The 144,179-nt window shown below is 42.3% G+C and overlaps 5 protein-coding genes and 2 long non-coding RNA genes across 19 annotated transcripts; 4 read left to right on the top strand and 3 right to left on the bottom strand.

Moving 5' to 3' along the window:
• Nucleotides 1–46,750: 46,750 nt before the first annotated feature.
• LOC121709214 lies at nucleotides 46,751–49,650 on the top strand. Its single transcript, XR_006031866.1, has 3 exons — nucleotides 46,751–46,916; nucleotides 48,812–49,019; nucleotides 49,141–49,650. It is a non-coding gene; the product is annotated as an uncharacterized LOC121709214 (long non-coding RNA).
• Nucleotides 49,651–53,616: 3,966 nt separating this feature from the next.
• si:dkey-183i3.5 (uncharacterized protein LOC566445 homolog) lies at nucleotides 53,617–62,113 on the top strand. Its single transcript, XM_042092411.1, has 11 exons — nucleotides 53,617–54,429; nucleotides 55,518–55,729; nucleotides 56,022–56,082; nucleotides 56,240–56,335; nucleotides 56,845–57,021; nucleotides 57,876–58,001; nucleotides 58,311–58,424; nucleotides 58,806–58,912; nucleotides 59,105–59,223; nucleotides 59,743–59,940; nucleotides 61,978–62,113. The coding sequence occupies exons 1-11, from the start codon at nucleotides 53,803–53,805 to the stop codon at nucleotides 61,995–61,997; spliced, it is 1,857 nt and encodes a 618-aa protein (XP_041948345.1). The 5' UTR covers nucleotides 53,617–53,802; the 3' UTR covers nucleotides 61,998–62,113.
• A 5,226-nt stretch (nucleotides 62,114–67,339) lies between these two features.
• Nucleotides 67,340–81,531, bottom strand: slc25a15b (solute carrier family 25 member 15b). The gene is made up of 8 exons (XM_042092416.1): nucleotides 81,239–81,531; nucleotides 80,295–80,376; nucleotides 79,462–79,577; nucleotides 78,886–79,028; nucleotides 72,526–72,663; nucleotides 70,176–70,351; nucleotides 69,637–69,795; nucleotides 67,340–69,248 (listed from the first exon to the last, which is right to left on the bottom strand). Exons 2-8 carry the CDS (start codon nucleotides 80,347–80,349, stop codon nucleotides 69,127–69,129), a joined length of 909 nt encoding a protein of 302 aa, XP_041948350.1. The 5' UTR covers nucleotides 80,350–80,376; nucleotides 81,239–81,531; the 3' UTR covers nucleotides 67,340–69,126.
• A 238-nt stretch (nucleotides 81,532–81,769) lies between these two features.
• On the top strand, nucleotides 81,770–88,230 carry mrps31 (mitochondrial ribosomal protein S31). 6 transcript variants are annotated; one of them, XM_042092406.1, is made up of 8 exons: nucleotides 81,770–81,942; nucleotides 82,566–82,998; nucleotides 83,029–83,606; nucleotides 84,201–84,353; nucleotides 84,764–84,910; nucleotides 85,177–85,250; nucleotides 86,749–86,886; nucleotides 87,365–88,230. In XM_042092406.1, exons 1-8 carry the CDS (start codon nucleotides 81,851–81,853, stop codon nucleotides 87,598–87,600), a joined length of 1,851 nt encoding a protein of 616 aa, XP_041948340.1. In that variant the 5' UTR covers nucleotides 81,770–81,850; the 3' UTR covers nucleotides 87,601–88,230. The 6 variants fall into 6 exon arrangements, with proteins under 6 accessions (XP_041948340.1, XP_041948343.1, XP_041948341.1 ...); XM_042092409.1 differs by having other exon boundaries at nucleotides 81,771–81,942; nucleotides 82,566–82,740; nucleotides 82,957–83,606; XM_042092407.1 differs by having other exon boundaries at nucleotides 81,771–81,942; nucleotides 82,566–82,753; nucleotides 82,814–83,606.
• Nucleotides 88,231–89,176: 946 nt separating this feature from the next.
• Nucleotides 89,177–104,143, bottom strand: si:ch211-114c12.2 (uncharacterized protein LOC336578 homolog). Of its 4 annotated transcripts, none has more exons than XM_042092402.1 (8): nucleotides 103,909–104,143; nucleotides 100,919–100,983; nucleotides 98,275–99,075; nucleotides 97,057–97,749; nucleotides 93,856–94,053; nucleotides 90,821–90,884; nucleotides 90,269–90,441; nucleotides 89,177–90,152 (listed from the first exon to the last, which is right to left on the bottom strand). In XM_042092402.1, exons 2-7 carry the CDS (start codon nucleotides 100,957–100,959, stop codon nucleotides 90,289–90,291), a joined length of 1,950 nt encoding a protein of 649 aa, XP_041948336.1. In that variant the 5' UTR covers nucleotides 100,960–100,983; nucleotides 103,909–104,143; the 3' UTR covers nucleotides 89,177–90,152; nucleotides 90,269–90,288. The 4 variants fall into 4 exon arrangements, 3 of the variants coding, with proteins under 3 accessions (XP_041948336.1, XP_041948337.1, XP_041948338.1); XM_042092403.1 differs by having other exon boundaries at nucleotides 90,269–90,438; XM_042092404.1 differs by having other exon boundaries at nucleotides 98,308–99,075.
• An 820-nt stretch (nucleotides 104,144–104,963) lies between these two features.
• Nucleotides 104,964–142,027, bottom strand: LOC121709201 (MAP7 domain-containing protein 2-like). 5 transcript variants are annotated; one of them, XM_042092398.1, is made up of 21 exons: nucleotides 141,505–142,027; nucleotides 130,021–130,131; nucleotides 129,688–129,801; nucleotides 129,054–129,131; nucleotides 128,402–128,565; nucleotides 127,089–127,170; nucleotides 126,378–126,452; nucleotides 119,140–119,255; nucleotides 117,360–117,457; nucleotides 116,596–116,978; nucleotides 115,527–115,620; nucleotides 115,026–115,137; nucleotides 114,743–114,808; nucleotides 114,563–114,583; nucleotides 114,380–114,430; nucleotides 113,308–113,460; nucleotides 111,260–111,712; nucleotides 111,086–111,217; nucleotides 109,629–109,822; nucleotides 108,983–109,393; nucleotides 104,964–108,638 (listed from the first exon to the last, which is right to left on the bottom strand). In XM_042092398.1, coding segments are annotated over exons 1-21 (2,943 nt in total). In that variant the 5' UTR covers nucleotides 141,539–142,027; the 3' UTR covers nucleotides 104,964–108,637. The 5 variants fall into 5 exon arrangements, with proteins under 5 accessions (XP_041948332.1, XP_041948335.1, XP_041948330.1 ...); XM_042092401.1 differs by having other exon boundaries at nucleotides 111,086–111,259; nucleotides 111,428–111,712; XM_042092396.1 differs by having other exon boundaries at nucleotides 111,086–111,712.
• On the top strand, nucleotides 127,718–131,058 carry LOC121709216. Its single transcript, XR_006031868.1, has 3 exons — nucleotides 127,718–127,728; nucleotides 127,984–127,985; nucleotides 130,792–131,058. It is a non-coding gene; the product is annotated as an uncharacterized LOC121709216 (long non-coding RNA).
• Nucleotides 142,028–144,179: the final 2,152 nt, after the last annotated feature.

Genomic DNA, 144,179 nt, shown 5'->3' with positions numbered 1-144,179 from the left:
GCGGAAAGCGGCCAGAGCTTTCTGTCTTGACATTGTGGACGGCTCGTTCTTCTTTTCCCCATTCCAAACTGAGGATTTGTGGTTGAGACTTCATTTCAATCAACCAGATCCATGTTTAACAATCTCCAATGCTAAGAATGGTTTATACTACTCTCTCTTTTAAACGGCGGTCTTTTGGAGAGTGCGGTCTCACCTTCCATATCATAGGACGATCTGAATGATCTCATTAGAATGCCTTGCCATTATATCCTGTATGAGTTGGGGCTCATTGCAACAGTTAATGACATCACAGTGTCATGTTAGTATTACTGGTTATTGTTATGACAGGTTTCATAATGTTACATTCCTTAACAGCCCATGTCTAATGGCTATGTCACTGTTGAGTCATTTGAAACTAAATCTGTCATACTGTCACATACAATACAGTTTTTCTCGATCGTTTTGATACCTGTGTCAACTCTGACATCACATTCTCAAAACAGTTAACACCCGTGTCTGAACAAAAGCACTGGACAAAATGACACATTTTGCTTGCAAAAGGCTGTTACTCTCTCAAAACACTTAAAACATGCAGCAAAAGCAAATCTTGCCTTCAAATCTTGCCTTCTTTAATCAATCATTACACACTTGACAACAAAATGCAAAATCTAGTTCTCAAAATGCGCATTTTTGCTATGTCTGTTCCATTACTTAGTCATTTTTCTGGTATCAGAAAAAAACTGTGAAAAGACAAAATTTACTGAATACTGTAAAAAAATAATTTATTAATTCCTCCCAAGATGTAACTGTCATTGACATGTAAGACATACAGCAAACACCTAGCAAGATACTGTAATATACAACTTTCATCGAAATAAACCTACAGTAAGCACATTTTGTACTGTTTTCTCCACCAAATAGGCAATACAGTACTTTGTCTAAATGTGCATTAGATCCATACTTGCAAATAGCAACACAAAACAGACATCTCTTATGTATAATGAATGATTGCTGATTGAAGAATTGTGCAAAGGAGTTTCACACAGGTGTATCAGAGATTTAGACTTATGCAAGGAATCTATACCATCTGTGAAAAGATGTTTTCCTTTTGTTTAGCATGGGAAAACCAATAGAGTTTGGGGCTTTTGAATGACACCTGTGCTAACTGTTTTGCAAAAGGGTGTGAGAAATGTGTGAACCCAATGAAAATGTGTGAACACATTCGCAAGAGATGACTTCTGCTGTGCAAAGAAAGTAGTCATGAAGACCAAGTGGGTTCCAGTTTACTTAAGCAGGTAGAAGCAATCGAGAAAAACTGTAAATACAGTCACCAGGAGATATTACATGTTTATTATGTGGTTATGTTAGTCTTATGGCAGTGAGCTGAATGAAATATTATCATTCCCTTCTAATATATTTCAGGCCCTTGTCAGATCTGCAGTAGATGTTGCATGAGTCATTGTATTTTTTTTTTTTAACTGTTAATTTTTCAACATTGAATATTATGACTAAACACTTGGACCAATTACTTCCCAAGGAGGAAAACAGAAGTTAAAGGAAACACTGAGGGAAACAAAAGTGTAAAATATGATTTATCTACATTCTTGGCTAGAGCTACAGCAGAAAACAGTAATGCCTTTCGACTTCTTCAGGGTGAAGTTAGTCCGGCTAGATAAAACATATCACAGTCTTTGATGTACCTGAAGCCAAGGGTGTTCATAAATCACATTCTACTTTGTTGATATCCTCTAGCTTCCGTTTAAACCACTGACTTCAAACCATTTTCATCAATGATACTGATTACAGCAGGAAGATGTACCTCTGCACTAACCCTCATACCAGCATTTATATACACCAGGTAAAGATGACTGGAGAGAGAGAAAAAAAAAAGAGAGAGGTTAATGGAGAGAAGCACATGTAGAGAACAGGCTTAGCCTGGGTGAGTCAAATTCAAATTTGCTAACAGGTTTGTCTGGGATTCACCCAACCCAGGACACAGTGAGAGAATAAAAGCAAACGGGTGGCAGGCGGCCATGTAGAGAGATGAGAGCAGAGTGAGGAAGAAGAGGAGAGGGAGGGAGAAGAGGAGAGGGAGGAAGAAGAGGAGAGGGAGGAAGAAGAGGAGAGGGAGGGAGAAGAGGAGAGGGAGGAAGAAGAGGAGAGGGAGGGAGAAGAGGAGATGGAGGAAGAAGAGGAGAGGGAGGGAGAAGAGGAGATGGAGGAAGAAGAGGAGAGGGAGGGAGAAGAGGAGAGGGAGGGAGAAGAGGAGAGGGAGGAAGAAGAGGAGAGGGAGGGAGAAGAGGAGAGGGAGGAAGAAGAGGAGAGGGAGGGAGAAGAGGAGAGGGAGGAAGAAGAGGAGAGGGAGGGAGAAGAGGAGATGGAGGAAGAAGAGGAGAGGGAGGGAGAAGAGGAGATGGAGGAAGAAGAGGAGAGGGAGGGAGAAGAGGAGAGGGAGGGAGAAGAGGAGATGGAGGGAGAAGAGGAGATGGAGGAAGAAGAGGAGAGGGAGGGAGAAGAGGAGAGGGAGGGAGAAGAGGAGATGGAGGGAGAAGAGGAGATGGAGGAAGAAGAGGAGAGGGAGGGAGAAGAGGAGAGGGAGGGAGAAGAGGAGAGGGAGGGAGAAGAGGAGAGGGAGGAAGAAGAGGAGAGGGAGGGAGAAGAGGAGATGGAGGAAGAAGAGGAGAGGGAGGGAGAAGAGGAGATGGAGGAAGAAGAGGAGAGGGAGGAAGAAGAGGAGAGGGAGGGAGAAGAGGAGAGGGAGGGAGAAGAGGAGATGGAGGAAGAAGAGGAGAGGGAGGGAGAAGAGGAGATGGAGGAAGAAGAGGAAGAAGAGGAGAGGGAGGGAGAAGAGGAGAGGGAGGGAGAAGAGGAAGAAGAGGAGAGGGAGGGAGAAGAGGAAGAAGAGGAGAGGGAGGGAGAAGAGGAAGAAGAGGAGAGGGAGGGAGAAGAGGAGAGGGAGGGAGAAGAGGAGAGGGAGGGAGAAGAGGAGAGGGAGGAAGAAGAGGAGAGGGAGGGAGAAGAGGAGAGGACAGCGGCACTGATACGAGCTCACTTGTCTCTTTAGCGCTCACAGATGAGCTCAGGTGTACGTCCAGTGCGGCGGTGGTGAGGGACTCACGCCGAAACTGAGCTCTCCATCCATCCTGGCTGTCCACGCGTCACAGGTAATCTTGTTCCCTGTTCGTCATATCGGCTGCCACAATGAAAGGCATCATCACTCTAGCCTGGGCAGACAAAAGAGGACAGTCAAGGTCGACAGCCTGGACAGAGAGGCAATGAGAAAGACTGTCAACTGGGGTTTTTAGGAAAGGTATCACAGGGAAGGACACACAATTAACTTTTTCTTTTTTTTTAAATGATAGTTATTTCTAAGAACATTATCACATGAATGAACACTACTGAACAAAATATTCTGATTGGCCTGTTTTTGAGTTGACAGATAATGACTATGATCTATGCCATTTTACGTACAGAGTGTAGTTTAACCCTGTTTAAGTCTATCTTCTGTTACTGTTTTTATCATTTTATCACAATTACCCACTGCTCCAGCAAGAGCACTGGAAGTCTAATCAAATATTGCAACATTTACACACTCCCCCTATCTCTAAGAATGCTCTCTGCCGTCCTATGCATCCTTTTATTAGAATACGTCTATTTGACTGAAAGGGTTTTTATGTAAATATGCTTCAGTCATATTTTGCAGTCTCCCTGTTCTTGCATCTGCTGTTTTAAAAACAGCTGTCTTGTGGCGCTATCTACTGGTCAATCTATTTAGTACACCTTCACCCTCAAAATGAAATACAAGACTTTCAACTTAGAAACACGTGCAGGCAGGCACACACATAAACAATGATTTAGTAACAATAATAATAATACAAATCAACATTCTTTTAAAAAAATATATTTTCTTCTATAAAATAATAGTTATCATACCGAATGCACCAACTAAAACAACAACACTGTGTAACAAGTTTACATATCCAAAGAAGGAAAGAAATCTGCGCCTGCTCCACAGTGGCTATCGTCAGTGTTGGTGCGTAGGCTCACGAGGATGAGGATGGGGTCACCTGAAACGTTTGCACTTGCACTTTAGGTTTTTGTTTAGAGTCTGGTGAGGCCAATACATCACAATTTGATGATATCGTTTTTTGAAGTCTATAACTTTTGAATGCGATCTCCAGACAACAATTTAATCAAATATATCTGTTATACACCATATGACTGATGAGCTACTCAGTATGACATTTACCCAAAAATGGATTCTATGTATGAGTATGAATTAATGCTTGATTAAGTATTAGTCTATATCATGGGTTGCAGACACATATTACACAGTGGGCCGAATCTGTTGAAATGAGACTTTGTGGGGGCCATCATTGCCATTCTTGGGTCATTATCAGTTTGTCTGCATGGATATCAGATTGTTGTTTGATGATATGCTCCTTTACAACACCCACTTACAGTAATTTGTGTATTAGCCTCATTGTGTATAAGCCACAGGACAGTGTTTTATGCAAGTTAATAAAACGAAACTATTAATACCAGATTAACTGCCCCCGTGTACTAACCTCATAGCTGAAGAAATTTTGCAAAATCAACGTATTGCCGTGGCTAATAGTTGGGAAATTACGGTATGCGCAAACAAGGAATAAGTGTTTATTATGCAGAGGTGGAAAAAGTACGAAAATATTACTCAAGTAAAAGTACCAATACCTTGATGAAATATTACTCAAGTACAAGTTAAAATACCGATCTGAAAATGTACTCAAGTAAAAGTAAAAAGTAGTTCATTTAAAATGTACTTTAAGTAAAAGTTACTTAGTGACTTTTTTTTTGGGGGGGGGTACCAGAACAACCAGTTTTACCAAAGACTTTCTAATGAGGAGATACAGCACTCAAAAAATCCTCCATAGTAATGCATGGGGTTAGTTTGTAACGCCAATATGGCAGTTGTCTACACATCATATGTCTACACATATCACAACCCTTCCGCGGCAAAACGTCGACATGTGAATACATTGAGCCAATCATGTGGTGTGTTGTAAAATACATTGAGCCAATCATGTGGTGTGCTGTGAAGACATCATGCCAATCATCTGTTGTGATCTCGCTGCTGGAGCAAGATTGGTGTCGTGAAGCCTTACGCACACGCATTTCTGCTGAAATAGATGCACGATAAGTGCCCAAAAAGTGTTGCAATATGGCCGCCGAGTGGAGGTACTTGCCTGAAAAGGACATTGAGAAATGGAGATCTATGTGAAAAATCACCGGAGTTCTCCTTTAAGTTTGAGCAGTAGTTGATTTTCAAAGTTAGTTGCACTCATCCTTGGGTCGCTTTGCAGTGAACAGTAATCCAGCACAACTGAAAAGCCCCTCACAGGCAGCTGAGGCAGGCAGGCCAATATTGAGTTGCAGAGAGTACTTTTTATATTTGGAAACGAGCAGAAGGTTCAGCAGATTAAAGGGCATCGTACTGGGGGGGAAAGTGGGAAGTATAGGGCCCCAATGGAGGAGAGGGCCCGTGAAAAGTGGAATACAGGGGGCACAACATTTTCCCCAGGCATTAGTAATAACTCAGGTAATCCACACATAAAAAATCCAAACAACTCCATAAGTAGAGTCATGTAATGAAGTGGAATAACACAGGGGAAAAGTATTGAACACGCTAAGAAAAAACACTAAGGCAAGGAAAGGGAAGGAACGAGCTGGAATCTGTATAGAGAGTAGTTATCCTTTCTATCTGTGCAAATTAATATAAGCTTGGTTAGTAGCCTACATATTGATAGGCTATAAAAAGGTTTTTCATTACCAAGGTGTCACACAAGAAACATTTCATGATGGATAAAAGCAAAAAGCTCTCCCAAGACCTTTGCAACCTTATTGTTGCAAAACATATCAATACAACTGGTTACAGATGCATTTCAAAACATCAGAATCTTCCAGTACGCAGCATGGGAGCCATTATCTGCAAGTGGAAGAAACATCACTGCATCATCAACCAGCCATGCACAGGATCTCCTCGTAATATTTCTGACCAGGGAGTCAGAAGGATAGTCAATTCCAAGAGCCAAGGACCACTCGGAGAAAGCTCCAGAAAGACAGCCAATTCAATTAAATAGTTCTGGAAGTAACTAAAGATCAGGATTCACAAGAGGGAGCCCTGGAATCTGTTTAGAACAATGGGCCAAAATCAGACCTGATACTGCGACCAATAAGTTTTGTCATACAGGAAATGTCTTGAAGCTGTCTTTACAAACAAAGGCTTTTCCACAAAGTATTGAAGAAATTTCAGTAGGCATGTTCAATACTTTTTTCCTGTGTCATTCCACTTTAATACACAAAACTCTTATGTTTGGATTTTTTATATGTGTGTTAATATAATGTGTGGTGAAAATTTCGAATAGACTCACTGGAAGTTTAGGCTAATTACTGAAAAGAAAAAAAAAGCGTTCAATACTTATTTCCACCATATATTTATTTTACCTGAATATTTTAACTTCCAAATTAAATGTCAAAATGAATGTCAGACGAAATTTAAAGTTTGACTGACTGGATTTTGTATACAAATCATAGTGAAAACTGTGTACGGTCACTCTCACTCTCCCTTGCTAAAGAGCTAATGGTTTAGTCCGCCTGCACGATTCATAAGGTAGTATAGGCCTATCTTTTGTTTATTTAGTTGAGCATCACTAGTAGTGGACCGCTAATTGTTTTGCTGCTGGTGCAATGTCTTTCTCCAAGAAAGCCAAGTCAGGTTACTAAAAACAAAGGCCAAAACAGGAAAAAGAGAGACATCAAAATGAGGGGAAACAACTGCTAATAAACTTCTTTCCAAAGAAAGGTGAGCACAAACGTCAAAACACGAAATCCCATGGTGTTTGCTTAAATATCTCCGCAATCATTAGTGCTAAAACAAACTGAGACAACCGATTGGAATAGCGGAAAGTACACTTTCATAGGTTAGGCTAATCTGATGCATTTCGTGATCCAGTCTCCATCACTTTCAGAAAGACTGCATGGCGCCAGCTTGATTCATGTCCTGTTGTAGGCTACATGCCGATCATCATCACTAGTGGTTGCGATTTTTTCTCTCCCTTTCCGTTTTCGTTAGTCTTAACTTTTTTTTTTTTACTCAAGTAACGGATGGGATTTTTGATGTAGCGAAGTACAATACTTCACTCAAAATGTAATCAAGTAAAATTTAAAATACCGATTTTATAAACTACTTAAAAAAATACAAAATACACAGAAAAACTACTCAATACAGTAACGTGAGTAAATGTATTTCGTTACTTTCCACCTCTGTTATTATGTACTGCTATCATGTACTCCTCTTTGCTCTTTTTGCTTTGAAATACGTGATCTTCCATGGCTCTTTGTCTTTCTAGGATTTCATAATGGTCTCTTTAGCTTGTTTAGCCTACATGAATTTGGAAAAAGTTAAGGCATTGTTCTTTTGATATGACACAAGCAACATTAATAAAAACAAATGCCAAGAAAACAAACATACTTTGCATTGTAAAATCAAAGTGTGCCATTACACTGAATGATGATTTTGGAGTTTGGAACGCATATTTTGATATTTTAATTTGACCAAACTTATTTGAAGTATTAAAAAAGATCACACAATGTTATTCAATATGATTTCTACATATATAAAATAATTTTTTAAATTTGAATTTGATTCCGACACATAAAAAGAGCTGTTACATCTTTCACCCCCATACAGTTCCATCTTGGTCCTAGTTGCAACTTCAAGTGTGCCACTACTCAGTACAATTTAATTTGCCGGAATTGCTATCTGTAGGTGGGTTTACATGGACATTTCTTTTCCGATTAGAATCGGAATAACGGCTCAATCGGAATAGAAATGACACACATAAACACTTTGATCAAAACAAAACTGCCAATCCGATCAGAATTTTAATCGGAATGAAAGAGGTGATGTATTCCGTTCCTGTTCCGATTGAACAGCCATGTATACAGTCAATTTGGATTGCCAGCTTTATCTGCCAAGGAAAAGTAAGCAACAACGGCTATTCCGATCAAAGATTCTAAAGCACTTGAGAGCACCTGACTGGAATAGAATGTAGGCCTGCCCCATGTAAACAGATGGCACAAACTTTTCAATCAGAATAGTTTAATTGGAATTACAAAAAAACTGTTTGTGAACGTGGCTACAAGTGTCTTGTGGGCCTAAGCTGCAGCATTGTAAATAGAGGAAGCTACTGTTTATTCCAGCGATACGGGCTAGACTGATGTACCAGGTCAGCGACCGCCAGGAGAGACATCTTACAAACACAATTAATCTCTCAGTATGCCTAGTGCTGAGCTCATATATCAAGCTCTGCAAGAGGAATTAAACGGTAATGCAGAAATAGGCCCCCTCATGGCTAAAGTAGTGCTGGGTTCTGGACAAGGATAGAGAGAGTCACAGGGGTTTCAATTAATTTAAATGATACAGTGGCCACAAGACCATAGCACTTAAAATCCGTACATTCTACAAAAACACTCACAAAAACAGACAGTGACATTAGATTAGATTCAACTTTATTGTCATTTAGCAGAGTACAGGTACAGAGCCAATGAAATGCAGTTGACATCCAACCAGAAGTGCAAAGAAGCATTAAATACCAAGTGCAGGTAGAGTATGGTTGTGTAGACAATAGAGATTTCACTAGTTCACATTTGTAATTTGCTAACAGATATAATAGCATGGAAGTAATTGTGGTGATTAATTACTTAATATTAACTTAGACTGGCAAACTTCAGGAACACTCAGGAATCAGGTTTATTCTGTTACAAGCAGAGAGGGTAAAAAAATGGTCTGTGTAGGCCATGGCCTCTGTTGGATCACCCTCTCCCTCTCTTCCTCAGTTCTCCATCCTTCTATCTAGTTCTTACAATGCAAGTTAATCACTTTTGTATGGGTTAAACAAAGGAAGAATTTGGCGGCAAAACAATCCCACTTGGTTGGTTCTCCAGATGGCATCAGACACACCTACTCACACCTACTTCACACCTATCTGAAGAACATGAGGAGAGATATCTTATATGTAAGAAATATCAGTTATAGAATGAATTGTAATGATTCTCACAATCAAATAATTACAATCCCTGTACTGAGACTACAAACATGAATATATTTACATTTCATGACACATGGATACATTATAGCAAGGTAACATCCTTTGTCTTGTGGATCTGATAGTCCTTGGAACCAGTACATTAGCATTTCATTAGGGGAAGGGGGAGGATGTCTTTGTTTAATGTCAAGAGGGGCCACATGGCTAACTAAAAGTAGTTTTGAAACTCTAAAATAATTGCTATCAGGCATACTAGAAAAGCATGTTTATGATGAAGTCTCTGGCCAGGGTCCTGAAGTGATTTGCGGGATTGTGCAGGAGTCAACTGCGCAGGCAGGAGTCGTGCAGGATTCCGCCATACACCCCTTTATTCTTGAACTATGGAAGACGGGAGGTGTAAGGGGAGGTGGTGGTTGCACGCAGAGTGACGCCGATGCTGCAACTTCGGCAGGTAGAGGCAGACTGCGAATAAATAACCTGTCTGATTGTAGGTGGCGTGGCAAATTCTGTCATGCTTCTCCCGAACTTCCGTTTGTAAACGGCATTTCACTAGTTCACATTCGTAATTTGCAAACAGAGCGCGAGGTGCGCTAATTCCCTCAGATCAGAGAGACTTGATCTGATATAAGAGTGATAGGCGTCGGAGGACCACGGGCCGAGAGTTTTGAGCGCTTGATCGGCCGCGTTGGTGGCTGCACCATAAAATAATGAGTAGTAACGGCCTGCTGGGATTCCGATTTGCATTAGGACAGCGTTGAGCTGCATTTGAAACCAGAAGCGAGTAACGGAGCGTCCGTAGTCTGGAGGGGGATCTTTCCATGCGATGGAAAAAGTAATTAGCCAAATTGTATAGGGCTGCAGGAGAGAGTAGATGTTGAAAATGACAGCCCAAACACGCGGTTATAAAGTTCAACATCTAATGCACCCCAATGTAGTAAGGCCTATGCAATTAAAATAGGTTGCTGTAGCTAACTGCTGTAGCTATAACGGCAAGAGAAATTATGAGTAGCAACACATTATTAGAGAGGATTCCGAGGAACAGAGCAGAGCTACACGCAGGTGCAGGTGCTCCCTTGGTCAGCTAGGGAAGGGCTTTAATATGCAGGCACTCTCTGAACACAGAGGAAGGCGAAAAACTCCCAGACATTTAAAGGAGAAAATTTCTTCCTTGCCCTCTTGGCAATAAGCGACAGAGCAACAGCTCCTGTGTATCAGCTGCCTTACGGCCAACGCCAGCATTGAGTTAAGGTAAAGCGATGCTCCCTTAAATGCATTTTGTGATCACCACATAGATTATATTGTATTACTATTTAATGTAGACATGGTCTCAGATGAGATGCCGAGACGGTAGCCTATAGGGTGGTGGCACCAATCCAGGGAAAGAGGGGTGAGGGAGAACCAGGGACGCGGTCCCTGGCTGGGAAAAAATGCGGGCTTAAACGCGGTTCGCGCCGGCAGGAGATGATGGGGAAAGGGGAAAAGGTAGTGCCGTCGCTACGGGGGAAGAGGTTGCGCAGCACCCTAGGTAGGCAAAGAGGAAAGTGGGGAGGGTTGATTAGCTGGAAAAGAGAAAGAGGCCGTAGAGGCAAGGTAGAGGGCTGCACGCGGGCTGCCATAACTTGCTGAGTTGAGTGAGCAGGGGAAAACGCTGTTTAGGAATAGAGAAAGAGGCCGCAGTAGGCAAGGTAGAGGGCTGCACGCGAGCTGCCATAACTTGCGGAGTTGAGTGAGCAGGGGAAAACGCTGTTTAGGAGGCCACGGTAGCAGAAGGCAAGGTAGAGGGCTGCACACAGGCTGCCATAACTTGCGGAGTTGAAAAACATGTTGCATGAACAGAGGGGGAGAGGCCGGAGGAACGGAGCTCCACGTTGCGGCGCTGGTGCCCGGTTGATCGGCTGTAGTAGGAGAGGAAAGATAAACTGATTGTTGGAGAAGGCGACGCAGGTCTGCTTTCCTTGCGAAACGAGGGCAATCGATCCTACATCCAACTCTGCTCTAATCAAAGATGGTCCGCGGAGTAGCTCTCCTTCTTCGGGTCGTGCAGCGGCTATCGCTGTTATTAGAAACAGGCGAGCGATTGGATGCCCGAGAAGGCGCTGGGGAAGCCAATCTGCGCGACTGGCGACTTGGCTCCTAGCTTGACCAAACGCTTCTTGCAAACGGAGTGACGCCGATGCTGCAACTGTAGAGACAGACTGCGAATAAATAACCTGTCTGATTGAAGGAGGCGTGGCAAATTCCGTCATGCTCCTCCCGAACTTCCGTTTGTAAACGCCATTAATAATGTACACTGTATAGATACAGGTAAATACAGGTTTTCCAGATGACATGTCTTCAGAGATAGAGATGTATAAATAGACATTCTATATAACTAATATATATACAGGTGCTGGTCATATAATTAGAATATCATCAAAAAGTTGATTCATGTCAGTAATTCCGTTCAAAAAGTGAAACTTGTATAGTGTATACATTCATTCCACACAGACTGATATATTTCAAGTGTTTATTTCTTTGAAATTTTTGATGATTATAACTGACAACTAATGAAAACCCAAATTCACTATCTCAGAAAATTAGAATATTGTGAAAAGGTTCAATATTGAAGACACCTGCTGCCACACTCTAATCATCTAATTAACTCAAAACACCTGCAAAGGCAAATTGTCTCTCAGTCTAGTTCTGTAGGCTACACAATTATGGGGAAGACTGCTGACTTGACAGTTGTGCAATGCACTCCGGCCTTTTGCAGAATATAAAGGAAGATTCACATGCTTCCGGTGGAGGTAATAATGTTGTCACTGGCCTCAAAATTTCCACTTTCTTCTCTCTCCATTTGTTTACATTGTGAAATTGTTTTTCGCAAATATCTCCAGAACCAAAGGTCGTAGACCAAATCTAATCTTTTCCGCTTGCCCAAAACCTGACTTGTCCCTGTGTCTCTACGACCTTCCATTCTCAAGATATAAGGATTTTAAAGTTTATTTCTGGAATTACACCAACTTACGGTTATTACAGGTAAGCGTGTCCATCGAAAGGTATTGGCCCAAGGAATCTGATAAACTTGGTCTCTATGACCTTCCTATCCTGAGATATATAAGTTAAGTTTAGCGGTAAACTTTTGGGGTTTTTTACTCTATAACCTAACCCTAGGAAGCTGCTTTCCCTGGAGAGCATTCCATGGCACAGCCTCAGCCACAAGATTCAACAAGTCAGCAAGTACAATTCGGACCAAAGCTTCACCAACCACTGAAGGTCCAGCATTCAAGCACTCCGTCTGAGGGAACAATCTTCTGACCCTCATCTCCAATTGCACATTCCCTGACCACGTTGAAACCAGAGGTGGATCATCGCCCACTGCCGCACTGTTAAAAGGGGATAACCCCAAAAAACCCTGACAGTGACTCAGGCTCCTTTCGCGGACAGTGCTGGTGCCCAACGAAGCACTGTAATGGCTAATATGTATCAACAGTGGATGGCCATAAATCAGTTCTTCGCATGCCAATTCAAGCTGGTAGGCTTTCCAGGATGGAAAGAACCCCTCCTTTCTCTCCATGTTGGATCAGCATGTCAATTAATGTTGACACAAAGTAGCCCAATGTGTCATGAACCACCTCTACTATCTTGCACTCCTCAGTATCAAAGAAGGGAATGACAACAGGGTAAGTCTTCAACAACCTCTTCAGTGCTTGGAAATCCAAAAAGTCTTTAGCATGGATAGCATATGGTATGCCACAAGACAGATCACAGCAAGTGACGTACTCCAAATGCAGAATAAGCTGCCCTTCATTTTTCAGGCACATGTCCTGCAAGCATTCGATGTACTGATCAGCAGCCCTTTTCATTGACGCTTTCACCTTTTGATTTTGGGAACTCTGTGATGAATGGAAATGAAATATATGACTATCGTGAAACTCATGAAAACGCACAATCTGGACATTTTATCTGGACATTTTTATCATAACTCGGTTGCCGCTTTGGGTCGAATCAGTGACACATGCACGTCAGGTCAAAACCAGGCCATTTTTGTGGGTCTATCACTAGGTGGCAGTCTCGCCAGGTCTTGCTGATCACTTCCCGGAAAATTTACACAAGTAACAGGCAACACTTGAAAGACGTTATATCTCCATTTCTAGAAAAAAACAGCGATTTTGATTAAAACTAGCCACTGTTTAGCTTGGGATTTCTCAGGAACAGAGGCGTGTAGAAATACACGGTTTGCACCCACCGAGAGCTTAAAGTCTCACCTTTTAATCGAGCTATTGTATGTGTTCATAGCTATAACACAGAATATGCTGTGGCTGTACAAAAATCATCAAAAATGGTCTAGATTGCTGGCACTCTAAGACAAAGCTCCCAAAAACAGCTTGGCATTCAATGAGTTAATTGTGGGATTTGATTTTGTAGTTGTACATAATGGTCTTAGTCTTCTCTATTCCAATTGGCAAGCCCTGTGTGAAAGGTCTGTACAAGTGGTAAGATAGTGGCAGTATTAAAGGGTTGTCTGTTAATTTCTTGATAATCATCGTCTTTCCAGATGTTCCGTAACTGCAGGATGGTGATAGACTGCACTGATGTTGAAATTGCTACTCCAGCCTCAATGGACCTTCAAAAACACACCTACTCATCATAGAGGCATGCATTCATTCAAGATCTTGATTGGTGTGGCAACGCTGTCAGTACATATTGCAGCAGATTGTATCCTGGGTCAGTCTCTGACAAGGCCATTATGGCTAAGAGTGGCATCCTTGAAGTCTTCAAGTCAAGTGATATTGTCCTTGCTGACAAAGGCTTTCTGATTCAAGATCTTTTGTCAGAAGGAGTCAGCTTGAACATTCCACCATTTTTGCACCATGGCAAGTTAACCAAGAGTGAAGTGAAACTCACAAAAGACATTGCATGGACAAGAATTCATGTCGAGAGGGCAAATGCCTGTTTGAAAGAATATAAAATCCTGCGCTTTGTTCCTCACTCCTTACGAAGCCATGCTGACGTGGTGGTACAGCTCTGCTGTGCTTTGGTGAATCTCCAAAATCCCCTGATAATGGGGACTCACTGGGATTGATTTGATTCACTTTTGCAACAACATGCCATCTGATATCGCCGGATTACAGCGACTACGCTAAGCTAAAGCTAACCGGGCTGTTTCTAGATTAGGACAATGGCTGGGTCGGCTATAAAACGCTTTGGCTCACTCATCCAACTCTATGGACGGCGGGGAGTGACCCAATTTCACACCTAGGGGTGGCGTATTCCTTTAAAAGCATACAGTGGGCAGTGCTTCGACTTGGCCAGCGTCACTCGCGGTCCGCGCGTGGGATCATGCAACTTTAATTTGTATTTTTCCAGTGAGACGCTGCAACAACCCAAACAACCGGTAGATGGCTCAAGTGAGAAGGGTGTCTCGTAAAAATAAATGGAGCCTGGAAAACCCTACACAGACTTCACTACAGACTTTAGCAGACTGGTTTAGAAATAATTTAATATCCAGAAATATGCCTGCCCTGCCCTAATAAAGAAATATTTGGACATCATTTGGACAAAATATATGCCTTCCTGTTACGTCCTGTTATCACAGAGTTACAGGCGATAAACGATTTTTGATGGTCACAAGTTTACTTCATTAGCGGTTTATTTTTTATTTTTTGATTATTAAAGAGTGTTTTTCATTTAAAGGTTTGACTGTACTTATTCAGTAGAGCATTTAGTGCTCTCCCCAATCCCAGACGTTCACATTGCATGTTTGTTTGTAATGGATGCAACCGCGAGATAGGCTATGCGTTTGACAGCAATGAGTGGTTAACAGACATGAACCAAGACATATAGCCCAGCAGCAATCTAGGGACTGTTCGTTATTTATTGAAGGGGCCACCGGAGGAATTTTGAGTGCTTCAGTTGCAAGTTGCATGACCCTCTCTTTCCTGCTAGAAATTGTTCAATGACCCTCCGACAGAATTGTTAAAAAAAGACATGACCCTCCCCTGCCAATTGTCGCTGTCTTCCGCCCACGCCACAGCCACACACTGTGATAACGTTCTTAAATCAATCTTTCCCGTGAGCTTGCATGCTACTAGTCCTTCCTTTTCAAACGTGTTGCGCCTGTTTGCTAGCCTGGCTAGCGCCACCACTTCTCAATGAGACGTGGTCTGGGAACCAAACGTTCATTTTCTCGTATTTGAAAAAAATGCCCAGATCCGTTTATTGGGTGCCACGGATGTCTATCAAATGTGTCTGTGCATAGCTCATCATCGTCTTGCTTTCCCACCTGTTCTGTGATTGGTTCCCTATCTCAGGCGAAAATTTGCTCCATGGTCTCCAGGCTGCCTTAGCAGCGTGAATCAAATCACGCGCAAGGCAGCATGGGAACACCCAGGCTACCTGTTTGCACAATTTCACAAATAATCATATGTGATTAATAACATGACAAATAATCCCTGTGCACGGGGACCGAAACAATGCATGCCAACTTTTTCCGTGTTTATCACGTATTTTAACTTTCCCCCGCTGTCTTGCCGTTTTAATGTTTTCCCGTAGAATATCCCATATTTTAATACTCTCATAACAGCCCTGCCATCGGGCCTGTCTCTGTGTTGCCCTGTTGCTACCCCTTTGCCCTTCCAACGAAACAGATGTCTTCAAATCATCGTTTTCCTTGCTTGAAGGCTAACTTAGAGTGATGTTAACCTATTTAAGTTTAACGGTGTGATTGTCGTGAGAGCACGCTTCATTGGCGCTTGCATGTTAGGCCTTATGTCTACGTGCGCACCTGAGGCTACTCAGCTACAAGAGAAAGAGTATGTTACATTACATTACATTACATTACATTTGGCTGACGCTTTTTTAACCAAAGCGACTAACAACATGGTAAACAGTAAGTTTTAGAACAATTCTCATAATTTTAGGACAGTTTAAAAAAAACACATTAGAGTACAGTAAGAATAAGTGCGTCGGTGAGTGCTGTATTTTAACAGTTACTTGTCAGTTTAACGGCTGGTGAGTGCTAGGATCAGTAAGACTTGTTGTAAGTGTTGCTATGAGAGTAGATGTTCTCTAAAGAGCTGGGTCTTCAGGAGTTTTTTGAAAGTGGAAAAGGATGTCCCTGCCCTTGTAGGAACTGGCAGTGTGTTCCACCAACGAGGAACAACAGATGAGAAAAGTTTGGATTGGCTTGAGCGTACCGGTGGTAGAGCTAGACGTCGTTTGTCAGAGGAGCGCAGCGGTCTGGAGGTAGTGTAAGTCTGTATGAGGGCATTCAAGTAGGTGGGAGCAGAACCGGAGACTACTTTGTAGGCAAGCGTTAGAGACTTGAATTTGATGCGGGCCGCCATAGGTAGCCAGTGTAGCTGGATGAGCAGCGGGGTAACGTGCCCTTTTGGGTTGGTTGTAGACCAGGCGCGCCGCCGCGTTCTGGATCATCTGAAGTGGTTTCACTGCGCAGGCTGGGAGACCTGTCAGGAGGGCATTGCAGTAGTCGAGTCGTGAGATGACTATTGCCTGAACCAGAAGTTGGGTAGCATCTTGAGTCAAGTAAGTCCTGATTTTCCGTATGTTGTAGAGTGCGAAACGGCATGACCGGGCGACTGAGGCAACATGATCTGAGAAGTTTAGTTGGTTGTCGAGAACAACTCCTAGATTTCTTGCAGTCCTGGTCGGTGAAACAGACAGGGAGTCAAATTTGATGTTGATGTCGTGGTGTATGGTAGGTTTAGCTGGGATGACCAGCAGTTCAGTCTTTGAGAGGTTCAGCTGGAGGTGGTGTGCCTTCATCCATGTAGCTATGTCTGAAAGGCAATCCGAGATCCGTGCTGAAACCAGGGGGTCGTCAGGTGGAAAGGACAGATAGAGCTGTGTGTCGTCTGCATAGCAGTGGTATGAGAAGCCGTGCGAACGGATAATCTGTCCCAAGGAGGTGGTGTAGATAGCAAAGAGGAGGGGGCCCAGCACTGAGCCCTGGGGGACCCCTGTGGTGAGATGGTGAGGTGCAGATAGCTGACCAAGCCATGATACGTTAAACGAGCGTCCTGTGAGGTAGGATTCAAACCAGGAGAGAGCAGCTCCGGAGATTCCCATGTCAGCGAGTATAGAGAGAAGGATACGGTGATTAACTGTGTCAAAGGCAGCCGATAAGTCAAGCAGAATGAGTACTGATGATCGAGCGGTCGCCCTGGCTTCTTTTAAGGCTTCTGTTACAGACAGCAGAGCCGTTTCGGTAGAGTGGCCGCTTTTGAACCCAGACTGATTTGGATCCAGAAGGTTGTTCTGTGAAAGGAAGTCAGAGACCTGTTTGGAGACTGCTCGTTCAATGCCTTTGGATAGGAAAGACAGTAGTGAGACAGGGCGGTAGTTCTCGACTTGAGCAGGGTTGAGAGAAGCTTTCTTAAGTAACGGTGTTACCCGGGCCATTTTGAACGCTGTAGGAAATGTGCCGGAGGTTAGCGAGGCATTGATCACATGTGTGATAGCTGGAGCGATGGTCGGGCTGATGGACTGAAGTAGGCTCGTAGGTATAGGGTCCAGCGAGCATGTGGTAGGACGGCTGCATGTCAGGAGTCTGGACACTTCACTCTCGGAGAGAGGCGTGAATGCTGAAAAAGATGTTCCAGCAGTCCCTAGAGGTTGTAGGAGTGCGGTATCTGAGTCAGATGCGTTGAGTGGGCATGTAGAGAATTGACTGCTGATTGCCGCCACTTTGTTTGTAAAAAATGAGGCGAGGGTATCTGCAGTAAGGCTGGATGGAAGAGGAGGCAGCTGAGGGTTGAGTAGCGATTTGAAGGTTGAGAAAAGTTTTCGAGTGTCTGTAGCACTGTTGATTTTGTCATTGTAGAAAGCAGTCTTAGCAGCAGTGATGCTGGCTGAGAAGGAGGTCAGGAGTGTCTGGTAGTTTTTGAGGTCGTCAGCTAGTTTGGATTTGTGCCATTTCCTCTCCGCGGCTCTGAGTTTGGTGCGCTGCGATCGGAGGGTATCATTTAGCCATGGATGAGAATGTTTGGATCGAGCTGGCCTTGTGGTAAGAGGGCACAGCTCGTCTAGACACGAGGTCAGTGTGGAGCAGAGCGAGTCAGTGGCTTCATTAACCTCCAGAGAGGAGAAGGTGTTGAGTGGAGGTAGACCGGAGGCAACCACAGAGGAGAAGTGCGTTGGAGACAGGTTCCGGATGTTGCGGCGGAACGTGACCATCGGCTGAGGAGCCGGAGGCTGTTCTGTCAGGCTGACGTTGAACTGGATGAAGAAGTGGTCAGAAAGATGGAGAGGCGTCACCATGAGGGTGTCTGTGCTGCAGTTCCGAGTGAAAATCAAGTCAAGCTCTTTACCAGCTTTGTGAGTCGGTGGGCTTTGAACCAGTTCGAGGTCAAAGGAGTGGACCAGGGCCAAAAAGTCCGCTGAGCCTGGGGCATCTAAGTGGATGTTCATATCACCGAGAACAAGAAGCGGACAGTCATGCTCAGGGATGGAGGATAGCAGAGTGTCAAGTTCGTCAATAAAGTCGCCTAGTTGGCCTGGAGGGCGGTAGATGACCAGCACGTAGAGTTTTGCTGGGGCGATCACTGTGATGGCATGGAATTCGAATGAGACATATTTGTTTGAAGGCAGTAGCGGGGTGAATTTCCATTTGTTGGAGATCAGCAGGCCCGTCCCGCCTCCTCATCCAGATAGGCGAGGGGTGTGGGATAGTGTAAGGTTAGTGGAGAGTGCAGCCGGGGTGGCAGTGTTCTCTGGTTTGATCCAAGTCTCAGTGAGAGCAAGGAGTTCCAACGAAAGGTGGTTGGCATAGCCAGCTATGAAGTCCGTTTTGTTGACTGCGGATTGACAGTTCCACAAGCCCATGGAGAAGGAGGTTTCTGTCGGTGAGGACCGTTTAAGTTCCTGGAGGTTAAGGCGATTTCTGCCCCTTTTGGCATGATGCCGTTTTCTGCAATGGCCGGTGATAACAGAAATGGTGGAACCGCACATTTTGCCTTTGTCGGTGCCTGTGCTCGGTGAACTTGCACAGGTAAACTTGCTTGTCTTGACCGTGTCCGTCTTAAACGAGGCTGGCTGAACCGAGGGCTGCCGCTTATGCTGACGCTTGTTCACTGCAAGTTGGCCTACCATAACTTACCAACTCTGCACTGTAGACCCTAACTGGCTATTTATATTTTTCTGTGAAATAAGCAAATGTATTTGTTCAACTTTATGAAGCAGAATTACGCATAGGCTACTTGGAACATAATACATTTGACAAAGGACAGATGTATGTTGCTAGTGACAAAATATTAACTTTCAGTGTTTTACGATGTCTTTGTCATGGGGAAGTGTTTTTCCCCATGCATTTATTCTAGGTTACTGTCAGTGACTGCCGTGAGAGAAGCGGGTTCTGTGTTTCGTTCATGTCAATGACTGACGTGAGAGAAGCGGGGTCTGTGTTGTGTTGCGTTGCGTTCATTTATTTTCATTGGGCATACCGTGCCGTGCCGTCCACAGCTCTTCAGTTCTGACAAAGCCAAAATTACTCCTTTTGAAACAATGAGTGCAGGAAGTGCGTTTGTATGGTTATATTGCTTGACGGGGGGGATCCCAAGCAGCTTTCAGCCATAAGGCTACTTTGAGAACATTTCAATTCACCCGACACTAATATTCAAAATGTTGAAAACTATTTCGGCATAGCCTATAAAGCAGTTTAATTAAATGGAATGTTAGTTGTAAACAAACGAGCTACTTGGTGAGGCTTGGCCTCACAGATGCGCTCGTGCCTTAGATGGCAGGAAAAATCTTCACGATAGGCCTATTAACTAACCACCCGATTCACGTTGGCTGGGGGGAAGGGGGGCCATCAGACATGTGTGCCCAGTTAATCCGTCCCTGCCCCCAACAAATCACACCTTCCCACCTCTGACAGCTTAAAAGAAGTCAAGAGGACTCCTTACTCACAGACCTATTCACAAACCTGCGGCATTTTGCCGTGTTTTGAAATCCTATGCAGCTACAGGAGCTTCAAATCGTGAGGAAGCAATTTTGCATTGTAGGCATAACTAACATGCAATAACGCCGCCAACAACAACCAAAACTAGGCATTGTCAACATGTTAAATTAAATGTAACATTATTGTGAATCAAATTAAAATGTTCTCTTTTGCAAACGTAAGCATAGTAACAGAATAATTTAATAATGTTACAAAGATACTACATCTAGATGGGGGACGATCAGTTTCATGCTCCAGCTCAACCTTCAGTAGGATTATTTGGGTGAAAATGGGCGCTGCCGGAGCATGGACACTGCTCCGGAATCCATCTGTTGCAAAGCAGTGGCGAAACGTAGGGAAAATGTTCGAGGAAGCCAAAGTGACGGAAAAAATATGTTTATTTATGTATGTGTTTATTTCGGGGGTATACATTTTGCGCAATGTAGCCTATAGCGGCACAACATACTGTAGGCCTAGCCTACAGGTCATGTAGAAAACTGGACACTTGTGACAGCAACACACACGCTGTCTCTCTGTCTCCCTCCCTCACACACAAGTCCTTCACACAACTGCATACTCGGCCATCACCACTACATTAGGTCTATGCGAAGGCTACGGTGCATATAATGTTACGAATACACTATATAACACGCATTGTCACAGCAATGTAGGCTAACGCAGCCTGCCCTGGACTACTGGCATTTGTAGCAACTCACACGGACGCTCTCTCCCTCCCTTGAAACTCTTAAAAACGTAGTTACCCGAAGTTGACCCCAGTAACACGGAGGATTCACAAGTTTTGCTATTTGCTTTAGGCTAACGTTAATGGAGAGTTGGCAGATTTTTACCTTGTGGATGTTGATATTGCACGGGTCTTGGAATTAGCCGTTTCTGCGAGTTGAACTTCCTCTGCATCAACAATCTGCCCTGAGATGGTGAACAACTACCTTCAGGGTTGGATTCTGTTTACAGACCCGCTGTGGTTTAGTTACCAGCTAGTAAACGCATTATTATTGATCTGTGATATCATTGGAGTCATGGTTTATACTCTCTATGGTCGGAGTGCTAGCTTGTGGAGTTTGACATAAGAGTGTTACCGAGGTGTTAGCTGCTAGCCCTTTCCTATAGGTTGGATCGTAGCCTATCTAACACTGGACCTCATCTGAGGCTACTTCGAGATATAATTCCAAAGGGGACAGATGGGCTACTGCACTTAAAACTTTAAAAGATTGAATGAACCTTCCCGGACTTTGTAATTGTGACCTGTGACTGGCGTCGGTGAACAAAGCTTTCGAAGTTGAAACTTAGGCTCCATGGCACAGGAGAGACTGTGGGCTCGCACTATGAATTAAAAAAGGCTTCAAGCTGGTCAATTGCTGAGTTTGCGATAAAGTAAGCAAGAAAAGGTTTTTTTAGTCAGGATATGGCGAGTCAATGTCATTTATTCGTCCAAAGTTACAGACCAGTTTCCATAGTGCATCTTATCAATAGTTTGAATGTCGTGTGTTTCTGCTCATTGACAAAATAGCGTTCAGTACAATGATTCATGCCCAATTAATTTCCCCTGTTAAAGTGTTCGCCTTTGTTACTCTAGTTTGGTTTCATTTTGTATGAAATTTTGTGATGTAGGCTTGCCTATGATAAACGGCTTATGGCCAATATGTAACTCAGCTAGCCCTAATGTTGGTTTCCTCAGCCATATCAGCTAGCGCTAGAGCAGACTAGCTTACCATGCCAGTGACGTAGCCGATTGTTGAAATCCAACATGGCTGCGCCCGTGTAACAATAACAACACTTTCACCGTACAATTTTATCCCTTTTAATAAATTCAGCCATTTTAATCATTGTACCAATGAGAAGAAATCAAATTTAATCTGTTATATCACCTTTACTTCAAATTCCAGTTCAGTTCATCTTTAACGTTTCTCCAACCATGACCCAGCTACAAATTACGGAAACAGTGAAAAATACCTCTCTAACCAACGTAACATAATTAGCTGAAGTTAGGAGATGCAGATGAAGTTTAGCCTAGGCTACCTGTCGTGGAGAAATATGGCCAGCTCTGCGTCAGACTTGATATTCTTCGTTTGACGAAGACGTCGCCATCTCAGGAAGCTCCTCCGATGTCCACTTAATTTGTTTCTTGTTTTAATTTTGGAAATTTGCCTGCCTCTTGTAGGCGTATAAGTATATATACTCTTTTGATCCCGTGAGGGAAATTTGGTCTCTGCATTTATCCCAATCCGTGAATTAGTGAAACACACACAGCACACAGTGTACACACTGAGTTGAAGCACACACTAATCCCGGTGCAGTGAGCTGCCTGCATCAACAGCGGTGCTCGGGGAGCAGTGAGGGGTTAGGTGCCTTGCTCAAGGGCACTTCAGCCGTGCCTACTGGTCGGGGTTCGAACCGGCAAACCTCCGGTTACAGGTCCGAAGTGCTAACCAGTAGGCCACGGCTGCCCCGTTCATGACTACAACTGACAGCAAGTTGACAGTTGGCCTTTGCTAATTTGGCAACACAAATAGGAGGACACGCCAGCCCATTATTAATACGCTATTCTAGAATTAATCATTCAAAACATAAACGAACATTCCAAGAGATTCTGGTATACTTACAAACTTTCCAAGGCCTCGTTTTATGAGTACAGAACATATTTGTACTACTGTAGACGTTTGGTACGGTAGTGTGGTAATTTACGAGATACACTGTTGGTTCAGTTAGCACTTAGCCATTTACTTGATAGCGCTTAGTCGACCAATGTTCGACCAAGGGAAAAAAGCTTCTGGGCTCGAGGTCATGGTGCAAAGGACCCTAGGGTAAAATTACTCCGAACCATCGCTTTAAGGAGAAGGTGTGATTGCATTTTTATTCTAAAATGGTATGAAGTAGCATAAACAAGTTTATACTACCCTAAAAAATGAAATCCAGTGATTTTTCACATAGATCACCGTTTCCTGAGGTCACGAGTACTGTCGGTATGGAAAAAAGCTAGCTCAAGTTGCTAGTTGCAGCTAAAGAAGCCAGGCCGCTACAGCGCTACACTCTGGGGCCATGTTCGTAAGCCCCCATGTTCATGCCCCCAGAGTGTAGCACAGTAGCTGCATGGTTGCTTTAGCTGTTGGAAATAGCATCTCGAGCTAAGAAAAACGAATTGTTTTGAGGGTTTTTTTCGTACCGACAGTACTCTGTGACCTCGGGAAATGGAGATCTGTTGAAAATCAATGAAAATGCTGTGCAAACATTTAATGGTTCAGTCATACTGAGAACATGTTTGTCTTCCACCCTACACAGTTTGGGCTGCCTATGAATAATAATTTTCATTATATTATTGCCCAAACATTGCTTACCCGACAATGTGATTTTCAGACTGTAAAATACACTGCCTAAGAAAGTTGATGATTAATGATGGTTTTTCCCATTGAGATCTGACAATTATGTTACTCTATGTAGGCTAGTCGTGTCTCATTTCCAAGGGGAATATTTTCACCCCTATGTCTTGCCACTCTGTTTCGAAGGACACGGAGTAGGGGTAAGACAGAGAAATGGGATTTGGCCTAAATCTACATCGTTGTTCGCAGCAGCTCCTACCTTCCGGCACCCAGTGCCCCCTCTTCTGTCCGGCGCAGCGTGCAAACAGTTGGCCATCAGGCTACCAATGGAAGCTTCTGTGGTGCTGGGCTGTGACTTCTGGATGCACCTGAAAAATTGAACAATTGCCATAAACCGTAATTTTCCAACTATTAGCCGCAGCTTATACATTGATCTTGATTTTGCAAAAAAAAAAAAAAAAAATCAGCTATGAGTAAACAGCAAATTACTCTATCTTGCCAATACTGATCAAAATAAAAATCATGTAGAGAATACATTTTATCATTACAAAAAAAAGAAAACTTTAAATATTCAAGTTGGTCAAAAGGTGTAGGTGTAGAAATAGAACATATAATTACCTATCATGACCTTAGAAAGTATAGCGTTGTGTGCCCATGCGCAGATGTGTGTGGCTAACAGTGGGTGCGTCAGACTGAGTTACTGCACACAGATACGAGGAGTGTCTCATCGTATCTAGCTCTAACTCTGGGGGAGACTGAATAAGCTAATTTCACGAAATGTCAGCGTGCTCCTTTAAAGGGGGATAAATGTCCATAAATTTGAAGCTATTAACAGCACAACTCCAGAGACTGATCTTTTCATCACATTGTTAAGATTTTCCCACAGGGTAGCTCCAACAATTTTTGACATCTGAGCTGTCTGAAGGAAGAATTTTGCAAATATGCAGAAATGTATATGAGGTAGAAGAATATGTGAATAAGACATTGTATGTGGAATAATTACATCTGTTTGCAAAGGTTTGTTTTCCTTTTTCGTAGTAACCTACCAGGAGTTTTTCCTCGCTGGTTAGCTGTCTGTATAAGCTGTTGAAGCTGGTCTACAGAGTCAATCAATTCTAAGTGGAACTGGGAATGCGGGGGCTAGTAAAAACGTCCAGCTTCAGAGAGTTTTGCTCTCAAGTCAGCTAGCAAGTACAGCACTCACTTTTGGAACTCTGAATGTCAGACCAAAGAGAGTAATATCGCATCATATTCTGTACAAGGTTTTTTTTTTTCAATGCAGCAGCTATTTTTGTTTGGAACACACTTACTTTTTTCTCTTCCATTGGAAAGATATTTTCTCTATGGTAAGATCTGTGTACTCTCTTATGGCTTGGCGTTTCCATGGTCCTGGAACAATTGTGTGGCGTTTCCATGGTCCTGGAACAATTGTGTGGTGTTTCCATGGTCCTGGAATGATTGCGTGGTGTCTCCAGGGGTCAGGACCAGGACCTGGAAAGATGGCATGAGGTGTTTCCCTGATGGCATGAGGTGCTTCCCTGCTCCGGGACCTGGATCGATGGCGTGGTGTGCAAGGTGTTTGTTTCCCTGCTCCAGAATCTGGAACGATGGCATGTTGTGCGAGGTGTTTCCCTGCTCCGGGACCTGGATCGATGGCATGTTGTGCGAGGTGTTTCCCTGTTCCGGGACCTGTAACGATGGTGTGGTGTGTGAGGTGTTTCCATGTTCGGGGACCTGGAATGGCGAGGTGTTTCCCTGGTGTGCTCTTGACAATATTAAGCAACTGACTTGCCAGTTCTGATTTGCCTCAGAACTTAATTGGTAATTCGGTGGGGTATCATCAATTGCTTTATCTTCATCATCTGTGTAACATATGGCTCGAGGTGAGGCAGCTTCAAATCACTTGGCTTTATTATCAGGAACGGGGAACACAGACAACAATACATGGCACACATAAGGGTAGTCAACAACACTCCGTATACGCAAATACATACCGTATACGCAAAGGGTGGTCACACTCATGCTGACAAGAAGGGTTACACAAGAGGCAGAACTAAAGAGGGTTTCACAATACACTAAAACACATCCATAATCAATAAATAAAGATTAAGACAAGCACAATAACCCTCCCCAAAGTTCTCCTGAAACCCAGCTGCAAAGCATTGTGGGAATTCAAGCACATTGTCCAGCACACCGACGTTACAATATAAAACAGCCACCTTATCGCACTCTCCGTACTAAAAGTTCCTGCTTAGAAGTCGCTCTTATTTGAACAAAGTCCTCAAATGTTTTTTTCCCCCCAATCCTCTTGGGCTTAGAGATGGCCAGCTCATCGCCACTACCCTCAGCAGCTGTTGAGAAGTTGTGTAACTCACACTCCTCCCTGTCCACTGGAATGAATGAAAATCATGCATCAACGATAATGGTTATGAAAAGTGAATGCAAAGCAAGTCCTTATTGCAACAACTGACGTTGACTAACCTGATAGTTAATTTCAGCTTATGAGAGGAAATTTACTCCGGCTTTCCTTAGGCTTTCGCATCTCTTTCATTGCCTTTCATGTGTCAATGCCAGGTGGCTATGGAGTTACATTAGTGGCTCAATTTTATGAGCGAGCAGTACAACAATTTGAGCACAGACATTTTTTTTTTGAGAAACCACACAAATAATATTTTGAGGAAAAATTAAACTTGAGTGAGTGGGTGACCAGGGAGACAATAACAAAATGTGACCACCATCCTACCACAGATGAGGAGTAGGCGCCCGTGGCTCCGTCCTTACTCTGCAGCCTTTAATAACCTCCAAAAGGTTGTCCTGAACAGACAGCTCCTCCAAAACCTTGACAGGGTGACAGAGGGCATCCACACAGTTGAATTAGAGTGTTCATGCTCTTTATAATTAAGATAATTTCATAATCTTTATAATAAGTATGGAACGAAGAGAAAGGCCTTCAGCTATGAAAGCTTTGAAGCACGTCTTCGCCTGGCTGCACTGGACAACAATAGGCAGGTTCAGGACACAGATTCAGGCAACACTTTTCAAAGGCTGCCGGTCAGTATGTGGTGGCACAAATTAAAGAGCAGAAAGCCTACAGTTTCTGAAAGGATATTGTCAATAGAGCCATCTACTGGCTCCTCTTTGTTTGTATTCAGATCGGAGGTGTGGTAGGACAGGCCCCACCTCTTACTGAGACTTTTAAAGCAGTCTGTAGGAAATGTTTAGTAATGTATGATACCACTGTCATGACAAATGACACTTAACCTTAATCCCTAACCCTAACTTGTTATGACAAAAACAGAATGTCACTAATTAACAGAAGCGTTGTCATAAATGTTTATGACACATTCATGACAGTGGCATGTCACTCTTATGTTGACACTGTCAAGTAAAGTGTAACCAAAATACCTTTTGTATAGAGCAGGGGTTCTCAAACTTTTGTGGGCCGGGGACCCCTCATGGAGTGGAAAATTCTCCAAGGACCCCTCATAATCGCAACACATAAAACTTATGTTAATCATGTAGCTGTATAGCCTTTTTTTCTGTTAGATGCTTATGTTATATGTATTGTAAAACATAGAGTGCTAATACCACAATAGTCATGTTAGCAAACTTTGACAGTATGTAGGATTTTTTAAAGGATTGTTGTTTCTTTGTCAAATGTAGGCCTATTGTGTTGAATACATAGTGTTTGTTTCACATAACTTGTTTGTTTCATTCACTGTTCACATTCACATTTCACTGTTGGCGGTTAATTAATAGTAAAGTGTTTTTACGTATTGATGTAACGTATCAGCAGATCAATTGGGACCATATAAGACGATTTCATATTTTGTAGCAAACTTTGTCAGGGACCCCCTGAAAATATGCTGCGGACCCCTGGGAGTCCCTGGACCCCACTTTGAGAACCAATGGTATAGAGCATCACAGTCCCGCCCCTCCTCCGAGAGAGCTTAGTTTCCGGAAGTAACTTTCCCATTCATTTTTCCCATTGACGTTCTGGAAAAATCCGTATTTAAAGAGTTTTAGAGCATGTCTTAGGATATCCAGCTACGGCGTTACTCATAAGCATACAACATATCATTTTGAGTGAAAAAACGAAGAGAAAGTCCAAAAAAAGTGAAAGATACAAGACTGTGTACATATTTTCATTTCCGAGAGAAGGAACTACTCATCCCATAAACCACCGCGCCTCACTGAAGTCTACTAAGTTGAAGGCACAACCGCCAAGCAGCCACTTGAGCGACTTCCAAATCGGACGACAGCCACGTGAACTTTTTCCTCCAGTGATTTTTATATAGTGAATGTGCAGTTAATAGCAGTTCTTTCAGTAGTAATCGTTTAAATAATAGTTTTTTGTGTAGGTATTGTGTATTGAATTTTGTATTTATCATCGTGTATTTTATATTGTGTGCGTGTGTGAAAGCGGTTAACGATAACGTTAGCAACATGGTGCAGTGCTTTGTACCTGACTGCAATCATCGCTCAACCGTCAACGCATGTCTTTTCCATCGATTCCCCAAGAGTGAGACTGTGAGGAATCGGTGGATGAGATACTGTATATCAGGTAATTACATTATTTTATTATTTTATTCAAATGGATGTAAAAACACAATCAGGGTGCTGAGAGTTAATAGTAACGTTAGGGTAACGTTAGGCATGGCTGCAGCTAGCAGCTACCAGTGTTTCTTGCTGCTCACATGTGCTCTTAGGATGTCCAATTTATCAAGTGACATAAGTGCATTTATTTACAAATTAATATGCATTTATTCATGCATTTCTGTGTACACATTACCTATCTTATGTGTTCGTGTTACGGTATAAAGGAAATCGACGAGGTGTACATTTAAATCCATTAATGCACATTGATGACAATAGTGCATTAAAACATTTGTTAAATGCATCTGTGCAAAAATGTTTTTGTTCAGGTATTAATGGAAATGGTTGCATAGACCATGCAGCTAATGAAGTTTCTGACTTTCTGCCTCTTAAGTTTCTACTTAGCTTTGATAATCAATGATTAGGTTTTAATGAATAATGTATTGGTTGGTATTGGTTTATGCATTAATGCATACATGTACTTGTTTATGCTTTAATGCATTACTGTATTTGTTTATGCATTAATGCATACGTGTACTTGTTTAGGCATTAATGCAAAAATGTTCTTGTTTATGCTTTAATGCATACATGTATTTGTTTATGCATTAATGCATATATGTATTTGTTCATGCATTAATGCATACATGTACTTGTTTATGCTTTAATGCATACATGTATTTGTTTATGCATTAATGCATACATGTATTAGTTTATGCATTAATGCATAACTGTATTTGCTTAGGCTTTAATGCATAAATGTATTTAATTATGCCTTAAGGCATATAAGTAAACCATGAGTATGAATAACATTTGTTTTTTTGTTCAATCAGGCGTGCAGACAGGGGACCCAGTCCCTACTCCAGAATATGCAGCTGTCATTTTAAAGATGGAATCGAAAGGGGTCCAACATGGTTTCCAGGGCGGACCAAAATGAACCTGTCGAGGACAGCCTGAGTCACCCCCTGGAGGACGGCCTGCTGAGTCAGCCCCTGGAGGACGTCCTGAGTCACCCCCTGGAGGACAGCCTGCTGAGTCAGCCCCTGGAGGACTGGGAAGGACGGCCTGCTGAGTCAGCCCCTGGAGGACAGCACGAGTCAGCCCAGCACGAGTCGGCGCCTGGAGCCCAGCATGAGTCAGCCCACACAGAAGAGCCTGCCCATGACGTCCAGTCCCATTCACCGTATTCATCAATGTTCCAGGTATCAGGCATCAATCCTTGATGAGAAGGTCCTACGGATGGAAACTGGCTTTCCCGACAGAAACATTTTTAATATCTTTGTTGGTTATGTGTTGCGGTTCAAGGAGTCTATCGTGTACTATGCTGGGTGGAAGGTAGAATGTCTGGCAATTGATGACCAGGTCCTGATGACTCTAATGAAGCTTCGTCATAATTACACTAACCTGCATTTTGGTCAGCTTTTTCAGTGTAGCTCATCTTGCGTGGCTAATGTAGTACTGACTTTCATATATGTTCTACATGAACTTTGGTTCAAAGACATCGTGACCGCTGTGCCAAGTCGGGAGAAAAACCAGTCGAGCCTACCATCGTCTTTCCAGATGTTCCGTAACGGCAGGATGGTGATAGACTGCACTGATGTTGAAATTGCTACTCCAGCCTCAATGGACCTTCAAAAACACACCTACTCATCATACAGAGGCATGCATTCATTTAAGATTCTGCTAGCTGTGGCACCAAACGCTGTCATTACATATTACATATTGCAGCAGATTGTATCCTGGGTCAGTCTCTGACAAGAGTGGCATCCTGGAAGTCTTTAAGTCGGGTGGTGATGTCCTTGCTGACAAATGTTTTCTGATTCGAGATCTTTTGCCAGAAGGAGTCAGCTTGAACATTCTACCATTCTTGCACCATGGCAAGTTAACTAAGAGTGAAGTGAAACTCACAAGAGACATTGCACAGACAAGAATTCATGTCATTAGTCATGCCAGCATGCGCCGGACCCTGATCTCCAGGGTGGTCCCCCCAATAACTGAAGCGGGCCACCAATCAAAATAAAAAAGTAACTATTTTCTGTTTAAAAAGTAAATTTAAAAAAGCTCTTTTTCAAAGATGATGTAATGTTGCTCTATGGTTTGTCGATTGTTTGTCGACATTTTTTAATGGGACGTATTAAAGTGTGATATTTGTTTGTATCCTCGTCTGGGATGAGCTTAAACACAGATAGCTTAACAGATTTGTTAAACAGTTTAACAAAATTGTGCAGACCAGTGAATACCATCAGAAGAATGATGTGACCACTATTTAATCATTAAATAATTACCATTGCCTTCCTAGCCACCTGGGACTGGAGTATCACCTCTGCGTTCTCCAGCTCCTCCATGCTGTGCAGAGACAGTTGCAGTGGCTCTTCCGTCAAGCCCACCACCCCAGCACTTTGGCCACACCTACTGGCGGAACTCTCGGTAGTCCTGCCGCAGGTCCCTCTCCTTAGTCAACTCTGTGACAGTGGTGAGCAGTTTCTGCAAGGTATTGACAGGAATAACAAATAGTTTTGGGTTGAGTGCAAAACTTTGCATACCTTTATTTTGTAATGTAAAAAAGCGTAAAATAAAGAAATTAAGAGTTTGGTTCCAAACGCTATATCGCTATATTTTATATATATTTTTATATTTTATAAACATTAAAATATCATGTTATTTAATTGTGTAGTTCAGGTAATATCAATCAAATTGCTGTTGTGTTGTTTTGATTGAGTAAAGAGAAATCAAATAACAATACCCAATTACAGTTCTACTGAAATTACTTGCGAAACAAAATGTAAAATGATTTATGAAAATGGTGTATATAGCGTTTTGGAACCAAACTCTTCAAATGGTCAACCCAATTTCAAATATACATGAGGGATGTTAAATGCTATGGGGGGGGGGATTCAACCCAGCGACCAATCACAATATTTAATGCACAGTTAGTTTTTAACTGTTCCATAGAGAGCAGGGGTTCTCAAACTTTTGTGGGCTGGGGACCCCTCATGGAGTGGAAAATTCTTCAAGGACCCCTCATAATCGCAACACATGAAAACTCTAAGTTAATCATGTAGCTGTATAGCCTTTTTTTCTGTTAGATGCTTATGTTATATGTATTTAAAAAAAAATAGAGTGCTAATACCACAATAGTCATGTTAGCAAACTTTGACAGTATGTAGGATTTTTTTAAAGGATTGTTGTTTCTTTGTCAAATGTAACCCTATTGTTTTGAACACATAGTGTTTGCTTCACATGACTTTCATTTTGTTGGTGGTTAATTAATAGTAAAGTGTTGTAGGGGTGTAACGGTACACAGAAGTCACGGTTCGGTTCATACCTCGGTTCGGTACGAGTTCGGTACAATGGAGGGAAAAGCAAAACAAAAATGCAGAAAGCATTTTTTTTATTATTGTGCATGTCTCAGGCTGTACCACCTAGTGTCATACAGTCTCTTCCCTGAGCTATCTGTAACAGCCTGAAGTGTGTAAGATGTAGGCTAAACAGTACAATAAGTACCCAGACTCCATCTGTAACTTGTAAACAAAATAAGACAATCAGCTATAAAACTGAAAATAGGCCTACAGCACCTCTTATTTCTGAAAGTGCAAATGACATAGAATAATGATTTTTAAAAATCCACTTAAGCAAGACCAAGACATCTGTGTTTAGTTGTATATGGAAGGGACTACAATTTGTCTCAATATTTTTCAGTGTGTGTACAGTAATAATCAAGCCTACTAACTGAACATATATATCACACTATTTTGCCTTATTTAAAAAAACGAATTTTCTCCTTTCATTTCATAAACAGACTACAACTAGAAGTCACGTGACTTTGCCCTTCGACGTTAACTCACATAGACTGTTATATACAGTCTATGTTAACTCACCGTAGCATGGTTTGTTTATTAGCCTGGTTAGCGTTGTCACTTTCTTTTACTGTCTACTAAACACTACCAGCTCCTCATGTGAAAAGTTACAAGTTACCCCAACATAAAGGTAATTACCACGCGATTTACATAGCTTTGTGTCATTACGAAATCATTTAATTTAAGCCATAGGTTTTGGCCCTATTTGTAGCCTATGTGTATCAAAAGGCTGCTAAAGCGCATGGAAAGTTTTTTTTTTTTCTCGTTTCAGTGATTGGTAGCCTACATCATCATCTGGGTGATGGCTTCGAATATGTGTAGCATATATTTCCACTCACATACCATATAACAACTGCTGAACAACGCCGGCACACATCTTATCCACCACTCTCTCGCCTGTACTACTGTAACAGACCTCTCCAGAATAAGTCCCGCCTCCGTAACTTCCGTATCCATCCAACTTCCGGGCATCAAATGTCTATGAGAAATAACATGGCGTTTCGAAACATCATACCTGTCAAATTCTGTAGGTGGCAAAGTAGAAAAAAATGGTGGGCAGATTGGCCTACATACTTCTGCCATCTAGTTTCCACTGGATTTTTTGATTGTCAGTGCTGTTAAAGTAGTAAACGATTATTAATGCTAACCGGGAGCTAGTTGCGATGTACGCGGGCGGAGGAGGGAGTTAGATCTCGCTCATAACCAGTCACAACCTAACGTGATGGTCATTTTTACGTGTGATTCACGCGTGATTTCAGTGGTCTATAAAAGTAAATCATTAGCAAGATTCAGCCTCTTTTCAACACGACTTAACTTTGGTTTGACTGTGCAGAGAGTTTGTTGTATCTTATTGAGATATTCGATTGCTTGCATTTTAGATAGAGGTAGATAGTTCATATATAGTAATAGTAATATATATATATATGGTATAAATCTAGTAGTAATTTTTTGATATATTAGAAATCCAGTGTATAACCCTTACGTTAACTGTTACGTTAGTGTTAGCTTTCGCTGCAACCTAGCTGTATTGGCTACTTTGGTTATAATTGTTATTATTTTATTTTTTTAGAATAGATACTCGGTATTTTTTGCCCGTTTCATGTTCTTTGGCGCTCTGTAGCACGCATTCTTACTTGCTCGTTTTAACGAAGCTAAAGCATGGTTTGCTGTTACGCGCCAGGTTGTTCTCACAGGACTGGAGGTCCTGCGGGCTGTACCTTCCACCGATTCCCTCAAAACGTGCGGAAAAGAAGAATTTGGAATCGCAACCTGAGGTAAGCTATCCTTTTTATCCAGTGTAAAGGAAAGGGTGCATAAGGTTATTATGGAAAGGATAGTTTGCAATAACGTGGTCAATCAATGAACGATTTTAATTTAGGTACATCCTCATTTAGGTACATCCTCTTGAACTGTGTTTAACTTAAACAGGATTATACCTCCTCGGGTTTTGTTTTTTTAGAAATCGTACTCTGATTTAAGGTGAGTCGAACGTCTGTATCTGAACAGCAGCAAGTAAAAGTATGCGGCTAGTAGCTAGCTATCGACAGCACCAAGTTCTGTTGCACCCCTCCCGCTCTGGTTTATAGTATGCGGCTAGTAGCTAGCTATCGACAGCACCAAGTTCTGTTGCACCCCTCCCGCTCTGGTTTATAGGAGTGCGTTTCAGCTCAGCCCAACCCATTTCTAATGGCTATAGGATATAAGACTGCTGTTAAGATCCTAGCACAGGGAGCAAAAAGTATTGAAGTGTCATGCTTGGCTTCAGAAAATGGGTAACAGATAATCCAGAAAGTACCGTATACTTATTTGTTTTCCCTGTCTTTTTTAGTAAAACACTTTTTAAGCCAAGGGGGGCTCCTTTGCCTTAGAGAACCCAGCCTTTGTTAAAAATGATTTTATTTCCATATTTGAATGCTAGTCCAATTTAAGAATCTGCACATGCAGAATCTACACAAAATGTGCTTTTGCCAACAGACGTGCTGACCGGAAACCCACTGATTCTTCCCGTGTCTGCTCGTGCCATTTCCAACAAGGGTTGAGCCTACCACCAGTTATATGTAAAGTTGCACGTACTGCTGTTCAGAGAAGCCCCCAGCCAGAGGAGGTGATTCAGAGATCCTGTGTGGAGAGTGATGTGTGTGTGTTGCCAAACCCTTCTATGGAGGTATGTTCACCAGCGAGAATTGAGCCCTCTCCAGCGTGTAGTGTGGGCAGTACTGAGCCCTCCAGCTCCAGTGTGGAGAATGATTATGTGTTGCCAAGTCCTTCTATAGAGGTATGTTCACCAGCGAGAATTGAGCCCTCTCCAGCGTGTAGTGTGGGCAGTACTGAGCCCTCCAGCTCCAGTGTGGAGAATGATTATGTGTTGCCAAGTCCTTCTATAGAGGTATGTTCACCAACGAGAATTGAGCCCTCTCCAGCGTGTAGTGTGGGCAGTACTGAGCCCTCCAGCTCCAGTGTCTATTTAATGATCTGCCCCTGCACCTGGTGCCAGTATGGATGATTTGACTTCAAGGCATACATCCCATCAACTTTTTCGAGGAAGAAGTCTCTGTTGTTCAAGGCCTCGTCTAGCGTCTGGTCTCGGGCGCTATAAGGGCACTTGACCTCGATAATAGAGGATTCACCCACCAACTCATCTGGCGAAGCACCCAGCATCCCTGAGGGTGCAAGCCACAGGCCTGACTCCCTGACCTTTAACTGCGTGGCCTGCTCAAACGCCTTGATGCCCTCCTTCTCATTCATACGCCCCCACTGGATGGCGTGGACGTTCTCAAGAGACTTCGGGGTCATCAACCGGTCGATGACGGACGGAGCCACATTTCTCCCCTTCAGCAGAGCTGGCAACACAGCACCAAAATTGCTGGCGGTCAGCCTGCCCTCACGAAGTGAGTGCCAAAGGCTGTTGGTGCTCTGGCCGACCGTGGCAGCCTGCACAGCATCCCGCTGCTGGACAGTGATGGCCATTGCCTCTGCAATGAGGGCCTGAGAGCCCTGGTTCGGGTGCCGGGAAATTATGGACCGCACAAATAAAGGTGTGAGGTCCTCCGGCAGAGCCAGGGAACTTCCTTGGGGCTCAGGTTCCAAGAGCCACGCCATCGCACAGGAGGACCCCTGGAGTGCCTCCCTCAATGACCTGAAATCATCCTCTGTTGGCTCTCGACTAAGAGGGTTAAAATCGTTGCGTGGGTAGAGCTCCTTCACCGAATGCTGCTCCTTTGTGGCCTTTGCAGCTTTCCATGAACATTCCGCGTCGGTGCGGCTGAAATTTCGGTAGGCGAAGAGGGCCAGTGCTGCACCATGACTGCACTTTGCTGCACCACGGGGACACTCACAGGTAGTGCTGGTGATCCCTCCATCCTCCCCCAGATTGACCTGATAATAGACCGTTTTAAAAAAAATGTTATGGTGGTATGAATTGGTTTGTCCATGTGTTGATAATAACATCATAATTTGTCCATAATTTTTTTTATTCAGAAATGTGAGTTGTTTAGCTAAGTGCATTTATGTAAGTGGAACTACAGCCTTGAGTAAGACAAACTATGTAGGCAAATTCACTAGGTAAGAATAATAAGGAATTGCACTTATTAAATAAGAATGAGTAATAGAATGTGTGTGAGGTCAGAAGGTCTCTGGAGAAAAAAGGTCTGTCTGGCTGTGTAGGGTCTCATGACCTGAGTTTTGGAACTTTAATAAGTGCAATTCCTTATTATGTTTCGGAGGCAGGACTTATTCCGGACAGGTCTATGGGTTCAGGTTTTTCTCCTTCTGCAGTTGTAGGTTATATAGCCCTTATAGACCCTCGCACTATCATTCATGGACAGCAAAAGGTTTTGAACTTGACTTGGGTATGACCTTTCCAGATGTATAGCTAGCTGAATGTGTCTGCTACTGATGCTATTGAGATGCTATTATTCATTTTTATTATTAATGTTACAGATAACATTATACACTTAACATAGATACCCTCAGGTGAGCATATGTCTTTTTACTACAAGCACTTTGACACTTACCGAGACATGATGGATCTTCCCCTTCTGTTCATAGCTAGCTCTGACTTGCCCTATTAGCATGCCAGAACTGTAGGTGCAACTCTCCACATGCCCCGAATCTAAGTGATTTTCTCCCCTCTGGAGAAGTTTGGGCTCATCTTTAAAAAAGACAGAAATCGCCGACAAAGACACTAAAGACATGACGAGACGAGATTTTGTTTTTCTCTCACGAAAAACAGATATTAATAATAAGCAGACAATTAATCAAAGGCAGAGTCGTATTAAGTCGATAGCTTTATTTTGCATGACCTTGATCAGAACAGTAACATTTTCAGAATGTTTTAACAACCTATCAAACACGATGATTCACACAGCCACCTCCGTAGACAGGCTCTGGTGCCACGAACTCCATTTCGGTGAAGACAAACTATGAAACATTGCCGTTGCTATGCAACGTTGACTCAGGGAGTCGCGGCGTCTGACGCGTGCGTTAGCTTAGTGCTTCTTACTGATCTATTTCTACTTTAACGGTACCGACAATCAAAAAATCCAGTGGAAACTAGATGGCAGAAGTATGTAGGCCAATCTGCCCACCATTTTTTTCAACTTTGCCACCTACAGATGTTTGACAGGTATGATATTTCGAAACGCCATGTTATTTCTCATAGACATTCGACGCCCGGAAGTTGGATGGATACGGAAGTTAACGGAGGCGGGACTTATTCTGGAGAGGTCTACTGAAGTTCTCAAACTTGCGATCTTAAAGAGACCAGCGGAAAATGTGGTGTCTTTACTTTGAGTTGTACACCGCAGATGGTAAAGTAACCGTTAAAGAGAATGTTGTCTGCGGACTCAGCAAAAAACAGTTTACTTACGCATCCACGACATCCAATCTTCGCGCTCACCTGTGGAGTTACCATCCAAATGAGGCAGCGGTGTCAGAGGCACAGTAGACGGCCAGAGCATTGCCAGGCGTCCAACATCGTATGATTGTATACTTTCCGTAAATCCTAAATTATGTCCGGGGTCTGCTATTTACTTAGGCTGCGCAAAGCACAGGTATTTTTTTGAGGTAGGCTTAATCGAGGCAGACCTTTATTTCTTACATTGTACGTTATTGTGAGACATACGTTTTGTTTGGAGCGGCATACCAGGCTATCAAACGCAGACGATTTTCGGTTTTGGTATGGGATTTAATTTACTTTTTGACTTTTATATAGTTAAATGTTGAGACTGATGGGCATTAAAATCTAGAGGGTTAGATTTTGATGATCACTGTAAAGTTTTGTGTAGTTGAAAAAGTGTTGGAATTTCCAGCTGTTTATTGCGAGACAAGGCCTTTCCTTCATTCATTGAACGTGCGCTGTGCTCTAATGGAAACCTTATTGCATAGCGAAGTAGCCTAAATTGATTTTTTTTTTTTTTTAATTATGCATGGTTTACTTTTTATTAAATTCGTAGGCTGGAATGCCTCGCGGCAATAATTGTGTTTAAATGTAGTAGCCTAGTGCTTCAGCCTCTGGCAAGGTCTTTATGCCACTGTTGTGTAATTTATTGTCTTTAATCATGTTTAGGCTATGTTTGTTCAGGACAAACAACAACGAAACAAGATCAATACAATTTTCTTTATTTGTCATATGATGGATAAACAACCATAATATGCACGTCTTCTCATAGGCTCCTCAAGAAATATGCACTGAATAACGTTTGGCTGTAGCCGCCGGATAGGTACCCGCCCACCAACATGTACGCACATGAGAGCTCGTGCCCAACACGGATTTTCGTGCACGGAGCTGGTTCCAAATGCTCCATGCAGCGCCATATTTGAAAATGGCGTATGCTAACATGCCGAAGCTAATCTGCATGCTCTTGACCCCCTGGTCGCCACCTTAGTGCTGCTAATGACTGACTGACTCAACCGACGACTCAGACTACCGGACAAAAAAAAAAAAAACATAGCCGCCAATCAGAGCTAAAGCGAGGCTACAGATTAGCGTTAGGTGTCGCTAAAGAACTCCCGTAACTCTCGCTACTTAACAGTAATTGCGCATGACATTAATGAATTCGCACACGAGTTTTATGTATTTTTATACCGTGTATTCTCCGTGTAAATTCATGCACCGAACCGTGACGCCCGTACCGTTTCGGTTCAATACGAATACATGAACCGTTACACCCCTAAAGTGTTGTAATGTATCAGCAGATTAATTGGGCAAATACTGATACTGTAGCATTTTTCGCCATTTAAGACAATTTCATATTTTGTAGCAAACTTTGTCAGGGACCCCCCTGACAATGTGACCCTTGGGGGTCCCCGGACCCCACTTTGAGAACCAATGCCATAGAGAATGCAAACCACTGTAATTTTTAGGTATTTCAATGCACAGGGCTATTCCATTCATGAATCCTATTATAATCCCAAGGCACAACAGTTTTGCACTTGCCTTTTAAAAGCTGCCTGGCAGATATGGAAGAAACATTTTTTCATCTATATGGCTGGGTATAGGTATTTGGAATAACATGAAAATCTTCAGCAGAGAAGGTAATGGGTTGGCTGTTGGGGTAGGGCAGCGGAGGCTGGCTGGGGCGGGCAGGGTCTGGTAATGGGTTGGGTTGTTAAAAGTGGTCTGGTAATTTACTGGGGCTAGAGGTTGGAGTTGGGAGGATGGAGAGGGAGATTGCAGAGGGCTGGAGGCTGTTGGTGTAAAATGTAAAATCACCCAACCAGTGGGATTTATTAATATCAAGACACTAAACTAATACGTGACAGAAAGTCCAAATCAAGATCAGACAAAACTAGAAAATGTAATTTTGAGGAAATTACCAGTGCATGAAAATGCAAAACATATATTAACATAAAATGCAAAACAAACTTTTATTTAGAAACAGTTGTGGGCAGAGGAAACAGTTGGCGGGAGTCATAGTTGATGACAACTGACAGTTGAAATGGCTGTAACAGTTAAATAGTTGAGTAGTTTAAATAGTTAAACTATTTAATAGTAAATTATTGTAGTGAGGACATTTATTTTGAAAGAGTTGTGAGCAGAGTAAAGCCAGATTGTATGCTTAAGCTTAAAGCCTTAGACAGAGTACCGTATTTTCCGGACTATAAGTCGCTCCGGAGTATACTGTAAGTCGCATTAGTCAAAAAATGCGTCATGAACAGGAAAAAAACATATATAAGTCGCACTGGACTATAAGTCGCATTTATTTAGAAATGTATTTCACAAAATCCAAAAACAGAGACTATGTAACTGGACTATTGAGGCCAAAAAGATTAATGTTAATGAAGACGAAGAAGGAGTGAAGGCAGACAAGAAGAGGGCCGGATAGGCCTAGTTGTAAAGCAAAAGATTCACTGAAAGAAAATGTGGTACACCAATATGTAGCTAAAATGTGGAGAATACAATGCAATCAAGCATTTTGGGCGATGTGGAGTCACAAGCTCGCAGCAGATTAAATGCTCACGAGAGAGAAAGAGATGGTTTTAAAAAGACGTGACCGAAGCAAGCCAGGCATAGATCTATAGGCCCGAAGTTAATTGTAAAGCAATTTACAAAATATTCACTGAACGAAAATGCTGATATGGTACATGAAAATTTAGCTAAAAATGTGGAGAATGCAATGCAATCAAGCATTTTGGGCGATGTGGAGTCACAAGCTGGCAGCAGATTAAATGCTTAGGAGAGAGAAAAATACGGTTTTAAAAGGACGTGACCAAAGCGCAAGCCAGGCGATCGGCCTATAGGCCCGACAGTAATTGTAAAGCAATTTACAAAAGATTCACTGAACAAAAATGTTGATGTGGTACATGAAAACGTAGCTAAAAATGTGGAGAATGCAATGCAATCAAGCATTTTGGTCAATGTGGAGTGACAAGTCGGCAGCAGATTAAATGCCCACGAGAGAGAAAAAAGATGTGTTTTAAAAAGACTGCACAGACCGGTTTTAATAGGACGTGCAAACCAAAGCTGCAGCAAGCAGGTGATACTTAGAAATTTATTTCACAAAATCCAAGAACAGACAGATGTAACTGGACACATAGAGGCCAAAAATATTGAGAATTCTACAGGGAATGTTAATGAAGACGAAGGAGTCAATAGTAAGCCACACAAATCGGGGTATGTACCATGCCAGGCCAACAGGTGGCGATAATATCCCAGTCAAAGTCCAATCGCATATCCGAGAATAAACTTTCTGAGGTAAATTTAAAATCTACGGAAGGCTACACTGAAAAACGAAGGTAAACATGGCTAAAAATAAATCAAAAAGCGACTCCTACATGTGGACTGATGATGAGGTAGAACTACTACTTTCTATCACGTTACAATATAAAGTGAAGAAAGTTCAGGAGGGCACGGATTGGGAGTCAATTTACACTAAATATGGAGACTATTTATGTTTATAATACTACAAATTATGGAGGCGTTCCTGGAGGCATATCCAAGCAAGGAGGAGGCGGAGAAGATAAAAAAAGATTTCCCTCACTCCCCGGAAATGATTAATAAAAACATAATGGCGACAAAATTAAAAACTATACGAGCCAAGTACCGGGGAGCCGTAGATTCTGGGCGTAGAAGTGGGCATGGGCGAGTAGTGCTGAGCAGGGCTTCGAGCTGTGTCAGAAAATATTGGGAGGCTCGCCGGCAACCACCTCAATACCGGCAGGTATTGAATCAGCCGAGGTAAACGTGACTGATGTGGAGAACACCGGCACCTCAGACACAGAGGAGACCGACACTGGTCTGGACGCCCCAGTGAATCATCGCCGGGAGTTACTGCAGGTATGTTAACCTTTGACATTCTCAGAAACGGAAGCCGCTCAGTGGTAGCTCTCTCCTGAGTGAGTAGACGGAATGTGTGTATACAATATGGCGAGATTATATGTTTGTAGGCCTACTTGAATTTTTACCCATTATGTCTGTCCTTTTTTACAATGGAGCTACTATGAAATTCAGACAATAAAGTTGTATCTATCTATCTACTTTTACTATATTTTTTACTAAGGATATGGCTACTTTCACTCAAGTACAGGATTTGTGCGGCTACTTTGTCCACCACTCGTTATAAATCATTTAATCCCCATCCACCACTCTATTATAGGCCAAACTTAAAGGTTACCGGCACGACCATCTGAAAAGGAGGTGTCCACCCCAAGAAAACACAGAGGAAGACCTGAAAAAAAGAATGGTCAACCTAATGGAGAGAGCAGAGGCAAACAACGCCAAGAACTTGAATAAGATCAACCTTAAACATCGCACAACTCACATCTTCACTTTCAGAAGGGTTCGCCTTTCTGAGACAAATTATGCAACCCATGCCAAGGTCAACCCCATACTACCCACATCCCCAAGCCAGCACATATTATCCACTACATTCACCCTCACCTCCACCGCCACATGTGCGATCACACACAGTCTCCCCATCTAATACATCGACCACACCGGATCCTGCTCAAGGTTACATGCAATCGCTAATTGGAGATGACATTGAGCCATTTGAATAGGCTCTACATTTCAGTGCTGGTGTATTACACATATGGCAAAAAACATATCAATGAAATAAATAAATATATTTATTAATAACATTGCATGTCTTTTTTTCAGCAAACTGACGATAGGTCAGCTTTAGCTGAATGATCATTGAACAGCAAATTGCAATTTTAGACATGCAATGTAAGGACATGAAGGGCCTTGAAAATGATATACAGTATGTACGCTACAAAAAGAAGAAAACCGAACATGCCTTGTAGCCAACAACTTGTAGGGCCTATCTAGGGATCAACCACCTTTCTTATTCTTTTCCCCTCGGCTTCATTGCAATCAGTTTAGTATCAGTTCCTCTGTGTGGTCGGTTGGGTTTAACTGGATGGTTGTCAGCACGCTACTCTCGTCCAGTGGTGGAATGTAACGAAGTACAAATACTTCGTTACTGTACTTAAGTACATTTTCCACGTATTTGTACTTTACTTAAGTAGAATTTATAGTGCATACTTTTGACTTTTACTTCGTTACATTTTACAGCAATTATCTGTACTTTTACTCCGCTACATTTCACCATCGTTCCTTTTTACGATACATTTTATGATCAGATTTTTTTTCTCTCTGACAAACACGTTTGTTTTACCAGGCGGCGGGGTTGCTACCAAAGTTTCTGGAGCGCTACGTGCCCAGCTTCTAAATCTTTAAAACATAAGCTTCTAATCTAGACCAGGCAAAGCGTGAGCTTGTAGCCATCTGCACTCGGTAGGCTATATTCACCAGACCCATGGCTACACTGGACATGCAACTGTGTTCTGTGCCTTCCTCTGTCTGTTATCTGAAGCGTTAGGGCCTCCTCTGCGATGAGATTGCTATCCGCGGATCAGCGAAGTTACAGGCTATGTCCATGCTTCTGTCACACGTCTGATCATTTGCGGCACAAATGAATGGTAGACTATTATAGAACCGCTGGCCGAAAAAAACGTAGCATTTTCCAGATTAGGAAATATTTCTTAATTGTGTGTGATCAAATAAAGAGGCATAGCCTACAATTGGGGGGTAGAAATGTGAGCGCTCATTCAATGTCTATGTGCGTCTGCGCAAGTGAAACTGAACCTAATCATAACACCTTTCTCAGCAACTTTTCTGTTCAATCAGCAGAATTGGCATTACGATCCATCTGACATTTCCCTTGTCTACCCCGTTAAACTTCAGGCTCTCGTGTTTTGCTGAATGATATTTTACTCAGCAGATCACCCTAGTAGATAACCAGAATTACAGTCTCTAGAATTTTAGGTCAGAATGTAAACTGGGCCACAGATGGTAAGCACAATTGCATTAGCTTAAATCTAGTCGAGTATAACCTAAAACTAGCTTAATTAAAATGCCACAGCCCATACTAATCTTTCTTTTAGAATATAGATATTAAGAGAATAAATCATTATGCAAATACTTTTACTTTTAATACTTAAAGTACATTTAAAAGCAGGTACTTTTTACTTTTACTTAAGTAGGGTTGTCATTGTGGTACTTTTACTAAAGTAAATATTTCTCTGTGTATTTGTACTTTTACTTAAGTACTGAGATTCAGTACTTCCTCCACCACTGCTCTCGTCTATTTTTTTTTCTTTGGAGGCCACACAGTAATTTATGCAAAACAAAACAGACGACCTCCCATATATAATTTACGCCTATGTTAATGTCCATCGCCCTTCGAAGCGCTCCAAATCTCGCCTTCAATCTCCCAAAAGCACATTCAATAACCATCCGACTTAAGCAAACCGTAATATTGTTCATGGGCATTGCCGCCACCGTTTACATACTCCTTCATGAGGTAGGGTAATAAGCAGGGTCTCCCAGTTAAAAAAAATGGAATTGGCTCTTCATCTTCAACAATCCTTTTTTTTTTTAAAAGCAGGGATACGACCACGACCGAAAAAAACGTTCAGCTGTGAATTAGCGAAGACCCTTGCATCATGGACGCTTCCTGGCCACTTTACAACAGCATCAATGAATTCATGCTTATAGTTACAAGCGGCTTGCACGTTGAGAGTAAACCTGCTCTTTCTGTTTATGAAGTCCATAGCATTGACAGCCGGCTGCTTAATTTCAATGTGGGTCCCATCAATTGCACCCAGGCACTGTGGCATTCTATGAGTACGGAGAAATCCAGCGACTAGTTCCTCTGCCTCTTCGAAATACACGGTCGCAACAAGCCAAATGCGTTGGCTGTCTTCGTCAGTCTCCCCTCATCACTGAGGTAGTACAGCGTACATGCTACTTTTTTTAAGACGCCAACAGCAGACCTCATCTATCTATTGTCGATTCCCCCTTAATGTAGGGACGAAGGAGCTGGCTCAGCGATATGACAGATGCTCTTGACATCCTAAAATATTTAGGATCTCATCAATCAATGATCAATTTTAGGATCTCATCAATCAATTTCATGAATCATCACTCCCGATTCAAAGTTGTCCCACCATTGGCCTGTCTGACCAGGTCTCATCCAGAAATGGCGCTTTTGCCGACATTTAAACCTCGGCCGAGGTGGTGATTCAATTAGCTTCAGGCCTATCGCTCGTAGATGCTGCCTTTGCCGGTTATATGGAATAACAATGCCAAATTAATCTGAAGGGCGCAGCATGCTAATGCTAGCCACTGATAACGAAACTGGTATAAAAGTTAGCCTCCCATTTTGTTTGTGATGGTTACACTGGTTTCAGACACGCGCTACACCTGGTATCCGGTAGACCTGGAAAAAGACATGAAAGTGTGGCAACAGCAACCTTAGCCTATATTTTGGCCACGGCGCAACACATAAACAATAAAACTAATTTAGACAAAAGCGGCTTAAAAAACGGAACATTAGCCATATCACGGACACTCAACTGAAGGTGGTGGTGCAGAGGTCTATCCTCCTGAACAATTTTAGTGACATTCAAAACACAATCAAACTATTGGTAGCGTTACTACTCAATGTGAGAACTGGCATCTGTCATTCGCCACAATGCTTTGGATGTTGGGTGTTACAGTTGTCACTGAAATCCCCAGGCAGTTGTCAAGATTTTTGTGTGTCACGCACAAAAGCAATTACTTCATTCGGGACAGAAAAGTCCTCCAACCTAGAAGCGAAGTTGGCTCGGATTTGCTTGACGAAGTCTACCGTTAGTCCTGTCACTTGTCTTGCCTGTGTTTTAAGAGTACTGAAATGAAGGAGCCTGCCAGTTGATATGTCGGACTCTAACAACTCCAGCTTGACAGTGAAAGATTGGAGCTTTTCAACCATGTCCACGATGGTTTTGCCTTTTCCCTGTAGCTGCAGGTTAAGATTGTTTAAATGGCCAAATATGTCAGCTAAAAATGCAACATTGGACATGAACTTTTCATCCTCTATAAAGACGAGGTGATCTGCTGCTGCCTTACTCTTGCTAGACATAAGGAACGCCTTCACCTCACCCAGTAGCGCACAGAAGCGGTCCAAGGCTTTACCTTTGCTTAGCCAGCGCACATCGTTGTGCAGCAGCAGGTCATCATGGGTGGCATCCTCTGAATCTGCCACAAGCTGTCGGAAAAGTCGATGCTGGGTGCTTGATGCACCCCTGACAAAATTGATGATACGCATCACTCTATCCATCTAACCCCCTTCAGCTCACCACTGAGCTTTGCGCAAAGATCACTCTGGTGGATGAGACAATGCAGCCCATGCATTTCGGGGGCGAGCTCCTTCAACCTGCTCACTAAACCTCTGTGCCTTCCCACCATCACAGGGGCCCCATCTGTCACAAGTAGGTTGAAAACACTTTTGACAGTTCAGTGAATATAATGTCTCCAGTGGTGTCCCCTCAAAAGGAATAAGAGCCAGCAGATCTTCCCTAAACAGCTTCCCATCAAAATATCTGACAGACACATCTGCGCAACATCTGTGTTGTCAGTGCTCACGTCTATCACTAAGGAGAAGTAATTAGCCCGAGTGAGATCACTGAAAACAACTCCCTGCACAGCATCAGACACCGCTTCTATGTGGCGGGTAGCGGACCTTGCAGAAAGGGGCACCTGTTTGACAGAGGCAATGATTCCATCCATGGACTGCCAACACTGAAACCATGACTTCTTTAAAGGCACACTATGCAAGTTTTTTAGCTTCATTTACCTTCATTTACCAGCTTCAGAGTCATTGGAATGGTTATATGACTTTTTTTCGGGTTGAATGGTGGCCGTCTCGCCTCGCCTAGCGCCTGTGAGTGGAAAAACCAACCTTGCAACTGTGGGCCGGCGGGCCGACGGCCTCAGTGTCAGGAAGTATAACGAGTGTAACGAATTGCTTTACTGCATTCAAATACACATACACACCAGGCATCGGCTAGAAAAAGGTAGCGATGGAGTTTCTCAGCCATTCGTCATGACAGAGCAAGCGAAAAATAAGCAAAAACCGAAAAAAACAGTAAGGAAATTGCCAATACTGCATAGTTTACCTTTAAAAAGCTCTGCATCGGTGAAAGTCCTGTTGTTTCGTGCGAGTGTAGCAGGCGTCTGCTTGCTTGCTCTTTCCTCCTGGCCTCTCCCTGGCCCTCTGCTAATGAGTGGGTGGGGCGAATCATTCAATTAGCCCCAGTGATGGGCAGTAGCGCCGCTACATGTAGCGAAGCTATTAGTTAAACTACATTTTCCAGTAGCTTTCCTGTAGTGACGTTATTTTTTTGATCAAGTAGCGACGTAGCGTCCACAAACACTACAAAATCCAGGACATAACTAAGAAATGAAACCAGGTTTGCTATTTTGAAACAACAATCAGATTGAACAATCAATCAGAGTTGTTGGTTGGACATGTTCATGCGCGAGCTTCTACTCTGCCTCTCCTGTCTGTATCTATCGAAACAGGTGCATGCGTACGGCAGTGGAAGTCGCAGAACGACACACACAGACACAGGATGGAGGAGACAGGAGGAGAGCGAGAAGATCAGCCAACTGACCCTACGACACCGTGGCCTTACATTCAGAGATATATGAGACTTGTTGAATCCTCAGATAAAAAGTACGTGTTCAGATGTCTGCTTTGTAACCCAAAAACCAAACTGTTGTCGACGTCCAAGACATCGAACACCAACCTAAGAACTCACATTCAGGTGAATCACTAATTTCCCTCCTGCAGTATGCAAGTGAAATGTCTAGCGTCAGTGTAAATCCCAACTCACTTTACTGAGTTACTGGGTACTGTACTAGGCCAATAACCTTTTTGTTTTATTTCTAGCAGTAATTACTTCAGTTTTTATTTTATTATGCTGCTCATAAAGCAATGTCTACACTGTGTTAGGTCATTGGCTGATCTTTAATAAATGTTTTAACCAGTGTATCAGAATCATTTTGAATTGATCTGACATTTGGTTGGTACAACGTTAAGTAGCTTCTGATGTAGTTAAGCTACTTTTAACACATTTGTGTAACTTAGCTTGCTATATTTCTATAGGTGGTAGCCTTTGTGTAGTGAAGCTTAATTTATTGTTGAGTAACTGATAGCTTAGCTCACTACACTGGACAAGTAGCTTGCCCAACACTGATTAGCCCAACCATGCGCTACTTAAGGAGCTCTACAGCAAGAAGCTCGGCAGGTTCCACTGGTTGTCCCTCGTCTGAGCACTGGGGTCTACCGACCATCAGGTATGTTCCTTTTCCCTGGCTTCAGTTCAATAAACGTGGTCTTATCACTGGAATTCACGTCTCTGCCTCGTGTATACGAACCTGTGTGCAATGGTGCAATTATGTGTTCTCTTAACTCATTCCCTGGGTGCTAGGCCCAGGGTGGCGTAGTCTGGCTACAGTGATTGGCTCTTAGTGCCGCCCTGCTACACGAGCAACCATGACTCTTTTAGAGACGCACTTGTCGCTCTCTGTTGCGAGGTGAAACCTCGCAATAGGATCCTGCTGCTCTGTGCATTGCCTTGTGCCAGCGCTTCAATTTTGGACTTTCGTGCCTCTGTTTGCAGTGGATAGGCAACCTTAAAATTGCCATGCTTTGTCTCGTGGTGCCGTCTGATGTTATATTCTTTGCAAACAGTGACAGCTTCTTTGCAAATCAGACACCGGTTTTGCATTTTTGAAGCCAAGTAAAATGAATGCAAAACTTTCTTTCCATTCTTTAAAGACTATTTTCGTTGTTAACTTTCCTCTTAAAGCAACACCAAAGACTTTCCCTCTGTCGCACGCATGCTATTTGTTTATCCAGCACCAGCTTTGCAAATAACGATGTCCACAGACAAGGTAGAATATGTTGCACGATTTAAAAAAAAAAAAGTAGCCTACGATGTATTGCGACATCAGATGCAAGTCAAATTTGTAGTTTCTTATGTCTCATTCTATTGAACTACAGATCCGCTACCCGATCTGGCAAACTTACATAGTGCGGTTATAGCCGATAGAGGGCCGCGAAGCAAATGCAGAAGTGCCGTTCACCATGTTACAAGTTGATGAACGACAAACTATTTTGGAAACATTATTTTAAGGTACCAAAAACTCTTTGGTGTTGCTTTTAAGACTTTTGGACAAAGACATTTATCCCAGCGAACTCTTAGCTAACTTCACGCTAATTAGCCTACTTGAAAGACAAATATTGTATCTATCATTTGTGATGAGGTTTCTACGTTAAACGGTTGAAGCTGCAATAAGTGCGTTAGAAGAAGAAGCCTAGGAAGAACAGTACAATGCATTTTCATTAATGTGCTAATTGGCAGATTGCATCATACCATGCACAACTGAAAATACACACAGGCTCGTTAATAACAAAGGTACAACACATTCTACTTAAAGTGTTATTTATTCCAACAGGCAGGAGACGGTAAGCATACTTCCCCTTTGTGGCATTACTACCTTTTGTGGCAGAGTCAGTGGTACGATTACACTTGTCCATACTGGTGTTTAAGCCAGCTATTGTGCTTTTAGCATAATGCTATGTCTGGCTAAAAAAAGCTAACACTACCTTGCTGTTGTAAACAGTGGCAGAGGTAATTCAAACGTTGTGGGTCAATCAGTTTGCCCTCTGCCAACCACTGGAATACTTGAAATGTTGCCAGCTGTGCTCTAAAGTGATTTGTTGCGAGAACGGAGAGGCAGAGGTCTGACAGCTGCAGAAGAAGGCATCAGTTTGTTGTCGTCAACCTGTAATTATAGCTTAAAGCAAGATTATTATTGAAGCAATGGCACTATGAGATGAGATCCCATAAATAATGTAATTGAAGCTTGGTGTGAGAGTACATATTGATCCCAGTGTGGTAACACAACGTACTTATATCTACCCTGCATAACGCTTCTAGAATTTACTGTCACATTATATAAAACCAACCCAGACAGGCTTTTGAAGGATTTGACTGGCTTAACACAATGATGTGTTCCATGTATTCCAGAGATGTAGGCTATTTAGGGAAAACAAACCATTTAGTTAGAAACTTTCTGCAACTTCAGAGTAATATAGCCTCAGATCAAAGTTATAAAAGCACTCATAATGTGAAGTCTTACATAAGCCATATATTCTCTTCTCTTTTTTTGTCTCTTTCATACAGAATGTATAAGCTAAATGATGTATGGACATTACATGTGCTCGCAGAGGTATTTTCCAGAATCGGTGGGCTGTGCCGCAGGTACAGTGGGTGAGGAGTTCATACCTGAGCAACAGGAGGGGTTTATTTTCATAGTACCTGCCAAGACCAGTGTGTGTGTTCATGAGTGTGATATAACCGAACATCTGCTCACTGCTTGTCAAGTGCTGAGGTAATTTACACACTGAAACACACTAATCATGTTCAGTAAAGATTAAATTCATTGACTTTAACTGATATTGAGATCACTAATTATATTGCATAACTGTATATTTCTTATTTGTCATTCCAAGGCACTGTCCTTTGTTCGAGCTGATCTATCAAACATGGCTATCAGGTGTAACTGTGCTTAACTATAAACTCACCAGCCTAAGCACTGTAAAAGCCAACCAAGCCAGGTGTCAACAGAGGAAGACAGAACGTCAGGGCACTGTACTGACAACGTTTCAAATAATCTGTACAACTGTGTTGATATGGACATATGTTCACTGACCTGCCTCATGCCTCAGTGTCATGGCAGGGGTAGGTAGATTTTGGTTTAAATTTTGATACATCCTAACGAGGTACCCAGGGCCTTTGGAATAATAACTCTTTTCTACACCAAACCCTTTACTTCACCTGACCATAGAACACAATCCCAGGCAAAGTCCCAGTAGCATTTGGATTTTAATGACAGTATTAAGTAGGTCAAGACAATAAAATGGGCCTTTCTAATGCTGAAGACTGTAGGGCCTTTGATCTCTGTCACCTTATCTTTTATGCCTCAGTGAAACAGGAAGTCATGGATTACAGCTTGAAAGTTAAAAGAAATTCGGATTAACTTTTAAAAGTTAAATCAAGTTTTCTTATTCACACAAAAAAAACACTTTTACATATGAATAATTGTGGAGGGCCATGAATATCATGCACACACACATTATGAGGGCACTGTATCATGCTAACATGCATTATTCTGAGGGCACTGTGTATCACGCAAACACACATTATTCTGAGGGCACTGTGTATCATGCCAACATGCATTATTCTGAGGGCACTGTGTATCATGCTAACATGCATTATTCTGAGGGCACTGTGTATCATGCAAACACACATTATTTTGAGGGCACTGTGTATCATGCTAACATGCATTATTCTGAGGGCACTGTATCATGCAAACACACATTATTCTGAGGGCACTGTGTATCATGCCAACATGCATTATTCTGAGGGCACTGTGTATCATGCTAACATGCATTATTCTTAACTGTATATAATGCAAACACACAACTCTCTTCTGATAAGTAGCACTGAGAAACAGAACCACAAATCTCATCTTGGTTAGGGCTTGAGTTCTCCACATTCCATTGGTTATCAGGGAAGGATCAGTTTTCCTACATCTTCACAATCAGACTTTTTTTTTTACTCCTCCACTGTGCAATTTATATTTTCTCTGCACATGTTGCCATATGTCTCTGCCTCTGCAACTCTCTGGCCGGCTGGCTGGCTGTCACCTGTGTGTGTGCATGCGCAAGTCAGAGCTCATTCTATCCCAATATACTGAATACCTGTGCTCCCAGGTAGCTGGAGGGAGCGTCATAATTCCATCTATGATGGTTCCATAATTCCATCACATGGCCTGGGGTTGGGGTTTGGGTTATTAAATGGCCTTGTGGGCGGGGAGGGGTGCCAGCAGAGCCAAAGCTGAGGTAACAGTGCTAGAACTGTGTGTGTGTGTATGTATGTTGCTGGTGAGTGTATGTACTGTGCGTGTGTGTGTGTGTATTCTGCTAGTGAGCGTGTGCGTGTGTATTTTGCCAAAGTGTGGATGCATTTGTGTGTGTGTGTTTGTATATCTTGCCAGTGAGTGTATGTATGCATGTTTGTGCTTGTGTGCACTTGTGTCTGTGTGTATAATATGCAAATAAGTTTGTGTAGGCATGTCACTATTTTCTACATTAATGTGTCAAATAAACCATAGCCTATCCATAACCATATCTGACAAGACTTCTTTTAAATTGTATTTTAGAAGTCTAATGTTATCTCTATATAATAATAATAAAAACTTTGATTTATACATTAATCCATAGGTCTAACATTTATTTCTTACCGCACAGAACTCGAGAAATTGCTCAAATTTGTCTTCAATGTGTGCGTGCCTGTGCCCAAGGGAGAGAAAGACAAGATTGGCCCGTTACCAGCAGCCAGCACATTTTAGATCTTAGGGCTACACAACCTCAAAACTGACTGCATATTTTGTCTAAATAGGCAAGCCAAATTTTGGAAGGTAGCAACAGGCCCTGGACCACTTCAAATACCTGAGCGGGAATACACTAATTGTTTTTTTGAGTATTTAATAGGTGCAAATGACTACACTGCTAAAATTGCTTGTCTAAATTACTGATGTTTTGCTTAACTGTAGCCTATACCTTTAATCTAGTTCATCCATTAATTCATGTTCATGACAGTAGAGCTAATTGGTAAAGACGGGAAGTTCCCATGGACAATTAATTGAATTTGCATCACAATTTAACTGACTGTAGGCTGTACGGCCAGATTGGCTAGACAATAGCCTTAACGTAGACAGGGTTTAGACGAGAATGACTTTTAGAAAAAGGAAAAAGTGTGTGAGATCCAAAACTTGTCAGGTGCTAGACAAACTGTATGGTAAAAATAAAAAACGGTCTTAAAAGGGCAACATTTCGAAATTCATTAATAAAGGGGGAAGAAATCGAGGATTAAATTATTAAAATCAAAGTAAAAAAGTGTCAAAGTAGACTAGTTTATCGGCTTCGGACCATTCACTCGCGGCCATGTAAATGACTGACCCCACCTCGCTGGACCTCATGTGGCGTGCCTTCTTTAGTCACGTCAGTTGAGGTTCAGAGGGGTGGGGTTTGACCTAGCGGCTCCTCGTCGCTGGACCTACTGTAGGTGGTTCTGCAACGAGCACCACTTGCTTTTATGGGAAAATAAAATGCAAAATAAATTAAATTATTATGCATATTTTTTTCTGTTTGTATATTTGTTTGTATCTGTTTATATTTATAGTAACTATCTGGACTTGCCATATTAGTGTTATTTATCATCATTATTCATCAAATCAGTTTTGTTTTAACCTATTTTGTATGTGACAATATATATTCTTCTCTCCTTTTCAAGTTCTATGCTGTAACACCTTTGATTGGATGGGCCAGTGGTCAATCTGGCCGGCACTGTCCCAATTGGGCCCTTATGCAGCCTCGCTAGTGCTGAAAATACCAGCAAAACCTCTGCAATATTCCAAAGTCCCCAGACATCACCATCATAGATGTAAAAAGTAAAAATGTGACACATGGAAATAGGATGTTCTTTTAATTTCTCAATGGACACCTCCAAGCAGAACATTTCCAGTTGATTGGAACCTTTTAATTATTGTTTTAACTGTAAATATGGGGATTTTCAGCTGGGTACCTATTTTTCTAAAGCCATTCCCTGACTTAAAAAGGTCATCACCCTTTCTTTTTATTTGAATTCAGTATATTCTCTTGCCTTTCTCGTGTTGAAAAAGGATTTCTCACAGGATTCACATTATTTTCCTACCTTAGTGAAAATGGAAGTCATGGATTACTGCTGAATGTTCAAATACACTGATTAATTTAAAGAAGTTCAATATAAAACTTAAATAATAGTGGCACATGTGTTTTTGGTTTAAAAAACAATCTCTCTTTTTCTCTCAGAATACATTTTCTTTCTTTCAAGGTTGATTTTTTTTCTCATTGTTTTCATTGAGAGATTATGATAAATTACCTGTTTTTAGTCAGATTTACCAGTGCCCAAATATGTGGAGGACCCTGTATTTACCTGTGTGTGTGTGTGTGTGTGTGTGTGTGTGTGTGTGTGTGAGAGAGAGAGAGAGAGAGAGAGAGCATATGTATGTGCATGTTAATGTTAAAGCCTTGGGGATGGACGCCGTTTTGATTGGCAGATTGAGGGATTTAAAGAGCAGGTGATGTAGGTAATGAGCAGAACTCTCCTGTGGGCTGTTATAGGATGTGTACCCATCAATCACAATAGAGATTCAGAAAGAAAGATAAAAGCCTGCGGTGCCAATCCAGTTTAAAACTCAAGGAACAGCTGGCAAAGCTGACAACCACCCCATACCCTAATACATACTAACCCATACCACACATCCCATACACTAATCCTAATACCCCCCATACACTAATACATACTAACCCATACCACACACCCCATACCTTAATACATACACCATCTACAGTCATGCTGGCTAACCTAATGCTGTTCAAAACCCACACAGATTGGATGAGCAGATCTGTAAACACACCACTGTCCACTCTGGTTTAATTCCCCTGCACCTCTGGAATTGAACACACTGTCCACACTCTCTCACAGTGATAGAGATTTACATATTAAAGTTGAAAGTTAGAATGTTTGAAATATTATTTGACTGTGGACAGCTTGCCATTTCTGTTAACTTAGGTCCTGTAGGCTGACAGTATGTGGACTTTCGCAATTTGAGCACGTTCATTTAGAAAATACATTTTCTTTACCCTTCAAACTGAAACCCATGATAGAAAATGTAACTGCTTAACATTGTTGGACTGTTCACTTATGTTGCAGAATTCAACAATATAGTGTGTGTATGTGTATGTTAGGTGTGTGCTATGTGTGTGTGTTAGGTGTGTGCTATGTGTATGTGTGTTTGTGTATGTTTTGGTGTGTGTGCTGGATGTGTGTGTATGTATGTGTGTGTCTGCTGAATGTGTGCTGGATGCATGTGTTTTTATGTGTGCTAAAGTGTGTGCTAAATGTGTGTGTATGTGCCAAATGTATGTGTGTGCGTGTGTCTGGAGTGCTCTGTCACAGACACACCCCCGTGTCTGTCTGCATAAATAGCGCTTCTCCAGAGGGGCTGCTGCACCTGACTGAGCAGCTCCATCTCGGCGTCTCTCCTCTCTCCTTCTGCAGCTGCGCTCATGGCCGACTCAGCCCGTCTCAGTGGAGGCGCTGTGCGCTTTGGCGCCACCTACAGTGGAAACAAGTTATTCTCACGCGCGTCAGGGATGTCCTCTGGCATGCGGTCTTTCGGGGGAGGAATGTCACTGGGGGGAGGTGGGGGAGGGTCCCTCGCTCTGCGATCGGGTCTGGGTGGTGGAATGGGGTTCGGAATGGGCCTCGGGTCTGCCGGAGCGGGATTCGGAATGGGCCTCGGGTCTGCCGGAGCGGGATTCGGAATGGGCCTCGGGTCTGCCGGAGCGGGATTCGGAATGGGGCTAGGGTCCGGCGGGGCAGCGGGGGGCGGCTCTCGGGGGGCTGCAGGGTTCCGTATGGGCGTGGCTCCACTGCGTGCCCGGCTCGGTGGGAAAGTGTTCAAGATCGGCGCGTATGGGTTCAACCCGGCCTTCCTGGGGGCAGGCCCGGGAGTGGGCGCTGCAGGGGCAGTTGGGGTGGCTGGGGCAGGTGGAATGGGCGGGGGGGCAGGAGGGGCAGTTCCCACACTGGACCCCTCTCTGCCATCTCTGGACACAGTGCAGGTGACCCGACTCCGAGAGAAGGAGGAGCTGCAGGTGCTCAACGACAAGTTCGCCACCTTCATCGATAAGGTGAGCACCTGGAAGAGGTGTGTGTTTGTGTGTAAGTGAGAGAGAAAGGCTGTGTTGTGTCTGAGTGAGAGAGAGAGGTTGTGTGTGTCTATGTGTGTGAGTGAGAGAGGCTGTGTGTCTGAGTGAGAGAGAGAGGTTGTGTGTGTCTATGTGTGTGAGTGAGAGAGGCTGTGTGTGTGAGTGAGTGAGTGAATGAGAAAGGCTGTGTTGTGTCTGAATGAGTGAGAGAGGTTGTGTGTGTCTATGTGTGTGAGTGAGAGAGGCAGTGTGTGTGTGTGTGTGTGCGCAAGTGAATGAGAGACCTCCTTGACCTATAAGATGAGAGCAGGGAGCAGGTGTGTAGAAGTATATGTGCAGAATGTCTAGGTGAGAGTGTGTTGCTGGGAGACACACAATGGGGTGTGTGTGGAACAAACCATGTTTATTTGTGCCAGACCATGGGTTTGTCACTGAGTGAGAATATGTGTTTAGCAGGGATGATGAGAGAGTGTGTGAGAGAGTACAGCATCTGTGATAACTGATAGTCTGTGTGTGTGTGTGTGTGTGTGTGATTTTACATTTACATTGATTTTAGTTCAGTTGACTTACTGATACAATTCAGGCAAATCCACATTTTTAAAGTTTGAAATTAATGTATGGTTTCACAAATCATTGATTAGCTGTGTTAAATAATGATAATAATATTGATTGTAAGAGAGAGAGAGATTGTGTGTGTGTGGTGTGCAGCCTACATATTTTAGTGCCTGAGGACACAGAATGTCCTGACATGTGTGCAGTAGGAGAAGGAGCAACTGGTATGCTTCCAGCACCTGAGGTCCTCAGCGTGAGTGTGTGTGAGAGTGAAGCTTGCATGGTTCTAAAACCTAAAGACACATAGGGTTTCTGTGTCAGTGTGTGTGTGTGTGTGTGCCTGTGTGAGTGTGTGTGTGTGTGTGTGAGAGAGAGTGTCTGTGTGAGTGTCAGCGTGTGCGAGAAAGAAAGTATGTGTGTCTGTGTCAATGTGTCTTGTGAGTGTGTATGTCTGTGTGTGTGTGTGTTCATACATGTCCTGGTCCTCACCTACCTGCACTCTCCCTGTGCGGTATAAGGCTCGCTCTCTGGAGCAGCACAACGCCGTGCTGAAGGCCAAGATCTCCATGTTCACCAACCCCGACCAGGGCGGCCCGGCCAGCACGTCCATCCTACTCACCTCCGCCATCGGCTCCTACAAGGGCCAGATAGACTCGCTGACCGCTACCAAAGAGGCCGTCATCGCTGAAATCGAACACTACAAGAACATCATTGAAGACGTCAGCGCCAGGTGTGTGTGATCAAGAACTGTTATTGTTATCATTGAACTGAGACTGTTTGGGGGGCACTGTGGTGCAACTGGTTACAATGCCCATACCACACTCGGATCCACGGGCCCACGGGGACCAGGGTTTGAGTCCAGCCCGGGTCATTTCCCGGTCCCATTCCATGTCTCTCTCCTACTCTCTTCTCCCATTCCATGCCTCTCTCTACTGTCCTGTCAGATTAAAGGCATAAAAAGGCGGACAAAATAAATATATATAATATATCTATATACACATATCTAATGGCTGTTTCTTCAGGTATGAAGAGGAAACGACACAAACAAAGACTCTGGAGATCGACTGGAGCAACCTGAAGGAGGCAAGATTATTATTAATTATTATTATCATATTGTTTACATGTATATCACCTCTCACAATACTTAAGTATTTGACTAACTGAATTAAATAAACAATGACTGAATAGGATTTAAGACACTGCGTGCAGGAAGTTGATAATGTTACCGTCTTGTGTGCAGGAAGTTGATAGCCTCTACCTGTCCATCTTCGAGCTGCAGACTAGTATCAGTGGGCTGGAAGACCATATTGCCTTATCCAAGCAGGTTTATGAGGCTGTAAGTACAGTGATCACGTTTTCCACAGCTTGGACTCAATGCCTTTTTTACACATAAAGAAGACAGATCATTATTGATCTACATCAGCATTTGGGCATGACATAAAAGGCCTGATCATTGCTACAGCTAGGGTTAGCTAACCGTTAAATCAACTATTCCGTGCATACAGGAAAGGACTACCCAAAAACTACCTGTAGGCTGCATGACATGTATGCTACTGTCTGGTTTACCACAGAAATGTATGTGAGTGTGGGTGGGAGTTTATACTGAAAACCCTAAAACTACAAGGAAGGCCGCATCTTTATTGAACCAATGCTCAACAGCTCAATTCAAACAGAAAGGAGAATTACCAAGGACGCAATGTCACTGTAATAAGATAATTTAGTCTTAATTCACAACACAGTTTAGTCTTTTTTCACTAGCCTTTTTTTACTTTTATTTCCGTTGGCTAAATTGTTTGCCTTCCACATAAATAAATAAAGACAGTTTTTGGATTTCCCCTTTCACAGAAAGTTAAAGAGGTCCGAAACATTGTGACAGGCAGTGTGAGGTCAGCTGTGTCCATTTCTGTGGACAATGCAGCACAGGCACAGGATCTGACGTCAGCTCTGGCGGATGTGAGGGGACACTACGAAGCCCTTGCTCAGCGGAGCAAGCAGGACGCTCTAGTATCTGTCCAGGATAGCGTAAGTCTCTTCTCTTCTTCGTATCTTTCTGCCTTCATGTGCAGCGCTCTGGCTACCCTTCATTACATCACTTCCTTCATTTCCAGTGCTCTGGCTATCTTTGATTACATCACTTCCTTCATGTGCAGTGCTCTCGGTGTGTTCACAGGAAAAAACCTTTTCACCAGTGAAAACATCATCATTCACGTCACTTCATGTGGGAATAAGAGGTGGGGGTAGATTTTGCTAACAGAGTTGCCCAGTTGAGGGCTTGTCGTCACTTTTGTTGTCATGTTGTAGTTTGTTTGTAGTCCATGTGGCCTTTCATGTCCAACAGTTTTAATGTGAACTTTGGAATTTGCCGTTTTTGTCACTTTAAAGCTGCATATACTTCTTTCACAAGCGTCTTACACCATATTTTTAAGCAAATACAGTTGTTCATTTAAAATTAGTGAGCGTATGTTTTAACCTTTGTTGTGGCATCCATGTTGTTCACACATTCCGACGACAAAGCACATGAACACTCGCAGTGGGAAAAACCATAGATATATATACTGACAGTATATCTATGGGGAAAAACAACATAATCACGGGGCGGCCCCTGATATTCCCAGGTGCCATGAATGCACCATCTGCTCTGGCTACCTTTTTATTACATCACTTCCTGTCTGATTTTCCTCTTGCTTTTCTCCCAATCCCTGCTCACCTCATTGTTTACTCTTGGCTGTTTGTTTGGTAAGCATTCATACCGGTAGTTATTATACACACAATCATAATTCCATTTATAAACATTTTCATAAAATAGTGAGGCACCTCCAATGGAAAACTAGTATGTCTGCAGGGTGTTTGGCTAACCATCTCTGCCTTCTCCACAGATCTCCATGATGTCCCTGACCACCCAGCCCAACACTCAGACTCTCACGTCCGCCAAGGAGGAACTTCGGGTCTACAAACTGCAGATAGACTCTGTGCAGAGAGAGATCGAACGCATCAAGACACTGGTAGGGTCATCTCGGTCCGGTGTAGAAATGTGTTTGTGACATTTTTTTTTTTTAATTCTCACACGTTCATGTACCAAGAATCGGTTTGAAAAATTTGGAATACAAAAATAAAAAAGTAAGGAAGGGGTAGCAAATTGTTGTGTTTATCAGTTTTGTATTTTTATTTAGAATTGATTTACTGATGTGATCCGTTGGTGCTTCTTTAGTTTATTAATGTTTAGAATCAGATACATTTTGATGATTTTTCAAATAATGTGTCAAAATATAAAATATTGTGATACAAAATATGGTGATCCGTTGACATTTCAGAACATCCAGTTGGAGTCTCAGGTGGAGGAGGCGGAGTCTCACTCGAGCTCCCACACAGAGACGTACCAGGAGCAAGTCCTAACACTCAAATCACAGCTGGATGACCTCCGCAAGGTACGAACGAAGTATACAAACACTTTCTACTGAGGAGACACAGTACTCAAAGAATCCTCCATAGAAATGCATAGGGGTAGTTCATAACGACAATATGGCAGTAGACAATATAGCTGCCTGATAACTGCCCAAAGTGTGTTACCAAGATGGCCACCGAGTTGGGGGACTTGCCTATAAGGACTTTGCTTATACATCCGGAGTGTCTGTCTGCATGTGTGTCTGTCACCTGTACTGCCATATTGTTTAGAGGTGGTGCTTGAAGCCCGGCTGGATGAACTTGATGAATGACGCATACAAACATGCTTCCTAAAGGAGGTGTTACAGATTTTTGCACACATTACTACAGACCTGGCAATGACAATCACGTGTGTGTGTTTCTAGCAAATCACACACTATGGCCAGGAGTATCAAGAATTGCTGGCCAGTAAGATGTCTCTGGATGTGGAGATCACGGCCTACAAAAAGCTCCTGGATGGAGAAGAAAGCAGGTAAGACACACATGCCAACTAGTGCCCCACAATCCGTTTGCCCGGGGAAACTGGCTCCCATGTAGGCCTTGCGCCTGGTCTGTTGAGACGACTGCAGGATTATGACCTAAATAGTAGTATATATCTGCATCCATCGACTTTGGAAAAAGCGTCTGCTAAATTAAATGTAAATGTGTGCGTTTTCTCCCTCAGGTTGAAGTCTGGAGGGGGTGTGACCGTCCACATGTCTAAAACATCAGTGGGAGGAGCCGCTGGAGGTGCAGGTGCTGGTCTGGGATTGGCTGCTGGCGGAGGTGGAGGCTATGGATTGGGTAGATTATCTGTCATCTTTTTATCATTATTATACTGTTTCTCTATCTGACAACATCTCTATGTGTATTACCTATAAATAATCACCCAAATCAGAAACATGTAAGAGCATGAAAAATGGAAAGCTAGTCCAGTGAGATGCTATGGGTTATAAGGAGATCTGGCTGTTAATCGAAGCTAACTGTCTATGGCAAGTTGCAAAGTTCACAATATTAATGTACCGTAGATCACAGTACCCACTCGAAGGCAGAGGACAAAAGTGTGTAGAGCAAAACGTCTGCATTTCAGACTTCTTCGTCCCTGCGAGAACAAAATCCCAATGTTATTTCCCCAAGATACCAGATCTCCTTATATGGGCAAAGATGGCAGCTTTTTTGTAGGTGAACTTCATAGGTCTTTTGGGGTACCTGCTAGCTGTTAAGGCTTAGCTAACTCAGATAATGCTCACTAGTGCTGTTCATGGCCACATAACTTTCTCATCACTCTGATTGTTATTCCTTTCTCCTCGACTCTCTGCCCAGGTCTTGGAGGTGGTCTAGGAGGAGGCCTTGGAGGTGGTCTAGGAGGAGGTCTTGGAGGTGGTCTTGGCGGTGGTCTTGGCGGTGGTCTAGGAGGAGGTCTTGGCGGTGGTTTTGGAGGAGGTTTTGGCTCAGGACTCGGAGGGGCGGGGTCTTTTGGAGCCAGCAGCTATTTCTCCTCAAGCCTTAGCAGCAGTGCGTGTGAGTCTCTCCATTATATCCATTCATTATCCATTATAACGAGTGCAGTGGATGTTAGTAGGGCTGCCACTAACAACTATATTAATACAGATTAGTCTATCAATGAATCTAAACGATTAATTTTCCTCGCTAATTGTGCTGTAAAATGAGCGCACACCCAAGTAAAATAAGCATGCTATTTAGTAAAATGTGCACACAATTTAGTTTAATGTGTGCACAATTTACTAAATCTTGCTCTCAATTTAGTAAATCGTGCGCACGTTATACTAAATAGTAAATAGTACTAAGTAGTAAAACAAGCGCACAATATATTAAATTGTGCACACAATCTAATAAAATGAATCCACAATTTAGTAAAACGAGAGCACAATTTAGTAAAATGAATGCACATTCTCTCGATATACAAATAATCTTGCAATGACACACACCCAGGCTCCGTAGAATGGAGTCAACAGATGACAACATTAAAAGGATTCAAAAGTGAAGCGGTCACAATATAATACAATACATGATAAGAAGATGTCAACAAACAGATAATGCACATACCTGTAAGTGCCACTTAAATAACTATACTCAAACTATTTTTGCACATAGGCTATGACAGAGTGGATAGCCTTGGAAAGTAGGGAAGTTAAAGTTGATTTCATGAAAGTAAAAGTAAGACATTAGAAAGGCAAACAAAAATTTAAATTGCTTTTGACATAGTACAAAGAAGCAAAACTGGTGCACTGAATACCGAATCTGTTGTCTCTGAATGTTTCTTTTATTGACACATTTAACTAGCCAGGGAGAACTCAGTCGAACCTTTGGCAAATTTGTAATATACTCTGCAGGTCCGTCTGGCAAAGAGACCATTAACTTCAATTTCCAATGTTCCTAAAACCCGGGCACCAATCAATCATTGAGGCTGGCTTAAGATGATGACATTGAAGCAGTTTTTGTTAAATGCTCATTTGTTGAGATGTTTTGTCCTTTGCTCTGCATATGTCATCTCCTTCATCGCTCTGATTGGTTTTAGGTCTATCCAATTGTGTCCAGAGGCATTTTGATTTGTGTCCCATTGGTGACAACCCTTAGAAATAGGAGATGAATGAACCTTGTCCAGATACACTCTCAATTTAAATTGAGATAAGATCTGGTGCTAATGCCGCCTTCATGCCACATCGGATATTTGGAAATTCGGACCTCCGATAGAACACTACAGATAGAAACAATCACCAGAGACATTTTCCTTCTTGCTCAGCCATAGCATCACATCACAATTCTAATAACTTATTTATGTGTTTCCTGTATTTGTTTTCCGAGCTGAGGTCATGAACACACTTTTCTACGGATTTTTAAAGTCGTGTCCTCCGAGTTTACAGTTGGCGTGAAGGCAGTATAACCAGGCTAGCATTTAACAGCCATTTGGATTACACCAACTTTAAAGTGTTATCCAAATAGCGGAAATTTTTCACAGCAAAATAAAGTCGCACATTCACAGGCAGTTTTGGTACATACAGGGCAATACATATAGGAGCTTTTTACTGTAAACTCCCACTTTTCCCCCTAACCCTCCTATGAATGCTTGTGTATAACACGGAAAAGCGCAACTTGCCATTCTTCGTTCCTGCACCCTCAAGTTGGCACAAATGTGTTGGAACATAGGACTCATTCTGCTGCATACTCCGCAGAGTGCAGATAAGTAGGGGGGCAATCAGACAGAATTCTGTTTTTGCAGTGAGCTGCACATTTTCCACATTGTTTCATATTGGCAGTAAGCTTTTTGCGCACTGATTATGCATCCAGAGTGCCTCGTGTTTTTTTGCGGAGGCGCCCTCAGTGCCTCGAATTGAAAAAAGTTTGTCTCTAAGCAGAGCCTCAGGCTTTATAAGCTGCAAAGCGCGTCCTGTCTGATTGTTACCTAATACACACTGCACCTGTGATCCTAATTGTGTTGAACTACTACTCACACTATTAAACACATGTGGGTGCTTACAGGTCTCTATGGAATTAGGTAATTTTGTCTGAGAAATCCAATTTATTTTTGTTTTACAGTATCTTCCGCGGTCTACTGAAGAGCTGATGCCATCTCTCAGTTGCTCCTTACCTGAATGATATCAATGCCACTCTCTGGTGCAGACTCAACGCTTTACTGTATGTTTTATACCACCTCAATAAAATATGTTATGACACTTTGCTGTTCAATGTCATTCATGTCATATCTATATATATATATATATATGGGTATATCTCAAGATGCCACATTTCATCTGACCTAGCATAGGAATAAGTCCCTCCCTACTAGTCGATTCATTGCCTCCTCAATAATCAGAATACAGCTCCCATGCAACAATTGTCTAGTACAGTGGTTCTCAAATGAGGGTACGCCCTGGGGGGTACGTGAGGACACTCCAGGGGGTATGTGAGATTTTAAAATATACATATATTTAAAAAGTAGAATCCATGCAAAAATAACAATTATTTAATAAATATTTCAGGAAAATATAAATTCATAAAATTAATTTTATATTTCAGTAGGCTATTCAATTTCATTATCCTAAAAACCCAGTGTCCCCCCCCCATACCAGGATGGTTCGACCCAACCTGTCACATGCCACCCGCCATCACCTGTCAATCACTGTCAAAACTCAAACGATGGAGTCATGGTTGAAGCGTAGCGGTAATTCTTGTGAAAACACGGAGGGACAAGTGGCAAAGAAGGCCAAACCAGAGCCGGCTTTGCGCTGGTTAGGGGGTACTTGGCTGAAAAAATATTTCACGGGGGATAAATCACTGAAAAAGGGTTGAGAACCACTGCCATAGGATAACGATACAGCACAAGTTGTTTTTTTTAACTTTTGAAGCATACATGAACCATGTGACCGCAAGGCGGCGACATCAAAGAAACAGATTACAGGAAGAATCCACTCTAGATATAAGGGTTCTGCAAGGAAATCTTGAAATCCAGGTCCATACTTGATTAATACACAAGCTCAATTAGAAAAGCATTGCAAATCACTGATAACAGTGAAGGAGAAACATAAAGTACAGATCAGATTTAAAAACCAAAGTAATTCACTTATGTAGAGAGCCATACAGTAAAAAAAAAAAAAAACAGACCAATAAGGTATTCAATGTATTTAATTTCTCAAAACAGATGAATAATGTATTTAATTTCAGCATTTCTATACATTAACGGCCTTTGATAGCATTTGAATGTATTTCCAGTAACTGTTCAATTAATCAACCAGTAAACAGGTATGACACACTCATCTCATAAACTCAGAGCTGTTGTGCTGTATGTGTATCTAAAGAATCACAATCATATGGGGCCATCCTTGCTTTTAGCATAATAAGCACAGCTGTTTAAATTAAAAATGTTAATGTTTATAGTACAGTTTATGATTTCTTTTTCCGAAAATACTATAAAATGTCTATGCTATACAAATTAAGCAAACAAAGTAAATTCAATATTCTTATTAGAATGACAGTTGTTATTGAGTTAACAGGGCAAATACGAAGTCAGCTGTTTCCTCTGACTGACAGTCCAGAACTCAAAACAGGGCGGTACTGGCAGATATGCTGGCATCAGACATTTCAGACACACATGATAGAAGGCGCCATGGAAACGTGTTATGAAAATACATGAGGTAAGACTGGTAAGTTTGTAGGTCCATTAATAACATTATCTGATGCACGCACACACACACACACACAGACACACACACACACACACACACACACACACACACACACACACACTCACCCACACACATTTCAATTCAAGACGAGAACATATACTAATATGGGGAGTGTATAAAGACTTAATATCTGACATCCACATACTACTCTATATACCATCAAAGAACATGAGTGATTGTAAGGAGTGTGTACTTAAGTACTGTAGGTCAGTCAATTCTAGCAGAGCAAACAAAATCAGACAGTCTGGCAGAAACTCGGAGTGCAATACAGAACTAGGGGTTCTTTGAAAATGTCAAAGGCAAACATGTTCAAAACAGTTTATCATTTGCTTTAAGTTCACACACAAACTATCTGAGGAGTCAGTTCTCTGCAAATAAACATGGATGCTTCACTTACAACCAGTGTCCATATACGTCAAAAGATGTTCAAATGTAAACGTTAAAAAAACCCACACACACACACACACACACACACACACACACACAACTTGTTCGCCTTAAATGTACACCTCGGTTTGCCCGATTTCACATTTCCAGCAGCAGCATCCATCTTCTTTGTTTTCAAGTAGCATTATGTTAAGCCTGCCTTGCGACTCTATACACGATGTGATCAGCCTGATCGAAGTTTGATTTTTCCAGCTCGCAAGCCAACGGAGAGTTGTTAGACTAACCTGACTGCAAATCTAGGCTAGTCAAATTAAAGTTATTAGTCAAATATCTGCACACTTCTGTTATTACATAATGCATTAGCATTAGAATCTGAATTGAATTTGCATATGGATGTGATTGAATATGGACTGTCACACAGATAAATGGAACAACGTAAGTATTTACATATGTTTGAAATGAGTTCTAGTACCATTCAGAGCCTTATAGATAGATCTATGCATTTATTGACTGTCAATTACCCAAAAATCGTGGCTCTGTATCATTGAACAGTAGCCTATTCAATGCATACTAATCCATTGTCAATCACTTCCGGGGAACTTTTTGAAGTTTACATGAACCACGTGACCTTAACGAATTTTGAACACCCATTATCGCAACTCTCTATCGATAATGCTCTGAACGGTACTAGAACTCATTTCAAACATTTGTAACTTGTTAATACTTACGTTGGTCCTCCTCCTCTGTGTCACTTGCTGAACCATGTACTCATTCAATATCATTAACCCATCACAGTCCTAACCCAATTAACACACAATTACCTAGAGCAGGGTTCGAATTACACCGTGACCCTATATTATCCGATATACACCATGACTTTCCCAAGTCACATGCATACATAGCCTATAAGTTTGCAGCAGCGCAGCCTTTAACAGGGTTACTGAAAAAAAATTCTACTTTTACTACTGCAGGCAGTTCATATCGTTAGTAACATGTCATATAGGCACAATAACATCTACATAACAATCACGCAAGAAGAAGGACATGGGGAATATCTGCTTCTCTTGAGCAAAAAAGCACTTGAGCATTATTTAGCAAACAAACGACAGCGAAATAAAACACCTGTCTGCAGCTTACAACTCCCTCTCTCTCCGTGGCCCCGCTCTGGCACACTGTTTTTGACGCTCACTGTCCTGATGTTTTAATATGTTTTTCATTTTATAGTATAATGTTTGTAAAGTGCTCAGTGTAAAACTGAAACTGTGAAAGATATAGCCCATGAAAGAACGAAAAGTACAACATATATGAAATAGGTAAGCATTAAGTAGTAAGTCTTTATTTATATTATATTGCGCTTTTTGTATAGTCTAGGTCTGAGGCTAATGACACTAATAAGTGGTCAAAACCTTACAAAAACAAAAAAGAATGTAAATTACTTCAAGTATGAAAACTGTATCAAAACTGCAGTTTTGGAGGAAATATTTGCAGTTCGTATGCAGGAAATGTAGTATTTTGAACACCAAAAAAATGCATTGCACTATTGCATAGCACGGCATCGTGCTGTACTTTACTGCAGAAATGCAGTATTTTGAACATGAAAATACTACTGTACTGCACTGTAGTGTAGTATAACTGCACTGTACTTCGAAAAGACTGCAGTACAACAAGATAACCCAGACCACTCACATTGTGGTCCAGATCTTTTGCTGGTATCTGCCGGAAGAACCTTGCTTTTTCACATGAAATCGCTGTAGGCCTATACATAATTTGTCAATAATGAATCCAGACACGTAACACTAATCAACCTCAGATAGACAGCTGGCTAGCGCTGCTGTAACAGGGTTCCCGCGGGTCCTTAAAAAGTCTTAAACACAACTTTCGGTTTTTAAGGCCTAGAAAAGTCTTAAATTGTCTGGAATGTCTTGAATTTTCGTAAAGGAGGTATTACATTTGTGTATGGGACCGCCAGCGAGTGTGAGAGAGCGAGTGAAATGTCTCCATCTGGTTTCGTGTATTTTTTTAAACGGAAATGTATAAGTGACTGGCTACTGAAGGAAGTGTAGTGGTTGCAGAGTGAAGACGTTTTCACGGATCGTTAAAGGTGTGAAAATTGTAAGAATACGTAAAAATATGCCTTACGTTTTCGTGGTATAGCCGAGGCCTGAGAGATACGTAGGCCTAGGTAGCCTACGCGAGCGGTAGAGTGAGCGGGAGAAAGAGCTGGGTAAGTTAGCGATAGGGTGGCCATACGTTCGAATTTAGGCCGGACAGTTCAGCCTGTCCAGCGCAGCCTGAAGCCGGACGCTCATTTGTCCTCCTTTTTAGAGTTGCGCTGGGCTTCTAGAATCTTTGGTCGGACGCCGCATCGTTTCACAAACTATGGACGCGAAGATTGCAGGTCAAATTATGCGTGGTGCTTCTGTCTCTCATCTGATAATTTGCTGCGCAATTTATGAAGGAACCACGGACCGACAGAAAAAGAAAAACGTTTTCTCAATCAGGAGGAAATACACATTAAGTGTATCTGTTTGCATCTCTCCAGCGTGTTTTGCTGGCTTCGCCTAAGTAAATATCTGTCTAAGTTATAATAGCCTACCTGTAATATCGGTCTGCAGCTTGCTTGCCAGCCTTTCCCAGTAGGCCTACTTGGCAATAGTTGTGAAATATAACCGCATATTTTTTTTGAATGTCGGCGACTGGCTACATAAAAAAACGCATCTGTAAGTGTGTTCATATTACGTGCGTGATTGAGATGAAAACAGCAGTTTTTCAGCAGGAACATGCGAGGAGGGGGTTTAACTTTTCCCATACATTTTTTTTAAAACAAGTCAATGGTTTACAATGTTTCAGTCAAGCTTTGGTTGGTTTAAATACAACTGCAAATGTATTTATTACCTTTGATTTGCTGTGCTGCATATGGGACAATAGATGCCTAAGTTAGTAGGCCTATTAGAATATTTAAAGGAACCATATGTAAGATTGTGGCCAAAACTGGTACTGCAATTACTTTCAAAATACTGAAGAGCGGTGTATCTCCTCCCCCTCCCCCCTGACTCGAGGTTGCCAACCCTGATGGCGAAACACTACTGACTTCGTGATTAGTAGATATGTGGAGGGTGGCGCATCAGGCCAAAACACAACACAACATGACATGACAAAACACAACATCAACATCAGTTGAGGGCTGCAACTTCACTTTTTAAATGACAATATCCTGGCCGGACTACTGTTGTCAGTGATATAAGTATTTGAAATGAACATGATTTCTTAATGTCTAGTGACATATCAGGGCCATTTTATGATTAATTGAAATATTTTTCTTACATACGGTTCCTTTAAATAGCTTAGTCTACCTTTGAAAAAATAAGGGAATCCAGACCAGTACACATGTTTGGCAAGTAGCCTAGGCTACTACAGACACAGGTGAAGAACAGTCAGCCTCAGCCAGTAGCACAACCAGATATGTACAGCCAGCTTCAAAAGCAAGCAGTCCAGACCCTAAAATTGGGCATTGAATAGCTGTGAAGGTAATTCACACACAATTATTTTCTTTCACCAAAATATATTTGGTAATTTCTGTAGACATCCCAAATGGGGTGGGTGTTAAAATAAAAAAAAAAAGTAGAAAAGTTTCTACTATAGTAGGAAAAACAAGTTTTAAGTTGAATCTTTTTTGCCGTGGTATAGTATTAATTTTTCCATTTAGATGTCTTGAAAAGGTCTTAAAAGTCTTTAAATTTGCACTTGGGAAATGTGCAGATACCCTGTGTAAGAGACGACAGTAGGTGGGTTTACAAGGACAGTTTATTTGTCATTCCGATTAAACTATTCCGAATGAAAAATCGGTGCCATCTTTATACATGGGGTACGTTCTATTCCAATCAGGTGCTCTCAAGTGCTCTAGAATCTTTGATCAGAATAGCCGTTGCGACCCACTCACCATCTTTCTCTCTCTCTCTCTTTAAAAAGCCCCAAAAGAGGTTATTGAGGGGATAAACCATAAACCTATAACCAATAATCACTCAGCACAGCTTTTAGTTATAATGGTTTTAGTTTAGCGTTTTGGTAAATAGAAAATAATAATAATAATAATATCAGGAAATATGTCATGACAATGAAGAGAAACTATAAAAGCAAGCTATGTACTTCAAGCCAGGTAGGACCAAGCATAACATTCTTAAATAACCCCAGGATGGCAGTGGCTATTGTACCAGACATCGGTTGCAGCGGAGTTAAGCTACCACAGGTATGAATGCTGATAAGGTAATATACTGCATTTTGAGCAGGCTTCTTCAGTCTTTTCATAGAATCCAATTTCCATTTAATTTCTCCTAATTATCTCTAACTACAGCCTGTAGTATATTGGTTAGTTGTGCGTTATTTGGAGACAAATCATGAGGCTCTGTAGACACACACACATTTCATATCAAACAACTGTTAACTAAATTAATAAATAACCTCACTTCAACACACACTCCAGTCTGTGGCTGTGATTACAGTTAAGGCTACTAGGTCAAATAAAACCTTAAACCTACCCCTAGATTAAATGAAACCCTAAATCACTTTCCGATCACTTTCCATTAAACACACACACACTGAAATACTCCTCTAAAACTGTACATTTAACATTCAGAATCAGAAATGACCACACATGGATGCACTTACGGCACCCACACACAGTTGCGTTCGTTCCGTCAACACATGCCAGTGGGTGTTCCCGACGGTAGCTATGCAAATCACCGTATGCAAGTATAATCGCAATTCCGTCGGTGCAGCAAAAGTTGAACTTTTCGTCGCGAGCGACGGGAGCAAGGCGACGCAACGTACCCACAATTCAGTTCAGCAACGGATGACGTAAGCCCATGTAAAGTGGACTGGACGCGTCTCCAGCACTGCACCGCACGCAGCTGTGTGTGGGAGCCGATACAGACATTTCTCTTAGTAGACACAAACACCTTCTCTCGCACACGCAAGCATACACTCTCAAAGCACCTTCTCTCTCAGCACACATACACATGTACCGCTTTTCTGTCAGGGCCCACACACAAACACGCATCGTCTCTGTTTGGACACACACACACACACCTTCTTTCAGTATGCACACACAGCTTTTCTGTCAGTGGTCAAATCTCTCCATCATGAGCTTCCGGCTGGCCTCGTAGCCCAGGAAGAGGGCGCCGTTTGCAGGGAAGGTCCTCAACATGGTGGGGGTCAGACCTGAGTACAGAGCCCTCACTCCTGGGGGAGCAAGGTGAGGTGGGGGTTAGAGCAAAACATGTGACACGCACACAGAGACACATACACACACACACACACGCACATCTTATTCCGCATACCATGTAATGCAATCTGGTCGTTTGGTACATCATCTTTTTAATTCACAGACAACACCAAATTGTCATATTGTAAGTACAAACATGGACATATTGGTTGGTACCCTTACAGCTCACTGTAACGGTGCTACCTACCTATTGAAAAGTGATGAATGTAAATACAATGCAAGTCAAGAGTGTTTTGTGGCTGCATTCAAGACCATCCTACAGAATTACACATAGCATCTTTAAGGGTATACTTTATATGTATATTATACAGTCATTGAGATGAATAGGTAGATAAAGGACATTACCCTCTGCTCGGAATACTGTCATGAAGGTCTTCAGGAAGCCGGCTTGCTGTCCCAGCATGGACATCACCTGAATTCTTGACTTGATGCAGTCCATGGGGTAGACCACCAGCCACAGACACGCACCCCCAAGCCCCCCACTGAACACGATCGGAGCCACACCTGCCAAACAGTCATTAGGAGTTAACACACCACCAGTAAAACCCAACAGAACACACTCCTGCCAAACAAAGTGGATAACACACCATCAACAGTTTACATATTTATTCTACCTTTAGTATTTCTATTTTTGGTGATGACTACTTTAAGGGGCAGCCGTGGCCTACTGGTTAGCGCCCCGGAGGGTTGCCGGTTTGAACCCCGACCAGTAGGAACGGCTGAAGTGCCCTTGAGCAAGGTGTCTGATTCGTATATGTGTTTTTGCTACTACAACATTGTAATTTCCTCTTGTGGAATTAATAACAATTATCCTATCTAATCTTATCACCTCCAGCCAAGGTTGGCACTTCTGCAGAGTAAATGTTAATGTGTGTGATGCTCACCAATGTCATCTTTAGAGCATTTGAAGTAGTCGGCAAAGGCAGTGCGGCTTAGTTCATATGCCCCAAAGAAGCAGAAGTATCCGGGGACCTCTCGGGCGATGGTGGTGGTCAGGCCCTGGAAGAACCCCTGTGGCCCCTCCAGGGTCCAGATGGACCGTACCACAGACCAAACAGACCTGGGGGTGTGGAGAGCCCAAGAGATATATCCAAGACTACCGAAAATGAAAACTTAAGCAGAACACTCACTCACACATGCACGCACGCACACACGGACACACATCTTCAGAACAAATCAGTGCCAACAAATTTGGTCTCCATGTTGTGACATTCTGTTGGTTTCAAATGAAAAGCAGAGTTTCAACACAGAACGGAAAGAGAAGAAAATCTACAGCTGTTATTGAGGGCAGCAGGGCAGCCAGTCTTATCTAAGACCAGGGGTGAAAGAAGGCCGGTACGATACTGCTTACCACTAAAAAATTTAGTGGTGGTACATAGTACCAGAGAGAGATGAGAGCAGCTACAATGTTCCCAGACAGTTCTCCAAATGTGCAAACTTCAGAGAACCTTGAGGGAATGTTCTCTGAATGTTATGTGTTTATTGGGAGAGGGCCCTCCAAAGAAGGCAGGGAATGCAGAAGAGAGAGCAAATCAGATAACAGGTCCTGATGAATGCTCTATAAATAATAATAAATGAATGAATGTTGCCTATTTCAGTGTGTCAAACATTTTTTTTTTTACTTTTAAAACTACTTTCACCCCTGTCTACAACTAACCCTGGTAGTTGTTAGTGGCAGTTATTAGCAGACAACTTTTTGCAACTTCTGAATGCAGCTATGTAGTAGTGCTGTCTATGACATATGATTGGCTGCATGCAAGTTGCACGCAAATGCAAATCTTTGGCCAATAAAAACTATCAAGATGGAGAAAGTGGAAATCAGTATGCAGATTTAAGGTGCTTTCAGACACAACCTCCGCAGTACATGCAGAGCTTTGTCAAACGGAGTTCCGACCCTTCGGGTGATTCAGACATGATGCTAACCTGCGGACCTTATGCTGATGTGTGAACGACACACACGCACATGAACAGAATCTCCGTGTGGTTGAACAGGTTAAACATGGTTGAATACGCACATGAACAGAATCTCCGCATGTTGTCCGCTTTGTTCAGACATGAACTCATTTACATAATGTCCGTCGGAAATACTAGGAGGGGAGCAGTAGAACAGTTCGAACTTCCAAATGACCGGTGGTGATGTTCAGATAACCGTTTGACATCTGCAGAACCTCCGGTCTTACACGTAGGTCTGAAAGCAGCTTTAGATTTAGTCCTTCAGGTTTAGAAGTCATGCCATTAAGTATGATTTAAATAGCCTACGATGTCAGCTGATTGTTATTATGCAGGGCAATAAAAATTCAATATGGCACCTCTGCGGAGCCCTCACATCACACCACTCTGCTTGATAGCAATAATTTTACGGTTAAAATTATTAATAATTTAATTGCCATGTGGCCCTTCTTGGTTTAAAACAAAGACACCCTCCCTCCCCCAGTGGAATGCTAATGTAGTGGTTCAAGGGCTACAGGTACACAGGACAAAGGATGTTACCTTGATATAATGTATCCATGTGTCATGAAATGTAAATGTATTCATGTCTGGTATCATTGTGATAGTCTCAGTACAAGGATTGTAATGATTTGATTGTGAGAATGTTTGGAACATTCTATAAGTGATATTTCTGATATATAAGATATCTCTCCTCATGCTATTCAGATAGGTGTGAAGTGGGTGTGAGTAGGTGTGTCTGATGCCAAGTGGAGAGCCAACCATGTGGGCTTGTTTTGGCGCCATTTTCGTCTTTGTTTAAAGCATTTAAAAGTAACTAAACTGCAATGTTTGTCAGATTTAGATTTAGACTTGGACTTAGACTAAGATGTAGCACGGAAGAGAGGAGAACTTGGCTACAGGCCAACCTAGGCCTTCCAGGCCTGGGCTATGCCTACATAGACCATAGACCATTTTTTGTACCCTCTCTGCTTGTAACAGAATAAACTTGATTCCTGAGTTTTTCCTGAAGTTTGCTATTGAAGATTAATATTAAGTAATTATTCACCACAAGTACTTTCATGCTGCGCCACAAATTTTGGGACGTACTGATTTATTCTCGGAGCTCCAATTTGTTCTGCTGTGTTCTGATGATGCTCATAGAATTTCAGGAGCAAGGACCCACACCGGGGTCGAAGGTGGGGGGCAGAGATAGAGCAAAAGAAAAGAATCTAAAGAGAGAAGGAAAGAAAAATGACATAAAGAGAGAAAAAGACCTAAAGTGTGATAAGGAAAGAGTCCACTCACTTCTGAGTGGCTTTGATTTTGCCAGTGGCGGCCATTTCATGCATCGCCTGCAGACGACACTTGACCAACTCCGTAGGACAGAGAACCAGTGAGGAGAAGACAGATGCTACCGAGCCTGCACAGGCCTTCTGGACATCACTGCAGAGAGAGAGAGGGAGAAATAGGAGAGGTAGAAAAAAGGGCAGAGACGCGATGAGAGGAAGGAGCAGGTGGATCACAGATGTTACTTGAAGTAATTAACATTCAATAATCAGTGTAAAGGCCATACTTCTAATGTTATAAAAGACAACTGTAACAATAAGAACATGAGCATCCTTGTTTACTTACGATAAGGAAAGGTGATGCCTGAAATTCAATGGTGTCTGATTGGCTGTAAATATGACTAACATTCACAAAATTGCTCTGAAAGTGATCCCTAGTGATAAAGTCATTTGAGTTTTTGTCATTAGTGTGTGGTGTTCAGTGATGGGCAGTAACGCGTTAGAAGTAACGCTTTACTGTAATCCCATTATTTTTTTAAAATAACGAGTAAAGTAAGGGATTACAATTCCAAAAACAGTAATGAGATTACTTTACTTTCCTGCAAGCAGCCTGCGTTACTAAACCATGATTTTGCCATAGACAGTAAAAGAATTTGGGATTTTACTGTATGGATTTTTCTTTGTGAGACTAACTCGTGACAATGACGTAGCTACGCGACATAGATGTAAACAACAGACACACGTGCGCAAGACATGGAGTGCGGGAATTAATCTATTTATTCTCTTAGCTAAAGTTTATTGGTAGCAAGCCCTCTTTTATGGCCTATAAGAATGAGCTTAAACAGTACATTAATCAACTTCAATTCTGTCATAACCCTAAAGCAATACAAACTGTTACAGTAGTAGCCTGTTCATTTTGTTTTGGATAAGCTTTGTGATCTCTTATTATAACCTTCCCTAGCGTCTGAATTGCATACATGGTTTTTTGTCTTTATCTATTAGTAGAGGTCCTGGGTAAGATTTGTATGCACTTCATTTAGCGGAGAATATCTCAACTGTTATAGACTAATATGACCCCACTGAACAACGTGGGATGTGTGCCAAAATCTCTACCCGGGACGAAAGTCCTGAAAATGACCACAACAGATGACACTATTATCACACTTCAGGTGAATGGGACTTTTTTCCCCATACATTTCTACCAGATTAATCTTCATATTAAGAGAAATACTTTTTGTATTACACTTTGCCTAAAAAATAAAACAAAATATGCAAATGAGGCAATATCTCATAAAATATGCGTACATATAAACCCTTGAAGCTACAGATTTTCTGAGGTGATCACAATGTTCACAGTGACCATAATTATAAGGTCTTAGAAGAGTGTAAGCATTCTGATTTGTTATAAAGAAAATGGCTAAAAAACAGTCAACCTATTACATACAACTAGTGACATACATGAATTGCCAGTTATTTATTAACCTAAACTTTAAAAGCTTACATTTCCTACCTGTTCTAAATATTGCCGTCATCACCTACAACTTTTTTTTCTCCAACAAAAGTTTACTTGGCAGCCATAATGACCTAAGGTCATAGCAGAGCACTGGCTGTAAAGCAAGATGACTTGTGAGATCAAGAAAAGTAAGGAAATGTCTTCTTACGTGTCATTATCATGAGTTATAGTTTTGTGTATTTAAACAATTATAATGAATTTGTATCAGTTTTATATTTAATTTGGTGTGTATTGTAGCTAGCTAGCTGCTAGTGTTTTGTTTTGTTTTCTGCAAAATGGGGAAAATGTCATCACCAGATTGTCTGAGGCAAGTTGGTGAAGTTACAATGTCTTCATGTCATAAAGTTATTCCTCATAAAGAACAGAGATAAGTTGGTACATACCAATTACTCATATTTGAAACCTTATTTTACAAAATTCCAAAAGATCTGGAGAAAGTGAGAGAACAACTTATGGATCTACATCACTGACACTGTCATCAGGTGACACAGATGTGTTTGTGTGCCTATTATACCACATAGCAATTGTTCTGGCTCTGTACTGTAAATGCAAGGGAGGCTATAGTTGTAAAAATCCTATCACTGAATGAGGTCTCATCATCATCCCCATACCTGGACTCTGTTGTGAAAGTTTTACCTTGCAAAACAGGGAATAAACCTGTTGTTTTGTATTTTTCCAATGATAATAGCAAGGTTGGATATAAACTTTTTTGTCCCCAGTCAACATTGTACCATTGCGGAATGAAAAATCAATATTTTACAGATATGAAGTTATAATAATACAAATTATCATAGGAAATCATCAAAACTGTTATGTACTTGTTAAAAGCTCCATAAATCTCCCCAAACATTCTCCGGTACAGTATACATACACACACAACCACACACACATATCCATGAGTTTGCACACTTACACCCATGCATACTCATGTATGCGTACTGATGCACACTCATGCAAGTTACCTGCAAATGACTTTCTCAAAGTTTAGTAAGCAATTTGTCTCAAAAGAGAAACACAGGGGGTAGGCCTATAGCAAATAGAGGGATCAGTCAGGCCCCAAACTTGGGGCAACAGGGTAGCAAGTCTGCAGCTTCACCGCAACATCAAAAAGCCATGGATGTTGGTATGATAGTCAGGGCACATATACTCAACCATAGTGATGGCATTCTATAAAACTTTATGAAGCACACTCATGGACTTCACATATACAGGTGCTTCCCTACTTAGAATATTTGGTATGGCCATATGCAAGTCCCTTATGGTTCAATGTTGCATCAGGGCAACATGCAGTTTTTTGTAATTTTTGTAATTTCCTAAACACCTACATTGATATGTTATGAAAAGTTGTTGATAATACACTGGTAAATGTATACTTGATAATCACAGTTGATAAAAAAATAAAAGGTTCCTAGGGTTAACCTTTGAAATTCCATAGAAAATGCTTGGGGTCATTTTTGACCCCACATATGGAAAAGTGTGGTACTGATACAAAAAATGCAATTACTTAAAAAAATATACCAATTAGATACAAATCCAAATGGCCTCATGTCAAAGACAACCTATTTGAGGAATACATGGAAGATTAAACAATAACAATTTCTCAACTCCCTGCTCTACAAGATATCTATTCCAGAAGAGTACTCCTAAGAACCAAAAAGATTCTGAAGGACTCTTCTCATCCTAACAATGGATTATTCCTACCGCTGAAATCAAGAAGACGCCTATGTAGTCACAAAGCCAGAACTGAGAGACTCAGGAGAAGTTTTTATCCCCAGGCTATCCGAGCTCTGAACTCACACTATACTGACTTTGCACACATTCACTCCTCAGCACTCTCAAACATTTCCCAACTCTGAATTCACACTATACTGACTTTGCACTAATTCACCCCTCAGCACTCATGACCCCCCCCCCAATACACAGCACATTGTCTCATGAGGAAGCTTCTCCAACACACATATTGCACACTGCTCTCTCCCCACATACACAGCACACTATCCCATCTCCCCTGTCATCCCCCCAACACACACACCAAGACCCCTGGCAGTTGGGTTAGCCCCTTGAGCCGTGGATCTGCCCAAGGTTTCTTCCTTGGTAAGGGAGTTTTTCCTTGCCCCTGTTGCTCTTGGGTGCTCCTTGTTGGTGCCCCCCCCCCCCCCCCCCAATCCCAATCCTCCCCTACCTTTCTTATGCAGCCCTTGCCACTTAATCTACTAAACCCCTCTTCTACTGCACTTTTTGACCCCCCCCCCCCTCCCCCTCCCCCCCCTCCCCCTATATGCATGTGACAATAAACTTCCTTGTATCCTTGTATTCAAATGACCAAGATATTGCAAAAAAACAACCAGTGGGGTCATTTTTGACCTCACTTATGCATCCCTTGTTTGTATACAATTAATTTTCACATGGTCATTGTAAACATTGTGATCACCTCATAAAATCTGTACCTTCAAGGATTTAATGATATATTGCCTCATTTGCATATTTTATTTTATTTTTTAGGCAAAGTGTAATACAAAAAGTATTTCTCTTAATTTCAAGATTAATCTAGTAGAAATATAAGGGGATATCTATAAAGGGGAAAAAAGTCCCATTCATCTGTAGTGTGATAATAGTGTCATCTGTTGTGGTCATTTGCAGGACTTTCGTCCCGGGTAGAGATTTTGGCACACATCCCACGTTGTTCAATGGGGTCATATTAGTCTATAACAGTTGAGATATTCTTCGCTAAATGAAGTGCATACAAATCTTACCCAGGACCTAGACTATATGTAATGTTGAATCTTTCATGGTACCATCGTGATTTTTAACTTGTACTATGTTTGTTGATGTACCAATGTTTATTCATAATAAAATTAAAATAAATAAATAAATAAATAAACATGCGGGAGAGAGCGCAAACATGGAGCATTTAATTCATTGCAGTTCAGACATTACGAAAAATACATTAATGCTGTACATTCTGCGTGGGAAGAAAAATGCGAAAAATTCCACCTCAGATCTGAGCAAGCACCTAGCAAGCCGGCACAGGAATGTGAAACTCATTGAGACACCCCCAGATGCCGACATGCAGCAACAGGTGAAAATAGACTCAAGAGGACGTCGCCGGTTCCCTGTAGCCTACTGGCCTGTTATAAAAGGAGCCAGGGCATTATAATATTTTGGCTGCATTCACTGTGATTTGGAAAATGGACAAAAATATAATATGGTCTTTGCCGTTTTGTAATGGGGCTAGTGAGTGTTGAAGTCTTCAACAATTCGTTTCCCTTAAACTAAGCATTTACATGAAGCACTGTAGCCTATGCCGATTGAAACACATTCCACTCAGATAGCTATCACTTTTAATTGCAAACAGAAAATGTCTAGCTAGCTGTTTATACCAACTTAATATGGTCATCATTATTGCTAATATTGTGCTAAATGTGGAGTTTGTGGACTAGCCAATGGCTTGTATTTGAATGGAGCTGATCATTATGGGAGTTGTGTAGACGCTCTTAAAGTGACAGCGCACCATTTCTAAATGAGTTAAACTGCATCAAATTAGTAGTATTTCTTAAGAAATATTTTCAACTAAAATGACCGTCATTATTATCATTTAAAGAATATATATTACAATATCATTTTATTTGTGCTTTGGGCACCAAAATAGCAGCGGCACTGCACACACACAGTTCAAACACATACTCTTCTTTGACATTAGAACTGCCTAAATGTGGCATGCAACAGCATTTTCTGTTTTGGTAAATGCATTACTCCTCTCTGCACTGCAACTGTTAAAAGATGTAAATGTTAAGAGACTTTGGTTTTAATTATTTTATTGCTGTATTTTATTTACATCTATTCGAATGAAGGAGTATACACCAAAAAGTTAAGATTGAAACTAATAAAAAATAAAGTTTTAAAAAAGCGTATTCAGGTTGTGTATAGCTAGTGTGTTTTTGAAAAGTAACTAAGTAAAGTAATTAGTAAAGTAACTAATTACTTTTGAAAATAAGTAATCAGTAAAGTAACTGGATTACTTTCTTGGATAAGTAATCAGTAACTAATTACTTTTTCCAAGTAACTTGACCAACACTGGTGGTGTTTGATGTTGACTCAAGCAGGTTTTAGTTTTTAGAGTTAGGCAGTGTAGAATTCTGGGGTATTCTTACTGTATTCTGATGTGTTCATATGTTACTTCTGTGTGTAGTATACAACGGGGAGAGGTCCATACTGTTGTACATAACATAACTGTGCCTTAGGCCTGTGTACCAGCAGGAAGGTCAGACAGGCTGATGTTTGGGAACATCCGAGGAACATCAGACATAACATGGGCCATTCGGGCTGGTATCCATCCGGCCAGAGCCGGGTTTTGTACACTGGTTGGCACCTGCCACGTTGGCATGATTTTCGTTTGTATGTTTTAGTATAACAGGCTTTGTCTTAGGTTTTGACTCTGAGACGGATCGAGGAAGCGACCAAGGAGCATCTTCTGTCGGAAGGCTCAGCCGCCGCTTCTAATAACAACCACAACTGTTAGACTCTGCACAGTTTTACTGTTCGAGACTTAGCCTGTGTTCTGTTATTCATTATTGTACCATCTACAGTACAATAAATCATCATCTAATCGCCGATCCTGATTCCGCCGTCAAACTTTATTGACCATCTTCAATACAACCATTAGAACTAAAACACAACCAGAGAATCCTACAGCAGGGATCACACTGAAGATTAGAGGTGCTCAGGTAGACGCTGGCTGAACTCACCTGAGAAGATCAGACCTGCTCAGGTACGCACTGGCTGAACTCACCTGGACATGGCATCAGGTACGGTTGAGCTTACCTGAGAAGATTAGAGTTAACTCAGGCAGACGCTGGCTGAACTCACCTGAGTGCCTCTCCACTTGATGTGCCGGCTAGCATGCGCACTACCTCTTGACAGAAGCCGTAGCTCATAAACAGCACGGAGTTCTCAGCAATATTGGCGACCAGCGCCGGAGTGGTTCCCTGGTACAGCCCACGCAAGCCCACCTGAGCAGGACAGAGAGACATACAAACACACTTTCCCTCAAGGGATCCTAAGAGTATATATACTTATACTTTTCAACAAAGTGTTTCTGTGGTTAATTTGGGTCAGTAGAGGATTGTTTGCCCCAGTCGGACCACCCAAGGCTGGAGCAGACAGCTGCAGATATCATGGCGAGGAGGCAGGCTAAAGAGAGCAGCACATACCCAACACAAGGGGGCACCACCTCTCTACAAACCCCCTTTCACTACCACCACCCAACCACTGACAAACAGGCATCTTCCGATATCGGAGTGTTTTCAGTGTGAGTTTAAGAGTGTGAACTTTGTTGTGTGGTTCACAAAACAAAGGTCACACTCTCAAACGCACACTGAAAACACTCCCTTATCCCTTAACCCTTATCTCTTATCTTAGACACACTCACACAGACTCACTCACCTGTCGATAAGTAGATATAAAACAATGCAAAAATCCACGGTATAGTTTTGGAAAAGTTTGCATCTTCACTTTGGCTGTATCCAGGGGCTGTCCGCTAAACACACATGCCGTACCACCTAAAACACACACACACACATGGAAGGAGCATGATGTTAATGTAAGATGTACTTCTTGATAAATCTGTTTTCATTTAGTGAATCTGATCAGCTGAGACATATTCAAAACTAAACAGCAATGATATTGGCAGTTACTTCCTGATATGGGGAGGTTTTTATTAAAGAACCCACAAAAATTTGGAGTCTGATTTCCAGCTAACACCATTGTGCCTTTTAACAGGCACTGAACCTTGAGTTGCTAAGACCGGCCCCTGCCATTTGTATCTGTAATTGCTTTGGATAGAAGTGTCACATAATAGATAAATAAAAAGATAGATAGACAAATAAACAAATAAAAATAACATGGCCCACTCCATATGGGATCATGACAAAGTACAAACCCCAACAAATAGCAAAATTATTGTCATTAACCCCTTTAACCCCATTAAACTGTATTGCCTTGGACTACAAAACCCATGTCAGTTTCATCTTTCAGCTTTGCAGTGCAAGTCAGAACTTAACGTATACAGTCTATGGTCAGAACCTCATTTATACCATCTACTGTCTGAACCTCATTCATACAGTCTATAGTCAGAACTTTACTTGCATAGTCTATGGTCAGAACCTCATTTATACAGTGTATGGTCAGAACCTCATTCATACAGTCTATGGTCAGAACCTCATTCATACAGTCTATGATCAGAAACTCATTCATACAGTCTATGGTCAGAACCTTACCCACTGCTCCGGCAGTCAGGTCTATAATGGCCTGCACCACAGGATGGGGTGCCATGGCAACAAAGAGTTGAGGTTAAGAAGCCTGCAGTGGGGACAGAAGGGGGGGGGGGGGGGGGGGAGTCACAGTGGGCATCAGACAAACAAACCACAATACACCTTACCAAAAGTACCTTTTCACAGAACACCTAACTTTATGATAATGCTTCAATAAAATGCGTATCTCCCTCCGAAAAAACAAGCATATAAATCCCGGAGGAAATGTGAACTTTTGCCAGGTGGATGGTGCGAGCTTTGAATGGATCATCACTTTCATTCAACTGATATCCACTGAGATTTCATTATCATTCAACTGATATCCACAGCGATCACTTTAATTAAACTGAAATGCACTGAGATTTCAAAGTGACTACAGTCTGGCAGAGTAACTGAGTTAAGCATGCACAGGCCAGTGAAGGATTTAAAAGGATTCACAACAGTCGAGTTAAAGTAAACGTGTTGACTATTAGTGGCAATAACTTAACTGAATAAATTCATTAATTAGCAAAAAAAAGTAATTTACAGAAACAACATATAGCACATTAATCTCTCACGCATTTACGACACTAACACTTTCGGAGCAGAACACTTGTAAACACAACGTTGACTGAACACGTGCGTGTTTCACAGAGAAATGTTCCAGCAAGGATCTACTATAATTCTCTGGATTGCACACCAAACGTTTATCGTTATCATAAAACCCATTTGCGATTTTGTAGATTTGCGCATATTTGACACACTTCACAAGAAACTAAGATGTTTTAACGTTACAGCGTGAGGAAAGGCATTAGCCTGGGATGCTAACTAACTCAGTAAGATTTGCGTTCAGTTACATCATCATAGCTGCTAGATCTGTTCCATTCATTTACAAAATAGCTGATGATAATCTATAACAGCGAAAAACAAACCTTTTCTCAATTCGGGTCACTCACTGTCGTGGTCTTCTGCTCCCCTTAAGTTCAAATAGAAGATGAATCGTTACCTCAATTTAAGAAAAAGTTGGGATGCCGTAAGAGAGCAAAATACCATCGACAGCTTCACTGGGAATGGAATAACATTTCCCTGCATCATGGACATGGTAACTTAACGTTAGCTATTAGCAGTGAGATGCCGGGTAGATGTGACATTCAGTCGCTAGGGGATGAGGTTGGCACTTGATGTAGCCACTGTGTCCAGCCAAACTATCCTCAGCATCATCCTAAATGTAATCGATATAATGCTACGTAACTGATCTTGACCAGTCTCAAGGTTAGTCACATCTGGATATGGAGGTGTCTGTCAAGGAACGGATACCACATTTTAAAACAAATGTAATATTGCGGCACTTTAAAGTTTTTATTGTTAATCTGATAAATTAAACCGTAATGTACGTGTCCACTTCATTTCCTTATTTTCTACTTTAAAGAGAGGTTTTATTCAATATAGGAACATTTGAACGGTCTCCTAAGGTAGGACGGACATTTTGTTGCGTTGCGCACATGACGGTCTTCCGTGAATGCTGCTAGTACGGGGTAACAATCATGCATCGAAAGTTAATTACTTCATACCAATGTTATAAATTGCTCCTTTCTGACCGTCACATCAATCAACTTTCACAAAAATCCGTATTGAAGTAAGTAATTTTAAGATGATCTTTTTGCGTAAGATTTGCGGTTTGTGCTTGGAGGGCGAAGACGGGTCAAGGTTGTTTGACAGATTAGCTGATATAGGTTGCCCAACGTTAACGTTACACATCAAGGACCTGAATGAAGAATAATATAGATTTTGTATTTTGATTATTGAATGTGACTGTTCAATTTAAGAGCAGTCATTGTTAACACTACACTACCCAACTAACGTTAATTATTATTTGTTGACGTAACGTGATAGCGTCAGCTAGTGTTTGGCTATCCAATTTTGAGTTTTCTACTTAATTCCCCATCCACTGATCATCAAGCAGCTGGCGGAGCTCTGGAGACATTGTTGTCAGGCAATAACTCCAGCTCCCCTGTTGCTGGGGAAACACAGTTTGCTGGAAACAAGGGATATCTTTGATTTAATCCCTTGGCGAATTGTTGGAGAAATTATGATGCATACTGTCTCAGTATAACAGTCTCCTAAGACAACGCTGAAATATGTGAAACCAGTAATAGATATGCTCAGAGTTGTTTGGATACGATTCTGGTGTGTGTGCGTTGTGGTTGTGATGATGATGATGGGTTGACATGGTGATGGTGTGACTCTCTCCTTCTGAAGGTCATCGCTGATCGGCCATAGCCGATTCCTCAGCTCCAGCCAGTCCTCTGAGGGTGATGGAGGCTCGCGAACATCTCCTGCGACGGCCGATGGCCAGAGCCAATCAGAGGTCAAGGAATCTAAAGATGCAGTGAGGAAGGAGGCCAAAGAGGTAAAGAGAGATGACCAGCTCCATGCAGCAGTGGTAGGAGAACCCCAGCTCCATGCAACAGCAGTAGAGGAACCCCAGCTCCATGCAACAGCGGTAGGAGAACCAGTAGGAGAACCACAGCTCCAGGCAGCAGCGGTAGGAGAATCGGTAGGGGAACCCCAGCTCCATGCAACAGCGGTAGGAGAACCACAGGTCCAGGCAGCAGCAGTAGGAGAACCAGTAGGAGAACCCCAGCTCCAGGCAGCAGTGGTAGGAGAACCAGTAGGAGAACCCCAGCTCCAGGCAGCAGCGGTAGGAGAACCACAGGTCCAGGCAGCAGCGGTAGGAGAACCAGTAGGAGAACCCGAGCTTCAGGCAGCAGCAGTAGGAGAACCACAGGTCCAGGCAGCAGCGGTAGGAGAACCCCAGCTCCAGGCAGCAGCGGTAGGAGAACCACAGGTCCAGGCAGCAGCGGAACCGGTAGGAGAACCTCAGCTCCGTGATGCAGCCATAGGGGAACTGGTAGGACAACCTCAGGTCCAGGCAGCCGCGGAACTGTTAGGAGAACCCCAGCTCCGTGATGCAGCGGCGATGGCAGCTGTGTCTCAGGTTGCCATGGAGGCGGCACGCAACATGGCCGCCACTCCTCAGGCAGAGAGCAGCCCAGCCTCAGCGCAGGAGAGGGAGGCAAAAGGAGGGAAGAAAAGTCTCCTGGAGTTACTGGGTGCCATGAAGGTTGACGTGACGACCAAGCGGAAAGTCAGGACCCCACGTCCTCTTCAGTCAGAGCAGCCAATGAAGAGCAAGGCCAAGCCAACAATACCTGTTGCCAGGGACACAACCAAGGGTATGTTTCAGGAGGCCTCAGCAGCAGCAGCAGCAGCAGCAGCAGTGGGGGAGAATGTGGAGAAGTAAGAAGCACTCACACACACTCAACACACACACATTCATTCACTTATTCGCACACTCAAACTCTCTCACACTCACTCACTCACTCACACACACTCTCACTCTCAGAGCTCTATGATTTCTGAACCACAGAAAATGTGGACGGAATCTACATATGAAAACAGAAGCAGAATCTCTTCCTCTCTCGAACACACATCCACAGAATTCAACTCATTGCATACCCACACAGGAACACACACACATCGCTTTATTTTGCCCACAAATTTCTAAGAACAATCTATGATCTATGTACTTGGTTGTGTGTGTTAATACACTATGGGCTCTGTGCACTATTTTACTTGGAAGTCGGCAAACCAGTTTCCTGTTCGTTCGGAAAAGGTGGAAGCTAAAATTGCTTTTATAACGACTTGATGCCAAGCAGAGTGGCACACAGCAGTGCTCTTTAGAGCGAACGAACAGGAAACTGGTTTGCCGATTTTAAGTAAACTAGTGCACAGAATCCATTGCACTAAAACCAGATTCTCATCAGATTCTCGTGTGTGTGTGTGTGTGTGTGTGTGTGTGTGCACGCATGTGTGCGCGCATTCTCTCTACAGAGAAACAGGCTTAGCCCCTGAGCTGGTTGTCGCAGCAACAGCAGCTGCTTCCACACTCCCTAATCGTGGCCAGGCAACCTCAGAGTTGCTCCGGCAACTAAGACGCCATGAAGCCCAGACACACGCCCAGCAGCAAGGAGGAGAGAGTATCAGGTGAAAGAGACTGTGTGTGTGTGCAGTGTTTCCCACAGAATTGGATTCAATCTGACTGGACAACGGGGGGGGGGGGGGGCTGTTTGTGAGGAAACCCTTACAATCTTAACACAGTTAAAAGGCTGCTGATGTGTGGATGCAATTCATAATGTTTTCTACGTAGTTAGTTAAAATAAAGGTTCGTACTTCTCCATGGGACAAGCACTTTTGAGTCTTGGAAAACACATTCAGTGTCAGAGTCAATAAAATTAGCCCTGCATGAGTAACCTAGTCGAAATTGACAAGCAGCTGTAACTAAGCATGCTAAACTCGACATCCATTTTTTTTAGGGTTAGGGTTAGCACTGTTAACCTTTTATTATCAAGAGAGCAAACTCATTTTTCATTTTCATTGTCCATTTTAATTCATAGCAACATCATTGCTGATATGAAGGTGGGTAGACGAGCCAATGGACGCCTCGATGCTCGACCATCCAATCAGATCCGTTTTGATGAGGATGGACGGGGCTACACACATGATAGAGGCATCACCAGTGAACTGGATGGAGTTCGACGCAGGTCAGAAACACACACACACACACCAGACACACACTAACAACAGGTGACCCTCCTATGAAAACAGAATCTCACACACAAATACTGAGAACAACAAACTACACACACATTTATACACATGCCAATGCCATACATACTTTGTCCACACACACACACACACACACACACACACACACACACACACACACACACACACACACAGACATACACACACACACACAGACATGTATACACTATCAGTAGATTCTAATTACATCTCTGTCTCTTAGAAAGAGTGGCTTCACTGGTAGGCGGTTAAATGTCTTCACCACAAAGCCTGAGGATTCACCAGCTGTTGATGCAGGTACAGGCAGCATATTTGTGACTTTATTTTAGCATCATAATTGTGCTATTGTGCAAATGTTATATTATGTACTAGAGCTGTGAAGCGATGGAAAAATGTAATTATGGTTAATCACATAAAAATGGTATAGTTAATTGTGATTAATTGCAGAAAATATTTAATGTTCTAATCTGTTGAAATTGTACACCAATGAAATATCTTAAGTGCAACAAGGTTATTATTATTTTACTAGTGAACTTCTAAAAGCACTGCTGTGGAATTGTTTGTTCCCAAGTGGTATCCAAAACTTTTGTTTACACTTCTACTACTTCCAACGACAATATGGCTGACTTAATCAGAAATAGTCAGAGGAGACTTCCATTGACAATATGGTTGGCTTAACACTTTGAACGGCGCGTTGTTTTCGGAAACTTTGGCCCAGTGCCAGCAATCTAGATTGTTGATGACTTTTGTAGAGCCACAGCGTATTCTATGTTATAGCTATGAACACATACTATGGCTCGTTTGAAATGTGAGACTTTAAGCTCTCAGTGGGTACAAACCGTTTATTTCTACATGCCTCTGTTCCTGAGAAATCCCCAGCTAAACAATTGCTAGTTTTCTTTTTTCTAGAAATGGAGATATAGCGTCTTTCATGAAATATGAAGTGTTGCCTGTAAAGTTTCTGGGAAGTGACCTAGCAAGACCTGGCGAGACTGCCACCTAGTGATAAAACCCACGAAAATAAATGGCCTGGTTTTGACGTGACGTGCATGCGTCACTGATTCGACCCAAAGCGGCAACCATCAAAAGCCGAGTTATGATAAAATGTCCAATGCGTTTTCATGAGTTTTCAATCATCATCTATTTCGGTTCTATTCATCATAGAGTTCCCAAAATCGCACATAAGGTAGTTAGAGTGTCTATTTTCGTAATTTAAAAAAAGCTAACAACGCAATATTGCGTTTTTGGCACTCAACGCATGGGAACAAAAAACGCAATATTGCAACTTCCACTGACAATATGGCTTAAGTCAATGACTTAATCAAAAACTTTCGTACAGAAAGTGGGCCAAAACAATCAGGGAGATTTGGGCAGGCCATCCTGTCCAATGACACTGTTACAGACTATGTTTTCTTAGACTGTGAGGCATTGTACAAATACAACGGACATAAGACATGTACATCAAACCTGTATCGCCACACATGTCTTGTTGGCTCCACAGCCTAACAAGCATACCATGCAAACACCATCAAATCAGCCCTTGGTCTCAGTATTCCTGAAAATCAAAGACCCACTTGTAGCGAACTGTTGATGACTGTAGACTTCTTATGCTCTGATCTGTCCATTTGATTTTTTCTCCGTCTCCTGTTTTGCGTTTATGTTGTGATTTTCCACTTTTCATTGTGTCCTATTTTTTACAGTCTATGGTCCTGTCCTGTGATTTTTTTTTTTTTTCTCTGTCTCTCTCTTTGAGGATTTTTCATTGGTCGATCTAACTAACTTACTTTCTGTCCAGGCCTGTCGCTATGGGACCTTGATTTGGGCAATCGCATAGCCATGGCAACCAATCAGCTTCCACGGAACGGCTTTGAAGAGATGCTGCTCTGGACTAAGCAGGGAACATTTTGGCAGTATCCAATCAACAATGAGGCTGGTATGTTTACAGGCTTCTAATTGGCTCAGGCTGTGGGGGTAGGTAGTGAAGGCTACTTAATGGGTCCAACATTGTAAACTTGGCTCATAGGCAAAATTAGAAGTCCTTTTTAATAGGTATGAGGTAGGTTTTGTTGCTGATTGTATAAAGCATGCCTTGTGGTACATGGTCTGCGGCATTGTATGGCTTGTCTGCTCCATGTCGGTGGTAGCATAGTGGTTAAGGAGCTTGGCTAGCATGCAGTAGCCAGAGAAGTTGTGGGTTCAACTCCCGGCTTCCACCGTTGTGCCCTTGAGCAAGGCACTTAACCCCGAGTTGCTTCAGAGAGAATGGCCAAAGATCCTTGATTACTAGCTCCGCTTTAACCCTCTCTGGAATGGCCCTTGTAATATAACTGACATATGTAAGTCAATCTGGATAAAAGCGTCTGCTAAATGAATAATGAATAAATGTTAATGTCGTTATTCACCCTCTCTAGGTCTGGAAGAAGAGTCGTCTGTACCGTTTCATGAGCACGTTTTCATGGAGAAGCACCTCTCAGAAGGGTTTCCCTCACAGGGACCGGTACGTCACTTCATGGAACTGGTGGTCGCTGGACTGGCCAAGAACCCCTACCTAACAGCCAATCAGAAGCAAGAGCACATAGCCTGGTTCCGAGGTTACTTCCAGGAAAAGCAGGGGGTTCTGGAGGAGGCAGAGGTGTACAACAGCTGAGGAACCTTAAGGGAGAACCTGGGGAACCTTAATGCAACACAGATTCAAGGATTAGACGTTTAGTGTTTGAAGTGGTTGCATCCAGCCATGTACCAGGTATCAATAAGGGGAAGACAAAAACAGGTTAAAGTCTAACCAAACTGGGAGAAAAGGCAGATGAATGGCGACACACACCAAAACATATGGGAGAACTTTTAAATATGGGAAACAAAATACAAGTAACAAAAAGCTTTTACGTTGGACAATTTCCAGCAGTGTAAATATGTATTGGTACATGACCCCTCCTGCTCACATGAATAAGATGCACACATGTATCAACCACACGGTCATGTTCATTTCAGAGCCCAGAAAATCAACTAATCTATTAGTTTCCCATGTTCTGGTGTGAGCGGCTGTATGTGTCTGTAACCATAATAAGATGCATTGACCTTGAGATATGCTCAGCATGTGTATGTACATTTCTGTTCTCATGTAGGCCAATGTTGATACTTGAACTACTTTGTACATTGAACAGGTCTAAACCCCCCCCCCCCCCCCCCCCCCCCCACCACTATATATGTGTGACTTCTGTTTGGAAAGTTTTTGGCGGTTACAATGAATCCAAATAAATATAATTATTTTTCACCCTGACGCCACTTTGGATATTGATTTATTGACCGTTTCATTTCTGATATAAACACAAACCACACTGGCCTTGGTGACATGTAATTTACCACTGGCAGCAGAACAGTGTCTGTGCTGTGATGTGTGCAGAAACCAAATTGAAAGGGCTCATAGTTTATTTTCTGTGAGAAAGGAGTGAAGTTGTCAAACAACCACTCTTTCCTGTACTTTAGCCAAAAAGGGGAGGTTGGAGATGGGACAGAAGTTAGATAGAGAGGTGGGATCTGAATCAGGATTCTTTTAAATGGGGGAAACTGCAGCAGTTTTAAGTGGGAATAACACTAGAGTTGAGACAAGAGTTAACCAATAATGCTATTGGTTCACCGATGGCCATGGTGCATGCCTTGAATAAGGGGGTGGGGGCAGGGTCAAGCTGACAGAAGGAGGGGATTTAGTGATATTAGAGACAGCAAGGGAGTCAACAGGTGTGAAATGGGTAAGTTTAGGGCCCAGAGGAGAATATAGAGACTGAGCAGAAGGTTGAAAACAATGGTAGGTTTACTTAATTTTATCAAAGAAATTTAAGACACTGTTCAGCTTTCTTGAGGCAGGCAGCCGCAGGAGTTTATCAATAGTCCTGAAGAGTGTTTTTGGCCTCGACTTAGAGCAGTTGATGATTGATTAAGGTCACCAAGCACAATAACAGCAGGGCAAAGAAGTGAGGTTCATTCAGTTCCGACAGAAAATTAGCTGATGGTTTGGGGGGGGGGGGGGGCAACAACCACATAATTTGCCGCTTTTGTTAGTCAATATAATAATAAAGGTTACTATAACACTGTAGGTTTGTGGGTATTACCTAGAAATAAATCAGTTTGGTTTGAATTCTGCAAATATTGATGACCACAGGAAACTGGGGGTCCCAAAGCCAGACCAGGTAACCACCACTGACGTAGGTTATGACTAACAGACTTGATGTTGGACAAAATGATTTATTGCAAAATCTGTTTTAGGCAATATTCTCTTTAAAAAAAAAAGGAAAACGATTGCTTATCTTATTACAGCCTTTTTGTGCAACAATACTGAACAAAACTTTCAAAGGACAGTCCTGCAACCATACTAATGCATGTGTATGAATTTAGTATATATACATATAGACAAAACAGCTCACATCCCGTTTTTACATGGTTTTCTCTTGACAAAAAGGAAGACAATTATGAAATTGCTTAAACGGGACAGAAAAAAATACCAGGATAATTACCAGGATAAGAATGCCAGATTAATTTCCATGATGTATGGTTTAATAAACCTACACATTGATCATTTCTGCTTCATGGATACAGGATGATTTTTTACTAGATAAATTATACATTTTTTATAACTTTCTTTTTTTGGTTTTTATACAATTGCATGTGACATATTTATGTCCCAATAGTACAAATGGTGATCTGTTGATAAAGTGGCATTTTAAATAACTGTACAGAAGTCCACTTTGTCTGCAAAACCCTCACAAAAATAACTGAAATACCCAGATTTGTTTCCAATAAAGAAATAAAAATAAAATCACATGCCAATACTGTTAGGCAGACAAAATGCTTTTTAAACACAAAATAAATAAAATCACTCTAAGAATACTAAAAGAGATTATGTTTTAGCAGCTAAACCATTTCCCCATCACGTTTTCAGTATGTTCATTTCAAAAATAAAAAAGAATTACAGTCAAACTTAAACTTTAACAGCCACGGTTCCACAATCAAATTAAAGAATCGTATCAGTTTGAATGATGGGGCATTTGTGAATATACAATCAAATTACCAGAAAGACAGATAATTAACTCTTTATTAATGACGAGTTTTAAAAAGATTTTATTCTTCAGCCTCAAGAAAAGGATTTTCAATCTCTCCAGCAACGAACAGTGTGTATCCAAGAAAGGAAAAGTGTCTTCTGAAAGCCTATAAAACAAACATATATAATTTAAGAAAATCATTCACAAATACACATACACACAAATACACATACACAACAATTTGTCACCACATTTCAAGTGGATATCTGAGCAAAAGATCACCTTTATAGCACCGTCAGATATCACCAGCGCCGGTGGCTGGTGCTCTGCTGTGTTTGGCTGACAGGAGCAGGCGCAGGAGCAGGCGGAGGCACAGGCACGGGCGGAGCCCTCTGACGCAGGAGGCGGTACTTAGAGACTATGCTGTGGCTGCGCCTCGTTGCCACAATAGCCTGCTGAATGGATAAACAAAATGGATAACAAAGTCAACATGGCCGCTGAAAAAGCAATTTACAATAACAATGCAAGGTGGTTTACCAAAAAGAAACCAAAAAGAAAATCATGTTCAGTATCATCATGATTAAAAACATTGAATGACTTTGGTTTTGGTGTAAACTCATCCATAGGTTTAATTCCTAATATTGATTTTGTAAATGTGTGTGTTAAGGATAATTTATGCTCAACATTACAAACATAAAGATAGGGCCTTCTGTCTATACTCTGCATTCATTTCATCCATTTTTTGTCCGTTCACTTCAAGTTTACGGACGAAGCGAATCAGTGAATGAAGGACATTTCCATTTTTGTGTGAAGAGGGACCTAGGATCTACTCACCAGCTGTCCAAACTTCCTCAGAGGTCTAACGGTCTTTAGACTCATAAGTGGTCGTCTGACAAGCCTGCAGGAGACATATGACAAAAATTAAGCCCAGCTAACCCTTGCTAAATATCCCTCAGTTTGGAATGACTATATGGTGCCTTAAACTGCTAAATCGATCTTCTACCTTAACCAGCTAAAACAGTTTTCTGGCCCTCAGGATGGCTTGCCAGAGCCAAGCACTGTTGTTATTAACTGTGGTTAATGCTTGAGTAGGGGTGTGACGAGATCTTGTGATACTACAACGTTACGATATTTCTCGTCAAGGTAAAAATTAGGGCTGTCAAAATAACTGATTAATTAATTTGAGAAAAAATAACGGATTAAAAAAAATAACGCAGATTAATCGATTCTGTATGACCTTTGACCCCGAGCCGTTGTAGTCAGTAACCATTAGACTGTAAAATGAAGGAGAGAGAAGAAAATGTGCTGCCTAGATCATTGATTGGAACATTTACTTTTCAAAAACGGCTTGATGGTGTTGATAATAATAAAGTGTTAATTAAAATAAAGTCCTCTGCAATGTATGTGATAAAAAAAACTTCTTCCCGAAGCACTTTTGAATTTATTTCCTCAGCATATTAGGTCATATCATAGATTATTATGGCCATTATTAAAATAATAATAAAAGAGTTTTTGAACTTTAATGTCACTAATGCTGATTATTCAATGATTCATTTGAATTTAAATATTTAAAATACTTTCACAGCAAAAAACATATATGCGATTAATTTAGATTAATTAATCACAGAGTATGTAATTAATTAGATTAATTTTTTTAATCGATTGACAGCCCTAGTAAAATCTGTCTTGTGGAGTAGTATTCAGCTGTAGCCAGCATGACTGATGAGTCTGACAAAGTTTGCATAGAAGATGCCCCAGCTACTTTTACATTTTTTGTGTAGCAGCATTTTGGGTATCTGCTGGAAACAATGATACCACTCAATTACACCGTTTCCCCTAAAACACTGTAGCTTATTACACAGCTCTTCACAATGCAAGTAGAACGCTCCATTGACTTGAATGGGATTTCCCAAAGTTCTAGCGGTCATTATTTTCGACTAGAGGCTTCTAATTTTGTGCTTCTAATTCAGGTCTTTCATATCACTCCGCAACTACTGGAACTTCATTCAAAAGCGAAAAGCAGACGGTTGATCAGCTGTGTTCTAAAGAATGTTTGATTCAAGTTCAGCGTGTGTTACATGGTAACAAATAGGTTATAGCCTAGGCTATGTAGGCTAAATAGTCATATCGTGGGGAATTTATTGTTTTGCGGGATAATGTATAGAACGCCAGTCATTATTGGGAAAATAAGTCCCTTCAGGGCACAGAACAAGACCTGTCGGGACTTATTTTCCCAATAATGACCAGCGTTCTATACATTATCCCTTACATAACCGCTACCTTAAGAAAGCCTATGCTTCCATGTGCCACTGCGCTTATTTCGGTCTTGCACAGCTGACTTGAAAAACATAAAGTTAGCAAGATTTAGGCGGGGATCACATTAGCCAGCGGCAAGAGGCAGGTTTCCTATTGTTCTCTATGGTTCGGCAGCGGAACGGTGGCAACGCTGGTGTAACGCTAGCGTTGAACAAGCTGAGCGTTGAACTTGGTTCAACCTTTTTCAAAGCGCAACACGATCGATTCAATTGACAAACCGTTTGTGTTACTTAGGAACGAGATAAAACGTGTTATGGTCTGAGCGTTGCGTTAGCCGCTGCCGCTTGCCAATGTGATCCCCGCCTTATGGATCCGTGTTGAATCTACGCAGCCTAATACCATCGCACAAATGGTTCTCCATTGAAAATATAGCTCACCTAACCTGTGCAAGTGGCATACACTTGGTGGCTTGCATGTTACTGTAGCTCTGCACCTCACCTAGGCTGGGTGAGCTCAGACTGATCTGACGGCGATTTCTTTTCCGTCCTGCAGCTCAGGCTAGAAACCCGTGCATCTCTTTCTGCTGCTTCCGTTACAATTTTGCCGGGACCAATCACAAGCTGGCTTATCCACCTGGCGCGCTATTGGCAGGTTTAAACCAGAGATTTCGCGTCACTCTGCAAACGTCACCCTGGTTCGTTGGTCAGATTGGTGAATGACTATCCAATTGCGTACAGAGTCATTTGAACTGTGCCCGTTGATCACGCCTCTTGTGCAGTAGAAAATACATAGCGTACTCCCCAGACCAATGTTCAATCTTAAAAGATTGAGCTTGGTCTGGTGAAAGCCAGACTACACTTCACCGAGAGTTGATGGAAAACAAAACTCTGTGGAGGGAATGATGTCACACATGAGCCACACCCCTTTTAGAAGTGTCTACAGACAGTCTTATGGTAACTTGTCTGATTTTACTAACTATGGAGAGATAAGGTGGAGGCAGTGCAAAATAGTCTTGTTGATAATTTGTTGAAATTAAATGAGGTGACATTGAAATGTAGAAACATTTCAGTTTGAAATATCCTGCTATTTCATATTTTATGTGATACTCACTATTATTTATTTTTAGGCTTGTTGAAAAAAAAAAAAAGAAAACGTATTCTAATTCAATGCATTTTTATGCTAGCCTAACAATTCTTTTTGGTAGCAATATCAATATCGGCAAGTAAACAAATGTAAATAGACTACTTGTACTCGGTTTGAAATAAATATCACTCATTAAAATTTTTCAAAATATAGTACACCTGGATTGTTTTGCATTCTGTGACTTTCAGTCTATAAAAGGCTATTTTTCCAGTGATTTATTTCATCATTGAAGATTTCTTAAAAAATAGAGTTAAAACATCGTCTCGTCTTTTTCTTGGGAACCCAATATCACGCATCGTCTCATAGGCTGAGTGTATCGTCACACCCCTATTAACGAGCATTGGCTATTTGTTTTCAAATTAAATAAAAATTAGCATCGCTAGCCATCACCTGTTTGCCATGTGATAGGAACGATTATAAACCCACTGAGCCACCTGTTAACTCCTCACCCCGCTGGGCTTAGCACACACCTCTTGTTTTGAAGGCTTTGATCCTGTGCCGGGGCAGTGGCCTCAGGTGGTGGCTCCTGTGGACCACTGATGAGGTCACTCTGGATATCCGAAGTCTCTTTAGCATCTCCCTGGTCATCACAATCCCCGTCATTTTCAGCCTGCCAATGGGACACCACCACCAGATCACTTGGAAGATGCTGGTCCAATGGGATTGGGCTAAGTGGATATATCAGAGTCCCACAGAAAATGGAGTCACAAAATAATCAGACAACAAGAAAATCCCCCCACTTCACACATAACGGAACAGAACAAAAAGGTATCTTTTGCAGGATAAAGGGAATGGATTAACTATAATGAAAGTGTGTTAGAGGGTATGTTCAACAGTTTGGATAACTTTTTAAAACATGTACGCATGAAAGTATAAGGGTGGGACTACTGTCATTTTCTAAAATTGCTGTCAAGTTTTTAATAATTTAAAACTATTAAAAGGCTTTATATTTGCAATCTATACTTTTGAAAGGCAGACACACGACACGTTCTCTATAGCATCTCATCTCTTTAAAGGCCCTCCAACACTAAAAAAGGACAACCAATGAGTTTTTTACATATACTTACACCAAACAACTCCAAACTCCAAGCTCTGTATCATTATGATTGTACATCAAACGGGGGGAGGGGCGGTCAAGGTTGTGTGTTTTTGTGAGTAACCTCTGGTCTTGCAAAAAATGTAGCCAAGGTAGATGAACTTAACCAATCCCCTTTTTCAGGAAAAAATGCATCTTGCGAGTTATCTAGCTTTCAAAGACCTCAGGCACTTTTGTATGTCAGCGTGGCTAGAAGCCTTCTGGCAGGGTGGGGGATTGGGTGGTGAGCTGGTTCCAAACTAGCCTATTTCTTATCCGTCCATCCATCGTTTCTCTAGCTTTTAAAGACCTCAAGCACTTTTGTATGTCAGCATGGCTAGAAGCCTTCTGGCAGGGTGGGGGATTGGGTGGTGAGCTGGTTCCAAACTAGCCTATTCCTTATCCGTCCATCAATCGTTTCTCTTGTTCCTTCAGAGAGGCTTCCGGAGAGGTTCCTTCCTCTGATTCTTGGTTAAACTTGTGTGTACTTCATCTCAAGGGTACTTCAAACATATAGCCATGCCATAGGTGTGTTGTGTCGTTTGTATAGAGCAGCAACCATAACTCTGAGTTAGTCCATTCTCAATATGCCTCTTAGCAAAAGGGATCATAAAATCTTGGCTACCAAGGCAGATATTCTGTCGCATGGCTTGACTTAAGGGGATTCAAGACTTCATGTCCCTGCATGGGAAACATTGTTGATTTTCTGATTTCCTCATCATCTGATTGTTGCTACACGGGATACATTGATGATGTTCTGATTTACCCATCGTCTAGGTTCTGATTTACCGTTTGTTTCGGAGTCGCTACATGGGATACCTTGATGATGTTCTGATTTATCCATTGTGTAGTTATAGAGTCTTGACTTCTCTCTCTGCAACGTTACGCCTCCACGCGGTTCTTTGCCAACATCAGCTTGATTAAGATCTTCATTAGCTTCAAACCACTTTGTTCCACTCATATGAAGTTTAATCAAGTGGCCTGTTTCACCATGCTTTAATCTAGGTCATGGTCAACTTCAGTCTTGGCATTTGGTATAAGTGCCATCTTGGATTGATTGCTTGAAGAGCCAGGAGCAGGTGAGGACTCACAGTCCAAATGGTCACAGTTACTTGGGTAGCAGAAACAACAGATTCAGACAATGTGGGGGCACCAGATCTGATGTGTGAAGTCGAAGAAGTTTAATTCTTCATTCCTCACCGGTTCTTCTGGGACAGAAATGCGATCGGTCATTTTGTGCATGGACCTTCCACTTTTCTGAACAGAGGGGGTGCCTAATGCTTCGTAGCTAATTTATAACAATCAGAAGGAAACAGGTGGGCTTAAATGGAATGGTACATATTCAATTCCTCTATCGGTTCATAAAATATCAGCCATACTGAATCTTGGTCTTGGTAATAAATTATATTCCATAGTCCATGACTACAGTGGCCTACAGTGATCTTCTTGCCACTGCACTATACTCTGCAAAATTCACAAGTCATGAATCAGATGTACTGAAAATACCAATGCTAGTGACTTTGGGTATCAGTGGGGTCCATCAGGGCTTGCTGCAGAATCTCCGAGTCACTGTAGTAGAATTTGATCAGATATAGTCTTCAGACATCAAGAACCATCTTGCATAAGCTGCTTTAGTTCAATTCAATTTTTGTTTCAGCTGTTCAGATATATTAATATGGCAAAGGGTGCTTAACGGTTGGCCAGGTGTTAACTTATAACATGGCAAAGGGATAGTCAGGTGTTAAGCTACATAATGACGAAGGGTACCTCAGTCAAAAAATTCTAACTCTGACTGAATGACAGGGGTAGTTTTTCCAGATGTAGAGGTCCAATAAAAGCCTAGTGCTGTACTTGAACTTTGTGCAGATGAAGACCAAACTTAATTCGCAACACCATTGAAAGGACTCTCCATGCATTTATATACTTTCTTTCCTCGCAATCTTCATTCACCGTCCTCCAAAGCTCTGACCATGTTGGGGTTGGGTGGAGGCCACTGGGTGGGGAGTCTTTCATTTGCATCTCACGCTGTTACATTACAGAAGAACGGGCAACATCATAATTTCAGTGACACTGGTGACGACATCCCAGCCCCGGAGTTTGTTATGGAAGTACACAGAACAGCTTCTCTGCTTGCACAGTTACCGGAGTGAACAGTTACATGTGTATACGCAGGATCAATTAATTCGTCCTGGTCTCTGATTGCAAGCTGGGGGAAGACATTCCTGGATTCTGGATAGTCTGCTGATGACCCTGTAGGTTGACTTCTGGGTTGAAATGAGTGATCCCTCTCCATCTTCAAACCTGCTGGTTATCACCATGCTTCACCACGTATCACTCAAAAAAAATCTGGTCTGTTTTTCTCATTACTCAGTTTTCATTCCTTTACTTCACCAGCCCCTTATAGCTGTAAACGGCGACGTCTCTGAAACTTAACAGTAGCCAGCTTTTTTGTTGTTTGCTCTTAGGTCGGTAATTAGATATGCAGATAGCAGAACAGGAGCCTATAAGCATGACGTGGCCGTCGGTAGGATTTGGAACAAGGCCAAAGGTGTGGTCTGTTAGCTGTTAAGGTGGAGGGTAGGGAGGGATACCATACCTGTGCCGGCTGGAGGATCGCCGGTATTGGGGTGATCTGGGCTGATCTTGATCGCCATCAGACACAGGGTTCTCAGAGTCTGGGCTGTGATCGGAGCTGGCTTTCCTGGAAGGGCTTGACCTTTTGGGAAACTTCCTGGCTGGGGCTGCCTCATGATGCTCTGTTGTCTGTTGCCGGGGAAACGGTCTGTAGGCCATGCGATTCTGCAGCGGGGCAGGGCGCCCTCTTATGGCAGGGGGAGGAGGGGGCATCGTCTTAAAACGGGCAACAGACTCCTCACGAAATTTCCGGTTCTTCATTAGGCGGCTCTTGTCACGTAAAGACAAGCCACGCCCCCCAAAGCCTCTGAGGGGAGGGGCCACTGATGGGTCCCGTCGAAAATGCCTGAAAAGAGGCGGGGGTGGGCGTGGCTGTTCCAGCATTTCTGGATACTTCCGCTTGTAGCCAGAGCTTCCTCTGTCAGGACCTCTCGGGGTCTGGTGGCTCTGGAATCTCCGTGCAGCTGATGGCTTTGAGAGATGAGGCCCAGGAGGTGGTCCAGCTTTCCATGAGGGCGTGTGTGGTGGGGGCCTGTACTGAGAAGGGTTAGGGGGTGGCCAGTGCTCTGGCTCGTTACCATGGCGGCCTGACCCCATGCGCTCCCTCTCTCGGCTTCTCCTCTCGTTGCAATCCCTCCCAGTGGATGAAGACCACCTGCACATCCATTACAAACAAAACAATCAATAAATGGGAGAGGGGGGTTACAGTTATCATTAACACAGAGGGTAAGGCCCAGCCTGCCTTCCACACTTCCCACTGGTTTACTGTTTTACCATGATGTTAGGGGACAGTTACGATCCCTTAAACTAGTGTAAAGCTTCATACTCCATTTCCTGAAAGCATCCTAACATCAAATGACTTCATCAAAGCAGCAAAGGGCCATCCTTTCTTATTTCTCTTTTTCTGCTTTTGCTTATGGGTCATGAACTGCTCCATTGAGGGTTAACATCTCATCTTCTTGAAGAACAGCTTAGAAATGAAGCATATACTTCAGCAAAGCCATGACTATGGAGCTTTTGGAATAAGCGGATATATTTTTCCAATTCCTGCACAGTGAATATTTTCTACATTTTATCCACCTCCCACTTTCACATTGTGCCTCCTCTCTTAATTCGTCAACACCATTTTTCGGCACAGGCTTGAGTATTGCGCCCCTTAATTTGGACTTGCTTTGTTTACCCAGCTTGCACCACAACTTGAGGACTCTGGTACCTCTCTCGGCTGTGAAACTCTCGCTCTTTTCTCAAGGGGGAGTCAGACGGACAGCGGCCCTCGCCATTCCGTGGCTGAGGGTGGTGGGGTCGAGTGCTGGTGTAAGGGTGGCTCCTGTCTGGGCCTCTCTCACCCCAGAAAGTCTCCCTACCACAGCCGTTACCAGAACCACGGCCCCGGCGACCTCTGCCCCTGCCACGGCCTCTGTCTCCTGCCTGGCTGACATGCTGGGGTTTGGGCGGAGGCCGGGAGGGGTAGCTGGGAGACTGGGACCTGCCCCAGGGCCGCTCCTCCTGTCTGGTGGGGGGCCGGAAGGGACTCCTGTGATGGGGGGGCTGTGGATGGACCTGCTTGTGGCTCCGATGGTCTGGAATCGGGGGGCGGGAGTCAAACCTTCGAGGTCCTCCGTCATACTGCCTGTGGTGCGATCGGCCTGAGGCGGGTTCATGGGGTGAAGGTCTGCGTTGGGCAGGGCCTGGTCTGTTTGCTGGGTCTCCATAGTGACGGTGGCTGTCGGAGGGCTGGGAAGCGTATCCCATGTAACTCTCCTGGCTCTTGGTCTGCCAGGAAGACTGTCCACGGTCCCGGCCCTGAGGGCTCTTCTGTTGCCATGGCGCTGACTGTCTGTCAGGGTAGGGGGCCTTGCGGCCCCTGTTAGGAGCCTCTCTCCAACTGGGAGGGGCCTTCCCAGGACCGCCTCCTCTACCACTACGGAAGGGCCGGGGATGTTCTCCACCATTCTGAGAACCGAAGTCACTCATGTAGGATCTAGTGAGAAACACAAGTATAACACATCAGGATATCTTATGAAAGAAAGGCTACAGACTTTACATAGCATTTGCGAAGACTGACATCAACATCACAATCTTTACTTTTTCATATCAATCTTTAAAACCACTGTTTACACAGGCAGGATGTAACTGACAAGTTGTTCCAATGGGTGGAAGTAACAAACAAACCCAAGCCGTACAGAAAGACACCTGTGCCAACTGCAGTCAACATTCTGAACCGTCAGATTTACTGAAAGGCCATTTTTCATAACCTCAGAGAAGTATTATACACTACTTTAGAACTACTATATACTATAGTTCTCTTTTGTAAAGAACATATTATACACATCATCTCTTTTCCCTCTATTCGGTCATGAAACAGGCTATGTGAAATAAAGGTGAAATTAGATGGCACCGATATGGAATTTTAGGGCAGATAACAATAACCGATATTTATTGGTTTGTTGTGGCCAATACTGATACGATAACCAATAATATTGCTCTTGAAAAAAACATTGTGAAAAGTGATTGAGGGGCAGCATTTAATAAGCATCATTTAATTGCAGTAATTTTTTCCTACCACCAATGATCGATAGGACTCATAATTAGTGATGGGCAAATGAAGCTTTGGTGAACCACTAAACCACAGCAGTGTGAAGCTAGCAACACTAATGAAAAAATCCAATATGGCTGCCACATGTAGATTTTTCAACATACAAGTCCTTACCCAAACCAGTATATGTAACCAAAAATATTGGTTTGCTAAGGACTTTTATGTTGAAAAATGTATGTGTGGCGGCCATCTTTTTGCTTTTCAGCTAGTGTCGCTAGGTTCACACTCCTGTGGTTCAGTGGTTCACCAAAGCTTCATTTGCCCATCACTACTCATAATTGTGCTCAATGGTACAGCAGTCAACAAAATAGCAGTATCCTAGCCCTATGTGTGGCTCCTTTAAGTGAACCTGGCGTCAGTGAATTAGGAGTGAGTGGCTAGCGACAGTGTATGAATCGTTTTCATTTAGGAGTAAACACTCATAAACTGCCAAACTGGGAAAAAGATATAGCGACCAAATCAGAGTTTGTGAGGGAAACTTATGTTTAGTTTCAACTGCGGGTAACTGAATAAAGCTGCAACTCCTCAGACAATAGCCTCTCTTATGTCCGTCTACTCTGTTGCGCACAACCTGCTGCAGGAGAAATTAAAGGGGTTAGCCCCGATGGTTTTAATAACCTATAATGAGGACCTGTCTGGAACTGAAGCAGGAATGGTTAGCATATTTTCTTGGTAATATGGACAGATAATAATATTTTATTTTTTTCACTTATCGGCCAATAATATATCGTCCGCCAATATATTGTGCATCCCTTGGTGAAATAAATTCAAATGAGTGTCTAAAGACTAATTAGAGTCATCATTATTTTAGTATGCAAACAAATAACAGGCCATTAATGATGGCAACCAAAACCTCACAACTTTTAAAAGTTAATGTTGAGCCCTGTGAAACAATCAAGGGTAACATCCAGGCTTCCGCGAAAAAATATGATTTTATTAGGTTGAGGCCACAAGTGAGTAGTAGGATAACAATTGTCTTAAAGGCTACTCTGAATAGCGGAATATATTTCTAAGTAGGCCAGAAATTCACAACTTTTTCCAAGACTTTCTCCCAAATATCCATACTTTTCCAGGTCTGGAAACAGAAATTCATAATTGCACACTTTCCCAGAAGGAATTTATAACTGCACACTTTTTAAAACAGTCTGATGTTAAAATGAGGAAGTATCTCAAAACAGAGAGGGAGAGGAAGTAAGAGAGAAAAAGAGAAAGAGGGCGGAGCCTTAACCTGTGCTTCATTCGAGGTGATCCTGTACGCGGTCTCACCATGTCTCAGCTTCAGATATGCCCTCTCTGTGGAAAAAGAGACATTTGAGGGGCGGAAAAACACACAAACACGTTTCACCACTGCCAACATTCCAGTCAAGAAAGACTCTCCTAATAGCATTACAACAAGCCCTTATTGCTACGTATGGACATAGCAAAAAGGGTTACCCTGAGAGAGTGGAAATCAGTCTTCCCACCTTGCTTTAAAAAAAATGGCTAAATGACATGGTTTCTTGTCTACACCTTGAAGAGCTGCAGTATACTCTGTCAGACAACCACCCTAAGTGTCTTACCATCTGGGGACCTTTTAATGATCAAATTAAGAGAGAGATAAGTCAACATGTGATTTAAGGCCTAGTCCACATGTACCAAACAGACTTTTTTCCCTCCGTCTTCCCTGAAACCGTATCAAGAATATTTGCGTCCAAACGGATCCATCTCAACAGAGACGACTCAACACGTTACTTCATATCCCAGGCCTATAGGTGGCACTGTTTCTTTACAGAAATTGACCAAAGCTTGCGCGCTGTAGGCTATAAACAGACAGAATAGGCTACGGCGAAAAGGGCTAGTGCAAGGAAACCAGAATTGTTTGTGTGGACTGATGGTGAACTGTCAACTGTAGTCAACTGTAAAACTCATAAACTTCATTTTTACGGTTTGTGAAGGGTGCAGTCCCGTCCTTTATTTGGCTAACGCAGGTACAAATAATCTCCTTTACTTTCTTTGGTTGTAGGATAGTCCGCGATTCACATTAGTTTTGGCCATCACCGCATAGGCTAGGCTACTAAACGCTAGGCCTACCCAAGTTCTAGGTTATTCCGTCGGCACATTTATAATATTGCTATAATACCTTCGTTAGTAACAGTCAATACTTTTGGCCGCATCAAATCGCGCATTCACATTTAGTGCGCTACCATCAGCTTAACATGAGTTCTAAGCGTCTCTGTATGCTCATATCTGACTTCACTAGACTGTGAATGCATGTATTTATGTTGCAAGACATGTAAAATAAATGAATGACACCGGCACTACGCACAAATTAATTTAAACTTACACCGCACTTCCCTAATAACTTCTGACTAGTTCTCTCGCGTCACTGACAGTAGTTAGAATGCATCAAAAAAACACTGGGAAAAACACTGTTCAGTCCACCAAGTCATAAGCTATTGGCGCTGCGCAGCACCAGTTGTGATATTTATCCTACTGAGTGTAATCGTAGGTAATGTCATGTATGAAAACTAGTATTGTTAGGCAATAAGTGTCAAGTCCAGGGTAGCTGAGGTGTGGTGCTGACATCATCAATAGGGAAGTATGCGGTTTCGCCGTCCAAACGAACGCACAAGGGCTACGGTTTCAGATTTTTCCACCCTGGGACCAGGTTTCAAAAAAGTGTGGTTACGGGCAGTGCGTTTACAGGATTCGTTTGGACGATCGGCCAAGACGAAGCAAAATCGGTGCGTTTAACCCAAAAAGCGTCTCCGTGTGAACGGGGCCTAAATCATATCAGACTGCATTTTACTGTACAGTGCTGTATTTTTTTGTCTTCTGTGTGAGTCACTTTGCCTTTATTCTGTGTCTTTCTTGACTACATTTGGTACTGACCCCATAGACTTTATTGTTGACTTTAACCCCCTTAGCACCAAAGTTACAAACTTGCCACAAACAATACCACTGATTAAAATAGACGATAGATTCAAAATCTCATGACTTTCTACCACTAGATGGCAGACATCCAGACTTTTGTCATGTCATGTTGTTATTCAAAGTGGAATAACAGGAAGTAAATAGTGGATCCCACATGAGAAGAAGCGTGTTTGTTTGCACTGATGTGAAAGCCATTCTGTTCATGGTGTCCAAGTAAATTAAAACAGATAATATTTCACTGATTCTACTTCTGAAGCAGAATATCTGCATTTAGGAGATGACAATCGATCTATTGACAGTGATAGTCAAAGATGCGTCTTTGCATGGCGGTGCGTCTAAGTTTGCACAACAGTGTCCAATAAGACCATACTTCGACCTTTGCCCAACAGGTGGTGGCAAGGGTCAACGTAGTCGTGGTGTCCGTAATGGACGTGCTGATTGTCTGTGCACTTAAAAATAGATTCAAATATATATTTTTTTGCACCAGACTTCTGTGTCGTATGTGTACAGATCGTAACTCTACACTGCAAGAAATCATTGCATCGCTAGGTCAAAATAAAAATATATTCATCTTGTCAATCCTTGATGAAGCATCCAACACAATGAAACACAATAAAGCGGTGGATTTTAACCCACTGAAGGAGACCACACAGGGTGAGAAATATCATTAGAACGTTTTTACGAAGCTACACAAGATAACGCCTTACACGATGGTAATTGTTTTTACTTTAGTTGCATGACAGTCATTATTAGGTGAAGAATGACCGGCCAATAAAATCACGTTTGTAATACAGGTAACATTAAGTTTAGAATACAGGTAACATTAACCTGCTAAGTGGAGGAGGCAAAAGGTTAAGTTCACTGACGTAACGAGCAAACGCTAACGTTACGCTAGCCCAAAACGATATGTCAGCAAAAGGAATGACGGAACTGTGAGCTATATATAGGTTATGCTACGGCATTTAACAATTGCGATTCAATTCTGGACACTGTCAGCAATATAGCATTGGCTTTAAAATACATCTGTTTACAGACTATGATTTTACTGGATTATGGATGATTAACGTTAGCGAGGCCGTTTATCTGTTGCTAACGTTGCTTCAACGTAAACACACGGTCTGCCTAACGTTAACTGACGTATAGCAACTTAAGATTTTACATCAACTAAACTAACGTTATATAGAAACATATACAGAGACAAAAAACTTAACTGACACATTCTATTTCACGATATTTAACACTTTGTCTAGTCGAAGCTAGCTATATAACGTTAGCTTCGCTAGGCTGATGACTAGCACTACTCACCTTCGGGCCACGTTATATAAATCGAGAGGTGAAGCTGTCTGATACGACACAAGACGGGCAAGATTGACGTGTTAAACAACAGCAATCTGACGGTTTTATTTACACTTCAACTAACTTCATAACTTCCTAACAACTGAACTGCAACGTTGATCGCCCAACAAATGTTTGTTTTCAGAACAGAACAGTGTTCTAAGGCCTGCAGCGTTCGTGAGCAGACAGCTCAACTTCCGCCTACGATTACCCAACATTGTACCAAAATAAAAGTAACCAATCCTCTCCTTTTTTTTTTATTGGCGGTTGGCAAACAATGTTTGGTGCATTACCGCCACCTTGTGAAATGGAGCGTGGGTGTGAAAAATGTATTTCCCTATTCCTACAATCTAATTATTAATCCAGTTATTATAAGAAAGTAAAAAAGACCTAACATACATCTCCAGAATTTCTTTGCAAAATATCATCATATCATATCTTCAAAATGATGATTAAGGTGCCTCTCATGGCAGTAGGCTATCTAGGACATGATTCAATGGCATGCTACATACACTACACTTAAAACAATGTACTATTTAAACCAGTATGCCCAAATCTCATTCTTGAAATTATTTTTCTCCTGTGCACGTCTGTTCGTGCTTCTACATAATGTATTTCCAAGTCATTTATTTTTGGTTTGATAGTCCAACAATACCTTCTGTTATGTCTTTTCTCTCTGAGTCTGAGACAGTTTATGTTGTCTGACTTAAATTATAATATATATCTTCTATAGGCCTACAGGGGTTTTCAACCAGTGGTCCACGAAGACTTTGCTAGTGGTCCGTGATCATGGGTAGGGAAGTGTTCCTTTGTTGTGGACAGGTAGGGTAGAGAAAGGTTCCTTTGTTGTGGAAGAGTAGGGTAAAAAGGGTTCCTTTGTTGGTGAAGAGTAGGGTAGGGTAGGGTAGGGAAGGGTTCCTTTGTTGTGGAAGTGTACCAACAAATTTGTCCACGCCTATATGCAAAACACACAGCCACAAAGTGAAATACTGCTTCTATAGCACACAATAAAGACGCCTCCAATGTCAGAGCTGGGAATTTTGTTTATTCAGAATTATTACTTACATAATTTCAATGCAGTAATTAGCTTTATTCAGCAAATCACCCCAGTGCTATGGGGTTGGTCTGAACAGGCGTGGGCACGTCATGCTGATGAAGCAACAGGCTGGCTCCCTTGGAAGGACGGGGTTACATGCTTCAGACCAATCAGAAACATCCCTTGATGTTTTTCCAAAAACACAAACCAAAATCACCCTAACGTTGACGTTCACTATATGGCACAGTTACATCCCTGGACAAGCCTTGACATAAATACACACCCTACAATCACAATCAACACACACCGTACAAGTCCCTCAATGCCCATCACATGACCACTGGGTTTTAACCGATCACAGATTGTGCCCTTACAAAGGTCTGTTTCCCTAGCAGAGATGCTTTTCTCACTTTTAAAAATTGGGTTTTGTAACATTTCAGAATGTAAAGCATGCTTGCTATGACCTAAGGGAAAAGCTTGGGAATTTTTTAAAAAGCTGTTTAAATAGACTATCTAAATAACTGTATTTATCATTTGAATACACTGCCTAAATCTCTAATTTATAACCCATCGTCTGGATTAAGAGGTTTTTACTGTATTTTTACTGATATTACTTCAGTATTTGTGCATTGTAAGCATTGCGTGATGTTTCTGATTCTTTTACATCTACAGTATTTCATACAGGGAATCTCATTCTGAACAGCAACCCAAATACTGTCCAACTCCAATTTCAAATGGCACGTTATTGAATGACCACTGAATAAAGTAATATAGTGATAACAAAACACGATTTACTGTCACTCAGAGCTGCTGAGAACTATTGGTATGCAGTTAACAAAATGTCTCTTGACTAGGCTACTGGGTATATTCATCAGTTCACAATGGGAATTAGACTAAAGTTCTAGATTCAACATCAGCTAACATGAAGCCCCAAGCTGTGATGATAGAGGCTTCAAGCATGGTTGAAATGCAGTTTCAATCTTACTGCTACAAGTTGCACATTTTGGCCTATCACATATTTTCATCTTAATTACAATTAGAGAAAGCAACACTGATTGATCACCCGCAGGTGTGTGTGTGTACAGTGTGTTTCGTCATTAACCCGTGGTGTCACCTTACATCGACACCACGGAAATACAATCGAAGTCCCTGGGGTCTTTAAGGTTTAGCTGGATTCAGCTAGAATGGAATGAAGGTTTAGCTGGACACAGCTAGAGTGAAGGTTTAGCTTGATACAGCTAGCTTAGAGAGAAGGTTTTGCTGGATACAGCTAGCTTAGAGGGAAGGTTTAGCTGGAGAGAGCTAGCTTAGAGTAAAGGTCTAGTTGGACACTGCTAGCTTAGAGTACATGTTTAGCTGGATACAGCTATCTAAGAGTGAAGGTTTAGCTGGATACGGTCTATGACAACTGAACATGCCTAATGCGCTGAACATATGGCCAAAGCATACCTGATATATTGACTAGGGGCTGAATTATATCCATATCAGCAAGCGTCACCATGTTACCATCAGTCCAGCATGAGCAGTCACATGTGGGTTTGGTCTGTGTACAGCATGCCTATCTGAACGGCCCAAGCATCACATCTTCCATAAGAACAGGGGCAGGTAGAGGTGTACCCCATCACTGAGGGGGCAGTTGGGCCAGGTACAGGGGTAGGTGCAGGAGTTCCCTCTCACGGAGGGGGCAGTTGGGGCTAATCTCATCTCTACATTTAGAGTTGCCCCGACAGCATATTCATTTGAGGCAAACATATTTCGCCTAAATATTCTAAATGACTACCAGACAACCTACTTTATCTTATTCATAATATTTACTCTATTTAGATCTTAACAAGCACAGATGCATATTAATTAGAGGAAAGGTGACATTGCTGATCTCCACTGGTGACAAGCAAAGGATTCGTTAAATTGTTACAGGGTGCATGGGCACTTGGTATATTTGGCAAAACACAAATGTCTACAAGTCTACAAGGTTTTAAACAGATGCCATGCACACACACACACACACACACACACACACATTCCCTCAAACATAATTTACATTCAAAACTCCTTACAAAATAGGACAAAAATGTTTCTCCAAAACTAGTCCTTCTTGTGCCTATTCGGACTATTAGCCAGGGTAACCTCCTCGAGTGCGCTACAGCAATTTCTCAGCACTCTACGCCCGAAGCTGCCATTTCACTTCACCAAACCTAACCCTAGGGAAATCTCTCATCAGAAGCTGCCATTTCACTTGACCAAACCTAACCCTAGGGAAATCTATCATCAGAAGCTGCCATTCTGCTGTCTGTTTTAAATATAGCAAAGCTTTTGGAAATGTTTAACATATATCAGATCTTTTGGAAATTATCAAATATTCTATGGTTGCAGTGGTAATCTAGGATTTTAGGATTAAAGTAAGGTAGTGATGGTTGCTGAACACATTTACTGCTATGGAACTCTTGATTTCTTTAACTAAATCACATCTTTAAGTAACAAAACTGGACAGCTGTTAGTCACAGGAGATTTCCCTATCAAGGATGTGTCAAAGGACCATCTCCTCTTTAAACTTGTATACAGCAAAGGTCTGTAGAAGACCTTGGTCCAATCACAGAAAGCCAAGCACAATACTGCATACAGCACAAGTCCAGGATTTAGCTGGAGACTAAACAGGAGCAGGGCTGTGAGTGTGGACTAAATATGACTCAGGCTCAGGCTATCACTGTTGACTTAAAGGGAGGCTACAGTGGGTCCGTTTAGTGACGGCTATAACAATTAGCTTCCACTCTAATCGCTGGAACTGCCTACATCAGATGTGACAGCAACATGTACGTTCGTAAAAAAAATTTAGACCAGTCTTCCAAAACTATTTTTAAGCTATGTGAACGGAGCACTTTAGTTGCAGACCCAGTGTAGCCTGGGCCTAAGGCTACAACTATGGGCTTAGGCTATGACTGCTGGTTCAGGCCATGACTATGGGCTTTAGATCATGACTGTTGGCTCAGGATATGACAAACTTTAATAGAGCATTCTAAATGGAGATTGTAGGAGTCTATTCATCTTCATCTTTATTCAATACTGTAATATTCTTTCACATTTTGAGTATTGTTTTGCCATAGACGCCACTGTTAGAATGACTAACGATCAATTTCAATTAGTCTTTCAATAACTGAAATATCTACAGAAGGCAGAAGGCATCTACAGAAGGCATCACTGTTAAACTCGACTGCAGATCATTTTTTGAGTAGACATTATAGGACAGTAGACATGATCTGATCTGTATAAAAGTAACTTAAGCAATCAGGCTTTCTTTCTTTTACATTCGCTTGTGGATGGTCATTCATGATTTTGTTGGATAATAAATTGTGTCATAAAGTCCTAAAAACAAACACATTGCAGGGTAAGTTGAAGGCAAATAACGAGCAATTTCTTCAGAGGGAAAGTCAAAGGGACTACATTCAGAGAAACTAGACTCAGAGGGAAAAGGAAAACAAAAATATCCTGCATTTTTGTCCCAACTGCACCTAGAGGTCCCTCAACACTCAGATACAGTTCCTTATCTTACACACAAATATTCTCTCTCTCTCTCATTCTCTCTCTCTCACACACACACAAACACACTCCCTCAGCTCTACCAAACACGCACACACTGGAGTGGTCATCAAGTCACTGCATAGTTCTTCTGTGGAGAAAAAAAAAACAGAAGGGAGAGAAGCAGAAGGTATGTAAACATTTCACAATGAATTATATGTGTATGCAAACATTTCACAATTAAATTATAGCCTTTGTTTTAGTAGCTCTGGTATCTTTAAGAAAGAAATAACCACAGCCAGATAGTACATCATCATGAAACATCAGTCCAACCATTTATCCTAATACACCTGTGCTAATACAAAACAAATACAAACACAAACATTACATTCCCAAACAACACAGTCAGCACACACACACACACACACACACACACAAACACACTCACACTCACACACACAGACAGACAGACACACACACACACTCCACTCTTACCAAGCATCCACTTTGCCTCTGCCTTGTAATGCTGTAGTTCCTCCATCCCTTATGGCAACAGCTGGCAGAGGTGTTGTTATGGGCTTTATTGGTGACGGGATTGGCCGAGATTGATTTTGATGCTTCTGATCACTGGTAGAACACGACAATGTCACTGAGGACGTCACAAGGTTGCGGTTACAGTCACCAGCCTGATTGTTTACCGTGGACGTAGTAGAAGAGCTAGACATAGCAATGGTTACTGTGGTAACAGGGCATGGATATGCCACATGTCCGGTGAGGTCCAGAAGATCAAGAAGGGCTCTGGTTGGGGAGGAGCTTGGACAGGAAGTGTTGGTGTGGGTTAATCCTGCCTCTTCCTGCAGAGGAGAGAACTCTGGGATGGAGACGAGGTCATCCTTAGAGACGGGGCTGAAAGAGTGAGAGAAAGTTAAAGAGAAACATTCAATAGCTCACTCATTTACTCTCTCTCTCTTACACACACACACACACACACACACAAACACACACACACACAAAGCTTTTGTAAGTGATAGTTTTATCAAAATACCTGAGTTGTGTGTGTGTATATGCACAAAGACATGTATAGATTGTGTAACTACACTGCCACACACACAAAATCACGTGCACACACACACACACACACCTCACATCCATGGACTGGGGCTCCTCTTTTGGGACTCCTTCTACTCCGTCCAGCTGGACACTGGGTTGTCGTGGCAACACAGAGAGCCTTGGCCCATTCTCTTTGCTGTCCAACTTGTTTGCCATGGCAACTACTGTAGTTTTACTCGCTGTTGTTGAAGTAATTGTAACCTTAGGGGTTGCTGAAACAGTAGCCTGTGTGAGACAAAATAATCTGGTTATATTCATTATCGCTTAAAAGTTGAAGTGTGAGTCTCAGTGGAGCGTGGGTTGGCGTAAATTCAGTGGTTACGATTCAGAAACAAATCATTTTAATGATATTCGGGTCATTTGCGGGCGGGACAGTTAAAAATTAATAAATTGTATTTTTACTTAAAATATCAGGAAAAGGCTAACATCAACATTTAACTCATAATTGTTTTTCAAAGATATCATTGGCTAAATTACTTCAATCGATGCAGCATGAACTTGCCACATCCTGTAGGCTACCTGTGTGATAGAAGGATGGAGATGGAGATGGTAGAGAAGCTGTAGAGAAGTATGGGAAGTATTTGGAGAGGTTCTTAAAGAAGATGACAACAGTGCTGCTTATGTTCTATGCACTAAGTATGACAGCCACAAAACAGGCACGCCCAACAAGGCTCGTCACAAATGCGGGACTGGTAAATCTTCCCAGCGTCCCAGACCTCAAGCAATAGATTGCTTTATGCGCATTGACCACTGGAACAGCTTGTTTTAGGCTAGGCACAATGTTGGCACAAGACCCAGTGACAAGTAGCTCAGTAAAATAATGCTGACACTTTACCACAGCCATGTGTAGCCCTGCCCATGCTAAACTTTTAACCTACAGCCAGTGTTGTAAAAGTTAAACGCTTTGTGTTCATGCGGCATTTGATAAGGGATGTCTGATGTGATTAAGGAGGGCTTTCTGTTCCTGTTTATGTAAAGGTTTTACATATCTCAATAAGGATTGCATGTTAGGCTACATTAAAGGTTGTATCAGCGATAGCGGGGATACGTCACTTCTGTTGATGTTCAAACAAAACAAAGAGCTAGCTTGCTACTCCCTCCCCCTCCCTCCTGTGCAATTAAAACTATCCTAAACGCGCATCTCGTCGGTTATTGGCTGAAACACTTATTTTGCCTTTGATTGGGTTGCCAACCCTTGTTGGTAGCAATTGTTTTTGTATACAGATCTTGGAGCCTAGGCTGCCTACAGAGACATGATTTTTTGACGGCCTGCTTATGGGGTAGACAGCTAGCGGATCGTTAGGAAAGATTAGATGAATGTGATCATTTATGTTTGGGCCTTTTTTGGGCTTGAAATCGCTGATACAACCTTTAACCAAAAGCGTGCAATTTGTAAATAAGCGGGTCGGATCGCAGGTCAGTTTCATTTTATCTTAATTAATATTTTTGCGGTTTGAGTTGCGGTCGGTCTAAAGATTATCGACTCACCTGGCCAGCCTCAGTCTGTCCACCCTGAATAGTTGAGGTGGTGAGCTGCAATTTTCTGCCGTCTTGGGGGGTGTCATTCGTTAGGGGCGGGGTCTGCAACGTGACAGAGATGTCCCTTTTTGGAGGAGGGGCCTGTGATGTGATGGGGCTGTCCTTACTATTTGTGGGAGGGGCCTGTGATGTGATGGGGCTGTCCTTACTATTTGTGGGAGGGGTCTGTGATGTGATGGGGCTGTCCTTGCCATTTGTGGGAGGGGTCTGTGATGTGATGGGGCTGTCCTTGCCATTTGTGGGAGGGGTCTGTGATGGGATGGGACTGGTCTTGTTATTTGTGGAAGGGGCCTGTGTTGTGACAGGGTTGTCCTTATTATTCGTGGGAGGGGCCTGTGTTGTGACAGGCCTGTCCTTTGGGGAAGGGGCTGATGATGTGATCGGGCTGTCTTTGATATTTGTGGGAGGGGCCTGTGATGTAATGGGTCTGTCCTTGTTATTTGTGGGAGTGGTCTGTGTTGTGACTGGGCTGTCCTTGATGGGGCTGTCCTTGTTCTTCGGAGGAGGGACTGCTGATTTAATGCTCCCACTGATCATTGGGGAGGAGTTGTTGGTCTTTGGATTGCATTCACTGACCTGATAACAATAAAGAGATGAATAATAAATAGCAGAACAGATGACTTTATAACAATAAAGCCATTAATGATATGAGTAAAAATCACACACAGCACACAGTCTCCACAGTCATACTTGGGGAATGGGAAAAACATGATGCATAATTGGACAAATTTAACTTCTTAGGACAAATTAGATTGCATATGTAAAATACATTTATAGGTATTCAATGCAGTTTTGGGTTCTAGGGCTCCTCTAGATTCGCTGAGTATTTACATTTTACAACCTTGCTGTTGTAAATACTTCTCACAGTTTGAGCCCTTTCCCCTGGACACGTGGGACATGTTTTGAAAGCTCTATGTGGGAGCGGGCGGGATGAGAGAGGTGTGTTCGCGGGTGTGGGAGAAACAGATGATTAACTGCACTCCCGCAAATTAAATATATGCGTAAAATAACATATAGACGTATGAATTATAACGTATAGAATTATAGTTGAGCTGGATATTGTGGTAGGCAGCATTAAAGGTTGCATCAGCGATACAGCGGTAACGTCACTTCTGTTGATGTTCAAACAAAACCGAGAGCTAGCTCGCTACTCCCTCCCCCTCCCTCCCGTGCAATTGAAACTCTCCTAAACATGCATCTCGTCAGTTATTGGTTAGAACACTTTATTTTGCCTTTGAGTGGTTGGCAACCCTTTTTGGTAGCAATTGTTTTTGTGTACAGACCTCGGAGCCTAGGCTGCCGTTAGGAAAGATTAGATGAATGTGATCATTTATGTTTGGGCCTGAAATCGCTGATACCACTTTTAAAAAACGGGGTTTAAGCAGCCTAAATGTCGTTTAGGTGTACGTGGGTTCAATTCTTTCCTGCTGCTCCATTGTTGAAACTCTAAATCGAAAGCATGACAGAGGAAGAGGACACCACTAGGCTACTTCAGATGTTAGTGCCTTTTAAAGAACGGATGCCAGCTGCATAGCATAGATTACAGTAGCCTGCCCTACATTCAGAATCAAGAAACTTTAAATCAGACATCTGGCAGTCTTTTTCAGTTGTGACAGAAGGCAAAACTGAACATATCCTGCGGGCTTTTGCAGGCGGGAGCGGGACTAAAAATGGCACATTATTGCGGGAGCGGGACAGAATGTTGCGGAAGCGGGACTAAAGAATCTGTCCCCGCAGACCTCTAGCTGCCAGCTATGCTAGACGTACGATTCTCCCTATTACAATTTTACCATCAAAATTGCTTTGAAACTGTTATATTATGGTAAAAAACTTGCATAGGATGTCTTTAACACAATACACAGTAAATTTTACCACTCACCTGAGCTGGATTTGGGATAGGAGGGCCTGCTCACTTGAGCTGGGTTTTGGGTTAGGGTTAAGAGGTACCGCTCATCTGAGCTGGGTTTGGGTTAGGGTTAAGAGGTACCGCTCATCTGAGCTGGGTTTTGAGTTAGGGTTAAGAGGTAGCGCTCATCTGAGCTGGGTTTGGGTTAGGAGGGCCCGCTCACCTGAGCTGGGTTTGGGTTAAGAGGGCCCGCTCACCTGAGCTGGGTTTGGGTTAGGAGAGCCCGCTCACCTGAGCTGGGTTTGGGCTAAGAGCGACCACTTACCTGAGTTGTGCCTGTGGGGCCGTTGAGTGGGGTGGGGGAGGCTCTGGCCGGGCTTCTGTTGACCTCTGAGGTCATTTCCTGCTTTGTTTGGATGCCATTAGTTATTGGTGGAGTCGAATTTGCCTCCTTCGTCTCTGACCCAGCATCGTTCACCTTTGGAAAACAAAACACCTCTCAAGCCTTATATCTGAGTACAAGTCTAGCAGTCACTTTTTCAAAAGAGTTTGAAAAAAAATATTCCAAACTCTTCAGTTATGACACCAATTATAAACTAATCAGATCTCTAGCCTCAAGAAATCTTAAAGGAGAAATCCGGCTGATTTTTACATGGATCTTGATCACTACACGTCGCCGAGTACTGTCGAAAGGAAAAATAACGACCAAAATCGGTGCTCCCGAACTTGAGTAGCTGCAGCTAATGGTCAGTACTCCCATTGAGCTACAATGCTAGGTCATCATCTAAACGTGCCTTTTTTGCCTCTTAACAGACTCAAAATGTAATTAAAAGTTCTGTACAATATGAACATGAACAAATAACAGTCCTTACGTGACAAAACGATGCCTTTTCTACTCATTAGCTGTGAAGAAACCGTCTAAATTTTGTACTGTCACATCTGCATACTACTCTGTTTGCCTTTTCCTGCAACAACTGAATTCCCACGATACTTCAGCGCGAGCTAGGTTTCAGTAACGTTCACGCTTAGGAATAATTTGGACCGTTTCCATGCAGTTATAGTCATTACATGTTCATAACCATTAGAGTGCTCAATTATCTATTTCTGAGGGGAATTAAACTTCAAGTTTTCGTTGCGAAGCCGGCATGAACTCGACAACAGACTTTCTTTGGCTTTCCTGGAAGCGACTGATGGACACTGAGGTATGTGACAGTACAAACTTTGAATTCAAATGGTAAAAATCGGCCGATTTCTCCTTTAAGCCTCAGTAATGTGTCAGTGATAGATTGAATTTGAGAGTGAAGGTGGTAAATCCATATGTGAGTATAATACAGTCAAACAGTAAACAACTGCAACTATTAAAAGCGCAAAATTCTTTCATAATGATTAAAAAATACCTTGATGTCACTGTCGCCTTTGCGGGTACGTTTCATAATCTCCTCAATTCTCTGCCAGAAAGAAGAAAGAGAACACATAAGAATAATGAAAGGAAACAATGAGAATGTTTATGTGTGCACGCACGTGTGTGTGTGTGTGTGTGTGTGTGTGTGTTTGTATGTGGTGTGTGTGTGTGAGTTCACCTTCTTTCTCAGCTGTCTTTCCTGCTTCTCCAATTTGTAAAAACAATGAAAGGAAACAATGAGAATGTTTGTGTGTGTGCACGGACATGTGTGTGTGTTTGTGTGTGTGTGTGTGATTTGGTGTGTGTGTGTGTGTGTGTGTGTGTGTGTGTGTGTGTGTGTGTGTGTGTGTGAGTTTACCTTCTTCCTCTGCTGTCTTTCCTGCTCTTCCAATTTGTGTCTTTCTTCCTCTTTCTGTAATTCCTCCTGTTGTAGATGGAACCACATACCCCCAACACACACATGCACACACACACACACACCCCAACACACACACACACACACACCCCAACACACACACACACACACACACCCCAACACACATACACATACAAACACACAAACACAAAGCTGTTGTAGGAGATAGTTTTATCAAAATACCTGAGTTGTGTGTGTGTGTGTGTGTGTGTGTGGTCATATTCACCTTTCTCTCCATCTGTGCCTGAGCCTCTTTTTCTCTCTGTTGTTTCTCCTCCTCCTCTCTACTCTTCCTCTCCTCCTCCTCTCTGCTCTTTCTCTCCTCGTCAGCCTTTATTCTGTGCACACCACACACACACACACACACACACACACACACACACACACACACACACACACACACAAAAATACACACACACACACACACACACACACACACATACACACACACATGCATACACACACACACACACACACACACACACACACACACACACACACACACAAACATGTGCAGACATGCATATGCGTGCACACACATACATACACACACACATACACATACACACACACACACAGATATATTATAAAACATGAACATATCCAGTTAGACAGAAACTACACTCTTGTTGTAAAAAATGCACATAATCCAACACGGTCACACACATATGCACCCACCCACACAACACAGAAACACACACACACACATGTACACAAAGATACACACCTCTCCAGGCGCCGCCGTTCGGCCAGCAGACGGCTGGCTTCCTCATTGGTCCTTCCAGACATCTCTTTCCCCACAGCAGTTACATCTGAATGACCTAGGACATGACCACTGCATTCATAATTATGCATATGTCTATTTGTGTAATTACAGTATTACATGTAAAAAAATGTCTTTATCTTGCCCTTGCTAACTGGTCTAATCCCAACCCAAGACAATCCTGAAGCTGGTGCATATTGTGATGCAATTAATCTGTGTAAAGCTTGTTTAATTATTCATGTGGGTGCCAGATAAACATGAGGGGGCACTAATATCTGCTGAAATATCACAGTCTATTTATAGGGTTGTTAATGGGCTTGTAAAATAGCCTCTGATCATGTTTTTGACAGACCAAAGTATGTTAACATCAGAGGACAAGTTAAAATACTCTGTTCAAGTGTTCATCCATTCTACGTCATCTTTACCACTGCCCCCGCCTGGCTAAATGTGGCAGTACATGTACTACTGTGGCATTACTGTATCAGAAACCATTTTAACTGCTGAACCTTCATGCACCACTCTAACATTAGGGAGTAATAAAGAGAGTCTATGACCCTGTGCTCAAGTCATTGCTTTCCACCCTGTGCTCAAGTCATTGCTTTCCACCCTGTGCTCAAGTCATTGCTTTCCACCATGTGCTGAATTCAATGACTTCCACTGTGTTCCCAAGTCAATGACTTCCACCCTGTACTCAAGTCAATGACTTCCACCCTGTACTCAAGTCAATGACTTCCACCCTGTACTCAAGTCAATTACTTCCACCCTATGCTGAATTCGATGACTTCAACCCTGTGCTAAAGTCATTGACTTCCACCCTGTCAACAACTCAATGACTTCCATCCTTTGCTCAAATGAATGCCCTTCCACCCTGTGTTCAAGTCAATGACTTCCACCCCATGCTGAATTTTATGACTTCCACCCTGTGCTGAACTCAATGACTCATTCTGTGAGGAACTCAAGTTGTAACAGATTTCCACTGTCATGACACATACATATTCATTTCCACATGCAGTAAAGTTTTAGTCTTAGCTACCGTTTGATGTCTGACTGGCTGAGGTTGGATTCATTCCCGCCTTCTCTACGCTGCTTTTGGCTGCCGAGGAATCACTTCTCTGCCCGCCATTGGTAACAGGTGCTAGAGGACGCTGCCTCATCGGAGATGACGGCTCAGTTACAGGTGCTAGAGGACGCTGCCTCATCGGAGATGACGGCTCGGTTACAGGTGCTATGGGACGCTGCCTCATTGGAGATGATGGCTCAGTTACAGGTGCTATGGGACGCTGCCTCATCGGAGACGATGGCTCGGTGAGAGGTGCTGTGGGACGCTGCCTCATCGGAGATGATGGCTCAGTTACAGGTGTTATGGGACGCTGCCTCATTGGAGATGATGGATAGTTGTGATGTTTAGGAGTCAACCTGAAGAAATGCCTAGGGTCATCAATCAAGGAGTGCAATGTGTATGTGTGTATGTGTGTGTGTGTGTGTGTGTGTGTGATGGCAGTATTGAGGTAGGTGTGATGGCAGTATTGCAGTAGGTGAAAAAAGAGAGAGGGAGAGATGGAAAAAGAGAGCAAGAGAGGTAGAGGGAAAGAGAGTGAGAGAGAGGTGGAGAGAGAGAGGGATAGAAGGAGGAAGAAGGGAGAGAGAGAGGTAGAAAAAGAGAGAGATGGAGAAGGAAGCGGTGGAGCGAGAGGTTGAGAGAGAGGGAGAGGGAGAAAAAGAGGTGGTGAGAGAGAATGAGAGAGGTGAAGAGAGAGAGAGAGGGAGGTAGAGAGAGAGAGAAAGAGAGACTCTTACTTGGGCGTTGCTGGAGAGGCGGAGCGTCGGGCCAGAGCAGGAGACTCGGGGCGTCTGATGGGGGAGCCTCCCCTCCGATCCATCCTCAGTCGCTCCCGCTGGAGATGGAGGGAGAGAGAGAGGGAGTTAGAGAGGAGGGAGATGGAGGGAGAGAGAGAGAGAGTTAGAGAGGAGGGAGATAGAGGGAGAGAGAGAGGGAGTTAGAGAGGAGGGAGATGGAGGGAGTTAGAGAGGAGGGAGATAGAGGGAGAGAAAGAGGGAGTTAGAGAGGAGGGAGATGGAGGGAGAGAGAGAGGGAGTTAGAGAGGAGGGAGATGGAGGAAGAGAGAGAGGGAGTTAGAGAGGAGGGAGATGGAGGGAGAGAGAGAGGGAGTTAGAGAGGAGGGAGATGGAGGAAGAGAGAGAGGGAGTTAGAGAGGAGGGAGATGGAGGAAGAGAGAGAGAAGAAGTTAGAGGGAGAGATAACGACATAAGTAATCCATGAATGTACAATGTCTTTGCAATGGACAGAATGTGTCATGTGCTGAGTGTTTTTGGCTCTGTTCGAAACGGACAGACGGCAAAAGGCCCGCTGCGTCCCTGCCTAAATAGAGAGCTGTCTCACTAGACATAACTTAGATTGAATGCATCTTTTAAGAATGAGCGTAGCACTCTAGAATCTTTGGTTAACACTACGGTATGACGTTAGCAAACACAGGTACGTTAAACTAAACTAGCCTACGGAAGCTAGCAGGTTGATGGTAGAAAGTTGTCTGACAGGCGGCACATATATCAGACCAGACGCTATCAGTGGTTATAACAATGGTAAAATCAGATAGCAGTGTTTATTTATCCCAAGATTTTAACAAATCTAAGCAAAAAAATGTCTAACAAATCACACTGCCACAGATTCAGCAGTCATTACCAGTGTCATCTGCCATCTTTGTTTACTTTTCACAGCTGTTTCACACGTTGCTTCAAAGGATTGTGGGTAGTAGGGTGCATGAAGGATCAATGCAGCCTTCAAAAACGACTGTTATTTGGGTAATTCTAAGATATCTTAGAAGGCAGCAAAAAGAGTTTTTTCGGTTTCGAATTGCACTTGCTGCCTCGCTCCCCAGTTAGATATCTTAAAAGGCAGCAGGTATTCCTGTTTCGAACAGAGCCTTTGTCCCCATGGAAAGGCACCATTCCCTTACCTGAGGAATGTGGGGACTGGCCATGTCCTTTTAGGGGAAGGGGACCTGACATGTCCTTATAGGGGGGTGGGGACTGGCTGTGTCTTTACAGAGGGGTGGGGGCCGGTCGTGTCCTTATAGTGGGTGGAGACTAGTTGTGTCCTTATAGAGGGGTGGAGACTAGTCGTGTCCTTATAGGGGGGTGGAGACTAGTCGTGTCCTTATAGGACCAGTCGTGTCCTTATAGGGGAGTGGAGACCAGATGTGTCCTTATAGGGGGTGGAGACTAGTCGAGTCCTTATAGGGGGGTGGAGACCAGTTGTGTCTTTATAGGGGGGTGGCAACTAGTCGTGTCCTTATAAAGGGGTGGAGACTAGTCGTGCCCATATAGGACCAGTCATGACCTTATAGGGAGGTGGAGACTAGTCGTGTCCTTATAGGGGGTTGGAGACTAGTCGTGTCCTCATAGAGGGGTGGAGACTAGTCGTGTCCTTATCGGACCAGTCGTGTCCTCATAGAGGGGTGAAAACTAGTCGTGTCCTTATAGGACCAGTCGTGTCCTTATAGGGAGGTGGAGACTAGTCGTGTCCTTATAGAGAGGTGGAGCCTAGTCATGTCCTTACCTTGGGGGTGTTGGGAGCAGTAAGCGCTGGGCTCTCATCACCTGTTGTTGGTTGAGGGGGTGGGGGGCGGCGCCTGGGAGACCCCCGATAGGGAGAGCGGTGAGGGCTGGCAGGAGCTGAGAGGAAAACAAATAAACACAAACAAACACACACAAACATACAAATAAACACACACAAACAAACACAAAAACACAAAAATGCACAAAGACATACACATACAAAAAAAACACACACAAACGCACACATATAGAAAATATACATGTATATACACAAACAAATAACCATACAGACAGACACCAAAAACAAAGTCGTATACAAAATATAAAACTCAAACAAACACACAGATACAAGCAGACACAGACAACCGCACACAAATATGTGCATAGACAAAAAGTAAAGACAGCAATACACACACGTACACAGAGGTACAAAAGAAACACATGTGCACAAACAGACACCAACAGGCACATACACATGCAGGTGCACAATCACAGACCAACAGACACATACGCATGTGCACAAATAAACACAACAAAAGGACAAACATGTAGACAGACAACACAACAACAGGAACAGACACACAGACACAGAGACACAGATAGACACAGAGACACACAAACATGATCCCACACATGCACATAACAGATAAACATACGCACACACACACACATACACACACGGACACACACAAACATGATCCCACACATGCACATAACAGATAAACATATGCACACACACACACACAAACACATACACAAGAACACCAATACAACACAAAACATGCAATCAAGAGAGAGAGAGAGACAGAGGGAGAGAAGGAAAGAGAAGTTAACGGTGAACTGATGAACCTTTTTGAAACATTCTGAAGAAGAACTTGCACAGATTCAGCCCTCTGAATGGTCCATTCTCAATGCTACATTTTGATACACTTTCACTTTCTCTCTCTCTCTCTGGGCCAGATGTACGTACATCTGCGAACATAGCGTTATCAGCGTCATGAACACACCGCAGATTGTGAACACTGTCAGACCCAAGTTTCCGTCGTATTTATCAATCGTTCAAGCCTTAGTGTAAACTGCGCCTTTCTCTGCCTTTCTCCGCCCATAAACGCAATTTACGAACGTCCACAACTGAATGGCAGCGCCTACATACAAGCGCAGTTGAATGAAGTTAACTGATGACAACATTAAAAAGAATCAAACGTTTAGCGATCATGAAATAATACCATACATGATATGATGTAAACAAGCAGGGAGATAATGAAGATCAGTAGTTCTACTCAAACTAATTGTGCACGTAGTCTATGGAAGATTGGTCAAATCTAGCAAGTAGGAAAGTTTAAGTGAATGACGTGAAAGTGAAAGTAAGACATTCAAAAGGCAAACGAAAGTTGAGGTTGCTTTTGGTAGTACAAATACTTTCACCACAAAAACTGGTGCTCTAAATAGCTATTCTGTTGTCTTTGAAAAGTTCTCTTATTGACGCATTGAACTGCAATTTGGATTAACACCTGCTTTTACAAGGCAGAAGTATTCAGGCGCAGAATAGACGTGCGCTTTCAGGAGCAGTCTTTGTACATACCACGGAATACATTGGCGCTCTTTACTCTTCCCCTCCCATCTTTTTACGCTAAACTCCCACTTTCCCCTGGATCCTCCCATGAATGCATATGCATGACATGACAAACACAATCTGCCACTTTCAGCTCCCGCGACAGGCAGTTTGCGCTTTTACATGCACATTGTGAAACAAATACGCCTGAAGTGGGCGCAAAAGCGTTAGTACATCTGGCCCTCTGTCTCTCTCTCTCTCACACACACACACACACACACACACACACACACACACACACACACACACACACACACTCACAGTCATACACAATTACACATACCAGGATGTTACATTGACATACTGTACAGAGTACAAGTACAAGTACAGACTACTAGCCCTTTGCACACCAAGTCTGTATTTTGTCTGAAATTGTTGCACGATTGACAAAATAAATATAACCTTACATAGTGTCAATTACATTTGCACACGACTAACCAACCAACAGGTTTGTTTTTCTCTTTCCTTTTTTCACATCCATACAGTGTCAGTAAATGAGACTTTCTACTGCTGCCTTTTGTTTGTGACAATTTTAAAATACACATACAAAATTGATTTGATTGATTTTAGTGTGCAAAGGTCTTAAAACACAAACAAACTTTAATGCATGCATAGTATATTGTCTGACAGCAAATGTATACTTTCTGTTGAAACACACAGATATGGCCTAAAATCAACAACAATCAAAATCTATCCACCCACACTAGACATTTTTTTCCTTCATCAGACTAGACCAGTGATTTTCAACCACTGTTCCGTGGCACACCAGTGTGCCGTGAGAGATCATCAGGTGTGCCGTGGGAAATTGTCCAATTTCACTTAATTGGTCCAAAAACTTTAGTTGTTACAAATAGTAGGCTAGGATATGCCATTGTTGAGCATCTGTGCCTGCAATGTAGTGACTTGCTAAATAAATACTCTTTCATGTCCGTGGGTGACAGTAATAGCGCAATAATTACCTTGTTAATCAAGTGATGCGCACGAGAACTGGTGGTGAAAAATAGATATTGGAAAGCTAGATAACGCATTGGGCTCCAGAACATACGTAAATAGCGATGCCATCATGGGGGCAACAATTAGTGGAGGCCAATGGAGAAACAGGTGTCTTTGATTGGAAATCAGACAGGTGTCTCTGATTGTCAGCTAGTGTTGCCCAGAGCGTGTAGGTGCTTGCCTCCAGCAATATGACGGCCGCGTTCACATAGCCTATGCCACTACGCTAGAACTCGACGGACAGTCTGGTATCTAGCTTTCTAATATGGGTGAAAAGACATAGGGTCTAAAACAGCAAATCAATAGGCTAAACATAAATAAATAGGCCTCCTTGAAAATAAAAAATGCAGACTCTGAACTGAACTGTAAACAAATGAGAGACTAAATTGTCATTATGTTTACTATATTAGGCCACAGTGTGTAATTCTCTTACATTTTTGGTTGGTGGTGTGCCGCAGGATTTTTTTTATATAAAAAATGTACCGTGGCTCAAAAAAGGTTAAAAAACACTAGTCTAGACAATGAGGGTAACAGAACTAGGGACATAGCAGAGCTAGGGCAATATAGAGATAGGGTCATATAGAAAGTTACCAAAGCTAGGGACGTGTAGCCTAGAAAATCCAGACCCTGGTAATCTAGAAAGATTAGGGTCTGGCGACGAATAATGTAAATGGACCAACTCGAGGGGCGGCACCAAGCATGCATTTGAAAATTTATGTGAATGCATAGTAATGCTTTGGAGAGGAAGCTCTTGCATTCTGACCTCTAGATCCTCAAACATAAATGGAAGTGAACAACAGAATGCAGGCTAGCTAAGCTAACCCTAACCCTAGCTACGCTAACCCTAACCCTAACTCTAGCTAAGCTTACGCTAACCCTAACTCTAGCTAAGCTAACCCTAACCCTAGCTACGCTAACCCTAACCCTAACTCTAGCTAAGCTTACGCTAACCCTAACTCTAGCTAAGCTAACCCTAACCCTAGCTACACTAACCCTAACCCTAGCTACGCTAACCCTAACCCTAGCTAGCTAGTTGTCCAGATTGTCTTGAATTTCCCCTGGGGATCAATAAAGTATCTTGTGAGTTGTGAGTGTTTCATGACAGACTAGTACAGAACAGTACACACCATGCAAATACATACACACACACACACACACACCAGGTAAAGAGGGCAGTGGTAGATAAAAAAAAGAAATAGTTGGCATTCTGGATTCCAGTTGGTCCAAAAACATACACACCTATACCCACATACATACACAAACTCACACATACACACAAACATAAACACACACACATATACACACAAACTCACACATACACACAAGCACATGCATTATGTACAAATATAGCTTAAAACATACGCATACATGCATTCTAACATACATATGACATGCATACACACAAACATCCATACACAAGCATATACACATACATACATACAAACATACACAAGGATATACACATACATACACACATTGTACGTACGAACATACAGCACATACATGTATGCATACATACACACATATGTATGTACATACAAAACATTATGTACATACTGGACAAACATACATACATAGACCCATACAGTATAGACACACTTGCAATAAATGCAAGTCTGCAATATCTTGCAATAATTTGTGGTGACACAAAAAGTAGCAACAGAACTACTCCTGGTCTGAGGATGTCTTGATTTTGTGTAATGGAACCTAATCACAGACCACTTCAGCATTCCCACTGAGAAGACCTGATCACCAACCACTCCGGCATTTCCACTGATGGAATCTAACACAGACCACTCCAGCAGTCCCATTGAGGGAATCTAGCACAGACCACTCCGACATTCCCACTGAGGACACCTGATCACAGACCACTCTGGCATTCCCACTGAGGGAATCTAGCACAGACCATTCCGGAATTCCCACTGAGAGAACCTCGTCACAGAGCACTCCGGCATTCCCACTGTGGGAATCTGGCACAGACCACTCTGGCACTCCCACTGAGGTAATCTAGCACAGACCACTCTGACATTCCCACTGAGGTAATCTAGCACAGACCACTCTGACATTCCCACTCTGGTATTCCCACTGAGGTAATCTAGCACAGACCACTCTGACATTCCCACTCTGGTATTCCCACTGAGGGAACCTTAGCCAGGAGGGATTTATTTATATAGCAACTATACTCTGTTAGATGTCATTTCATTGGATAAATAGTGACAGAACAAATTGCAACAAACTGATTAAACTGAAAGTAATTAAGGGCAATGGCTGTGCTTTGGAGCACTCATGCTGATGCTCATGTGTCTCACATAAACACCCTCAACCTGCCGAGGGAAGAGGAGTGCAACTCTAACACTGACTTCAACACTAACACTAAAGACTACACCCTGCTGTATGGACACGCTCAACCTGCTAAGAAAAGAAAAGAAAAGAAAAGAGTAACTCTAACACTAACTTTAACACTAACACTACAGATTACACTCTGCTGTATGAACACACTCAACCTGCTGAGGAATGACAGGCATCTCACATGAACACACTCAACATTAAAAACTAAATCCGCTGCCTAAACACCAGCTGGACAAAGAGAAGCTGACATACACACTTGTTGACTGATACTGTGCACCTGTGCAGGTAATGACCACTCACACAGGAGAGACCTGATCATAAGATGGAAAGAGAAGTACCAGGAGAGACAAAGATACAGCGAGAGAGAGAGGGATAGAGAAGGGGGGGGTAGGGAAATGGGAGAGAGGGATAGAAAGGTTTAAGGCTTATGCTGGAGAGAGAGAGAGAGAGAGAATAAAAGGTGTGTGTGTGTGTGTGTGTGTGTGTGAGTGAGTAAGTCAGTGAGTGAGAGAAGGGGTTAAAGCTGACCAGGGGTCTCAAACTCAAATGACCTGTGGTGACCTGCCAGGTGGTGTTCTAATGGGGGTGGGGTGCAATGCAATGGGACATGAGGACACAATCATCTAAATGCAGATAGTTCTGCATTGTCATTTAGCATTACCCTATGTCCCCTATGTCCCTGCCTCTACCATTACCCCATGTCCCTGCCTTTACCATTACTCTATGTCCCCTATGCCCCTGCCTTTACCATTACCCCATGTCCCTGCCTTTACCATTACCCCATGTCCCCTATGCCCCTGCCTTTACTATTACCCCATGTCCCTGCCTTTACTATTACCCCATGTCCCTGCCTTTACCATTACTCTATGTCCCCTATGCCCCTGCCTTTACTATTACCCCATGTCCCTGCCTTTACTATTACCCCATGTCCCTGCCTTTATCATTACTCTATGTCCCCTATGTCCCTGTCTTTACCATTACCCCATGTCCCTGCCTTTACTATTACCCCATGTCCCTGCCTCTACCATTACCCCATGTCCCCCATGCCCCTGCCTTTATCATTTACCAATACCCCATGTCCCCTATGTCCCTGCCTTTACCATTACCCTATGTCCCTGCCAGGGACGTGCACAGGGCAGGTCTAAAGTTGCTCGGGCAAGTGCCCGTCTGCCCTCTTTGACTGAGAGGCGCTTTCCAAAAAATAAAAATATAATTTTCAGTGATTAAAGTTATCCGTCGCTACGACAACTTATTTCCGTAGAGGCCATGGTATCATTGTAGTTCCCCAAGGGGGAAATTTGTCTTCTAATCACAAAAAACAAACTCGCTTTTATTTTGAAACTTATTTTGGTTCTCCTGTCTCTGTCATTCACGCCATTCTCTTAGAAAAATTAAGTAGCCTCTGCTATGCCTGAGCGCAGGTAGGTGCGTCCGAAATGTCAGCTGGAATAGTGATGTGAGTCGACAAGCAGAGATGTCTAATCAACACACCTTTTCTGGGCAAATATAAGCTGCATTACATTATTTTCTGGCTCTTGGGAAAAGTTCTACTGAAAGACATGTCTCCGAAGTTATAATGCTTTCCTCTCCCTCTCATAGGCTGCTCATCTGCATGTTTGCTTTTCTCTCTCATAGGCTACTCATCTGCATGCTTGATTTTTCTCTCCCTATTGTTGGTTTGCGTGGTTTGTGTTGTGTTTGCGTCACAGTCTGTCTTTCTTCAGATTCACCTGTTTTTTAGTGGTCATTTCAAAGTCTTAGATTTGCATAATGAAAGAGGAAACAACCATGTATCCAGTTCACAGTGGCTTTGTGGCAATGTGCCTAATTCTCCTTATTCAACAAAACTGAGGTAATAAAAGATTTCCATTCTATGTCATATTGAGGTGACAACTAGCCCATATTTGCAAGGAATAACTCTATTGGTTCCCTTGTAAAGGTTAGCTTCTTTGATTATTTTGGTTGGCTGACCCACAGTATTGTTCACTGACACAATTGACGTTAGCCTATTGAACTCCAGTCCTGTAACTAGCATTAGTCAAGTATTCTGACGCTAACGGAAAATAACTTAACACAAAAAGATATGCAGGCTAAATCAACCAAGGGGGCAGCACGGGTCAGCTTTGGGTTTGAGACCACTGAGAGGTACGATGTGTGTGTGTGTGTGTGTGTGTGTGTGTGTGTGTGTGTGTGTGTGTGTGTGTAAGAGAAAGAGACAGAGAGAGAGAGAGAGAGAGAGAGAGAGAGAGAGAGATGGGAGAGAGGGGCGGAGTTAAGGCTCATACCGTTGCCTGTGTCACCAGATGCAGCTGGGAGGGAGGAGCCAGCAAGCAAAGGGGGTGGGGCATTCTCAGGGTCACCTGGGAAACCAGAGGGGAAGGGGAGGAGCAAGAAGCAGAGACAGCATAGAAGCATTACACACACACTCCTCTCTCTCTCTCTCTCTCTCTCTCTCACACACACACACACTTATCCTTCTATCTCTATCACACACACACACTCCTCTCTCTCTTTCTCGTTCTCTCTCTCTCACACACACACACACTTCTCTCTCTCTCACACACACACACACACACACACACAATTCTCTCTCTCTCTCACACACACACACACACACACACAAACACTCCTGTATACCTGCATACTCTTCTCTCACTCTCATACCTATAGCATACACACAAGCGCGTCAAAGCAGCAGGCACTGAAGCAAGGCTTAGGATGCAAGCTGAGCAGAACACACCCCCACACAGACACACACACACACACCACACCAAAGGAAAAAAGTGTGTAAGTGTGTGTTTGTATGTGTGAATATGCTTGTGTTTGTGTTAATGTGTGTGTGTGTGTGTGTGTGTGTCAATGTGCATATGTTTGATTGAATGTGTGTGTGTGTGTGTGTGTGTGTGTGTGTGCAAGTGAGCGTGTGTTTATGTGTCAATGTGCATATGTTTGTTTGTATGTGTGTTTGTGTGTGTGTGTGTGTGTGTCCATCTCACCCCAGCGTTGCCGGTGTCTCTGCTGATGTTCCAGCTGTAGGCTCCTCTCCAGTGATCGCCTCAGTAAAGCCTCCAGTCGCTCCTGAACCGCACATCACCATGGAAACATTCATTGGGAATCACAATCTGTGAAGATTCTATGGCTGTGACAGGCCTAACAGTGTGAGTTGATTCTGTAGTGTGTGTTGATTCTATACTGTGCGTTGTTAAGTCCGACGTCACGGGCCCAACAGCTTTTTGGGCAGAAAACGTTTACTAGCGCAGCCAGGCAGTTTTTGCGAATTATAAACCTTGTCACCATCACCTACGTTTTATTTAAAACAAAACCGGTTAACTTTAACAGAACAATTACTATAGCTGTGCAGCCAGATGATACAATCAAGAGTTACGTGCAGGCTTCCGCGAAAAATAGGATTTTATTAGGTTGAGACAACAAGTGTAGTAGGATGACAATTTTCTTAAAGGATACACTGAATAGCGGGAAAAAAATAGTTTATTTTACTGTCTATGGAGAAAACCAAGTGGCTCTGAAAGCCGTTGGACCCGGAAAAAGATTTATTAGCCTATTATTGCATCATCACTTAAAGGGACACCAGGCAAGCCTGAGTTCTTTTTATCTATGAAGCTCCCCCTAACGTCTGTACAGTACATGTCGATACGTGTGCGAGCCCTTGCTTGGTCTGAAGCTCTTTTTCTTTTCTTTGCATCTTCCGTCAAAGGTTTTCGCTGCTTCTTCGCTGGCTCTGCCATTATACACACGTTTGCAATAATTGCTAGCCGGGTTTCGTTAGCCTGCCTCTGTGCTGGGGATGCAGGATGTAAACTGATCCTGCTTCTCGCGATGTCTGAGACCTTGTGAGACTGAAGGTCGCGGGTAGGATACCGAACTTGCAAGTGGTATATTCTTCCTACAGGCAGTAGGGGCGGGCGAGAGAGTCTTCATTCGCCCTTTAATGAGTCATTTAACCATATACCGACTTACGAAGATGATTAATTAACACAAAAACGTTGCCTGGTGTCCCTTTAATAACCGAATAGTGTGTGTTGATTCTATGGCTGTGACAGGCCTGTGTGTGTTGATTCTGTAGTCTGTGTTGATTCTATAGTGTGTGTTGATTCCATGGCTGTGACAGGCCTAATTGTGTGTATTGATTCTGTAGTGTGTGTTGATTCTATGGCTGTGGCAGGCGGAATGATGTGACGGGTGTGATGGGGATGTGTGGATTATATGGTGCGACAGACAGAATAGTGTGTGGCGAACCCTGTATTTAGTGTATCGCTACACACCTGCGAGATAGACAAGACAGTTGTACCTGATCCTCCTCCAGCTGCTGCCTCCTCTTCTCCTCCACGGCGGCTCTCCTCTCCTCTTCTTTCCTGCGCTGCTCCTCCAGCTTCCTGCACCTCTCCTCTAGCTGCTTCTCATAGAGGAGGCGCGCCCTCCTCTCCTTCTCTCTCAGGGCCTCCTCTCTTGCAGCTACAGGCAGCAACACATACATTAGAACTGCAGACATCAGAACTCCCTACTCAACTAAAAACACCAGAACTCCCAACCCAACTACAGACATCAGAACTCCCTACTCAACTAAAAACACCAGAACTCCCTACTCAACTACAGACAGACATCATAACTGCCTAAGCTACAGACATCAGAACTCCCTACTCAACTACAGACAGACATCATAACTGCTTACTCAACTACAGACATCAGAACTCCCAACGGAACTACAGACAGACATCAGAACTCCCAACTCAACTACAGACAGACATAATAACTGCCTACTCAACTACAGGCATCAGAACTCCCTACTCAACTACAGACAGACATCAGAACTCCCTACTCAACTACAGACAGACATCAGAACTCCCTACTCAACTACAGACAGACATCAGAACTCTCTCCTCAACTACATACATCAGAACTCTCTCCTCAACTACAGATGTACCAAATGTGTGTGTCCTCACCCAGGCCTTTTTCTCGTTCCTCTCGTCTCTCTCTGGCCATTCTCATGCGGTCGTCTGTCTTCAGGTAGCCCTCCGTCACTACGAGAGAAAACAGAGAATCATGAGACCACACTAAACTGCCTCACGTTCAACCTGCTTCCTTTCCGCTGCCATTCGTTGTTAAGTTTGACGTCACAGGCCCAACAGCTTTTTGTCCAAAAACATTTACTAGCGCAGCCAGCCGTTTTTCACAGCCTGCAAACCTTGTCACCATCACCTTTGTTTCAATGAGGGTAAAAAGAAAATCGTTTAACTCTAACAGAGCAATTAGTGTAGCTGTGCAGTCGGATGATATAATCAAAGATAACGTCCAGGCCTTCACAAAAAATATGATTTTGTTAGGTTGAGGGAGCAAGTAGTAGAATGACAATTTTCTTATCGGCTACTTTAAATAGTGGATTTTTTTTCCTTTTACTGTATATGGGAAAAGAAAAAAAAAGGAAAAAAACAAGCGGCTCTGGGACCAGTTGGGAATAGCCAGTTGGGAATAGCCAGTTGGGAAAAGCGAAAGAATTATCAGCACATTATTGCATCACGACTTAACAACCGGACAGAAGCAGATTGAGGCTCATTACGTTTAGCCCAGCTTCCTTACCACTTCTGTTACCCAGCCTAGCAGAATGGCCATTGCCATTAGTCAGAAGCCTCACAGGCGAAGCGTGGCCATTGACTAGTGCACGTCTCTCAGGGGGCGGGGTGAGTGTTTCAGCTGCAGGATAGAAAGAACATCGACGTCATTCACACACACACACACACACACACACACACACACAAACACAAATTTACCAGACACACACACACACACACAAAAAAACCACACGCGTACTCAAAGGTTTCAAACACACACGTACCCCCCAGACCCACACACAGACACACTCACACACACACACACACACACACACAGAAATGCACACAATCACACACATACTCAGCTTGGTTGCTGTGGGGCTGCCCTGGCTGCTTGGCTGACGCACCGGTGAGGCTTGGCTGTTGTTATGGATACGTCGATCAGCTGCAGGAGGCGACATCATGGTTTTGGCTGTAAGAGATTAGGGAGTTCAGATCAGAGGTGTAAACTCTATTCCCTAAATCCCATTCCCTCTCAGCTCTCAGCTAGTTTTTGAATTCTGAGCTAGTCTATGAGCTAGTTTTTGAATTCTGAGCTAGTCTATGAGCTATTTTTTTGAGCTAGTCTACTTCAGCTAGTTTTTTTTTTCAATTCTGAGTCTATGAGTTCTGAGCTATGAGCTGATCTAAAAGCTAGTCTATGAGGCTCTGAACTATGAGTTCTGAGCGATGAACTGATCTAAAAGCTAGTCTATGAGGCTCTGAACTATGAGTTCTGAGCTATTCTATGTTTTGACTGAGGTGGTCTATAAGCTAGTCTATGAGGCTTTGACCTATGAGTTCTGAGCTATTCTATGTTTTGAGCTGGTCTATAAGCTAGTCTATGAGGCTTTGAACTATGAGTTCTGAGCTAGTCTATGTTTTGAGCTGGTCTATAAGCTAGTCTCTGAGGCTTTGAACTATGAGTTCTGAGCTAGTCTATGTTTTGAGCTGGTCTATGAGCTAATCTATGAGATAGCCTATATTGTTGTCTTTCAACAACTCCAATCCTTTCTATCAGAGAATGAGATGTTAGACATTTTCCAGTCTGGATTCCGACCTAAACACAGCACGGAATCTGCTTTAATTAAAGTTACTATCAGTGGATGCAAAGAACTGTGCATTACTTATGCTGCTAGATCTTAGCGCCGCCTTTGACACTGTAGATCACTGCATTCTTTTAGAGCGCCTTGAGCACTGGGTTGGAATTTCAGGTACTGCACTGAAATGGTTTGCCTCCTTCTTAGAGGGAAGAACCTTTTCAGTTTCTTTCAATGATACTTCATCTTCATCTGCCCCCTTATCTTATGGTGTTCCACAGGGATCAGTGCTTAGTTGTATTTTATTCTCACTGTACATGTTGCCAAATTATGAAAAAGCACGGCCCAGAGGAAAGAAAATGTTAAAATGAGAGCTCCTCTCTTTCTCAATTGTTTCTCCTAGACAATAATGAGAACACAGTGATATAAAAATGAGATTATTGCTTTTGTCTCCCGCTTCTCAGGTTTGTCTCTGGAGCAAAAGAGTTAAGTTATCTCAGTGTAGACTCCCTTTAATCTACAAATGAGATCTCATCAATATTTTAAATAATGCTCAGTGTTGTCTAATTTATACATCTCATATTTTACTCAGGCTGATCCACCAGAGAGCTCTCTCTGTAAACTCATGCAATTCTCATTTCAGATCTTTTTGGTAAATCTCAGATTAGGCTCCATCAGTTCTGTAAAAGAGATCTCTTCACAAGCTTGAACCGTTCTCATTCTAGTTATCTCAGTTTAGTCCTTTTTTGATTTACAAAAGAGATCTCAGCAAAAGCTTATACAATACTCAGACTTGCTCAATTTATATATCTCATATTTTACTCAGGCTTATCCATCAGAGAGCTCTCTAAGTGAACTCATTTAATGCTCATCCAGACCTATTTGTTTTATAAATTAGTCTGATCTGTTCTAGCTCAGGGGTGTCTGAGTTCTAGCTCAGGGGTGTCAAACTCAAATTCACAGGGGGCCAAAATTAAGAACTGGGAGTATGTCGCGGGCCAAGCGCAACATTTATTGAATAACCGATGTTTTTATTGAATTAAAACTATATACACACAAGAAAAAAATAGAATGCAGGCATTTCTGAATATAGCCTAATAGAAAAAATATATTGAATATCTGAATAGAAAAAATATATTGGCCTATTTTTTGCAGGTGAACTATAAAAATTGTAAATAACATTTAACAATTATCAAAATTGTAATTGTAACTATTAACAGTTAACAAACTCTCCCTCTGAAAATGGCCCGCGTGCCTGAGTTTGACATCCCTGCTCTAGCTGTTGTAGCTGTACAACAATTCTCAAATGATTTTCATTGGTTTATTTGTTTTAATTGCACATATTTTCAAGTTCACATTTGCAAACAGTAGGCCTAACCATGTGATGTGACCACCACACATGACGATGCTCTGACAGACCTCTGAAGTTCGCTTACAAAAAAAGATACCATCTATGCCCATATAAGGAGAACACCTGTTAAATTCTCGCGCAGGCCAGGGAGACGACGAAATCGGAGAGGCAGACGTTTTCCTGAACGCACTTTTGTCTTCAACCTTCCGAGTAGATATTATAATCAATGGTACGTGAAGGCGGCACAATTTGATTTTTGCTACCCCAGAGCTAACTTGCGACTTGTTAGCAAGTTAGAGAAATCAAGTTAGACTCCAGAGGTCTATGATGGTCGGACGTGATAAAATTGCTAGCCCGATGCCGAAGCACCACCATTGAAAAAGCTGTAGCATCGGCTAACTAGCGCCAGATTTTGGAGTGCAGGGGACAAGCCGAGATGGGCTATGAGACATACGTTTACACTCGGTATCATGTTTCAACACACTTTAGGTCAATATCACACCGGAATTCTCCTTTAAGAATGACCGTGTTCTTGTTTGTGTGCACAAGGCATGCTTCTAGTGCCTCCTCCCCAAGCCTGTGGCTATGCGTCTTTTCTCCTCACACACATATGCGCAGCTGTCGTGCCATAAACAGCGAGACATGGCTGCTAGTTTAGCTTAAGTGATTCTGTGGTAACACATAATAATAGGCTAATATCAAGTTGATTTGCTCACTTGCACCTCTCAACTTTGTGTTGCTAACCTACCTAGGCTATGAGATGTACGTAGGTCTACTATTGGGTTTAATGTCATTTAGAAATAGGCAGCGCAAACTTTTACATCTGGAGAGAGCTCCTTGCTAACTAATTCTGCTAGCTCAGGTCATGTATGTCATTCGTCATTAGTGCTAAAATCATTATTGAACATGATCCCTTCTACGAACTTGATAGTTTTTTATTTACATTTATTTTATCTAATGACAGACAACAATTAATTGCATCCACATATCCTTATACATTATGTGCAACTATTATTCACTAGCCTAAAACCGTGAGACTGAAGGCTACAGTAATTACTCACGTATTTCTTAAAGTGACAAGCACTCAATTACACCTAGGCCTACACACCACATTAAAATTTGCCTAGGTGTAATAGTTTAAAAATAAATATTAAGTATTCAAATGACTAAATATGTTTAGCAATTAACAGATTAATAGTAATTATGCAGATTAAAAAATACTATACATTAACTGTACACTTTATATGAATTTGAAGGTATATGAAATAGAAACATATGAAATAAGCCATAATTTTCTGTGTGTGTGGAAAGAGTCAAGCAGAATCTAAGATGCCCACTGGTGTGAATGATAACACTATATTCAATATTACTGATGATGTCAAGGTGGTCTTAGATTCTTTAAGAATTATCGAAGAAGTATCGAAATCGCTATTCTTGATGTGGTATCGGTATCGAAACAATAATTTTGGTATCGTGACAACTACACTAGTTTAATTTCTTGGAATATGCGCAAACAATACTTTGGGTTTTCGCACCGGCAGCAATGAATCAACATAATCAGTCAAAAGGAGAGGACAGCACATCATGAGGAAGTGTTGTTTTAATTGTCATTATGGATTTGATCTGGTGTTTTACAACCGCATAATGGGTGTGATGTAGGTCTTAATTTTCATGTAAGTGGTCTTAAAAAGGTCTAGTCTTATTTGGGGTGGTCAAACCTGGGGAAACCCTATAATGGAAAGAAGATACCGAAGGCTTTTTGCCATATTGAGTCAGCTTTACTTTCTTGTCCATAGGTTATGACACATTTTATTGTTCTTTGTCCTTTGGACAGTGCCTGGTGAGCTCGAACAACAAGGCTTTGAATCAGTTTACACCAGATTTGCCCGTCAATGAGACTGTGTGACATGTTCCAGCTATACTCATCACTTAACCTCACTGATCACAGGAGAAATGTTCCTGTTGAAACCCACTATCAGAACTAAACAAGGCAACGCTGCATTTAGTTGTTATGCGTCCTGACTATGGAGCCAGCTCCCAGATGACAAAAAAAAATTGCCCAAATTACTTTTTTGACATCAGGACTCTGAACTAAACTATTTTCAGATGCCCATTTTTTTTTACACTGAATAGGCTTAGTCCAACCAAAACAAGGTTTTGCCTAGCGGTAAGCTGGATAGGGGTTAATCCTAGCCTGACAATACAGTTTACTCACTAGATGAGGTGAGGGAATTCAACAAACTTGTTTAAGCTTGACAAATATATCAATAAAATCTGTTTTTCAATTGGGCAACATATAGCAAATGTGAGTGGTAGCTATCACATCCCCCATTCTGTGTTTAAGTGATTAATAAGGTGTGTCTGATCTTTGTGCTGTATCAAAATTCCCACAGTTATGAAAGCAGACGGTCAAACAAATGTCTTACTTTGTATTTTTGAGTGGCTCACAAACTAACAATGTTCTATTTTCTGCTCTTCTCTCCCTCCTCCCTTTGGTTGGTTCCACCACCAGGACAAAAGACGCAGATTGACCAGCCCATGCTTTCATCCACCATTGTACACAGTATGGCACGCTTTGGCACAAGTTCAGTTTGTTTATGTTATTGTTTATTAGTTCATTTCTCCATGTTGTATGATTTATAGATAGTCTTAAATTGTCATTGTGCAGTTGGTCCGTACAATGCAATTTGCTTGTGCAGCTTTTAAAAATAATACTCACAAACACACTCACACACAAAAAATAAATAAATAAGAATACACATTATACAAAGAACATATCAAGGCATTAACATGCTTCCATTGCTTGAAGTCCATTTTAAAGTGCATCTGTGCAAGCTCCCATTGCTTAAAGTCCATTTTTAAAGTACAACTGTTTTGCTTTGTTTTATAAAATAAAAGTTTGAAATGCTATGGAGTGGGCTTATTGTTATGTGTCTCATCTTTTGCTTGTTTTATTTCTCCTAAGGCAAAATTAGGAGAAATAATTGTGACAAAAGTAATACTTAAATGATCCTTAAAAGAGAATCACCATTTTGCCTCTTTAGCAACAGAAGGGATACAAATGAGAAGCAAAAGTTTCCTCTGGGGGTATCCTATCATTGCTATGCGGATGATACACAACTGTATCTCCCATTTAAATGTGGTTCCTCTGGTGCTCTAAACCCATTGCTTGATTGCCTAAATTAAACAATGGATGTCGACCAATTTTTTAAAACTGAATGAATCCAAAACAGAAATTCTATTTTTTTGGTTCACATGAAGCTGCAAATAATGCAATTAGTGAACTAGGGTCTTTTGCCAGATATGTAAAACCTTATGCAAGAAATCTTGGCTTTCTACTTGACCCTGATTTTAAATTTGAGAAACAGATTAATGCTCTTGTCAAGACATCTTTTTACCACCTTAGAATCTTAAGTAAAGCCAAAACTATGTTTTCTTTCAAAGACTTTGAGATATTGATTCATGCCTTTATTTCATCCCGCCTGGACTACTGTAACTCTCTTTATTTTGGTGTCACTCAGTCCACTCTACCCCGACTTCAGATGGTGCAAAATGCAGCTGCAAGGCTGCTCACCAAGTCTAAAAAGAGACAACATATTTCTCCAGTTTCGAAATCTCTGCAATGGTTACCAGTGAAATTTAGAGTAGATTACAAAATTCTTCTTTTTGTCTTTAAAGCTTTAAATGGACAAGCTCCCCAATACCTAAGTGAGCTTGTACACTTTCATTGCCCTCCCAGAACTCTTAGGTCCTCAGATAAACTACTGCTCTCAGTACCTCAGAGTCGTCTAAAAAATAAAGGTGACCGTGCTTTCTCAGTAGCTGGGCCCAAGTTGTGGAACAACCTGCCTTTTCACATTAGATCTACACCAACTATTGGTGCTAAAGCCAAGTTAAAAGAACATATGCTATTAATGGCTTTTAAATGAATTGTGGAATGTAATTATATAGGCTATATATATGTACATATTATTTTAGTTTTATTTTCCTGTTGTGCTCTTTTTGTGTCTTTATTCATTTTGTCTTCTATTCAGAGGCAGACAGAGTACACAGCTTCATTACTTGAGTAAAAGTACAGATACCCTTTGCTAAATTTTACTAAAGGACAAGTAAAAGTACAAGTCAGATGTCTACTTAAGTAAAAGTACTGAAGTACTTGTTTTTAAAAGTACTTGAGTATCAAGAGTACAAGAGTACATTTTCTAAATATTGCATTACTACTGCCACAGTGCTTACATTTATGTACAAAAACATCCTACATGGAGTTATAAAAAATGTTAATGTTAATACCTTGGAGAATGTCAAAGGAATTGTAAGTAAAATCAAGTCATTTTCATCTTTTTACCATGTTGCCAGGGATGGGCAGTATTTCTAATACATGTATTTAAAATACGTATTTCAAATACAAAATACTATTTTGTAATTGAAACACTTGAAGCGAAAACTATCATTAACTTGTTCAGAAAATTGAAATAGTCTGGCGAGGTGGGGCCACAGGTTGGCACATGCTGCGTCTTCATCCATTGTTTCGTCCATGGTTTCGTCTGTTATCTAAATCTAACCATGGAGTTGACTTTGGCGGAAAGCTAAAGGTGATTGCTGATAGGCTGTCCCAATCAGTGGCGCCTGCACAATCCAATCACGTTTGAGAGGGAAACAACAAATTAAGGGTTTTTCTGAGATTTTTCTTTTTTCCTTTTATTTTAGAAGAAGTAACGGGTACTCATGGTTATGGATAGAAATGTAGTGGAGTAAAGAGTATAATATTTTTATAATAAAACGACACAGCTTCAACTCCACTGATTTAAGTCAGTTGTCGGTATCCTGGCAACGGTGTTTTGTGTTTCTATCTTGCTAAGCTGTCCGAAATAAAGTTCATAGCTGCTACCTTGATGCCTGCTATGGCAAGTGACTCGGTAGACAGTTGAAGGCAGTGAGAAAGCAGGCAGCTAGTCTGTGATTATATATATAGCTGGTCTATGAGACTATAAGATGGTCTATGAGCTAGTCTATGAGAGACTATAAGATGGTCTATGAGCTAGTCTATGAGAATGACTATAAGCTGGTCTATGAGTTCTGAGCTAGTCTATGAGTAGCAGTACTTGTTTCTAAATCCAGAGCAGATGAACACAGGAGCCACTTACAGCTCTGTCCCTCCTGGGCTGGAGATCATGGAGGTTTCAAATCCACCCAGTGTCAAATCATCCCAGTAGCCCTGTTCCATCACAAAACCCTACACACACACACACACACACACACAGACACACACACACACACACACACACACATACATACATACACACACACACACACACACACACACACACACACACACACACGTACGCACACACACACACCACTCTCTCTATCTCACACACACACACACACACACACACACACACACACACACACACACACACACACACACACACACACACACCAAATGCACACATACACACAGTGTGTGCTGGCAGTGACCGAAATGAGAGAGAAGTTGTGTCACCGAACCAGACCCTGAGGGAAAATCACTGTTCTTTTCCAGAGAACGTCTGAGACAGAGAGAAAGAGTGAGAGGGAAGAAGGACATGGTGGAGGGGCCCTAAGGAGAGAGGGCAGGACAGATATGGGAGGAGTGGGAGATGAAGGAGACAGAGATGGAGAGAGAGAGAGAACAGTGATAGAAAGAGAGAACAGAGAGAGAGATACAGAGAACAGAGATGGAGAAAGAGAGAACAGTGATAAAGAAAGCAAAGATAGAGAGATTCAGAGAACAGAGATGGCGAGAGAGAGAGAGACCAGTGATAGAGAGAGCAGAGATAGAGATGGAGAGAGAGAGAACAGTGATAGAGAGGGCAGAGCTAGAGCGATACAGAGATAGAAAGAACAGAGCGAGACAAAGAGAGAGAGAGAGAGAGCAGAGATAGAGTGATAGAGAAAACAGTTAGAGATGGAGAGAGAGAGAGCAGTGATAGAGAGAGCAGAGGTAGAGAGATAAAGAGATAGAGAAAGAGGGGTGCAGATAGAGATGACAGGGAGACTGAGAGCATGAGAGAGAGATGGAGAGAGGGAAAGATAGAAAGATAGAGAAAGAGGAAGAGAGAGAGAGTGAGGGAGGGAGACGAGAGCAAAAGAGAAACAGTCAGAGGGTGTTCTAGAGTGCAGCAGAAATTGAGGGCATTTGTAAGACGACGCCTCAAGGTGAGCGGTATCTGTCCTTTGCCAAAGTGACTCTCAAATAGTATCCTTACTCAGGCGGGTGCACACACACACACACACACACACACACACACACACAGACTTCCTCTCACTATCCCTGATGGACAGAAATACACACAAACTCACAAACTCTTTCTCTCTGTCCCTGCATGGTGCAAAGATGTTCTCTTCCTGTTTAATTATCTCCCTCGCTACTAACACATGTTGTTTTTTCTACCACACCCCACTTCCACACACACACACACACACACACACACAGACACAGACAGAGCGAGAGAGAGTTTATCTCTACTTTAATTATCTCTCTTCCACACTATAAACTGCTGATTACTGTGCTGCTAAGCTTTTACAAATACACAAACACACATACACACACACACTCTCTCTTTCTCTCTCACCACACACACACAGACACACACACACACACAGGAGTGAGGTTTAGGGGAGTGAGTGTAACCAGGGCTTTCAGCTCAATTGCTAACATGCTTGACTCCCATTCCGAGGTGCTGCAGTTTGCGGGTTCGAGTCTGGGCGAGTGCAGGGCTTAGCTGCACGGTCAACACAATGCAGGTTATGCACACACACTAGTGCGGTAACCGGAGAGATATGATAGGTGGGATTGTTGTGCTATTTACATATTACCCCACCTGGCCCGGAGAACTGCATTGTGTTGAGTCCATGCAGGCGGCTACAGACATATCTATCCTTCATCTGTTCCACCATAAAAAATAATCTGAAGATGATTTCAGTTCTATTGCCTACATTTATACATTAACATTATTCATTGCGCAGATGTTTTTATCCAAAGCGACTTACATATGTCAATTATATACACAACGGTGGGAGCCGGGAATTGAACCCACAACTTTTCAGCCTACATAAACATGCTTAAAAAAGTGGCAAATTGTGATCACGGTCTGTGCCAGTAATCACCCAGCAGAAGTTAATCATCTTAGCAGCCACACTGAACTTGATCTGTTGGAGCATTACATCATGCTTCACAGCTGCTGTTCCATGAGCTCGTTTGTTCTCGAGGTTCTGTGTTCCCAGGATTTATATATGCTACATAATGACAACATGTCTAAGGGTCCTGGTGTTCCCTAGATTTACATAATGAGAACATGGCTAAGGGTCATAGTGTTCCCTAGATGAGAACATGGCTAAGGGTCCTAGTGTTCCCTAGATGAGAACATGGCTAAGGGTCATAGTGTTCCCTAGATGAGAACATGGCTAAGGGCACTATGTTCCCTAGATGAGAACATGGCTAAGGGCACTATGTTCCCTAGATGAGAACATGGTTAAGGGTCCTAGTGTTCCCTAGATGAGAACATGGCTAAGGGTCCTAGTGTTCCCTTAGATGAGAATATGGCGAAGGGCACTATGTTCCCTAGATTTACATACTGAGAATATGGCTAAGGGTCCTAGTGTAGGTCCCCAAGGTTCTCAGGCTCCTATGCCCAGTTCTGCATGCTGTATGTTCTCTCCCATGTTTCTATAGCACATTATGGGAACCTGAAGATGATGTTCCATGGTCTATTGTGTTTATTGATGTTTTCTAAACAAAGTTCAGGAGGAGTCCATATAATAGGGTTTATTGACAGCCATCACTCACCCCACTTCTGTTTGTAGGAGATTTAAACTCTCCTTACCTGCCCACTACATCACGCTTTGGAGTTGTAAAGCCTTCCATCTCCTCCCCTCTCTCATCCATTTCACTATTAGCTCTAAGCTCATATTACCCCTTATCCATAGTGTCAGCGGGCATCACTCGTGTGTGATCTCCACTATTGGCATCTCAGGACCACGGCCAGCTACCAAGCCAAACATGCTTAAGCTATAAATCAATCCAGTGGGCGAACTAGTGGAACTGTGTAGAAGCCTTTTTCTTATAAAAACAAACCGGATAATACATTAAATCTTTTCATTTTAAATGGGTCAAATCAAATGTGATGTGTAATACCGCACTGAAGAACAGGAGGACAGAGGACCCTGGGGATGGATGGCCATTAGTTCTGCTGCCTGAGCATCAGGGTGCACTGTTGGCATGTCCGGCTTACATGGGCACACACACACACACACACACACACACACAGGAGAGAACATCCCTGTACCAGAGAAGACCCTATACCAGTGTGACATGATAGCAGGGGACACTCAAAGAGCATGGCAGACTCTATGCTCAGAGCATGAGAGTGGGACAGCAACGCAGTCTACTTTTAGTTTTAGTGCAGTGCATTTCAAGGTGTTGTACAATAGATTGATTCTGTATTATGTGGTAATGTTAATAACGTAGGGTATCAATATTTAGTTTCATTATTTTGGGGAGAGAGAGACGATGAAGAAGAAGAAAAAAATAATTTGCGTGTGCGTGTGTGAGACCGAGAGAAGAAATTAGTGTGCGTGAGAGAGTGACCCAAAGAGACACCGACCGAGAGAGAGAGAGAGAGAGAGATCACCCGGTCAAAGATGACTCTGTAATTTTCCGAGGGCTGGATCAATAATGTCCGTAACCTGTGCCAAGCTGATGCGTAAGGGCAGCAAAGTGGAGCTAAAAATCGACGTAGCCTACCCTTTTACTTAATCAACGATATGCTACCATCTAAGCTACAAACCTCTGATTAACAAAAAGTAGGGTAGTCTACAATACACTTGTTATTAATGCAGTTTAATAACTTGCTATCTAGGACAAACATGGGGGGTTGGGGGGCGACAGTATTAGGCTACAAACATTTCAGGTCAGTTTCATCCAGTATCATAACAGAGCCCTGATGACTCGGGGACACTGATGTTAGGCTGGGTTATCATTGATAATGGACTACATGGGCTATGAACAATAACGGAGATGGCTAACCTTCAAGAGTAGGCTATGCTACTGCTAGACATAGCTTACAGGTACATGTTTAATTTGATGAAACCAACAGAAACCTATATTGTGGATACATGCTATTACTAGCACATAATGTAGGCTGTGATCTGCAGTGTCCTGGGCTGTAGGCATACGGCTACATTGATAGCTTTAGCAGGGACATCCGAACCTATGCACATGTTTCTGCAGGATAATAGTTTTACCGGTAATACAGACAAATAATGAACAAGCTGCTATGAGCAATTCACATCATAGCCTACAACCTGAAGGGCATCAAACGATATCACGGTTAGGGTGGTACCCACGCGAAACAAATGCGTTTTCCAGCCATACCTGGGACTGCGCGGACTTCCGTGGTGTCAGTCATGCCTGCGTAGCCTATCTGGCAGATTCCCACGTCAAAAATCTCAGTTTCTGGATTAAACAAAATATAAATTCTTCCTCTGTTGTTAGGACCCTAATGAAAGCAACGCATGCAGGACCCTGAAAACATATATATGATCAGCACATTAGCCGGTCGGTTTGTGTCTTGTAGCCTATTGTGGTCTCAGGCCGGTAGGACGAGCCACAGCATCATTGCAGTGATTCAGCGCTGGTCTGTTTGGATGAAAGTAAATTCCTCTGTGTGTGTGTGTGTGCGTGTGTGCGTGTGTATGTAGTGCGCCCACTAGCTGACCAATCTATTTTGCGAGGTCTTAGAAGTTTGAGGTGTAGAGACTGCAAAACTGAGATATAGACAGTCTATTGGATGGAGGCTAAATCTATTTTTGCGAGGTCTCAGAATCGTCGATAATAAATACAAATGTATGTGTGGTAAGGGCAGAGACAGACGCATGCCCAATAGTCAGCTTCACCCTCTTGTGAAGAGTTAAAGCTGCATGGCCCAGGGAACAAACAAAGACCTAAATCTATTTTGCGAGGTCCCAGAATAGTCGATAATAAATAAAAACGTCACCATAAATAAATAAAAACGTCACGGCATTAGATCATTGCTTGAGTCGTCATAATATGCAAAATTGTTGAACCATTTGTGATGTGGAATCTGCCATATTTAGCCATTACACTTTATTGTAAGGAATGGTTGTAGGCCTACTGTAAAACAGTCTGATTTTGTTTTGTGACAATGGTCTGGCAACAAACTTCACAAACAGTAGCCTACTGTAGTAAATATGAATCCTGTCTTATCTCCCACAATCTCTTTACTGTTGACATTGAAATAGGCCAAATAGAAAAACAGCAAACTGTTGATAAGCATTTTGACCGTTTTGCTCAGTGACACAGTGAAATGATGCAGTGATATGGTAGTTTGCCATTGAGATTGTGCTAAAAGTGAACAGTGTGAAGATATAACAGCAATTAGCCTACATCAATGTGTAATACTTTGTAAACAAATAGGCTACTAATGTAAAAAACAGAAATATACATTTTTTTAGGATAAACTACTTCTGTGAGGAGTTAAATTCATGGGTTTCATCAGGTCCCTTTCCACAGGTGTATTAATCAAGCACCATGCATCCTGCATTCATAATCATGGTGCTTAATTTTATACACCTGTGGTAAGGGACCTTACCCATGAATAGCTGCATGGCCCGGGGAATAAAGGACCTCCTCCACCTATTGAGCATGACAGTGACAGGAGTCTGCCATTGAACATACTCCTCTGTCTAGTGATAGAGCTGTGTAAAGGTACTATATGGAACCACATACCTAAGTTCTAAGTCTTTAAAAGTGAGAGAACACTGGCCATTGTAAATCAACAGGAGATATTTGGAATCCATATAGACTTTTCCAGTCCATACTCACCAAAAGCCATAAACACCAGCATATGGTATAAAAGCAAATTAATATCTTTGACGCTATATCTAAATCCTTGGGGATCAATAAAGTAAATATCTATATCTATACAGTAAGTAAGTATATACTCTTTCGATCCCGTGACGGAAATTTGGTCTCTGCATTTATCCCAATCCGTGAATTAGTGAAACACAGCACACAGTGAACACACAGTGAGGTGAAGCACACACTAATCCTGCAACAACAGCGGCGCTCGGGGAGCAGTGAGGGGTTAGGTGCCTTGCTCAAGGAGCTTCAGCCGTGCCTACTGGTCGGGGTTCGAACCGGCAACCCTCCGGTTACAAGTCCGAAGCGCTAACCAGTAGGCCACGGCTGCCCCTAGATCTAGATACATCAAGATACACCAAGTGCATGTTCAATAGGTGATTAGAGTGTTTAAAATAACGCTGCATATGTGTTGTATGATGCACAGCCTGCATAATGTTCAAGAGTTTGTGCGTAGAGACTAATATAGCCAGTATAATCCTGGTAAAACATCAACAGGAGTTTGCTGCAGATGTTAAATGACCCCAGCCTCCCCAGGAAATAGAGCCTGCTCTGCCCTTTCCTGTATAGTATATCAGTGTTTGCAGACTGGTAAAACATCAGCAGGGGTTTGCTGGAGATGTTAAAGGATCCCAGTGAGGCAGCAGAGCGGATGCCTTCCGTTTGGAATGCACCCAATGTGTATGTATTCTTATTATCTGTCTTATGTACCGTATTTTCCAGACTATAAGTCGCTCCGGAGTATAAGTCGAGTAAGTCGAGTATAAGTATTTAGAAATTTATTTCACAAAATCCAAGACCAAAAACAGACAGAGACTATGTAACTGAACACAGAGGCCAAAAAGATTGAGAATTCTACCGGGAATGTTGAAGACGGGCGAAGGAGTGAAGGGCCCGACGGTAATTGTAAAGCAATTTACAAAAGATTCACTGAACAAAAATGCTGATGTGGTGCATGAAAATGTAGCTAGAAATGTGGAGAATGCTAAGCCGGCAGCAGAGCAAATTCTCAGGAGGCTACCTCCAAGAATGAGAATGTGACCAAATGTCCTGGTTTAACCGGGACAGTCCCGATTTTGAGTTGGGTGTCTCGAGTCCCGACAAAAACCTGTTGGGACGCTAAAATGTCCTGGTTTACACCAATCACTATTAAAGTGTGGTCTTATTAT

Source organism: Alosa sapidissima, chromosome 5, assembly GCF_018492685.1.
Source record: "Alosa sapidissima isolate fAloSap1 chromosome 5, fAloSap1.pri, whole genome shotgun sequence".
NCBI lineage: Eukaryota > Metazoa > Chordata > Actinopteri > Clupeiformes > Clupeidae > Alosa > Alosa sapidissima.
This window is presented reverse-complemented; position numbering and strand designations above follow the sequence as displayed.

What these genes read in the sequence shown, in the direction of transcription:
- si:ch211-114c12.2 (XM_042092402.1), bottom strand. Translation starts at nt 100,959, where the DNA reads ATGGTGAGACCGCGTACAGGATCACCTCGAATGAAGCACAG. An exon ending in TCACCTCGAATGAAGCACAG is followed by an intron (nt 99,076 to 100,918) that starts GTTAAGGCTCCG and finishes GTTTCTCACTAG; the next exon opens with ATCCTACATGAGTGACTTCG. An exon ending in CAAAGCCTTCAAAACAAGAG is followed by an intron (nt 90,885 to 93,855) that starts GTGTGTGCTAAG and finishes TGTCTCCTGCAG; the next exon opens with GCTTGTCAGACGACCACTTA.
- LOC121709201 (XM_042092396.1), bottom strand. Translation starts at nt 141,538, where the DNA reads ATGACTGACACCACGGAAGTCCGCGCAGTCCCAG. An exon ending in TAGGCTGGGTAACAGAAGTG is followed by an intron (nt 129,132 to 129,687) that starts GTAAGGAAGCTG and finishes TTTCTCTCGTAG; the next exon opens with TGACGGAGGGCTACCTGAAG. An exon ending in CCCCAGTCCATGGATGTGAG is followed by an intron (nt 109,394 to 109,628) that starts GTGTGTGTGTGT and finishes TCACTCTTTCAG; the next exon opens with CCCCGTCTCTAAGGATGACC.
- slc25a15b (XM_042092416.1), bottom strand. Translation starts at nt 80,349, where the DNA reads ATGGCACCCCATCCTGTGGTGCAGGCCATTATAGACCTGACTGCCGGA. An exon ending in ATGCTCTAAAGATGACATTG is followed by an intron (nt 69,796 to 70,175) that starts GTGAGCATCACA and finishes ACTGTTTGGCAG; the next exon opens with GTGTGGCTCCGATCGTGTTC. An exon ending in GACAGTATTCCGAGCAGAGG is followed by an intron (nt 69,249 to 69,636) that starts GTAATGTCCTTT and finishes TTGCTCCCCCAG; the next exon opens with GAGTGAGGGCTCTGTACTCA.
- si:dkey-183i3.5 (XM_042092411.1), top strand. Translation starts at nt 53,803, where the DNA reads ATGGCCGACTCAGCCCGTCTCAGTGGAGGCGCTGTGCGCTTTGGCGCC. An exon ending in ACTGGAGCAACCTGAAGGAG is followed by an intron (nt 56,083 to 56,239) that starts GCAAGATTATTA and finishes TCTTGTGTGCAG; the next exon opens with GAAGTTGATAGCCTCTACCT. An exon ending in AAGCCTTAGCAGCAGTGCGT is followed by an intron (nt 59,941 to 61,977) that starts GTGAGTCTCTCC and finishes TTTGTTTTACAG; the next exon opens with TATCTTCCGCGGTCTACTGA.
- mrps31 (XM_042092405.1), top strand. Translation starts at nt 81,851, where the DNA reads ATGCATCGAAAGTTAATTACTTCATACCAATGTTATAAATTGCTCCTT. An exon ending in TCACAAAAATCCGTATTGAA is followed by an intron (nt 81,943 to 82,565) that starts GTAAGTAATTTT and finishes CTCCTTCTGAAG; the next exon opens with GTCATCGCTGATCGGCCATA. An exon ending in CAAGGAGGAGAGAGTATCAG is followed by an intron (nt 84,354 to 84,763) that starts GTGAAAGAGACT and finishes TTTAATTCATAG; the next exon opens with CAACATCATTGCTGATATGA.